This window comes from Coloeus monedula, assembly GCF_965178545.1.
Source record: "Coloeus monedula genome assembly, chromosome: 6".
Classification (NCBI taxonomy): Eukaryota; Metazoa; Chordata; class Aves; order Passeriformes; family Corvidae; genus Coloeus; species Coloeus monedula.
Window position 1 is genome coordinate 20,770,224 of NC_138786.1, and position 143,541 is coordinate 20,913,764.

The following is a 143,541-nucleotide window of genomic DNA, read 5'->3' on the forward strand; positions in this document are numbered from 1 at the left end:
TTTTTTTTATTTTCCCCTGAAACACTATTCAGCTTGTTAATTACAAAAGGTTGAGAAACTGTTTTCTTACAACCCAGGTTTGGGCTTGGATATTGATTCTCAGCTAGAAACTTCCTGTCCCAATTCTTTCTTTGCCTCAGTCAGTTTAAAGCCACAGTTTGAAAAATTGATGCCTTAGTTTTTCATGTATAGAAGAGAAGCTTCATGTTTAGGAGACTTACTAATCCAAATATGTAAGCCTCAAATACTGCACAGTTCCAACCCCAGTCATCTTGAAGTGGGAGCCTCAGAGTCTAAAAATCTTCTGCTGGAGTCATGAGAATCACTGTGTTTGAACAACCATTCCCATTTCTCAAGATAAGGAGGCAGGAGAGGAGCTTTGATTTTTCTTAGGTCTGATGCATGGTCAGCTACTTCACTAAAGAAGCACTGATGTTTGGGGGCACCTGAACAGAAGAACCTCTCTCAAAATGCTGAGGCAAACTCTCCTCCCATCTTAGAACAAGGAGGTTTCTTCCAGAACACTTTCTTGGGAGCATCCAAGCAGCCTGCACTCACCTCCTTCTGCAAATACGATTTACATGATTAGCTGGAACTGAGTCAACACCCCCAGACTAGGGCACAGGATACAGGAGGATTTTAGTATGAGTTGGGTTTCCTGGAGGGAAGTCCAGCTAAAGAGGAGTCTTGCATTCTCCCCAGCCTATTGTTCAGTCTGACTTGGACCCTGGCCTTTTCTGTTTATTTGCTCAGACAGCCCATCTCCCTGCATACCAATCTGTGTGTGTACAGTAAACACTGGAAGCTCATTGTAGTGGTAATAATGCATTGCAGCTATAAGAATCCAAATCTTCCTGGGTCAGCTGCTGACCTTGGTTCTTTCTGCCGTCTTGTCCCTGCTGGCAGGCTCGTGCAAGAAGGTAGGTGCAGGCAGTCTCTATCCTGTGCATATCCTGAGCACTGCTGCATACTGCAACTTTCATCAGATGAGAAAAATACCTTTATGTCAGCAAAGTGTCTTTTTCAAGGCTAATGGAGCTGACAGAAATTTGGTTGCTTAGACATATATTTATAAGAGAGAAAACCTTTTATTTGGGTAATTTTGTGACCACCGTGTGTAGAGAAGCAGACAATGTGGAATCACATTAAGGCTAGTTAGAATTGACTTCACTGACTGCAGTTCAGGCTGTGGCTGTGTATTTGGCAGCAACTTCACTCATGTTAGCACTGTTCTTTCTCTTTGCCTCCTATCAGGAACATATGCCATGGAGTTTTCTCCAGCAAGACATCTGTCCTTCACAGACTTTGGAAAAACTACAGACGTGAACATAAATTTAAAGGTACCTGCAATTATAGAGGAAAAGTGATTGAACTGCAGAGAGCACCTCGTGCTAGCTTTAACTTAGCTAATACAGGTTAGAATAGCAGTGGAGATGACTGAGTTAAGTCATCTTTCCATATGCTTTTCCTGTTCCTATGGTCCACCTAAGGCATCTATGTTTGGCTACTATTGGAGACAGAAATCTGAGCTAAAGGGACCCATTCTGGCCCTCAGTGTGTTACATTGCCTGGTAGCCAAATGCAAGCTGGCTGGGATCCCTGCTAGCTTACCTGAGCCAGATTTATGCAATCAGACATGTTTCCTATTTCCAGTTGCTTGTAGCAATTGGATAACTGGACTAAGCGAGCCTCTCTTAGTGGTAGAACTACTAATTTTTAAACAGGCTAATAATTCATGGTGATAATGGATCTGTCAGACAGCAGGTAGGTACCCTTGCTTTTGCACCTCACTCCTAAAATCCCCTGCCTAGTCCTGAACATCACCTCTCCTGCCCTGAGCAACCCTCTGTGCTGGGTGCAGCCTAAAGCAGAGTCCCTCAAGGAAGCACATTCCCAGGCTGCAGGAGAACACCACAGTCTGTCACTGTCACTCTTTGTACCTTGCTGGGCAGAGCTCCTAGCCCAGGACATGACACAGTGCCAGTCAGGCATTGCTTCACTGTGCTGTCACCAGAGCTGTTTGTCTCCACAGTTCAGGACTGTGCCTTTCCTTAGGCATGACCTAGCAGATGCACTTTCTGCTGCAAGGGAAAGATGGGAGAGAGGCTGCCTGCTCAGGGCATGGTGTGCATGGATCCAGTGAATAATAACCCAGAGTAAATGACTGTTTCCTTGGAATGTTTTTGCCATTTTGATTTCCTATGTTTCAGCAAGGTGCAAAAATAGTAGGGAAGGAAGGAAAGGGGGGAGGGAGAGAGGAAGTGAAGGAGAACAGGCAAGCTGGTTTATTTGCTGAATTTTATTGGTTATAAAGCCCAAGTGTTGTCCCTGTGTCTGTTCTAGTGAGTTGGCACCACATACACACACAAAATCTCATATTTCCTTTAAATGGCAGAAATTCCAGTCTGGCCTGGCAGAAGGGTAAATTCCACATAAAGAGCAGTCTCCATGGAGACTTTTTGAAAATAAATCAAAAACCCGAGAGACTGATAAAAATTCTGAGAACTGGTGATGTGTCAAACTGATTTACCCAGCTTCGTATTAGCACAGTTGGGATATGACTGCCCCCCACAAAAACACAGAGCCTTAGACACAGATTCCACAGCTGGTGTTCAAAAACCTGTGTTAGCTCACTGGAGAAGTGTGTCTGTACACATAGCCATGTGGCCACCATGAAGTGTTGCTCATAAGCCATATGAACATGTGCATATGGGATCCTTGAGTTAAATGCATTTATTCTGGCAATCACAATCACAACAAGCTGAATTCCACAGGTGCACAGACCCTTCTGGCACGCAAAGACTCATCCTATGCAGAAGGTCATCTACAGTCTGCATCTTCCTTTATGCAGTGCTTTTAGCATCTTGTATCCTTCCTCGTGCTTGTTGGTGCATTCTGGTACATTCTGACTCTGGCACCTGGCTGCATTCTATCATTCCTCCATTTATCAAGGAAGGCAGGGTCACCCTGGGGAGGTGAGGAAAAGTTGTCAGCAACTGTGCCAAATCAGCAACATAAGCCACAAAACGACAAGTAAGAATCTGCTCCTAGAGGAAAAGGCATGTCTGCCCATCATCCCACCAACTGTGGGATGGTTGAGAGTGTTCAAGTCTTCACCACGTTCTTTCTGAATATAAATATAGGCAGAACTACTCTGATCCCTTTTGGTACAGCACATGATTTCCTCATGGCCCCTGACTAAACTCATTCTTGTGCCAATCAGCTCAGGAGGTGAACATGTCCTTCTGCTATGTGCACACAGATCTGTTTTCAGCTGGCTCTGAGAGCTACATCAAAGTGATGGTGCCAAATGCATTTAGGTGTTGTAAGGAGGAAAGCCTGTTTTTTTCTCACTAAGAGAAGTCCACCTCCAGTAGTGACTTTCGCTGTGTTGGAGTGCTTCTGCCCTGAAGAGCATAGCATCATCTGCAAATGAGGTGTAGAAAGTGAAAAAAAGACAGACTGAAAACCAAGAGATGAATCACAGCAAGTCAAGGATGAGTAAAGGAAGACACCTTAGAAACCTCCTGTAATTAGAACAGCGTGATTTAGCATCCGTTCACCAGTGTTCACTCGTTTCACCTTGAGAACGATGTCAGCTTTCAAAGACACTATAACCCAAAGCTGGTGCCAGCAGACAGCTGATAAATGAAATAGCAGACCTCTCTGCAGCTGGTAACTGAGCCATTGGCCACCTCACCAAAACTACCCAAAGTACCCCCTGTGGTGAGCTCTTTACTGGCACAGCCTACAGATCCTAAATGGCCACAGAGCTGGCTCACAGCAAGGTGGCACACATGGCAGAGAAGCTTGCAGTGCTACTTCCAGGCCTGTGCTTACACTGAGCACACAGTGAGGTTCTGCTGGACTCTTAGGCTGGTGTCACTGTGGGACTCGCTTAACACTGGGTCCAGTTGTCTTTTTCAGATGCCACCAACAGCACAAAGTCAGGTCAAACTCCCTTGGAGAAGTGAAGGCAGTGTCATTTTTGTAACCCAGCTCATCCTCCTGGTCCAATTTGCTGTGCAGTCACAGAGATTGGTGGCACAAGGGAGGGGCAGTGCTAGGCAGAGCTAACAGCCAAAGCCAGTGTGAGATGGCTTTTTCAGTGGCAATCGCAGCTGACTTTGGTGAAACTAAGAGATACGAGAAGCTGCAGTAACACGAAGACAGGATGGGAACTGTGGTGATAAGTAGAGAAGAACAGGCCAAGAGAGGGATAGAAAGGAAAAGGTAATGCTTTCAATGTGAGAGGTGAGTACAATGAGATTTGTAGCACTGTTCTGCATAAATATGAGTGAATTTGTATTTTTGAAAGCTGGAGGAAAAGATATCACAGTAATTTTGATACAAAGTCACTAAAGTCAGACTGAGATACATTGCTCTGTGGGTGAGAAAGGACATTATTTGAAACAAGACACCCAGAAAATATCTGGAAAATTTAGACATTGCCTGAAAATGAGAATCTAGAGGAAGAATAGTCTGACTTAAAAACAATGCCCAAATAAATGTATGTGTGTCTATTTATAACTGGTATAGTAAGTTCAAAAAGGAAGAGAAGGGACTGAAGTAGAGAATACAGCCATGCACCAGTAATTTAATTTGTCTGTGTATGTGAAATTACCTGAAGTCAAGATGAAGAAGAATACAAGTGACCAAAAGAAAAAAGCCCTCCCAGAAGAAGCCAAAGGATGATACAATGCGTAAGCAATTAAGGAAGAAAAAGAAACCATAAGATGGAAAATGAAAGGCAAAAGGACAGCCATGTGATTCAAAGATTGCTGACATGCCAGACATGATGGGAACTGCTCTGAGGATTCACTGAAACATGGTAGTTAGAAAGTGTGACACACCACTCTGATGCCTGAGTTATAGAAACAATACTGGGGAGGGTTTAGGTGGGTGTATAAGATTCCAAATAATGAATTTAAAGATTCAGTTTCCTGACCTTGGGGATGAAATGCAAGAGGGAGAGGGAGCAGAGCGAGATGCCGGAGAGACAAATGAAATCAGGAGTGGGATGGGAAGACTTAAAGGAAGAGGATGGAAAGAATGGTTTGTTATGCTTGCTTGTGACCTTTGGAAATTTATATTACGGTTTCTAGCAGGGGTCAATGTAAGGAATACTGGTTGCCACTGCCTTTGCCTGGCTCTGATTTGTGGAGTGACTGTAAAGTATCACACACAAACATACTTCAGTTATTTTCTGTTTCAATAGATCTCTGCCCGTGGGCTATTTTGTCTTCTCGAGGTTTGCCACTGGTGTGACAAACAGTGCTCTACAGAGGAGGAAGCTTTAGAAACACAGAAATTAAAGATGGAAAATTCCTCTGTAAAAGATCAACTAGCCCACTGTGCTTGGTAGGCCAAGGGATAAACACTGTGTTGTGCTTATTTAAAATACCGCAAGAAGTCTCCCACAGCAACTGCTCCACCAGGCAGTGGATCTTACAGCCAAGCCATTGTGACAGTACTCATCCTAATCTTTTTGCCTTGTTTCATCCTAGTTTCTCCCTCCTCATGATAACAATGCTCTCACTTCTGTAAACTGACATAGTTTTTCGCCCGCAACTGCGTCTATTTTTTGTGGCGTTGTGTCCTACACACTGTGCACAGCTGTATTTAGTTCTTTCAACTCACGTGACAGGGTCTCTAAATCAATCTTTATCGCTTCTGCTTTTTTTAAAAAATAATTGATTTATGTTTGCTGATGTCTTTTTGATGAGACAATAGTCAGGACTGAATGCAGTATTCCAAAGAGTTTCCACTAGACTACCAGTAACAGAGGCTTTTGTTACAGTTTCTGTTTATGAACTCTACTATCCCATTGTTTTCTTGTTTCTGTTTTTTTTTCCCCTCCCATCATCTCAAATTATGGGCCTGTCTAATTTGCTGTCTGCTCTCCTGCTATTTTGGGTCTCTCTCAGCATTACAGCTTCTGAGAATTCGTCTTCCTAATGAATAGCTGTGCTTTGAATTATTTTTTTGACAGATGTAGTAGTATAGCAGCACGTCTCCCTGTGGAACTACATTTTGTTTCCTGAATATAATTTGTGCCAGAGCTTTGACTTGAAAAATTAATAGAAGAGTGTACCCTCAACCCCACAGCTTGGAGGTGTTTCCTTCCCTTCCCCTTCCATCCCCAGGCTTGAAACCATAAAAATGAACATTAAATGGCAACTAAAGAAAAATATATTTTTTTATTCTCTTTCAAAAAGTTGTTTAAGCTTCATGGCATCACTGATACATGAAATTGTCTCACTACAGTTCCAAGAGAAAGAAGAATTGCCTTGTTAAATAATTTCCAGTGTCACTGAGGATTATCAGACATGTCATCCCTGTCTGAGATGTGACAGGAAGTTTGCTGCTCCCAGCTTATCCCCATTTGTCTGTCCCATACTCCTTGCTAGAATCGGCAAGGCAACTTCAAATGTAGCTATTGCCTAATCCTTTGTTGTCAAAATCATCCACTTTAGTTGAAGTCAATTTTTTTTTGCTGGCCCCTCCTCCCTGCCACACATTGGACGGATGCAGTAAATACCTGCTATCCTTGCAGACGGAAAGGGCAAGAGATGCTTGTGGATAGGATAAGAATAAAATGTAGGTTGGTGACTTCTTAGCATGTTTCAGCTGCAACACTCAGCTATTTGAAAATTAGTTCCAGAATTGGTAATGCTCTTCAGAAATGATGACTGTCTTCACTGCCCTCCTCATAGACACCACTGTGGGTCTTTTCCCAGGACTCGTTTCTGGGAAGCACATGATGCTGAAGACCTGTTGGATCACGCAGCCAAAGCAAAGGCGATACATTGTGGGTTCATCCCATCATCAAATGCATTATAAGCAAACCAATAAAAGGTCATATCTGTTAGTCACAACTCTTGTGGTTAGGCTCTTACTGAACAGCAGGCTGTGTGAGAGCAGGACGTGTGTGTGCTCAGTCCCGCTCTAGGGTGTGCTGCAGAGAGGGTGTGTGGTATTAAGGCAGAGTAGCAAAAACAAAACTAAGGCTGTAGCTATTTTTCACAAATCCATTAATTATAGAAACGTCTGTAGCAACATTGTTGATGTTGATTTGCCTGCTTTTCAGTTCTCTGAGATGATGCTGTAGGACAAGGTCGTGGAAGAGCCCATTGCTCTCACAGAAAGCACACAGCAGTGCATTTGTGCCACGCATTGTCTTTGGGGCAGAGAGCAGACACCTGTGAATTATCACTCATCTGTGTAAGGCAAGGAGCTTTCTTTGAAAACCATACTCTTCTCTTCTTGCTCAACCCACAGCTAAAAGGGGAAAAGGTAGTTTTTCTCATCTGCCAACCTGAACGTAAGTCTTTTCTCTTCAAATCCCTTTCACTGCTACCTCATTCCACTTGGGCAAGCTGTAGGGCAGGATTTACCTTATCTAACTTTGAAAGCTAGGTATGTTTTGCATAGACTCAGCTAAAGCTAGGTAAAATGAATCCCACCTAAGTCTTTTATCTCTTTCTGCTGCTAATATTTCTAGTTGTCTTTCTTGTCTGCCCTTGCCATATATTAAAGTCTTCCCAGTACCTGTGCTCCTGTATAACATAACTGGGGGCCCTCATTCTCAGTGGCAAAGACTACTTCACAGAATCCTCACTTCTTCCTAATGAGGAAATCAAAGAGGACCTCCCCTTTCCTTCTGGTGTGGTGGCAGGGGGTCTTTCCAGCTCTTTCCTTCCTCTTCTCCCACAAGTGGGAGTCCAGCCATGCATCAGGATGGTCACAGTAGATCTGTGTTGTGGCAGTGATGTCCCTCAGTGGTAGTCCTGAAGCTGGAACCACATGGGTACAGCAACCAGCTTTTCCTTCATAAATCTTACGCAGGAATTTGTCCCACACCTGAAATGCATAGTCAAATTTTGATTCATAACCATGTAAGTTCAAATTTGGAGAAAGATGCCAGCTTGTGGGATGGCATTTTGGGATTTTTTCAGAAAACCTGGGAATTTCTCTCAGCTGGAGCATGCCACCTAAACAAATAGGTCACCATTCTCTTCACCTGAAAATTCCTTAGGGTCTTTGCTGGCCCATGGAGAACAGTTCAAGTACATCAAGATCACATCCTTGCTTTGCACTTGATCTGCACACAGTTACAGTCACTTCCCAGTTCTACCATGAGTCACGGATAGAGATCAGCACTGAAACTCCACTTCAGCAATGCTGTCTCTGAAAAATAAGTAACTGTTGGCTTGAAAAGCAGGTGCAGAATGAATGACAACATGCCCTTTTAATTATTAGTAGATTAACAGATGTTATATGCTGGAGAGGTATCAACTCTCATCATATGACACGAGAGTCTGGGACATGAAGTATGTTTTTGTATGTGTTCATACAGCTTCAAGTAAAGTCTTGTCTGCAAGCCCCAGGTAGTGATTTCATGTTCATAAGAGCAAACCCTAACTAGTTGTAGCAATGGGTAGCAGGTAAGGTTCACAGTACCTCAGTGAGTATTTGTTTTAAACATCTGGAGATAAAAGAAAAGGGACATGAGAATACCTCTCCTACAAATAGAGCAACTGTTCTTATCTAAGCCTCCTATGGATATCTACGCAACTTAAAAGTGTTAAAGGATCCCAGATGAACTAATGGATTAACATACTGGTTTCAGAGTAGCATCAGCTTCTCTCATTCTGAGACCAGATACAACTCAGTTCTAAACTTATGATTTGAATTCTCTTAACAAGGAGTGCATCAGGTTACCATGCTTCACCAGTATGGTCCATAATTTACAAAAGGCTCTTAAACAGTTCGAGAAAATGACACTATTTAACCAATTTGGTCTGTCTCCTATAAGCACTTAAAAATCTCAAGTGTTTTCAATTAATGGGTAGCTCTCCGAAAGTCAGCGTTACTGTTTGACTTACATGTTCCATGCGATTGCTCCCTGATTGCAACTAATTGCGGCTTTTAATCTCTTTAAGGACCCCGAATTACGAATGTTTTTTTTCAGCAGTTTCCTGTCTGATACCTGCTGTAGGCTGTGACAGCAGAACAGAACAAACTGCACGGCGCTGCGGCTGCTAGAGGAACCTTGAACCATGAGATCAAAATAAAATAAGCCCTATCTTTAAACGGCACATCCCTTCCCCCGTGCTGCACGACCCGTTTCTTTGGCTGGGTGCGCTCCGAGCCGGGCCTGCGAGGAGCCGGCGGAGGTCCAGCATCTCCCGGCCGAGCCGCAGAGACCCGGGGCCAGGGGCGCCCCGCGGGACCCGTGCCGGCCGCCCTTCCCCGGCAAGGGCCTCCCGAGCTCCTCCATCCTTTCCATTCCCTCTCTTTCGCTGAAGGTCAGAAGAATTTAAACTTCCTGACGCCGACGGGACGGGAGGGGTACCCGCAGGCGGAGCGGGGTGGGAGCCGGGGGAGGCAGGCGCGGCTGCCCCCGCTCCGCCCGGCCCGGCCCGGCCCGGCCGGCTCTTGTCTCGGCGGGGAGGAGCCAGCCCGGGGCAGGCTGTAGCAGCAAGGGCTGGCCGGCTGCCAGGAAGTGTAAAATCCTGGCCGGTGGGTGGCAAATTTCGCCAGATCCCGGCGCGGAGGCAGCGCGTCCGTCCGTCCGTCCGTCCGTGCGTGCGAGCGGCGGGCGCGGGGAGCGGGAGCCCGGCCCGGGGTGAGTGCGAGCCGCGACCTCGGGCGCCCGCCCCGCTCGGCCGGGGGCTCGGGCGGCCGCCCTGCCCGGGGGCAGCGGGGCCGGCGGCGATGCCGCTGGCGGCGCGGAGGGGATGTTTACCGGGGGGCGGCTGCGGAAGGGAGCGGGCTGGGCCGGCTCCCCGCGCTGCCTCTGGAGCGCAGCGCAGGCAGGAGACCCGGGTAAGTTCTCCATTTAAAAATATTAAAAATAGACCCTCCGGCTCCATAGCTCTGCCGAGTGAGTCATTTCCAAACCAAATGTCTCAGTCTAACCCTTCCCCCCAGGAGACGCAATAATTCTGAAACCAGGCGTGGAGGGAAAGAGATTCTTCTCCCGTCTTTCTCTAAATAACTTGAACTAGCACGTAGAGGAGACAAAAGCCGTAAGAGTAGCTGGCCACCTGTTTAAAAAAGTGAAGGGTAGCCCCATCCCTTTCTCTCCTCCCTTGTACCTCTGCCATACTGATGCCGCCCATCGTTCCCCAACGTGCACTCGGAGCCTCTCTGCCCTAGGAATATTTACAGTGCTTTCCAGTTTCGTGGGCATAATCTACTTTCCAGTTCCTTCCACTTCCAAACACATTTAGTGCCATTGTCTTGTCCATGGGACATCAGCCACTGCCACACGTCATTCCAGCAGTGACCCCCGTCAGTGCAGCTCCTGGCTGGCTGTGCTGAAAAGAGTAGTCCAAAGCACAGCTATTTTTTTCCGCCTTTTCCAGTCATATGATGATTTGTTCATGTAAGTGAGCTGTCTTGACTAGAGGGATATTTTGTTTGTCAAAAACAAGTGCTGGGTGTATTTATAGGCAATGCTGCAATTTTGTGGTGTGAAAGAGCTCGGTTATGCAGAACTCGTTGGTACCTGGATCAGCATGCAAGACCTGTTTACATCTCGCGTGTAGCGCTGTATGTGCGTGCATATTTAATGTATATACCCATAGATCATATTTCTTGGGGAGGCAGCGTGCACAAAACACAGGACCTGATATGCAGGGTACATTTTTTTTTCTCAAACAGATGCCACAGTCCAGCTGTGCAGTAGCCCCTAACAACATAGCTCTAAATTAGTGGAGACAAGACACTGTGGTCTACTAATGAACTGACTGTCCTGAAAACCCCCTAGCTGCAAGTAAAATCCTATCCTCTTACCTCTGTGAAGAACTTTGTTAGCATTTTGACAACAAAGAAATGACCTATAGTTGAAAATCTGTGCAGTAAGTTATGCCAGCTATTTTACAGCCGTACAAGGATGTTAGGTTTGAGGATATGATCTGTGGTAGCACCCAAAACTTAATGGCATGTCTGTGTAGGTAAGTGGAGAATTGAGATGTAAAAGCACTTGCATTCTTTTTTTGCTGCTTAGATTCAACTTCTCCTATTAAAGCCATTTGTACTTTTTACAGCCAAGAGAGATCATTGTGATTGATAACCTGTCACAGACGGTGAAGAGTGCTAAGAGATTTCTGCAGAAGGCATGCAACTTTTCTTTCAGTTGTAACATAGAAGAGATTCATGAACTTAGGGGTGCTACCAAAGTACTGAACTAAAGAAAGAAAAGATTATTCTCTTGTGTTTTAAAACACAAGAAAAAGTAGACTTCAGGTCCCAAGTAAATGCAAATCTCACAGTAATCTAGGACAAGGTACGCTCTTGATGTACAGTTCATAGACAATGAATGGTCTCCTTGCTAAGATACAACATCTGAGGGAGCAAAGTTCTTGGGCTTGGGTCAAAAAACATCTGCATTTTGATGAAGCTAGGAAGAAACTTTTCCAGAGGTGGGCTATTCTTGGTTGTCTATGATGGGGGTGTCCTGAATCTCTGGCTGAAGTAGCTGTCAGGTCAGGTACGGAGTGTTGCGTGGGGTTCTGCACGGATGGCACTGGCAAGTTGGCAGTGACACGGGTGGGCAGGGAAGTACAAGTGCACTCAAGCCCTTATGGGAGTCTTTTTTGATATGGCAGCTTAATAGTAGTATTTCCTTCTGGCAGTTTCACAGCACAGTTAAGGTGACAGTTTCGCATTTGTCTTCCGCCCTCAAGATGAAATTCTTTATAATTATTTTTATGCAGTGTGTTTATGGGTGTCTGATATCACCTGAAACTCTGATAAGACTTTCAACGTTCGCTTTCAAAGTTCAGCTGGAACACAGGTAGTGTTTACTGAGTCCTTACTCCCTTTTGAAGGAATTCCAATTCCTTACATTTCCAGCAACCAAAGACAGAATAGGTGAGATATTTAACCTTTTCTTTGATGTAGCTTCCGTTCTTAAGGAAAGAGTGAAGGAATGGGGCTTGCATGTATCAGCAAGGATTTAAAAGTAGCAGACACATAAGTACTAGGATTTTATCCTTTCTGTAACTCATATACAGTGAGTTCAGTTTTCATGTGACTTTTTTAGGTGCCTGTAGTATTTGTGGATTTTTTTGCCCACAATGTATGGCCTTTTGTACTCATTGTTTCTGCTGATGTGAATTCAAGCATAAATATACAGTGACTAAATACGTGCTGTGTTCCAGGGCCTATTCAGTAAGGCATAGCAACCTGTTTTTACTCCACAAGATGAGTTTAAGTGCAACTCAAAGGATGGGCTGAGGATTTTAGCAAAACCCCAGTTACACTAGAGCTGGCTGAGGATGGGCCGTGATGTATAAGCAGGTGCTTAACTACCATGTTCTGTAGCCCCAGGGTTGAAAATGTGGGGCATGCTCAGGTTTTTAATAGCAACAACAGGAATGTGCAAACAAAAACCAAACAAAAATGAAAAAGAATGAAGTGCAAGGAAGCACGAAGATAATAGATTGTCATTCTAGTTGCAGTAGAGACAGTTCTTAAATAATTTTGGTCGCTGACTTACTGTTTGATTTTGATAAAGTGTATCTTGCATATGATTAACATTCCTAGAAAATTAAATGTGTCATTACATTTAGACTGATAATGACCTTCTTGCTTCTGAAATTGCATTTTTCTTTCACTCCATGCTTCTGCCTGGCATACCTAGTTCCTTGGATTAGAAGATCATCTAGTTCCAACCCCCATGCATGGGCAAGGACACCTTCCACTAGACCAGGTTGCTCAGAGCCCCATGCAACCTGGCCTTGAACAATACCAGCTTCTCTAGGCAACCTGTTCAGTGTTTCATCACCCTCACAGTACAAAGTTTCTTCCTAATGTCTAATCCAAACCCAAATTTTCTTCAAAGCTGTTCCACCTTCACCTATCACCGCATGGCCTTGAACACAGTTCCTCTCCAGCTCTCTTGTAAGGCCCCCTTTAAGTACTGGAAGGTGCTCTAAGGTCTCCCTGGCGCCTTCTCTTCCTCAGGCTGAACACCCCCAGCTCTCTCACCCTGTTCATATAGGAGTGGTACTCCACTCCTCTGATCATCTTCATGGCCCTCCTCTGAACTCCTTCCAACAGGTCCACATCCTTATTGTGTTGGGGGCTCCAGAGTTGGATGCAGCCCTCCAGGTGGGGTCTCAGGAGAACAGAGTAGAGGGGGAGAAACACCCCTTTTAACCTGCTGGCCATGCTGCTTTGGATGCAGCCCAGGATATGGTTGTCTTTCTGGGCTGCAGCTGCACGTTGCTGGGTCATGTCAAGCTTCTCATTCTTCAACACCCCCAAGCCCTTCTCTTCAGGGCCGCTCTCAATGCATTCTTGGCCCAGCCTGTATTTGTACTTGGAATTGCTTTGACCCAGGTGCAGAAGCATGAACTTGGCCCTGTTCAACTTCATGTTCAGGCCCTCAAACTTGTCAGGGTTCCGCTGGATGGCATCCCTTCCCTCCAGTGTGTCGACTGCACCACACAGCTTGGTGTCATCAGCAAACTTGCTCAGGGTGTTCTCAGTGCCACTGTCCTTGTCACTGACAAAGGTGTTAAATGGTGCCTGTCCCACAACTGACTGTTGCTTTTCACTTGGATAAGGAGCCATCGGCTGCAATTCCTTGAGTGTGACCACCTTAAAAAAAGCATCCTGTGGCTTTTCTGTTCCTCTCTTGTGAATTCCCTTAGGAATTTGTTTGTGAATTTCACCACATTTGACCAAGGAAGGAATGGTCTAAAAGGTCAAATGGTCTAAATGGTCAAAGTTTCTCTGAGATTTGTGAAAATATTTTTAGAGCCCATGCTGACGGAATGAAGGCTCTTTGTGGGTGTTATCACTTCCCACATGGGTGAAATTCAGAGGGGAGAGCAATGCTAAGTTAGTTTCTGGGTTTGAAAACATATTTGTCAATTCAGTCCAAAGGCCTTTTCTACAGAAAGAGTTTGATAGCTTACTCATACTTGTGTCATTCAAGTGGTACATTCCTGGGCTGTTTTTCTTCAGTAGGGGTGCATTTACTAGGGCATCTATTAAATGTGGGAATACTGCCAGTGGAAGGAAACAACGTGTATATCATCTTCCTTGTTTTCATGTGTGTTCCCATTTAGCTCTATTTCTTAAAAATCACCTGGTAATCAAATGAGTTTAAGACTGGTAGGTCTGGGAACAACATGAGCTACTGAACTGGGGGCCTGAGATCCTTGGAGTACTGCTTTGCTATTAAATCAGCTGTGTTTTTTGGCATGTAACAGCTTGAGTAAAGCCTTGCTATAGAATTGGGGACGAAGCAGTGATGATTTTACATCTGCTATGTCTTGGTGGGTGAAACTCAAAAGAGAGATGCAGATAGGTTTGGAGCTTAAAAGAATTTGTGCTAGCTGCTGTGGATTAGGATAGCAGTGCAGTGATCCATTTTGAAAGGATGGTTGCTCCAGCTGTTATGGATGCAACTTTATGGAATGCCTAAAATACCCAAAAGCTTTCAGTTAATCAGAAAATAGTGATAGATCTCCTCTTTCCCCTTTCTTATCCATTCCTTCTCTCTGTTGGATTGGTTTCTTATTGTACCAAAGAGGTTAAGTGTATTTTTTCATTCTCAAACTGCTCCATCAGTTTTATTTTTCTGAGCCTCTGCTACATTTTTGCTTCTTGCCTTTCACAGCTGGGTTTTTGGTGTGGTAATTGCTTATTAGGGGAATGCAATTTACTTCAACCAGATTAAATCACCTGTTAGTGCATCTAATTCAAATTTGTCTCTACCTTCATTCTGGTCAGCTAAGTGATTCTAATGAGCTGTTCTCCTCTTATTCTCACCCAAGCCTGTCAGAGTGTTTTGCGAACATATCGTGCCTTTTAATATCCATAAAAATTTTCTCCATTTTTTGAATGATATGAGTCCTAGGAATTAAAAATGTGTTTGAAATAACACAGAACATCTATGACAGAAAACAAAATAACTTTATTGTCTTAGATGCTACTCCTATATAACAAGGTATTTGTTTTTCTGTGTGTTCTTTGCTATGACCGGATCTCTTTAGTTCACACTGAACTGGCTTGCTCTGTGTTATTACTGATTTCTTACATTTTTTAATGAGTAGTTGTACTATTGTGTATATAGATGAGAAGTAGCAGTCTTGCTTTGAACTGGCTGTAAACTCCAAAGGGGTTGCAGGGGTCTCTCAGTTACAGAGAGGGTTCTCAGACCATGGTGGGATATACACAAGGGTTTTTTTCCCTCCTCATATATTTCCTCTCACTCTTAAGCAGAGTTCCACTTTGAGTTTCAGGTTTGATTTAACCTCAGAAACTCAGAGCATGACTGAGTGGATACCACTGAATTTCTTTATAAATGGTTCTGTTATCAAAGCCAAGTTAGATCTGTGAAGTTATTTGAGATGTATTGTGAATAAAGGCATGGTGTGGGTCAAATTTGAAGAGGGAATATGAAAAGATGGGGAAGGAAAACAGGGGTGCTGTTGTCTCTATTGTGGAGATGGGTGTGTACTAGGAAGATAAGGAAGGTGAGATCTTGTTTTGGGTAGCCAGTGTTTTGTGGCAGTAAAATTGTGATTATATCATTGCATACCTGAGTGTGAAGACTTTGTATCAAGAGGGCTGTTTTCTCCTAATCTATTGATGTCACTTTGATAACATATTTAAGATTAATAGTTAAAATACATCGACTTTAATCACAGATATGTGAGGCCAGTAGGATACCTCAGGGCTATTTATGGGACATCAAATTGCTGCCTTTGTGGTGGTGAAGCCAGGAAAAAAAAGAAAGGACACCATTTGGGTATTGAATCAGCTTAGGAAGGGAGAGGTAAGGAGAGGTAGATCAGATTCATCCTTTTCTCTCCAACTCTGTTGAATAATTTGAGAGCTTCATTAAAGCAGCTTAGAGGGATATTTTTGTTTGATGAATAGGATCCTGGCTTGCAAGGTTGAAGACCAGGCTAAGTCACTTCACTGGCTTAGCAACTTTTATTTCCTCAGCCAGAAAATTGAGCTAATTATTTTTACTCTTATTAGTATGCCTCCAAGAGCTCTTGATGAAAGGAGTGATTTGCAGGACTGAGTGGCCCATCTGCCTGGGGCTGAGCCTCCCTGGGATCCCTCAGGGCTTTCCCATGGTGCAGGGAGGGGAGGGCAGGCTGCAGATGTGGGGCAGGCAGTCAGGCAACCCTGGCAGCAGCTGGCACTGCACAGGCTGGGGCCAGCCAGGAGCTGGCAGGAGGTGTGTGATGGGGTTGCAGGTAGTGTGCTTTGGCTGGCTGAAGTCCTGCATTTCCCAGCTGGCACGAACCTGCACAGAGAGCTTGAGGAATCACCTTGTGTTCCTCTATGGGACAGCATCTAGAGCACAGCACCTCGTTTGGCTGTGCCCAGTGGGAGCGGAGCATTGTCCTGCTTCCACCTGGATCCTGCCCTCGTGCTGAGGAGTAGGGGCATGGCCCCTGAGCCTGCCTGTGGCCTGTGATCTCCCATTATAGCCTCACTACAGTTCGTCCTTGCAAAACTTCAGAGCTGATTTTGGGGATTTCAGAAATAGGTGCCATTAATTTATGGGTGGAAGAAGCTGTCTTTTAAAGTTTGCGACTTGAATCAATCCTATTGACAAGACCAAAACAGCTGAAGGCTGGTCTTGCACTCTTCCACTTACCTTCCTGAACTGGGAATGTCTCTTAGCATGGGCTGTGCTCCTGGTGCTAGCGTGAGCACGCCTGAAGATGCACTTTTCCTCATGTGAGGAGCTGCTCACAAGACAAAGTGTCACCGCTTTTCCATGCTGCTTCAGAACTTGATTCAAACCATATTAAGATCAATATTTAATTAGATGCCTATTCTTTTTATGGGCTGTGGATTAAGCACTAAAGTTTCCATGGGTCAGAGCTAAAGGTGTGAAGGCATGAAGGGATGAAGGTGTAGGAAGGACTATGCCTTGAGACTGGACCCTAGACTGTTCCAACATTTTTGACACTCTTGCTTTCAATAGCTTCTGAGATATATCTAAGACACAGCTTCTGATCATTGTTGACCAGAAATAACCTCTGTTAGTTATTGGATGAATCTCAGTTTGATCATCTTCTCTCCTGAAAAGTAGGAGAGATGAAGATCAAATCTTAATTCTAAGAAACTGAGCAGTTGGGAGCTATGAGAGAAACTGAATGTGCTATTAATTTAGCAGTGGCAAATACTGTCCATGTTAGAATATAAATTAAAATAAAGCCATGGGCATGTGCAGTTGTGATGACCTAGAGGACTCCAGGTTACAGGCTGTGGGTTGCTTTTCTATTTCTCAGTGTGGCTGCTTAGCAAGTGAATGAGGGATTTTTTCAGAAATAGTGTCTTCAGATCTTGTCAGTTGAACTCGTATCAAGGATTTTGCCAATCACATACTTTGTTAAAGATTTATTGGGCTGGAAGGAGAATCAGCTAACAAGAATCTGGTTAGTTCTTTTCATGCTTTTTGTGTCTGAGGCAGGATGGAACCGCTCATTAAGCATTGTAGGCTTAGTACAGGGGGGTATTTTTCTAAAGATTATGTTTCTTCTACACTCAGAATGAATACAAAATATTTATGTGCGTGTTGCAGTGTATTTCTTGATCATAGGTCACCAATGTCACGATTGCACAAAGCATATAAAAGAGAAATATAAGCAAGTGTGGATTTTTCTTCATGAAGGGGCTATTTTTAAGACTAAAAATAATTAAATGGCAAAACATCAGTTATAGCAGGATAACCCATCATTCTCTATTGCTCTGTTTCATTCTCCACTATTTCTTTCTCTCCCTTGCCACCTGTTTTAAAGTTACTTTTGGACTTGTGGCTTTTTGGTGTGAATTTGTTGTGAAGTAATGTTGCTGAAAGTTTTCTTCTAAGAAGCAGAAACAGTTATAGATTTTTCTGCCATGTCACTTCCGTTAGCAGCTGTTGCTCTGAGTTTTGCAGAGAAGACATCAGAGGAATTTTGAAAGGTCTGTTCTGTTAAATCTCAGTTACCATGGGTCTTTTGTTTGTTTGGCCCAATATTATAATGAAGATTCATAATTTGGAGGAATTGCTGCCAATTTTTAATTTGGGTTATTCTTTCTTTCGTAGAGAGAGATTGAAGTAGGGGTAGCACCTGATCTTGCTTTTCCTCCAGACAGTCAGATGTGTTATGATCTCTTGGGAGGGAAAGGTCTGTTCATGAAATAATTTTATAATAATTTCTCTGTTGTTTTTCATGGCTAACAGAAAACAAATAATAAAAATTTCTGAGCTTCATGACTGCAATGTTTTTATTAGTGTCTGTGTCTGTGTGTGTTGGAAAGGATTTGTCTTGATGCTTGATTCTTTTCTTTAAAGATTCAGATTACTTCTAAAAGTTTACTCAGATGTGATGAATTACAAGTGGATGAAATTACATTGTTGTCAGATTGACTCATCGTCCTGCTGTGCTGCCTCATTTGGGAGCACTGACTTTCATCTCTGCAGAGCTAGCTCCCTTGAAGACCTGAGTTTTACACAGATGCCATGTCTGCCTTGCTAGAGGTCTAGAGGGTTTTGGTAGCTGGACTTTGAGATGATAATCAAGGATAAGGAAAACAAAAGGACCAGGGGCTAAGACATCTGGAGGGGAAGGAAAAGCAATTCCTATCTCTCTGGTTTAGTCGTGACAAGTGTCTTCCCAAAAGTGACATGCAGGATCACTAAGGAAGATGAGGAGAGTGGGAAATGTTTTAGGATCTATCAGCTGGCAAACAGTTTGAAATCCCCTGTTGCCATGTAAAGCATTATCCCAACAGCTGGAGCACGTGGCAGTGAAAGATTATCTGTGTGGCCGTATGTCTTATGCAGTCACTGCACCTCAGTCTCTGAGCCTTAATGTCTTTTATAATTGATGGAGAGAATGTTGCTTGGTGCCCGGAACATGCTGCATCACGGTGTCTCCCATCCTTCTATGTAAAAGGGTTTGAAAAGTCATTGCTTCTCTGTAAAGCTTTTTCTAGTTCTGTGGTTGCTAATAAGATTGTGATTATTGGAAGTAAGTTTTATTTTGTAGCCTTCTAAACCCCTTTAATCCTAGCAAAAAGAAACTGCAGATGTGAAGGAGTTTAAACTGAAAGCCTCTAGGAGAACAGTGTCTGTTTCTGAGCATTTCTGCATAATTCTGTGAGAGTTTTCACAGCAAAATGAAAAGGAAAATTGTTCCTTGCTCAGCATTTTGCTAAATGCTCTTCATTCCCAATAGCTCAAATAGCCTGAATACCACGAGGGCTTCTTACTAACCTATAACTATGTTAATGCCTTTCTTGCCACAGGGGTAGTCTCTTCCAGTAAAAAGCCAAAAAATTGCACAGTGCAGAATGCACACCACAGATACTGCCAACAAACTGCTGCTGCAACGTCCCTGTGAAAATGAAGCATTATTTACAAGGCTGCTTTGCTTTGGGGAAAACTTTCAGTGGAAGCTAGTTGCTGTGAAAGGAAAATCTGGTGTGATGGAAGTGTTTGATTGGGTTCAGGTGCTTTGTTGTACCTTCAGGTACGTGCACAGGATCTGCAGAGTACATGTAATAAAAGTCAGATTTCTAGTAAACTCTATTAGTTTGAGCTTTATGGAGCTCTGAAAATAGTTTAAATGGGCTGTGGGCATGGGGAGAGGATGGTCTTTCTCACAGACTGGCATTTCCAGTTCTGATAACATGAAGGTCAGTTGTGTTTGGATACCATTTAGGGTTAGTCTGCCTCCAGAGAAACAGGTTGGTGTGCCTGCCATTGAATAGCTACTGGGTTTAGATAAGATAGGAGAGGTTTGTGTCTTTGAGTCCTGAAGAAATAAAAATAAGACTCTGAATCAGGTCCTAAAGCTGAAGATCTTGCCTTAAATTCCTAATGAGATTCTAAAATAAGGTTGACTTGACAGTAACACGGCATTGCAGGGTGGATTGGGGGAGGAAGAGGGATATCTTATCTGCTCTTTGCAGGCAAGAGCTTGTTTTTATCTGACCTGGAGACTTTTAAAAGAGATTAAGGAAAACAACATGTATGTTTCAGTGAGTTTAAGCACATACCCTAGGTAAGAAGTGTTCAGGAAATTCATCATGGGGCCCAGTGTAATGCCACAGTTCTGCTGTGTGGAATCAGTGTTGTAAATCCATGGCCCAAGCTCAGAAGAGACCTTCCTGATCATGTGTTTTACTGCTTGCACAGAACAGGCCAAAGAATTTCCTACCCATACTTAAATTTATAGATATTAAGGCACAGAGGTTGTTATATTAAAGTACATTTCTGAATTTAAGCTTTCCCCTTTCAGCTTAATATAGTTCAAATGAATATAAATGCATCCTATAAAATGATTTCATTGTTGGGGACAAAGGTGCTTGCATGCATTTGTGGCGCCTGGAAAGTGGTAAGACGAGGCTTGTGGGCTAGCACATCTTAACCACTACCTTCCAACCCCGTTAAATGCCTACTAGAAATAAGGCTTATATTGATTTTATACCTCTGAAAGTGAAAGGTGTCTCTGCCCATGGCGGGGGGGGGTTGGAACCAGATGGTCTCTGAGGTCCCTTCCAACCCAAACCGTTCTGTGCTTCTGTGTGTAAAGATTGTTAAGTGAGAAGTTTTGCAGTACTGCTGGGAGGAGTGAGCTGTCACTCATTCAGCTGCTCATGCTGTCAGTTTTGGAGCTTGTAGACAAACATTGGCACGAGCTCTTGTTTTGCAACAGAAACAGCCGCTATGCTTCGGCTTTGCCTCGCGGCCACCCTTTGGTCTGCTCTGAAAAGAACCTGCCTCAGCTCTCCAAGGTGCTGTAGCTTTTTCCTCTGGTGATTTCTGATGTGGTTACAGTTGTCAATAGAGAAATTGCTGGCAGATTGAAAATGTGTGGGCAACGTCAGTTGAACTGTTGCTGCAAAATGCACGCAACAAGGTCCTGCTGATTTGGTTGTACTAGTTTACGTTTAGTCTTTCTGTCTAAAAGTTACAACTTTGTTTTTATTTTAATTGTAACAGAGCAGCTAAAGAATCAACAGATTGTTGCCCTTTCAAGCAGCAACAGTTAAGGCTAAGCTTATGTCACAAAAGACTGACTGGGCTTTGTCATCTCTGAAGACAGCCAGAAGTTATTTAAAGACAGGAAAAAGTTGCACTTGTAGCCATGTTCCAGTTCCACAGAGATCTCTGCAAACTGCATTTACCTTGTGAAGGTATAACAACCGTATTTATTTCTTGAATAGCACCAAGAATGATACTACTGTGTGTTTCAGTGCCTAAAAAATGAAGTGTTTTCCCTGTGTTTTCTCCATTAGCTTCCTTGTTGGCAGGGCATGTGATGTCCACAGCACAGCAAGGGCCTTGCAAAGGCTTCATGGTGGTTGATCAGAATCTGCCAAGGCCCTGCAGAACTGGGGTGGCAAAGTGAGCTCAGTGTGAAATGGGGCTGGCCAGGTGGGAAGAAAACTGTTTTCTTACATGTAAGAGTTATAGTTTGGGCAGTGGAAGGAGTTTCCTGGAGCTGAGCACCAGTCAAATCAGTGCAGATACATAGCATTTTTTTGTCTGACCATCTCTCTTTTCACCTCGTGCTGAAGATGTAGTGGAAAAGAGATTTTGCGTTACATCTTTCAGATGAAGATCAGTTACACAACTTTTTTGTTTGTTTCTTTTGCCCTCTGCTCTCCTGTCTCCCACATTCTCCAAACTGCCAACTACATCTACTGCTTGTATTCATCTGAAGTGGGAGGATTTCAAAGCACAGAAGCTTTGCCAAAGTTTTTTTGTGGCTTTTATTCGAGCTCACTTCTTCTATTTCTGTGGTTTACTTGGGGCTACATAGTCATCTACATGGAGATGATGATCAGAGTGGAAAATACGGGCGTTTCGTAATTGGCCTAGCAATTACTTCTTGTGCTGTAGAAAAACCAGAAACATAAAAGTCCTGCTTATGCTCAAAATATCTGGATGTCAGAACGTTTTTGCAGAAGCCCCTTATTATATCCTTTTTGTAGTGAACTGATAACAAGTGGGTTTATTCCCTTGCACAACACTTCTCAAAAAAAGCACTTTGTCTGTTAATTTTTTTTCCATTATTCATTTTTTGTACCTCTCTAGTGGAATAGTTTTCTCTTCTCCAGTTACTACTATTTCATATACAGTCTGAATGGCTAACTGTATTTAAAGGTATTTGTAAAGTACCTCTGGCAGAAGAGTTGAGGCATCTTTGTTCTTGCATCTCTGCTAGTTGAAGTCAAAGAGAGACCATGCTTGCATTTCTGACTGGCTCTATTGGATCACTGTTTAAGGGGCAAGATGGGAAATGGGGCTGTTGAAGAACTCTGGAATTCCAGAGTCTTCCCAAGGCTGCTGTTAACGGCACAGGATATTTTCATCCCTCCCTTCTCTGCCTTACTCTTTTCCTTTCTCTTTGCATTGCAGGACTGCTTCACTTCCTTCATCATCATGCAGCACATGTCACAACCCAGCACGGTGGGGAACTGCTAGTCCAGGGCTGACTCCTTGTTTTTGACTGAGTCCTTGGGCTTGAAGACTCATTGACGTTGCTGAGATTGACACTTGAACCTTCAAGAGAAGAGCCTTTCTGATGGTCCTGCTCCGCTCCACCTGACCCTATGAAAGGAGGGTTCACCATAGCTCCGTCCTTTGTGCTCCAGTTCCACAAGATGGGCTCGTTCAGAAGGCCGCGGCCTCGCTTCATGAGCTCCCCTGTCCTCAGTGATCTGCCTCGGTTCCAGGCAGCCCGGCAGGCCATGCAGCTCAGCTCCAACTCTGCCTGGAACAGGTGAGCAGGACCCACCTGGGCTAAGCTCTTGCCCTGCAGCGGCTCCTCAGTGAGGGTCACGTGCATCTTACACTTGCGCTTCACACCATTTATGACTAAGCTTGTCTGTTTATAAGCATGCATGAATGTTTGGCATGCCCAAGCTTTGCTGGCATTGAAAGCATCTGTGGAGTTGAAAAACTTAGACCTAGTAGTGTTCAGTTGGTTTTGGCCAACGTTGTTTAGTTGTACTGTCTTGAAGTAAAGCAGAGCTGCTTTTTGTTAACAGTTGTATCTTTTAAGTACCATTTAGGAAAACACATTCCTAGTACTGTAATAAATGCTGGTTTATTAATTCACAAAGGCATTTATTTGAATATTATGAAGCTTTTATCACAGTCGAGTTCCTCTGACAGCTACTAAGCTTGTGGCTTCTACCAGCATTTCCTATTGACAGCTAAATCCTGTCTGCTGTGCATGTCATGCAGTAGTGGCAACTGGAAAAACAATGTGAAAGGTGAAGAGTGAGATGTCCTATGTCTTGATCTGATCTAATGGTCTGCAGCTACCAGAAGTGGGTGTTCCCACCTTCCCTTCTGCCACCTGGCACCAGCTTTGTGCTCTGCAGACTGTTCTTGCTTGCTGACCTAGCTGAGTTTACCAATGTCACACAAAGGCAGCCTGGCAAAACCACTGCAGTTTTGTGCCATGATGGTGACCTGAGGTCTGTGAAGCATGCAGGTGCCATAACTGGCCCACAGAAGGGAATGTCTGTTAAGGGAATTACATGTCCTCTTGTCAGCCACGGCTTTAGACCTGCTAAACCTTCTTGTCTGCTGTCACCTTATGATCTCCTCTGTGCTGGTGAGAGAATTAGAAGATACTCCAACAGCATCTTACAAGCATTAACAGGGCTTAGACTCTGATGTGACTGAGGTGATGCTGGCTGCATAACATCTTCCAGCACAGCCAGGGTCTTGCCAGATGCTGCAGAGTGGGTGGTTCCTGCTAGGATCACTGGATAATGCAGTGTGATGTGTTTGGCAGATATTACCAAAAATCTATGTCTCCTCATAGCAACTAGCCTCCAGCACACAGCAAAGATCCCCCAAACAGTTGTGTTCAAGATACATCTGGCACGAGCAGTGTCTCTGTGACAACTTCCCCTTGCTTACCCTAGGCAGAACTTGAGGTTGGTTCTGCTCTGTCTCCCAGGAGAGACACAGGTAATTCAGAGTAACGATTTCAAGGTGAGAAAAAGTAAGTATTTAAGGGTGATTAACTTCACCTGGTTATAACCTCTCTGCTTTTGGTGTCTAGTTCATGTTGTGCTCTGTGGTAAATCACACTGTTATTCATGGGTGTTGTCCTGTCTGATTTCTTTTTTTGGCAGTGTTCAAACAGCAGTGATAAATGTGTTCAAAGGGGGAGGCTTGCAGAACAATGAGCTTTACACCCTCAATGAACATATCAGGTAGGTCGCTGAAATGCATGAAAATGGATTTTTGCTGCTGCTTGTTTGGTGTTTGCTGGGATCTGTTCCCTTCAGAACTACAGTTAGAAGATACTGGTGGGGGGAGAAGGGATGAAAGCAAACCTAAGCACAGCTTTGGGGTTTCTGGCTAACTTAGTTCTTTCTTGCTATTGAGTGACATGAATGGCATGGGGTATTTGGATAATTTTTCTCCAACATGTGTGGATGTACAGCTTTGATAAGGACAGGTTGTGTATTGACTTGGATTGTAAGGCTTTTGTTCCTTCCTAGGAACTATGCCTTACACATAATAATATTGGCATCTCTTTTCTAAAACCAAACTTCTCAGAACTGTGGAGTGTTTAAAGCAAACCACAGCATTTCATTTAAAAGCTTAATCTTCACATGGTAATTGCAGAGCAAAACCTGAAAATATGAACCATAAAGATAAAAAAACTAAAAGCCTAGCTAACACTTTTTGTCACTGATGCCAGTGATGGTTAAGAGTCTCATTTTCTTTTAAAAGTAGGTTTCATGATTATCTGTGGTTTCATTCTGATTAGTTGGAAAGTTTGATTAGCAACAGATAGGACTGTAGAGTAGATAAAGAACTATTTATTCTTGCCTTGATTCCAAGTGCTGCTGAGAGGAGTATTGTCAGGGCTTATGGATGTAGGTTCTTTCTTTTTACCACTGCATCCATATTAAATTGTCAAGAGTGCTGTCATACGTGTCTCCACTTCTTCTTTTATATGCCCTCCCCTCATCGCTATTGCATTTTTTCGAGCTCCAAAATTCAGATGGCAATTTGAGCTAAGTATTTACTAAACAGCAGTCTAAACTACCCCTTTGCCTACTTTCAAAATAGATGCAGCTATCAGGGCAGGAGACTCTGTCCAATTTGGTTCAGTCCCAAACCAGAAAAGTTTAATATAATTCCTTTTGAAAGTTGAGCAAGGGCGGCAGCATCTTGTGCTTTAATGATATTTTAGTGTGTTCAGGTCAGAAGTCTTCAAGTTAGGTTTTAGTACTTGGAGCAGTCTTAATTCTCCATGGGATGAGTATTTGTGGACATGAAAATAAACACAGATGTGATAAGGCTTGGGAAATACCTAAAGCCCCAGCTTGTTAGCAGACTTGGGGAGTGGCTTTGGGCTTTGTGACTCGCCTGCCTGGCTGTTGCCTGTGGCTGCATCCTGCTTTTCCCCTGCAGTGCAAGTAGGTGCTCCTTCCCACCTTCCCAGGAAGGCAGTACACTGGGCAGAACTGCTGTGGGGTCTGGGCTTGGCCCCAGTGGCTGGACCATGCTCTCTTCATGCTGGTTGCTGAAGAGAATGCAGACTGTCGAGAACCAGGTGAAGAACAGGAAATTCTTTATGAACTGTGTATGCTTTGAGAGCAGTGCTGATGGTAGGAGGGGAAATGTCCTCTTCCACAGACATGCGCTGCCAGGCTGTACTTGGAAACACTCACCTTGAATTACATGATTAATGTTCCTGCAGGTGCCCTGAGCATTGGTTACATCTCCAAATGTCACTCTTTAAATAGACTATTTCACATCCAAGCAGCTCATTAATGCCCATCTAAGGAGCAAAGGACAGGCCTCTGCATGTGTGTCTGTGTGAACACCTGCAGCCTCACACCTGTGGTTCTTGATGAAGCTCCCAGCACAGGGTGAGCTCTGTGCACAGGGTGAATCTCTGGCTCGACACTGGAAAAAAGCCAGACCTCTGAGACAGACAACTCTTGTGTGCCGTGAGGTCGAGCTGGTACCTTTTCCTTGCTCGTGTTCTCCCCTTGGCTTCTGGGCTGTAGCTTGCAAATGCAGTGAGAGACTCTCAGGTTCTGCACAATGCTTTGTCCTTTGGCACAGGGAAACAGGGGACAGTTTTAAGGGAGGATGGTAATGGCAGGACCAGGAGATGAGCAGGTGGTAACATTTTGCTCTGGATTGCTGCCACCAAGTTTTTATCTTGCTGTGATTTGATACCATCTCACTGCCTTTTTTTTTTTTTTTTAACTGCTCTGAAAGTCAGTTGTGCCAGTGAGAGGAAATTTAAGAAATGCCTTTGGGAGATGGAATTTCTGAAAGCGGGAGGTGACCTGCCCATGTTTAGGAGGAGACCTCTCCCTTGTTTTATTTTTAAGGTGCAAGCCTCTAGTTGCTGATCTTAACCTGCATGAAGCCAAATCCTTCTGGGCTTGTCAGTCAGCTGCTGGAGAGCCTGCTGGATTTGGATGAAGCCAATGGAAGACCTTCTGGCAAATGGGCCCCCAAAGACTTACCTGATTTATTGATCTCATAGAAATAGATGTGTGCTTTGATTTGGGTGGGTGAATATAAGCACTCTGAGAGAGAGTAAAGGCATGTTGGCATGCAAATAATGTAGAAGCACTGCAAAATGGCTACGCAGGAAGGGTGCTGTCAAATTTGACTTAGAGCACAGATTAGGTAAAGCAGTGTAGTTTGTTGGTAAAAACCCAGCCTAAGAACTGGATGGTCCCTGATTCATATGCTGTTTTCAAGCACTCTTGACTATAATTCACATTGGTAAAAAGCAAAACTCTTAGAACAGAAAAAAAAATTCCAATGGTTGGCACTGGAAAGTGTTGGGCAACCTTTAAATTTTAGGCAGAATTTACTGCTACAGAATTTCTCAGTCACTGAAAGCTTAAAGTGCAAATGCACTGAGCTTCATAAGTTGTTTTTTTAATGCTGCTTCTGATGTAAAACAATCCAGATTTTTATATAATTTTTTTAAAATACAAATATGTATTAGAATTCAAAACTTTCATCACAGCCTGATTTAAAAGCCAACGATTTTCATCAGAAATATTTCTTTAGAGTGGGTTTTGCCTGTATGTATTTAAAACACCTCTTGTTGAATTTCTTCCTTGGAAAATATGCCTTCTTTTTTTATTTTTTGAAGTGTCATAGTTAAAATGTGGCTGCAGCTTCTGCTTCATTTTTCCTCTCCTTGTCCTCATCTTATGCTTCCAAGAGAAAAGGAAGTACAACATTAGTGAGATATGCTATCTTCAGTGACATAAAAGGCATCTTTGTTTAAACAAAAAAGCAGAAAAATTTATGGATTTCAATCTAAGTAACTTTAAATTGTCTCCCCAGCTTTCTGTTCATTCAGGGGAGTAATTTTTTTTTTTTTTTTTTGCTTGTTCTAGGTGTATGGTTTATAATTAGAAGACTTTTGAGAAACTGTTTAATTCCTCTCTAATTTGAGAATAGCCTTTGTAAAATACATACGTAACTGTAAGAGAAATCTAACAGTGGCCAACATGACCTATTCCCATACATTCCTGTATCTTTGGTATGACTGGTAGTAAAGTGCAGATAGTCCTGTAAGAAATGACCAGCAGTGGCTGCTACTTCATGGCTCCATTCCTTCTGTCTACAGACGGCTGCTGAAGAGTGAACTTGGATCCTTCATCACAGATTACTTTCAGGTATTGCATGACTTGCTTGCTTTGTTTTGAGGTTTGCTTTCTTCACCTTTTTAGCCTAAAACAAAATTAGGATCCCTTTTTACATGTGCGTAGCCTCCCAAGTTTCATTTTTGTTTTGCTAAGGAGGATGATGGAGGTACTGGATTTTTTTAAGTGTGGGCCATATAGCCTTGGGAGGAATTATTTTTATTGATGTATGTGCAGAATTAAGGATAAGCTTCCTTTGTGCTTAAGAAAGGCTGCTAGTAGCCTGCCAAGATCAAGAAGGAATTTACTTGAAGTTTTTAAAGAAGATGGGATACCTTTTCTTTAGCATAAAGAGTTCAAAAGTAGGTTCTCTGCAACGGGGCCAACGAAGGGAAAGAGAGGCTGCCTGGAGGCAGGAGGGGGCAAAGAGAAGGAAGTTTCTATCAGCAGGAAATCAACCTGGGTGCAGCCTTTTAGTCCCACAAATACAAATGCAGCTTCTGTAAAAGGAAAATGTGAAGGATGAGGGAAGTGTTGAACAACAGATGTGACTAAGTGTTGCTGCCTTTTACTGATACTGTCCAGGTAGACAAGAGGTTCACATGTAACCACATGAAAGCATGCTGGATGATTTTTAGAAGGCACTGATGGCTTTCAGTGTTTTAATTTGTTCAGTATAGTCTTGGTTAAAAAAAAAAAAAAATAAATGAGGGCCTGCTGGAAACAAGAGGGTTTTCTTCCCTTTGAGTAAGAGAGAGAGAAAATTTCTGTACTTTCTGAAGTGGCTGATGCTGTTGTGTGTGTGCTGACAGCTTAAAGGAGGAAAAAGAAGACTAGTGTTGCTTCCTATCAGGTTATGTGATTTATTAGATTACATGACTTTAAAAAATCCCCCTGCTGTGACATCAAGTGAGAAGAAAACTCCTGCCCCAGGGGTAGTTGTTTCACTTCCTCAGACCCTCTCTGCACAAGTTGTTTACTGCAGAGGCAGCTGCTGGCGGCGCATGGCAGGATGTTTCCTAGACCCTGAGTGGGGTGGCAGCCACCAGCACTCATGTTTAATTTCTGGGGTATTTTTGCTCAGTGTCAAAAGGACTAACTTGGCATCTGTCAGACTGAGCCTGAGGTAAAACTCTTGGTGCAGGCAAGTTGTGAGACAAACTGTGAGATTAAGGCTATTGTCAGAAGTGAGATTTTTCCCTCTGTAAACTAAGATGCAGACATTTCTGATTCTAGACTAACAGCATATGGCCATGATAAAGTTACCACTCCCTCCTGAATGCCTTTCCTCAAAAATCCTAGGGCCATGGAGTGGGGAAAGACTGTTCTTGTGCCAAAGAAGGGCTGACAATGTTATTTCATTTGTCTGTGGGTTCTGTTTCACTGCTGATGCCAGCTGATTTATGGCAGTACTGCTTGCCACCAAGATGAGCAGAGTTGAATCAAGCTGCTGATTTGGCTGAAAAATAACCTTGAAAGAAAAAAAAGAGTTTCCAACTACTTCCTTTGACGTGTTGTGGTCATCACCTCTGACATGGGGGAGGTGCTGGGAGGGGGTCACCAGGATGCAGAGTGGAGTGGAAGTGCATCTGTTGGCAGTGACTTCCTCCGACATCTGCTAAAGCCCACTGAAAGCTGTCCCAAGAACCGTTTTCTGTCCTCTTGCATTGAAATGGACCCTGAAGAATCTGCTCTCTGTGTAGCCAGGCAGTTTTAAATATCCCAGCAGCAATTGGAGCAACTCACTGGATCATGTAATATTTAGATGTGGTAAACTGACTTGAATGTTTTCCATTTCTTATGCCATGGCACTTATAACTGGAGCCGCTAAGAGGAACTTTAAAATCACATTTGTTTTAAGAGTTCAGGATTTTACATTATGTAAATTTTATACGCTCACACATGCACATTTTTTTATAACCATTGAATATTTAAGACTAAAATGGAACAGAGCTTTTATAATGAGACAAAGCTACTTTTGTGATCAACTTAACTTGATTACTCACAAGTCCTTTTCATCAGCACTCATGCACATTAACAATTTTTAGCTCCTGAAATTGCTAAAGGAATGTTTAGGAAATGGCTGGAGTTTATGCGGTCTTTTTCTGCTACCAAGCCAACATTATACCAGAGTTAATGAGCCTGTTTTGTCTTTGAAAGAGAAATATAATTCCTGTAAGGGCTGCAGTGCAAACTCAGATATTTCGTTCTGAAGGGGAGCTGTGTTTATAAATCTGCTGCTTTAGCAATCCTACTGTATATACAGCCCATCTCCTTGGATGGAAGCCTGAGTGTAAATGCCAGATAGCTGGGACTTGTAGCATTTGCTGCAGATCTGCCTTAAAGCAGTGTTTCATGCTCCAGGTTTTTCAGTACTGACTTTGCCCACGAGCTGATTCTTGAATTTCCTGCTGCTGAAAAGGGGCACTTTGTACCTACCTCTCTGCTCAATAACCCTGCAGGGCACCATTTGCCCTCACTGCTGGGTTAGTTTGCTGGTGGTCAGCTGAACTGCAGTAGGTGGAAATCCTATGACCATGGAAGGAAGGTAAGAGGCTGGGATTTGGAGGAACACAGTATACTGGCAATTCGGACTTCTCTGGTGCAGCTGTGTGATTTTTCAGATAAGCTCCCTTCATTTTCCTGCTGTCTGACCCTCATGTTTGTGGAGAAAAATTTTTAAATATGAAACTAGCAAGTGTTGATAAATTGATGCATTATCTGCCTGATTCTGCAAACAGCCTGAAAGAACACCTGTGGAAGGGACGAACTGTGTCTTTTCACTCTGTGTGGGCTTGTTAATCTTGAAACTCATGGGGGGCAAAATGGAAATGCATTTATGTATATTAACTCCAAACTGTCTCCTCCCAATGCAGAGAGACCTGATCCCTTGTCAGGCACTGTAACCTCTCCCAGAACTGATAGGCTGCAAATGCAGAAAGTCAAATGCCCAGAGCTGCTGCCTGATGTCCACTCCCTGCACTGGCAGAGCTGGTAGGTGAGGAATGGCAAGTGGACGTGTTTCCTCATCTAATGCAATGAGATCTCTGATGTCTTAAAACCAGAAGCAAAGCTGTTACATAATTTCCAGCCTGCTGCAGTGGAGAGCCCCTGGAGGTGGCAAGTCCTGACTCAGAATTAGACCCAGGTTGGTGTTCATACGCGAAGCTGCAGAAGCTGCAGCGTGCGAGATCTCACATTGCTGGGGTGTCAGGCAAAGTCCAAGCAGCAAGATGATAATGGATAGCTGAAAAGTAAGCAGTGTCAGCAATGAGGCAACCCTGCATCCAACCCAAACTTGATTTTATCTTCTCCCTTTAGAGCAGTCAGAAGTGGTACTGGTGAACTTTCCTGTGGTCAGAGTCCCTCTCGCTGTAGGTTCCCCAGCTGTGCGAGGTGACTGCAGTGATAGGGGGAAACCTGCACTCCTTCTTCTCCTGTGGCACCATAAAGCTTTTGTTTAGGTCCCCAGTGCATGTTTTTCTGGAACTCCAGCCTGGAGGGATGACTCCAGCATCTCTCGTGATGTTTGCTCACTCCTTTGAAAGGCCGCTTTGTGAAGCCTAGCTAACAGCTGAAAAGGCCATGTGGCTGCTGAGTCAAAGGGAAAAATATGGGGTGTGTGATGCATCCTTCCTCGATGCGAGGTTTCTGTGCCTACCTGTTTCACAGCAAGGCAAGGAAATAGTTGTGTAGGCTATTGGAGTGGTGGTTACTGCTGGATACAGGCAGCAGCACTAGCTCTTCTCTGGCCAAGTGCTGCCTTGTGCCTGCTGCCAGGGGCTGCAGCAGCTGCACAAGGAACAAAATTCACACTTGTGTGATTTGCAGAGCTCAGCTGTGTGTCTGCAATACCCTTTTGGGTCAAGCTGGTCTTTATTATTGTATTTGTCTCCTCATTGGCTGGGAACCTCTGTTCGTGCAGTTCTGCTAATTATTTCTGCTTCATGTGGCACTTTCTAGAGCGGCTTTCATGGAGCAGCTCCAGAGGCTCCATAGCAACTGCCCAGCTTCGTTATCATGGACAGGGTCACCCGGCAGCTCAGCACTGCCATTGAGCAGAGCACCTAGTCATAGGTGGCAGCAGGGACACCTCCTTTCAGGCTCTGCTCACATGGACTCTGTAGGTGTGTTTGAGTCCTTCCAAATGCAGCCTGGCTGCTCCTGCTCACCGCGTGGCGTGGTCGCTGTGCCATGGCCTGGCTGAGCAGGATCCCACCTGGAGCAGTGGCTCACAGTACAGGCTCAGGGGCCCTGCCTGCGGGATTTTCCCAGAGCTGCTGCCTGGTGGGTTGTGGTCTAGATCACAGCAGTGCTGCCTACTTGGTCTGCCTGGTCTGCTCTCCTTCTTACTCTCCTTGCTCACTTTCATCTCTTTAAGCGGGCTTTCTCTTTTATCTGTCATGAACAAAACCAGCTTTAGGAAGAGTCATTTTAGGATGTGATTTCATATTTATCTTGCAGTTTCTCCTCTATGTAGGATTGAAGTGATCTCTCTGCTTCTGTCAGTATTTCCCCTCTTGTTAGAGAAAAAAGAAAGGACGGGGGTGGGGGGTGCTCTAGGTATGAGATGGTGCAGCTCACACAAATTTGTGTTTTGTTTAAATACTGCCAAGAATTAGGTAGGTGTTTGTGTGCAGCTGGCAATAACTTTGTAGAAAATACTTGCCAACTAAGTTTGGGTGATGCTTTTATTCTCAAATTAGCATCAGATTATCCACAAAGCAGTAGCTATGTGCCTGTAGAGCCTGTAGAAGTGTGGTTTAGCACTAGAACACAAAGCCTGAGTTGGATACAAAAGGGGGCTGCATTTAAGAAATGCTGTAGAGTACTGAAGAAAAACTGATTTTTTTTTTTTTCACCCATCAAAATGAGGTCAATTATTTTGAGTGTGTTCTGGATCGGTTTACTTCTGTTTCAAGCTTATGGTGTTTGATGAACTAATATTCATTTGTTAATTTGAAGGTGGCTTTTAAAAGGCATACTGGCCATGTTTGGCTTGGAGACATGCACAGAAAGCAGAATTTGTCCATAATTAAATGGGTGTTCGTGTAAACCTTTTTCCCTCAAAGATAATGGCTTGTTTGTTATTAGCAGGAGAGTTCATTTGTACCTTGCCATACTGCAGACATGGCTTTTAGACAAGATGGGAAGTTGCCTGTGATGGCTTGGGCCTCCTTGATGTTTTCTGTGGAACTGCTGCCAAAGCTACTTAGCTGTTTTTTGCCACCCTTCTGCTTGAGTGTAGCACCCACAGCAGAGCAAGCTGTGCTGGTGGCATGGCTGTCACGCCAAAATCCTTCCTGTTGGTTCTGTCCGGAGGCTGTCACCACACCCATCATGCTGCTGACAGAGTGCTGCTGACAGGCAGCATCTAATCTGCCTCAGGTAGAGTCAGATGGGTACCATGATACCCAGGGTGTAGTGGGAGCCTGCACGGGAAGGGCCTCCCTCCATGGCCCTCATTGGGAATGCTCAGCTCCTGCAAAGTGGAGGGAGGGAGAAGGTGCTGGGCACTGCAGGTGCTGCTGGTTTGAGAGGGGAGCCCCAGCTGGTGTGCCTGGGACTGCTTTCACCTTCTGGGAAGGTGGTGGGACTGGAATTGCTCCATTGGGCACGAATGGAGAAACTTGCCTCGATTTCTCTAACAGGGAGAGGAAAGAGGAAAATATCTGTGCCAGAAAAAAGGAAGGAATTATCAGGAAAGTGTCTGTGTTTCATAAGGTGGTGTCTGACTGCTTTCAAAAATTTTTTTTTTTATTCCCAGTGATTTGAGCATGACTGAAGAGTAGCAAACACACACCTTGTGGGAGGATCTTTGCTGAGGAACAAAGGAAAAGTGTTTACTTTAGCTTTGATTCCTGTCTTTAAAAACTTAGGGCATTTGAAAATTTACTTAAGAGCTTTTTCTTAGCTGCCCTTTTTAGTGGTGTATGTGAGACAGCTGTTTTGGTTTTCTGCACTGAGAAAAGGGGTCAACCTGTGAGATTTCACAAGGTCACTTCCATCTGCTGCAAAACATCTCTCTCCAGATTTCTCAACTGCACGTACGTGTGTTAACATGGGGTGTTCAGTCAGGACTTTGTTTCTCTGCACAGCAGAGTAGCAAAGAGTATGGGCAGGTTTGCACCCCCCCACAATGAGCATATAGCATCCCTGATGTCCCAAAACACCTGGGGAGCCAGGAAAACCTCATCTGGGGAGGGAAGGGGATCACTGCCCTCCCCCCAAGCTCCCAGTTTGGCTGTAACTGCAAAGAGATGGAAGGTGGCAGCTGAACTTTTTCAAATAAATATACCCTTCAAGCTTACTTGGTATGAGTCTTTATCTGGTCTTGCTTCAAATAGAAGATTTATTTTTCCTCTCAGCTCTGTGCCTCTGGGTTGCCTCTGGCAAGCAGGGATGCAGCAGCAAAATGAGACTTGCAATCTCGACAAGGTCTGATATAGACCTCCGCTGCGGCCGCATTGAGCAGCTTGTATTGATCTGTCAGCAGACCCTGTAGGGTTTGTTAATGACAATTTGCCTGTCTGGCTTGCTCTGAGGGATTAATGTTTGGATTGAATCAATTTCCAAGCTTGTGACTTCTTGCAGAAAAGATGGAGAAGTAACATTTCCAGATATTTTTAGGATTGGGAGAAGGGAAATGAAGTATGGCTGATTTTAGTTTAATTTTTTTTAAGCCTCCTCCACAGGAAAAGGGAAAATCTGAGAGGATAAGTGAAAAGTCTGCAGTAACTATATGGACCTAATCTCTTTTTTAAGGGAACCTTTAAAGTGACATTATGCAATCTCTTTAGCACATGGAATTACTATAATGGATTCATAGGAGCATTGTAAATGAGTTACTACAGAGTGATGAGTAATGTATCTATTTTCTAATAGGTACAACTGTGCTGCCCATTAGCATGTACAGATGTGTACTTTGGTTGCTGGTAATAGCTGCAAAATAAAAAAATCCCAGGAAGTAGAAAATATTAATAATACTTTTAGGCAAAGTATCTGGAAAATTGTATCCAGAGTGCTCAGGAAGCACATGTAAAATGAAATCTAATGTTCTAGTGCAGATAGAGAAGGAATTAATATTTCTTGAGAGAAACACAAAAAAATAAGCATCACAACCTCGTATGTGTATATACCTTTTTATTATAAAGTAGTTTAAAATAAGACAGTAGTAAAGATCAACTATACGTTTCCCCTGCAGTCTATGAGAGGTAGCCTTTAGCTACGGGTTGAAAAATAAAGAAATTAAGTACTTCATTAATAAACTGAAAGCATTTGGAAAGATTAAAGTGCACTATCACTCCAACATGATCTATTGTTCAGGCAGAAAAATATTTATAGTGTAAGTGGGTTTCACTTTTTTCCCCCATATGGTTTTCTTCATTACACATTTCTTTCTGCCTCCTTTTTCACACTGCTAGTTTTTTCCTGGGAAGTTTTATTTTGTTGTTGACCAATGCATGATATATGTACTAATTTATTTCTGTTGAACAAATCTAAAATTTGAATGGACATCCCGACAAGTTCACATTTCCCTCCAAAGCCCTTATTTCCGCTAGAGAATCTTCATAAAACAGTCACCTTCCACTTGGTGCTAGCATTTGGAAATGTTGCAGTTTTTTTTATTGTGGGAACCTATTTATCCAGCTTGCTAATTCCTGTTGTCATTGCCCAGATGAAAAATATCTCCCAGCCTGAGAATGTCACAGGGCAATGTTTCCTCCTTTTTATTCCCTACAGCCGTACCCCATCTTTGCGTAGCTTCTTGTTGAAGGGAGGATGCAGAGGTGTGCTGCTCTCCTGGCCTGGGGTTCCACAGTTGCCTGTCTGTGTGCCAGGGCTGAGCCAGGCTACAGTGTGGTTACAGGAGGCAGGTTTATGATCCAGAGCAGGAGCAGCAGGGCAGGATGCACTCTGGCAGCTCATCAGGGGGCCGTAGTGCTGTCCAGGCCGTGGGGTAACAGCAGTGTCCCCTGGGATGAAAAGAGATGTGCCTTGCTCCTGGGCTGATGGAAGGGTCAAAAGTGCAACTTTGACCTGGTTCCCCATTAAAAACAAAAACTGTGATGAACAGTGAGGGAATTATCTCTGACTGCTGTGGGCTGCCCTGATACTGAGTCCTTTCAGAGAGGCAGTGGCCTTACTCTCTCTCAGTATGATCTCTGTACCTTTTAGGATCCAGTAATAATGTGTTATGTGGTGATTGCCTTTCTCTGTGTCTTGGGGTGACGCTCAAAAGTTTTCAGAATAAGTGATTCACCTAGTGCTTTTGGGAGAACAAAAAGATAGGTGTTGTTTTTGCACCATGGTTTGGGGAAGTGGGAACAAAAGCTGATCAGGTATTTGGATGTCCTGAACTGCAAACAGGCATATTGATACCTTGATCTCTCATCCATGAGAATCAAGTTTATGCAGAAAGACCAGGTCCTGCCAGTTCTTCTGCAGCTTGACACTGCATACTGAGATGATCGAGCAGCTCAATGCAAAAAGAATGGCCTCATGGAAAAACAGTAGGTAGGAATAGAGAAGTAGATGTTAGGGAATTGAACTTGGCTTACTGTGCAGTTTGGCCAGCAATGAGCAAGGGCAAAAAGAAGAAAGAGTGGGACATTTTCATAGCATTTGACTCTTTGATCACCTCCATTATGGAGTTGAGGTATAGCTTATGTGGCTGCACTGTTATAGTAAGAGCCATTTTATTTTCTTGACTCCCTCCCTGTGACTTCCCATTTCTGGGAGATGTTTCAACTGCTGTGTCTGTCGCATTTTCATGTCTAGCTGAGCAAGATGAGGTTAAGGAATGTCTAGCACTCACACTGAGACCAGTGGTGGAAGAAGGTGCTACAACATGACTAAACTTAAGATAAATGCATGCAAAGTGGGTGGCATCTGACAAAAATGTACTCTTACACATTCATTATAAATAAATAAAAGGCAAATGCATGTCTCTCTTTTCTCTTGGCAGAACCAGCTCCTTGCGAAAGGCTTGCTGTTTATGGAGGAGAAGGTCAAGCTGTGTGAAGGTAAGTATAGCAGGAAACCTGTTTTGGAAGGGAGCTGTGCTTTGATGTTTGGTCAGATGAGATGATTTGCATGTCTGGAAAGCATACAGCCCTTTCTGGTGCTGTCCTAGGGTGTCACACAACCGCTCAGGAGCCCTTGTGAGGCTGAAGAGAGGGTGGGCTGTTTGAATAGCCACAGAGCCACGATGCTCCCAGCAGCCATAACTGCATCACAAAAGCAGGAACGTGGGTCTTGTGTGGCAGCTGGACCTGGGCTCAAAGCAGTTCTGGTCTGGACATGGATCCCGTTGCAAAACTGCTTGGAACTGCCTTCTGGCTTTTATTTCTCAATGTGATTGGCAGCTTGATGTAAGCACAATTTTAGTTTCTCTGTCATGCTTTTGAGAGCTGAACTATCAAGCTTTGTGTAAACTTAAAGAAAAAACCAGTCCTTTGGGTGAGAATGAAATCCTTCTGGAAAGAAGTTGACCACAGATGGAGTTTTGTTGAAACTACTGCTGCAGAGCCTGTGGACCAAGGCAAGTGTGGTGTGGCCGCTCAGTGTCGGACATGTGGGGAGTTGGTCACGTTTAGTAACTGCTCAAGCAAAGCCAGCACATCTTTATTCAAAACCAAGCTGCGGTTTGGTTTGACCCAGTTTTGTAGCCTGCAGGGAAGATCTCTTGCTAATCCACCAGTGTGTTGTATGTGGGTCATTAAATACCAATAGATGCTTATAATCTCACGTCGTTGCTGGTCCTGGATTCCTCTGCACCATTCTGCACCAAGTGACTTCACCCAGCTGGCAGGCTGTAGGATTTGGGCCCCAGAGGAGATAAGGGGTTGCCAGCCTCCTGCTCGGTGTGTGCTTCTTCAGCATTGGCCCTGGGAGAGAGGAAAAAGGGCAGACTCCTGCCTTTTCCAAAATGTGGGTACCTGCCCTACCACAGCCAGCTCTTCAGAATGAATGCTGCACAGCTTACCTGAGGCTTTGGTTTCTGTATTCATAGAAAACTCTTCCGGTATCTGCTTTGGCATTAGGAAAATTGAGTTTGAGTCTGTAATAAGCTGAGAGCTGCCCAGGAGTATTTTGCAGATGCTCAGGTAGTTTGGGTCAGATGAAGTTTCCCAGGCAGGTAGCAAAACACCTTCTCTGCCTCATTTTTCTGTCCCTAGTTTGAAGTGACACTGGAGCCACTTTGCCTGTGCAGGCTGGCATCACTGCAGGAGATTACTCACGGGCACCTTTCTTTTATAATGTGTGGGTTTGTTGCAGGTCTTGTGGTCACAGCAATGAGGATTTCTTGTACACACTTCTTGGTGAGCTCTGTCTTCCTGGAAAACTTACACTGCCCCAGCACTCAGACAGAGTGTCTGTAGGGCTGCAGGGCATGGCAATGTTTTATGTGTGTCTATTTTTCAATCGCAGCCTGTTACTTTAACATGATTTTTCTTTATACGGTCTGTCAGAATCTCTTTCAGTGCCAGCAGGATTTACAATTTCTTGAAGAAACAAACCATTCTTGCTTCCCCTTCAGAAGGAGAAGTGATCTCTGATGTTTCATTCTGTCTCCACACAGCAAAGCATTGCAGTCCTGGGTAGGAGGCAGAGGAGGGAAAAATTTAAACATTCAATGAATCTGTTTCCTGTTGTCTTTTTCGTTTACTCTCGGCTGTTGCTGATAAAGGGTAGCTGTTGTGGGGGTGTTGGGTAATTTCTTGTCTGCCTGCAGTTCCAGTTTTGAAGCCAGAGTCATACCTGACACAGTGAAGCATCTCTTTGAACCTTTCTGTGGTTTTTAGTGGGCTGGCTCTCTGCTCTAAGGGAAATGTCTGCAGGATGTAGTCCTGCTGGCTCTCTGCTCTCTGGCTGTATCCTAAGCAACACAGCCCATGGGCAAGCACAGTGAAAGTGTGTGTGGAAGTCTGTAGATGAGGAAAGCACTTCAGTACAGAGTGATAAGTCTCCTTTGAGTTGCAATTTTACATGTATTCCAGTTCCTCATGTAGGGCCTTTAGTGACCTTGAGCCTTCAAACCTGTCTTGAGTGGCCATCTTCCATTACTGCTGTTTGAGTCTTCACTGCTTGTGAGCTCCAGCTGAGGCTTGTGGGAGGTATCCCGGAAAATTCTTTTGTCAGAAACTTGTGGTTTTAAACCTGAGTTTGTATTTGCCCCTGAGATTTCCAGGGATGTATCTAAAACTTGAAATAAACATTGCAAACCTGCAGCTAAAAAACAGAGGTTTTGGGCCCAAATGCTGAGGAGTACACAGCTCTGTAAGTCAAACCTATGAGCATAAAATTTGATCACAGTTGTATTTCTGTTATGGTAATCCCAAGATGCAAAACATAGTCTACCTTCATTTTAAGTACCCAGTTACATGTGGGGATATTTTTTCAAACTGGAGTCATATAAGGGGTAGTCCCAAGTGGATTTTGTTTGGGAACCTTCACAAGGGCCACATTTGTCATTAGTGCCTTTGTCAGGATTCCTGATAGGTACCTGACTGCTGCTTGGTACTGAGTGGATGCTGGAGGGGGCTCAGCTCTTATAAATGCTCTCCCTGGCTCAGTTGCAGGATGATGTTGGATGATCAGCTGATGTTGGCTGTGACCTGCTGGTCTTCAGATTCAGCTTTTCATGTGTGGCCTCTCCCCTGCTAGTCAAGCATGTTAACTGTGAGCTGTGCAATTGCACAATCCTGTGCTGTGGAGTTAAAGCCTCTGGTTGAAGATGGGCTTCACTCTTTTGTCGGAATTGGTCTCGTGTTTTGCACAGAACTGTCTTCTTTGCACTAAGTGACAGAGCAATTTATGGTCACAGCTTTGTGTCTCTGTCACTTAAGGGGAAGCTTAGCTGGGTGATGTCCAGTTTTGGGCAGAAACTGGAAAAGTGAAGTCTCTTATTTGGGGAATTAGAGAGTACTTGGAAAATCCAACTTGCTTTTAATGTCCCTGTTGCTAAAGCTCTTGCTCCCAATCTGTTTTCGTAGGTGAGGATCGCATTGATGTCCTGTCTGAAATCTGGGATCACTATTTTACAGAGACTCTTCCTACTCTCCAGGCAATATTCTACCCAGTCCAGGTAATCTTAATTACAGTTCAGTCAGGTGAAGCAATGTAACTGCAATGCCTGCTAATGGCAAGTGGAAGCTTCTTTGCCAGTAGCACTGTTTGGCCAGTGGTTAAATACATGTCAAAGCCTTTAAACTAAATCTGGGAGGAAGTAGAGTTTATCCAAGTATTAACTGTAAGAAGGACTGCTAAAATCTACTGGACAAGCACAGTGTTTTGGACTGAATTTATTCCCAATGGTCTACTCTCTGAGCTTAGCTAAGCTTGCACACTGAAACTGTTGGACTATACCTTGTCTAGACTGAAGCTCTGGGCTATTGGTATTTATAGTTCTTTCTATTTTAAGTAGCTGGGACTGTTGGTGCAGATGACAACTTGTCTTAGAGGTATAAATCTGAAGACTAGATCAGGAGAAAATGTGTCTAACTCACCCTAATGACTTTTGAAGGGCTTATATCCCATTTATGCCTTTGGGAAATCCTCAGTTGGGTTTTTTTAAGCTTTAATAAGGGGCATATAAGTCTATGGGATAGAGGATGAATGAAGACTTTATGTAAGACCTTTTTTTACACTGGGTATTTTGAAAGCTGAGTATCCCATCAGAAGTGTTGAGCTGTATCATTTTTTAATGTAGTTTTAGTCAGGTTTCCATTTGAGCAGTCTAATTACCTCCCTAGCCCATTTTGAGCTTTTTTGCCATCAGAGGAAAAGAAAAATATACCTTATGTGGAGAATGATGTTCTTGGAAATGCTAGCCTTCTCCCCTTGACTTTTGCCTCTTCTGGAAGACATTATTTCCAGCGTCGTTTAAAATTATCTTTCTCTTGTATTGTTTGAAAGGCAGCAGGTAAAGCTCAAAGCTTGCCCTTTTCCTCTAATCCTATTAAAGCTGACATTTCCTAAAAGAGAAAGGACTTCTGCAAAGACAGACACTAACCTTTCTACTGTGTTTATTTTTGTTCTTTCCTTGCTGCAGATGCTTGAAGGTAGGTCTCTGACAGGTAAAACTGTGCAACTGTAATACCCTCCCTTTCTCTCCTTTTGCAAGTAACTCTCAGTGAGGGAGTGACCTATTTAAGCAGGGCTTTGTCTGCACTGCAGATACCTGTGTACTGTGGAAATAGTTGAGCTGACTGTGTGTCATACCCACTGATGCTAATAATTCTGCTACTTGGCAGAAAAATCGACTCCCCTGCTATTAAATGTCTCTGATGAGAAGTGGGACAGAAGTTACAGCACTGTGGGTACAGCTTTTGGAAGTAACTTGGTTATAGTGGTGAAAGTGTGACTATGGGACGTCGAGATTCTTTGAAAGCATAACTTTTTTGCTGTATTTGTCTTGTCATGGTATCTGAGTCACTCAAAATACATCATCAAAGCTGTAAAGTATGGGAAGTATTGCCACTTTCTGGATGAGGAACTGAAACATAAACAGACAAGATATTTAAAGCTTTGTAGGCACCTAAGTACTACGCAAATGTATGGATTAAACTGCCTAAATACATCCAAGAATTTGACTCAGAGTAAACTGCTCTAGGCTCCCACAGAAAGAGTTGCTGGTGCAGCAAGAAATAGAAATTGCTCTTATGCCAGGCCACTGTCCTAATAACAAGATTAGGCTTTTCCTAGAAATAGGGAACTGCATGTAACCATTTATGCAGTTTGTCACAACATGTGAGGAGAGCTCATGCAGTGAGTGTTTTCCATCAAGCTGCCATTCTTTATACGCTGCTCTGGTAGATAGGAAAGTCAGTTTGGTCTTGATTCCCCATCTTTTCCTGCAAATATGAGCAGGATTATTTAGTTGTGCTCTTCTGCGATCCCAGCAGCTGCCCATTCAGAATGAAACTGATTCAGCCACATGTGTGAGCGTATGTTACCAAAGGAGTAACTCACACTTAACCTCCTATCTCGGCTAAGTTTAACCCCAAGGCTCATAGCTGTTGCAGAAATATGACCTTTAAGCAGCCAAGTTGGTTAAATTGCTGTACAGAGGGGAGCTATGTAAACAGGTCACTGGCTTTCGTATAGTTGCAGCTGTTGCTGTGACTATTGGTGTGGAAAAAAGAATAGCAAATCTTGTTTTGCTTGGCACAGAAACATGTTTGCATTTTGAAACGGGGTATGAAGTTAATGGGACTAAACTGCGTGATATAAATAAAAAGTTTGCAGCTGCTGAAATACAGTTCCAAGATAGGTACTAGTCTTTCCTGCACCTTTTTTTCTTACACAGTGATAGTTTAAAACAGCAAAGTGCTTTTATCATGGCCAAGCAGCACTTCAGAGTATTGGTTTTAATTCATATTTACATATTGGTAATGCTGTTAATTGTGACATGCAACCTGTTATGAATTGATGATTAACTGCTGTTAATTCCTTCGAGCTAAATATTTGCTATGTTGAGTGTATTATGGAGATCATAAAATGATTCCTAAGCAGACCATGGGGCAGAGATTAACATACTGAGAAGAACAAGGCAAACTTTTCAGGCTGGAAAGTGCTGAGCAGGGCTGGGAAGAAAATTTCTGCTATTGAGTTGCAGTGGGGCAAGAGAAAGTCGTGCAGACATTAAACACAGCAGGAGGGAAAGGTGGTAACACCAGCATGCCAAATGGAGTTAGACTGTGTTTAAATATGCTGAGAAATATCATCTGTTAAGCCTGCTCGCTTGTGTTGTTGATGTAAAATAGTATCTGGGAGGACATGGAATGCCTTGCAGAGGATATTAAAGCTGTTGCTTTTTAAAGTGATGTTTGGTTCAATCAGTCTTGCTAGCTTTGCTCCAGCCTGAATCCTAAAATCTGTAATGGACTAACTTGTAGATTTTTGTCATATCAGCAAAGTCTAAAGTGCAGATGTTAAGCAAAAAGAGGGTACAATATAGAACAGAGGTAGGTTTAGTTAAGAAATATTCTGTAATAACTTCGTTCCCTACCAAACCTGCTTTGGTTTCTCAGCTCCAAGTGCCAGAAGCACAAGCTACTTTTGTGAACAAACTGGATGGCAAGTGGGTTTTATGAATACATACACAGTCATTTGGTGAACTACAGGCCCATTTCTGGCTTCACTCCAAACCTAGTGGTGCCACAGATGAGGCGATGCCATTTCAGAATTTGTGTGAGACTAAGAGGGAGGAAATTGAAGAGTATCATGAATCCTCAAAATGAATGACCAGGGGGTGTTTTGCCACCTCAGCAATGGGCAGAATAGACCCTCCTGTCTGTGTGCCCATGTGTTGATGTGTTGCTCACACATCCCTTTATGTACACTTGGATTTTGCCTTCTTTGTTTCTTTAGGGTCAGGAGTTGACTATCCGTCAGATTGCTCTCCTTGGCTTCAGAGACTTGGTCTTGCTAAAAGTAAAGTTGGAAGAAATCCTTCCCCTGGTCCAGACAAAGCTTCCAGCTTCCATTGTCCAGATGCTGTTAATTCTGCAGGTGGGGAGCCTCTGCTCTTCTTCCTCTGACTCCAGTTGGGTATCTTGACCTCAGTGAACTCTTACAAACACTGGAGGGAAAGTGGGGAGGGTAGAGGATGTGATGTGTGCTTATTTGGCAGTGGTCAGTGTTAAAATGAGAGCTGCATGTGGATGCCCTGAGCTTTCCTGGGAACAGGTAAAAGATGTTGCCTTGAAAGAGCTGAGTTTTTGTATTTTTTTGGTACTTCTCCTCCCTATCTATGAACAGTCTCAGGACTCTTTTTTTTCCCACAAATTTTCATCTTCTAACTTGTCTGAATGCCTCTTTGTGCCCTAGTTTTCCTGATTTCTCAGCTTTGCAAGGACAGGGCAAGCCTCTATCACAGCAGATAATGGAATTTGAATGAACTGTGGCTTCTGGCTGCTTGACACCAACTCCTTGGCTGGCTGGGATGCTGAGTAGTGCCCATTAGAGGAGGAATACCTTTTGAGAGCAGGCAAAATGAGAGGCCATCTTTCAAAGGCCTCTCCCAAGAGATCCAGAGCATCTGTGGTAACTACCCTCTTTATCCAGATCTCAACAGAATACTTTCCAAGCATGCCAAATACAGCTGGTTTTGGTTTTTTTTTAGTATTGCCCAGCCTGACAGTCCTGAAAAATGCCATATTACATGTTCGGGTTGATAGATTCATAGAATGGTTTGGGTTGGAAGGGATCCTAAAGATCATCTAGTTCCAACCTCCCTGACATGGGCAGGGACACCTTCCACTAGACCAGGTTTCTCAAGAGTCCCATCCAGCCTTCCTCTGAACCACATGTAAGACCTTTCATTTGACCTTATTGATTATCATGAGGTTTGCACAGGCCCAGCTCTCAAGCCTGCCTGAGTCCCTCTGGGTGGCATCCTTTCCCTCCACACAGCCTGGTGGCTTTTATTTCTTCTCCAATATAATGAGTGTCTGAGAATGAAACTTTCTGAAGCACAACCAGAATTGCAAAGTGGCTAAGCTGGAAGTTCTGTATGAGTTCTGATGTTCCAGTGACCCAGATTGGAACAGCAGGTGATACTCAATTTCCCTGAAATATTTTTTTAATATGAGAATCTTGCGAGCAAAGAGGATCTCAAAGTAATACATTTGAGGAAAAAAGCTTGTTGAGGCTTTGCAGGAAGTTAAGTCTGAACGGTTTCTAAATTACTGTTAAATTGGTTGGTGTTATCTGCCATCTTCACAGCTGTAAGCTGAACCACAGAGGGTGCTTTGCCTGCAGTCCTGCCTAGGAAAAGAGCAGTGCTTTGCCCAAGGCGTGTTAAGGCTTTTCTACAAAGAGATGTGTTCTGCTAGAACTGCCCCAGTATAAATTACACTGCTGTAGTACACTGTGCACATCCTCAGCTGGGCACACCTTGTACCTTCCCATCACTTGCTTAGAAAAAAGAACTGTCTGCTCAATGTCCATAGGGTGTGACTGTGACTTGAACAAGGAGCTTGACCTGAAAGGCACCCAAACCTCCATCAGCTCCAAAAGCTTTACTGATACAGTTGGGATATTCCAGTGCAGAGAGAATTGACAGACCCCAGGCTTTACTCAAGAACCTTTAAAGGGTAATGTTTACTTCTTGTGTTTGATTTTCAGAGTGTCCATGAGCCTACTGGCCCCACTGAGGGCTACCTACAGCTGGAAGAACTGGTCAAGCAGGTGGTATCACCATTCTTAGGTTTGTGTGAGGATCACAGCTCCTCTGGTAGCACCTGCTTGCTTGGTAAGACATGCACATTGTACTGAAGCTATTATTGGGGTACACAGGTTGGGTAATGGGAAGCATTTGTGCTAGAAAAGGAAACAGTGCATGACTGTGAGAGACAGAAAACAAAGGCTAAAACACCCCTGAGAAGGTCCTGATTAATGTTTCTGAATGTCTGTTTTTGTGACAGGCTTTTTCTTTTCCATGACCTAGTGAACTATGAGTGCCCCATCACTGCACACACACACCACCCCCCCAGAATCTCCCCTCTCTCTGGAGATGGACTGGATTTTAAAACCCCTGGGTCCGTGCCTGGTGTGCTGCTTTCACCACAGTGAGACACTGTACCTGGTCCTTTGCTGCCTGTTCTCTGTCCCTGCTTGCTAGCCTGCTTTCAGCTGCTGCACAAACCAGCCTTTGCAAAAGCACAACTGTTGCGTATTAATTCTGAGGGATGACAGGGATTTTGCGTGAAGTCTTCCTTCCATCTGAGGATTCTATTAAAAAACCCTCAAAATTCTGTGTTTAAAGTATGGGTAAACATGTCTAGGTGAGAGAACGGGCACCTCACTCTAGGAAGAGCATGCTTACTCTGGGAAACTTCCTTATGTGTGACCCAGGAGCTCTGCTTACACATGTGGCCAGATAGAAGAGATTGGCTAGCTAATGGGCATAGGGTTACTGATTTGGTAGTCGAGGAGATTTAAATAGAACAAGTGAAGAAAGCTCTAGTCTCCCTCTGTTTTTATAAGCTTTACCCTTTGCTTTGATGCAAAATTGTAGTAAGCTGGAGACCCACAACTTTTCTTGTACTACACTTCAGCAGCATATGGGAAAAGATGGTCTTGTGGTAGAAGAACATACTGACAAACTCTGACAGTCTCTGCCTGTAATAAACTCATGGCATTGCTTTAGGAAAACTGTGGCTCAGGATTTTTGTTCTTGTGGTTGCTGGGCAATCAGATATCTTCTGTGCAAGTGAACATGGTTGCACAGCTCAGCGTGGATTTGCACATCTAATCCTGAGGCTCAGTCTAGACCAAAATCCCCTATAAAAGTTGGACTTTGACAAATTTGATAGCTTTGCTGTTTATGGACATCTGCATGCTGCTGGGATACTTTGAAAGGTAGCTGCATGACCTGGACTGAAGTTTCTAGTCATGCTGGATTTCTGCCAGCTGAATGAGGCATTTGTGCCATTAAAAAAAAAAGAAAACTACATAAACTGGCCTTGTAAAGTTTATATGCCTTAAAATAATTGAATTTACTTTGATTTTAGCCGTCATTTATTTGTGTATATTTCCAAGGTGGCCTTTTGCCCCTGCTCTACCCTGTGCTGAGCATGAGGGAAGGAGGAACTTGTATTTGCAGTACAAGACATGGACTGCAAAAGAAGCACTTTCCATGCAAAATCATGGCATTTTTAAAGGGCTGCTGTGGAGGTGGCTTCTTTTCCTTCTTTTTGCTTGTAATCAGACTTCCTTCTCTTCCTCTCTTCCTCTTCCATTCACCTTTTTGCTTGCTCAGAACCAGTTTCTTCTCTCACTGGGTAGCCTGTAGTGATGATGAAGCTCAGTAGGTTCCCCGTAGTAGCTTTTGGGAAGTGCACTGCTGGGCTTTGGGTGTGCTTGCATTCTGCACAGCTGCTGTGGAGGCCAAACTGCCCTCTGGACTGGAGCCTTCAGGGTAAATGAGTGTTGAGAAATTGACTGAAGGTGTCTGATCCCAGCTGTGAGTACACATAAGGCTTCAGCCTGCAAGGCTGCTCTATCTTAAGTTGATTTAAAGTGAGAGGGGTGTGAAAGGGGGCAGGACTGCTCACAGAGGGAAATTGCAGATGGCAGCATTCCCCCCTGCTCTTCTGTTAGCACCCTTCTTGCTTTGCCTGTGTAAATTAGCCATAACCTGTGTGGTAAGGATGGAGTATGCCAAAGGAATCCAGCTGGCTAAGAAACAGGATTTATATTGGGGGCAGGAGAGAAGATAAAACATCCACACATCACTGCTGATCTGAGGTTGCTTGCAAAAACGTCCCAGAAAAACTCTTCCCAGTTTATATTCTTGGTCATAAGGCACCAAAATAGAAATAAAATGTCTAGTTAAACTATGCATGACAACTCCCTTAAGAGACTGTCTTTTGTAGCCAAAAAAGTAAAGGGGAAAAAGTAGAGCAATAAATGCATGTTGAGAGTTTAGCCTAATTTCACCTAATTTATTTTCTGAAGAGTCAGATCCCAATGCCCTTTAACTTTACAGTTTGCTGTGGCTTGAGCTGCAGGTGAAACCTGAAGAGTATATTTGCTGTTACCAGCCTCTGAAATGATTTTTGCATACTCTTAAGCATGAAATGAACCATTTTGAATTGATGTATTACTGGCAGTAGCAGGGTGAAGTGTTGGCTGCTCACCTCCCTGCAACAATACAGATTTTTTCTGCTTTTCTTCATGGTACAAGCTTCCAAAACTCTGATAACCCTCAGTGATGAGTACTTTGCTTTGCATTTTGTTTCTCTCTCTCTCTCTTACGCTCTGCAGTCTTGGTTGGAAGCCTTTTATATGGTGTAAAGTCCTCTGACTTCATACAGAGCCTGCACTTCAGTGAAGTTTGTGAGAAACAAAGAGACACAGGAGGTGTCCAACATTGCAGGGGCTGCAAGCCAGCAGGGGAGCAGTAGCAGTGCCTGATCCAGCCTGCTGCAGGGGATTACAGTGAGCCACGGCACTAACTCTGACCCCTGCCTCTCTTCAAGCTTTCAGAATTGAAATGTGCTTCATGATACTGGGCTGGGGACGGTGCCTTGGGTCTGTGCTTCAGACCAGGCATTTTTCACCCCCCTTAATGTTTTTGCTGGGCAGACCGTACAGCCCACACCCATCCATTCTGTGTCACTGCCTTTCCCTCGTGCCCCTTTTCCCCTTTTGTTGTGGACTGTTCCTGTGCACTGTTAGGTGTTTTCTCTGTCCAGCCTCCAAAACAGACATTTTGCAGAGTGGATGAAATGTTCTTTTTGTGGCATGATCTTTAAAAAATACAGTGGGATAATGCCAACAGAATGGCCTTTTCCTAGGCAGATGGAAAGACAGCGCAATGTAAGCACCAGGAATTCCACATTGACAACAGTTAATGGCACTTCCTGAGAGAAGTTTTTCAGAGAAAGGGATGGCAATTCAAATCCCCCCTGAATGTTTTTTTTGGAGACTTGTGTCACTTTGGTGGCACTCATTTTAGTGAACCTGCATGTGAGAGTACCTACTCGGTTTGCACCCCTTGATAAAAGAGGAGAACACCAGGATGCTAAAGAGAGTCCCTTGGCTGCTCTGGTGACTTTTTGGCTCACTTCTCTCACAGGCAGCAGCACCTAGAGCAGGATGGGAGGTCTCTCCTTGCTGTGGCAGAGGCAGATCTCCTTTCCCAACACCTAGCAATATGAACTAGTGAGCTCCTGACTGTTTTCCAGTGGTAATGAGGTGTGACCCTCTGCAGCTGCACACTGAATTCTCTGTTCCCCGAGGCCAGCCTAGCAGTGTGGGCAACTTTTTTTGTGTGCTGTTGTTTGTGTGCTGTTGACCATTCCCACTTCCTTTTTCTCTTCCAGAGAGACGGTACTCCAGATCCCGTCCTAAGGCCCTGACCCCACTGACAGAGCAGGAGGGTGAGGCTTACCTGGAGAAATGTGGAAGCATCCGTCGCCACACTGTTGCCAACGCTCACTCGGACATCCAGCTCCTGGCCATGGCCTCCATGATGCACACGGGAATGGTCATCGAGGAATCGGACACTCCTGACAAATGCCTCCTGCTGCAGCCCAGCTGCTTCAGCCACAGGCAGTGCTCCAGCGAGCCCAGCATTGCTGACGGCCCCGAGGGAGTCGTGGCAGCAGCCAGCAGGCAGGACCCTGCCGAGCTGAACTGCACCTCTGTCAGCTAGAAGGAGTCTGCCTGAGCGCTGGAGAACTGTATGCACTAAGCTGGACAAAGTGCTGTCTCATCCCTGCTGGGAAAAAAAGAGAAAAATAGGAATTTTGCTCACGTCATTGAAATGGCCTCGAGGGTTCTTATGGCTGAGAAATGCTCTCTAGATATGTTTTTTAACCAGTCTGGGGTCATTGTTGATGGAGGTACTAGGCTGCTCCCAAATGACCACTGAGGACTGCAAGGTTTTGCTGTTGAACAGCACAGTCTGCCTTCTGTAAGCTTTCTCCCTCTACTAGTATAAACCTTCTGGCATCAGGTTTCCTTCCTTTTCTTTGGTATGATACAAATTGGGTTCTTTCTGCTTTTCTCCATCTTTTCCAGTTGTGCTTCTCCTTTTCCCTTTGTCCCTGCAGTGGAGACCTTTGTGCTCAATGCTCTCTTTGCTTCTGGTGCTAGTGTGGTGAATGCTGAATGCTTAATTTCTCTTTTAAAGTTGAACTCAGGGATGAAACCATTTGCATCCTGCAGAAAGATCTGCTGAGGTGAGAGAAGGAGATCCGTCACTTTTCTTCTCATGGGCGTGGATGAAAAGTCCAAATCAGACTTACTTTTTTTCCAGACCTGAAGAGAACAGAGTATATGTGGAGTCTGAGCTGAGTACTTCATATGTACTTTATTTGGTTCCAGTCATATCTTGGGGGTTCAGGTATAAATTGGGTGCAAAGGATGGCTGGGTGTATAAAGTGAGTGCAAAATAGAATATTGAGCATCTTGCCATTTGCCATCAATTTGCTCTCAAAATGTCAGTGGTGATAGGGGTATGAAGAAAGAGAAAATCAAATGTGAAGGAGATGCTCCATTTGTGTGTGAGGTGTAAAGGTGCTTCTCAGCACTGGGCCATCGTGACTCTGGACCAGGAGGTGACGATCAGGATTTCATCCTGGGCCTGCCCTGGTACTTTTAGCACTTGAAGATTTCTTGAGAGGAGGAATAATCATCGGGGTGTGGAAAGGAGTCCTGTCTCAGTGTATTCATGAAGTGCTCCTGACCTCCAGTGGTATGTGACTCAGTGCAGTATTGCTTTTTAGATAAAGTGAGGGCTCTTTGCAGTCTTTGGTTTTGTTTTTATTGTGAAGATTAGGAGTGGGTCCAGTTTGCAGGTGTGTGTCAGGCACTGCAGCCTGCAGTGTCTGCTTTGTAGCATCACTTGGTACTCCAATGCTGCTCCTGTGGGAACAGATCCAATCTGTTTGAGCTGTCCCCTGGAATACTCTGCTGATGTCTTGCTAAGCAGATTTGCAAGTGTAATTATAAGCTTAGAGGTGAACTGTAATGCTGCCTTAGATGTCAAATCCCATTAAAAATATGGACAACTACCACTTGAATCTACTCCTAGTGGTACTGACTGTAAATAAATATGTCTTGACAAGGAAACAGAAGGTTAGGATGAGCCTTTGGGATTTTTTTTTTTTTTTTTTGCATGCTGTGACATTAACTGTAGAATTTGCCCTGCTTCTGTTGGGCATTAAACATCTTCTGCTACACTGGTGGTACTGAAAGTACAGCTCTGGCCTGCCAGGATTTGGCCTTAGTAGCACGTGCAGGAAAAGGAAAGCAGATTATTATTTGGCAACAAAGCATCAGAAATACCAGCTATGAGCACAAGCCATGCTGCCTTGATAAATGAGGGTGTTGCTTTGTCTACTGTGGTTTGCAAATGTTGAAAGAGACACTTGGAAGAGCCTTGTTTTCCATGCCATCACCTGAGCTCGTGGCCTTTTGGGAAAGGCCCAGTGTTTTGATCACAAGCTGTGCTTTCCGTGTCAGGAAAAGAGGTTCAGTTGTGCTGGCTGCCTCCTCTTCCTCAGAGCATCCACAGTCCAGCAGAGGCCAGGAAAATGTGCCTTTAAGGAGCGTTCCTTTCAGATGGATTGTAGGATAAATTGCTCTCCTGTTCACAAATTGGACTGGCCAGGCCAACTTACTGTCGTCTGCCCCAGGGCAGCCATGGATTGTGGTGGCAGCCAAGCCATCCTGGTCTTACCCTGGCACAGTCTCTCCAGTGTGGGGCAGATGATGGTGTCCTGCTCAGTTAATTTCTTTGGCCCCTTGCCATGATTTAAAGCCTTCTCTTACTCACACTGAGGTGTGTGGGGAGGGGGTTACCCTGCAGCATTTCAGTTCACTCCTATGAATGCTTTTCTTCTTTCTGTTCCCCCTGTAACCTATTTGCCTTCTGTAAATACCCAAACCATTTCGATTAGAGAGCAGCACCCTCTTTTATGGTGAAAACGAGAATGATTTATTTATTTCCTGACATATTCTTGGATCATCTCTAGGGCTAATAGGAGTTAGTCCTGATTTTAACTTGAATTTCTTTTATTTTACACATATGTATGATTTTAATTATTTTGGTTTTGTATCTGTTACTTTGCAAAAATTTGCACCAAGCCCTCTGAATCGTGCACTTCCTCCATTGTTTTGTTTTTAAGGAGAATTAAAGCTGGTGGCTTTACTTTGTAAAGTGAAGTAAACACAACTTGTTCTGTAAACCACACTGAGCGTATGGTCATGACGACCACATTTACAGCCACTGAGGTTGCACAAGCCTCTGCAAGTGCATTTCTTTTACAGGCTGGGTGAACCTGAAGGTGGCAGGAAAGCCGTGCCATGGTGGCAGTGTGAGGCTGGCCTGGAAGGGCCCTGGGAGCAGCTCTGAGGGGCAGTGCTTGAGTGGCTGCTCTCTGCTGAGGAAGCTTCCAGTCCCCTGCAAGCAGAGACTGTCCCTGTGCCAGAGCTGCAGCATGAGAAACACTTGCATTTTGGATACAGGGGTCTGGTTTGGGGTTGCACGGTGTTGCTCACCATGTCACACAGCTGTGACAGGGCCACAGGGTGGTTCTTTTCTACCCTCATGGTCACCAACTTGAGAAAACCTCCTGGAGGAGCTGTCAGAATGGGAAGCAGGAATTTCTCTCACCACCTCCTAAAGTCTGTTACCTTCTACTTCGATAATGACCTAGACTGAGTCACTTCTCATCACACTGAATCTGTCTTCCCTTTTTACCCTGTCTCCTTCTTAAGGTAAGTGATTTATTCTGTGTCCATGCAATTCTGTCATAAACCTTTTGATGAGGCCTTAGCAGAAAGCTATTCTTAGTACCACTGGTCTTTTTCCTGATACTCCCCACAGGCAAGCACATTTTTCTTGCCAGAAAGCAGAGCTGCTTCTGGTCCCAGTCTGGTGGGCAGCAACTCAGTTTTGGTTTGGTTTTTTGTTTTGTCTTTTTTTCAATCAGAAGATTTGCAGTAGATCTTGCTGCTGGCACTGATGGCAGCAGGGTGCACACTGCAGGGTTTGGATTGCCCTTTCTTTTTAAGTCCAAATGGCAATGGGTTCACCTGGAAGGAATGGCCTTTTGGCACTTGCCATTGAGTCAGCAGATGGAAGATATTTGGCTCTTAGAGGCAGCCTGTGTGTCCCAGAGAGGAGAAACTGCAGGTCTAATGAGAGACATATTGTGGTATTTATAGTGCTCTTACTTATGTGGACTCCTTAATTCTGCTGTAGACTCAGAGTAGCAAACTTCCCTAACTGGATTCCCTGTTCCTTCCCATCCTGGCTCCTTCCCCATGCCAGCAGCAGGACTCCTGGGCCTGGCAGAGTGCACCTTCCTCGCCCTGAAGGAAAGGTGTGCATTAGACAAAGCCACCAGGTGGGTGTCTAAGCTCCAGAAAGAGGCCAGGCTGCTGTGCTCCCTGGCTGCCCCTTCCCGACTTGGGACAGGTCTGCACAGAGCCAGCACTGCTTCCCACTCAGGAAAGCAGGTGAGAAAGCAAGACCCACCCTGGCATGGATTCCCAGCAGTGCCCAGGGATTTTCCCAGGGGTATGTGAGCTGGAAATTCAGCCCACAGTAAACATACTCTGCAGGGAAGTCACGGCAAATTTTCCTGTTAGTTAAAAGTGTGAAAAGCGGGGTATTTGGTATTTCCCTGAGCAAAGAGGAGGTAATTAGTCATCCTATTCATACTGCAAATATGGAAGGTGGATCTGGCAGGACAACAGTAGGTTAAAGGGCATATTCTTGCTTGTCCACACGTTTGGAGAGTGCTTTCTCTTCCCCTTGCTATCCCAACAGCCTCAGGTAAGGGCACCAAGCACTCAGCTACATAAACAAAAGCTTTAAAACAGAGGTAGCAGCTTTTAAAGCAAATTAGCAGCACAAGTACAGCTTATTCTCACCAACATGGTGCTCAAAATTGCATGCTGTAAAATAGCTGCCACTTGCCACCCAAGAATTGGCTGCCCTTTGTTCATTACTTTCATCTGAAGATACCTGGAGTACCCTTGTTTGTTATATCCACCTGGGTGAGCAAGTGCTGGATGATTGCTATGCCAGTTTACATCTCTCCTGTGCGTAAGATCATCCCTTCTGGGGGGCTAATCCTGCCCCAAGCACTTGTCCAGGTCTTGTGAAAGCTGTCCTAAGTATACAAGGAATGGCAGCTCAGATGTTTGAGTAGTTTGGGGTGCATTTCTCCAAACCAAGTGATGAAAAGAAGTGACAACTCCAGTGCATAAGTAAGTGAACTGAAAATGGTCATTATTTATCAATAGTTGCTTGCTGTGCATGGCCAACACACTCTTGGGGCCACAAATATGGGCATGTGTGTAGGAGACTCACCTGTATGGGAGAGAGCAGTGAAGAACAGATACATGCAGGTAAAGGAAATAGCTGACTAGATTAATCTTCACCTGAATAATTGGTGTAACAGAAGGTAGCAGCTTAATTATAGTTTGATCACCAGGCTGCAATGAGCAAAAGGAAAGTAAACTCCTTAAACAAAAAGACAATGGCTTGAAGGGTCCCACCTACCCTAAACTCCTGCCACAGTACAGAGCAGATTTTCAGCAGTTGTGAATTGCAAGAATATTCAGGGAGTTGCTGTTTGAAGTGTCTCTCATTGGGGTTCAAAGCTAATTCCCACTTATGCCAAGAACTAGTTGGTAATTCTTTTGGCATAATTATTATAGACTGTGCAGTAACTACCTCTGTTACACTGGAAAATAGGTTGGAGTCAAAGAATCATTCTTTCTGACCTTGAAATATATGAAGATGGCTGCACTGGCTCACACACAGGAGCAATTATTTTAGGTTGCTAAAATAACTGAATTTATTTTTAATTTTTTTTTTTTTTTTTAACCCGAAAGAGTGAATTCTGTGAGAATTGCTTGGGCATCTTAAAGAGCAGGCAGACCAGTTACAAGACGCTCAGGGTTCAAGTCAGTACTGCAGCAGGACTACCTAGAAAGTGACAGAATTTATTTATATTAAATGTCAGTAAGAAACCACAGACTCTGTGCCATAAATCACCTGCCCTGCAGGCCTCTGAGACTGATTTATACTCATCACTGTTAAGCCAGCTCTCTTTTCCACTGGGGGTTTTTAGTCCTCTTCACACTAAAGGCTTATTGACTAATGTATCAATGGTTCTTGGAGTAGAAACTTGTTCACCCTTGTCCCCTGTATATCTGTCTCATGGCTTCACTATGACAAGTGCTGAACCCGTCTTTCTTCAGGCATGTCTCGGGCCGATGGATTGTGTGTTTGCTGTGTGGTTGGATGGAAGAGATGAGAGGGTAGGAGAGGCTGTTCTGCCCGAGGGAACTGACAGTGTGTGTGAAAAGTGCCTCTTAAGTGGTATATGCACTACATCTACAGAAAACACTCTGTTCTATTTATTTATTTATTTATTTATTTATTTTTTTTTTTTGGGGAATGGAGTACGATGTGCATTTTGAGACTTTGAATCTCAGAGATTCAAAACCACTGTCCATTACAAGTTTGAGTGAGTGCAGAGGATTTCTTGTGATTTTCCCCCATTCTGTTGTTTTTTCAGAAGACAGTGGTGGATGGTGATTATGTGCTGAGCATCACTGCATTTAGTAGTGCAGATGGAGCTCCTCTGAGCTCTTCCATTCAGCCTGTCACTGAATGTCATCAGTCTCTCTTCTGGCTCTTTAATGTTAGACATCTCTCTTCCCTGAAAGCCCTGTGGCAGACTGGAGAGATGCTGCCCACTGGATCCATAGTCCTGGTTAAATTCAGTGGCTCATCCTCAACAGCACTGTGTTAAGGAACCTTTCCTGTCTGACCATCCAGGAGCTGCTCTGGCAGTCACACTCCCCACTCTACATGTGGGAGATCCAGGGCTGAGCTGTAAGGAAACCCTGTCTGACTGTGTGAGTGTGGAGTGTGCAGGGAGCCAAGTGGGACACCCATGGGGTCACTGGAGCCACCCACTGTAAAGGGGCTTCGGTCCCAGCTCACATGGTGGGACTGTGACTGCCAGAGTGGCTCCTGGATGGTCAGACAGGAAAGTTTCCCTAACAACTTCAGGGAGAAGTAGCTACCACCATCTAGTCATGCCCTGTCAAAGAGTGTCCTATAGTCTTTAAAAAGTCCTGCTCTTTGAAATCAAAGTAAATGCTGCAGTAAATGAGACCTGAGAGCGTTTGCCACGAGCCTGCTCCTACCTTATTGAAGTGTATGAGCTGGTGTGAACAAGACACCCACGCTTGTCAGGCAAACAAACAAAAAGCCCATTTTCAAAAGCTTATTTCTTTGGCTTTACCCAATGCTTAATCTCATCCACTGTTTGTCTGTATCAACATAGCTGTCCTCCTTTGCCTGGGGTTTACAGCGCGGAGAGGAAATTGTTCAAGATCTGGACCTCTGTCATCTTTTCTCTTTTTTTCCTGACTAATTGTCGTGGTTAGCTGATTGACTCGCAGAGCCGGTGATGCCTTCAGAGGGCAGCAGCAGCCTCTCTCCGCCCCTCCTCTGGCTTGGCAGTGCTTACAAAGACTGAGCTCTATATGAAAGAGCGAGAATCAGTTCAGCAGCAGACGCTGCTGCTTGCAGGGGCTGTGCAGAGACCGGCGGAGTCTTAGGAGAATTAGGCCTTTGAGAGAGTGAATATTTGCTTTGCAGATGTGTTGTGTCTATATTGTTTGGGGTTGCCTGTATTGGGGGAGCCTCCAATGGGTTTTTGAGAGTCTTAGAGGAAAGCAAACTTGTCCCTGTCTCTTACCCTGCAAGCCTGCCCTCCCTTCCCCTGGCTGTGCCTGGGACAGTGGCACCTCTCGCCTCCTACCCTCTATGTGCACTGGGGTGCTGTGGGGCCTCTAGCTCGGGCTGTACCGGGTCTTACTGCAGATATTGTGGGTTTAGGAGGAGGAGGAGAGCAGAACCCATGGGCCAAGCCCTCAAAGTCTTTCTTGCAGTGAGGGGTCCAAAATTGAACACGGGATTAGAGATGCAGCTCAAAGGAACTATGAGGAGTACAGTTCCATGGGAGGAAGGCTTACCCATGCTTTTACCCTTTCTGATTTTGGTAAGGAGGTGTGACATTGTTGGATGCACAGTTCTGGCTCAAAAAACCTGGGGACTGTGGGACTGGAGTGAGGCTATTTTTGTTAGTTTATTTTTCTCATCTTTATATAGATACATGGTGTATTATGCATGATCTATTTATAGTATACATTACATTTAGTACAGTACATCAATATTATACTACATTTAATAATTTAAAACATGTCTTTTTAGGTATATAATATACTCTTTTATTTTTGCATTGAGTTTGTTATTTTTATAATTTATCTGAGACTATTACAACTGGACTGAGAATATATAGGAATCAGAAACATGCAGAGGTTAATATATTGTTCCTTTTCATTCACACCCTGTTTTCCATTGCTGTCTGAAAGCATTGTACAAGGAACCAAGAAATCCACTGTGGCCGTTCGTCACTGTCCTGGGTGTTTGGTGCTCTGACCTTCCTTTTCCCAGCAGTGCTGACTTGCCTTTCAGGACCATTTTGTTTCTATCCACACAAAGTCTAAATCCCTTCTGTGCCTAGAGGATCCAAAAGCACGCACTGATCACTGAGATGAATTTAAAGTATTCAGTCCCTGCATTTTATCTAGAAGGATGAGTATAGGCACATGCCTATATAAAGGACTTTTGCATGAAGAAACTCCAGCTCATGGAGTTGTTTCTAGGAGGTGAATCACACTGGAGGCACTTGCTTAGGCAAGTCTGAACTTCACACTATGAAGTTTATCACACCTGGGTGTGATACTGAAACTAGGAACACTTGTATGTGTCACTTTTCCCTGGCAGTACCTTCGCTCCTTAACACCCAGTTAGCAAAGGCCAAGGTCATACCTGGCTGAAACTATTCCTTTATTAAAGGCAGCAACAGAAACAAAGTTAAATCTTGGAGAGAAACAAGTCCGTGCATGCAGGAACACCAGAAATACAAATGCTAACTCAAGCATACTGTCGTGGGATTTAGCAGGCCAGTCTCCTGGACTTCACACCCTTCACCTGACACCTACTGTGCGAGCATGCAGTGAGAAGAGCAGCTGCTGCTAAAGACAGAAGGGAAAACCAGCAAGTTACTATTGCTGGTCTGTAGCAGGAGTCAGGACTCTGCACCTCAGGTGAGACAAGGAAAGGTTTGTATTGTTGCCTTTTTTCTTTTTTTTTTTTTCCCCCCCTCCAGTGTGTCAATTATCAGTTGTGTTTCAAGGAAGTCACATTCTGTCTGGAAGGGCTAAGAAACTGAAACCTCGCATTTATGGACAGTTTATCACAGGGATTTTAACAAGCTATCATTCCTGCTTCTAATCAGCTGAGAGAATGGAGGAGGGTTTGTTTTTCAAAATTGTCAGTATCCAACTGCTCTGTTTATGCCTTGTTCCCTTCACTTTTGAGGGGGATAAGTCTCAGGACAAAAGCCACCAGAAAACATGGCCTATACATCTGTTCTGCCCCAGGCCAGCCCCTGTCAGGTCAACCCTGCTGGTACCTCAGTGAGAAACTCTCAGATCTTTGGGACCATGGGTAGATCAGGGCTTTTCCCCTGCTTCATCAGCAGGTGACTGGCTGCAGTGACCATCTCCCCTAGCGTGGCAGAGCAGCCAGCTCCAGGAGGCAACAAAGAGCTGACTGGAACAAAGGAGCAGCATGAAATCACTAAACTCAGGAACATTCAGGGGCTGCATGGCCTCAGAGATCAGTCAGAGCACAAACCAAAAGGACTTAAAGAAGGCTCAGTGGCTGAGGCTGGGACTGCAGCTAATAAGGAAATTATTTTCCTGTCGCACAATCTCCTCCTTGCACACGGTTTCATGAATTTTCCTATTCCATCGGAGAGGAACACCCCCAGCCAAAACAAGCCTTTCAGAGCTATGAAACACAAGGGGTTGTTTCAGTGGAGCAAACAGGTTCAAAGAACATGATCACCAGATTAGGTAGTGGAGCAGGGCCCCAGCATTTGAGCAGAAAGATTATCTTCACAATGCTGTAGCTCAGTCTTTATCTGCTCTGCATTCAGCATGCACTAGCAAGGTAAATTCTTTTTTACAATTTTTTTATTTTAACAGAAAATTGCTGTCATTTAGTGGGATTAAGAAGTAGTAACAACAGTTCCACTTGGGATAAAACATGAGTGAGGAGGGACTCAACATAGGACCACTACTACAGAATCTTTCTGCTTCCGTGCAGACAAGAGGAAATGAAAAAAGGACAGGAGAAACAAGGACAGTTCTGGCTGGGGCTTTGGAGTTTTTTTATTGCTGTTGCAAACTGGAAAGGACTGCAGAACTAGCATGAACTCTTTACCCATTCTGAACCCTGACAAGCTTAAAATAGCTTAAAATGACTTAAGCACATACACACCTATGTGTTTAGAGATGTGCATATTTATCAAAGTGGTTAATTTAATTGTAAAAGGCTTAAAACCAGTAAAGGATAAAGACCCGAAGGCGACAGCTCCTGACATTTAGTACTTCAAGATTGTTAAGACTGTCAGGTTCTGTAAGAGTGGTGATGGGAAAACAGTCAACTCAGTCCAGTGTGGTCAAGCTGCCCCTTCCAGATGGAATGGGCAAAGGCTCAGTGGTGGCAAAGGATGAGGGTGAGACTGGTGCCAGTGAAATGTTTCCTTTGGTAAGTTTTTGTGCTAGCATAAAAATTTCCTATTTGAGCGGTATGAGACTTTTTGGGTTTTGGTTTTTTTTTTAATCCAAGATGAGTAACAGGCAGAATTCATCAGCCCTCTTACTCATTTCATCCAGACAGGCCTAGATTCCCTTCTCACCATTTTTGGTCCATTAACCTCCCCTTGTATTCCCTTGTATTTGCTGTATATGCCAATACCACACTCGACCCTTCTGGGGCTAATTCAGGAAGTTTTGTTGACTTCTGTAAATGCTGTCCTGGCACAGGCTAAATAGTCACAGCTCCTAATGAGAGACAGGACAGAAGAGCTGAAGTCTAGCACTGTGTGTTCCTCCCAGCACAGTGTAGTAAGGAATGGCATAGGGAGTTTTCTTTCCAGATGAACAGCTGGAGTGGTGGGCTCATGCTTTTTGGGGATGAGAAAGGCAGAAAAGCACCTGGTTTGGCACTAGTGGAGGATTTTAGCTAAAACAAACACATTCTTCTTGTGAAATCACTGCAATGAACTGGTATTTATCCAGGAAAATATCCAGTCAGAATATCCTGGTCCAGATGTAGTTTAGCCATTTTTTTTTCAGAAATGTACAGGTACATGTACGTTTGTATTTACATGGGTGTGAACATGCTCCTATACTGCTGCTCTTCTGCTTCTGGACTTTCCATTCCTGGGGCAGCTGCAAATGCCAGCTTCTTCTTCTTAAAAAAAGGTCATTATTACTCCATCTCATCAAAAGAAGATTTTAGTGCACTTAAAATGTGGACCATTAAAAATAGATTAACAGATAACCAATGTCTGAGCAGGCCTTTCTCTCCCTCACTCGTGGAACCTATTAGGACCACCTAGATGAAAGATAAAGTCATAATTAACTTGACATTAACTACACATTACTGCAATACCACTAAATTTACTCAGAAGAATCATAAGGTTTTGAATATCCCTTCCTGCAGATGCTATTAAAAAACAGAACCAGGCTGAGATAAATCGGAGACTGCAATAAAGCCCACACTTCTCTTACTGACAGAGGAACTCCCTCTGGTTTCTGATCTGAGTATCCTGCAACAAAGCTTCAGTCCATAGTTGCTTTTGTGACAAATAAAACAAACAAGCAGATGTGGCCAGAGAGGTGTGCAGCTTTTTTGAGTTACATCTTATTACAGGATGATTATGAGAACCCTTAGTTTATTATCATCATACAGCAGCTGTATCTTCTAGTAATGAATAAAACTATGAATACCCTTTAGAAATGTCAGAAGGTTTTTATCTTGAAATACATTCTTTGCCTTCTTGGTGCTCTATGATACCAGCCACCTCTGAAACCCACAAAACAGAGAAACTACCACAGCAGTCCTGTATCAATTAGTATTTCTGAATAGCCCTCCATATGAATAAAGATGCAACATGCAGTGCACAGTTTAATTAGTTTATTTTTTGAAGTTCTGTCAGAAATACAGCTGTGCATTAATTACAAAATATATTAAACTATCAATCAATACATCCAAGGGAACAGGAGTACTTTCTTTTTGTTCAAATGCAAACCAATACAAACCTTTAACATTGACACAGAATAATCTTTTGCATCCATCATCAATGTATTTGGTCTGCTGCCATCTCTAAGTAAGAACAGAAGGTCATCCTGCTTTCACTTCATTAGCAAGTTTAATCCCTTGATAGCAAACATGACCAGACATATCATGAGACCACTTAAAAACCAACTCTATACAATCTCACATTATCTGAGCTCCCACATATACATTACATACCAACATTTTTAGCAAAATAATTTTCCCTGCCCTGCAGGGGAACATTCAGAGGCAAAGAGATAACACGTTCATAATATATTATAATTGGAAAATTTGTGCCATAGCAGCTTTGCAAATACACATAATAAGAATCGGTGACTTAAAACATGTTAAAGACAACAGAAATTTGGAAGATAAAAGCAGCTAAGCCACTTTATAACCACCTTGAGATCTAGCAATGCTGCAAAGCATTAAGTTACCCCATTGCTGAACAAGTTATATGGGACGTGGGTTAAATCCCCATACTTCTTTGTATCTGTTTTAGAGACAACTCTGCAGACCTTTCTCCTTCCATTTAAATAGTTCTAGCAATTATACCTCAATCCACCATGGTAAAACAAGTTCTCAAAAGCAGAGATTTGGAGAAAGGGGAAAGAGGAAAATGAACTAGTATGTGAATAAATATTTTGTTAACATTTATAATCTTTTAATGACAGTAAGATTTAACTGACACTTAGCAAATTAGTTCTGAGAGTCTCTCATGTAATACTCTGACATTACAGTAATTGGACATCACTCAGCATTCTAGTTGGTAATATAAAAACACAAAACCAGTAGAACAGCAGCAGTGAATAAAGCATCCATATTACTATGGCCAGTACAGTATTATACATGCAGTAGCCTTCTGTTCCCTATTGGCTTGTGCTGTTGTACAATTTCAACCTGAATAATTTAAACCCTGCCACCAAAGGGAGTCTCCTCCTCAGAGGCAGAAGTACATCAGATCTAGCAGATAAGGCTCAAAGCAAAAATTGCATTCAGAATGCAAATTTTCAAAAGCAAAGAAAGTATTAATGCATTTAGTGGCTCTTGGGTATAAATTATTTGAACAGAGACTAAGGACATTTTTCTTATTGCTAGGGTTGAGGAAGGACCTGGAGCAGGAAGAAGCTCTCAAACAAGTGTTTCTTCTGACTGCTTCTCCCTCCTGCCCCCAAAAAACAAGAAAGGGAACAAAAGAGAATGTCAGTTTTTGAGCATCCTGAAAAAAACATGGATAGTAACACAGCTTGAAAATGGATTACACTGTACTCGTGTACAGTGCCTTCTGTGTAGAGTGGCTCTGTGCACTGCCATGGACATTGACAGCTCTTAGGTAAGAATGGCTGAACTACTGGGAGCGCTCCAAATGAAGACACTCCAGCACAATGCAGCTGAAAGGATGAGGCTATTCATTATAAAATCTACTTTGGTTTTAAAGCTGAGGTCTTTCCATAGTTTGAGTAATATATGCTCACCTGTCCCCTAATGACAGAGAATACACTAAAGTCACCAGCAACTAACTGCATTTACCATTAGCCAGGAAGTCCATGTTTCTGTAATGACAATACTCCATTGACCACAATCCCTCTTCCATCTAATAGGTTCTACTTGCAGAAGAAATTTTACTCAATCTGGATATGATGAACAAAGTGGTAGGTTGGGTCCTGGAACCTTTACCTCTCACGCAGGCAGGCAGAGTATCCTCCCAAACCACCGAAGTACAGCAGTCTTTCTTTAGTCTTGTACATATTAAGCAATGTGCCCTTTCCCCACTGGTATTGCTCTGATGAGGCCACACAGTTGGAACACTCTTCAGTATATCTTAAGCTGCAGTGTCTCAAGTCTTTAGGTTGTTTCACTAGCTTGGATAAATAATACACATAAGCTCATGCATGGCTTAATTCTTTCTTCAGTATGGGAATGTGTACTTAGGTTATGGGGTGAACAAAACGTTTTTCTTCCCTCCTTTTAAAGACAGATTCAGAACTCTATCAGCACCATGATAAGTTAAAATTTTTAGCACCAGTGAACCTGAACTATTCAGCTTTGACTGCTCAAAACTAACATTTACATGGCATACAATCAGTCAGTACAGAAAACAATAATACACACAGCATTAGGAACCTCATGAATCCTTGGCACAGTGAATCTAGTGTTTGATAAATGAGTAACTGTGGAAGCCAGATTCTCTTCCTAAAAGCAAACAGGATTACACTTTTTCCTCACACTGCCGAATTAGGCTTTCCTTACCGTCCAAATTGCTGAGTTGGCCCAACTCCTATTGTCTAAAGGGACAGGAAATACCCTCAGCAGTTGGATGCCAATATGGCCAGCAGCCCACGGAGAATTCATAGGGGATGACATGAGTTGTACATCATCCACAAATCCAAGAGATCACTTCAACAGATGCAGGTCAAAAGTTCAGATTTTGTACAAATTCAGGTTTCAACAACAGTAAAACAAATTCTGCATCACCCTCTCTGGTGCATCCCTTTACTCATGTGTCCACACAACCTGAAACATGTCCAGCACTAGGAGATTCCACCAGCACAAATGCTGAACTTTTGTATCTCTTGATGATTGTGGTTGACATTCTGGGCCTAGAGGACACACTTACAGAAAGATTTATCAAAATAAAGAGAATTAGGGAGGCACTTTCAGACCACATTACAAATATTTCTTCAGTGAATGCAGCTCACAGTCATTTAAGCCTTCTCCAAAGCACTACCTCATGTCTTTTGGAAATACCAGCATCAACTCTGCATCAACTCTACATCAACATGCAACTTCCTGAAGGAGGAAAGGGTCAAAGCATACCTGAACCCTTGGTGACATGAACAAAGTCCTAACCCTAACTTCAAACTTCAAGAGAGACATAGCCAATGCAAAATTCTACATAAGTCAATACAGAAACTCTCTCAACTTTCCCAAGCTCTGTGAAAAAAAAAAAAAGAAAAAATTCCTCATCTTTATTAATTTTGCTACTTCCTTCCAACAGCATCTATTTCAAGGCACTGAGGTGAAGACTTACAGATCTATTTGATATGACTGAAGTTTTACCAAACCGAGATGCACAGGTTCTACAATAGGATTTTCCTGTAGGCAGTTAAGTTTTGATTAACACTTCATTTAGTTAGCTTGCTACAGAAGTAGCTTATTATTTCAGGAGAGAACCTTACCAAATATTTAAGCATATGACCTCATAGAGAAAAAAATATACCAGCAACAGCAAAGTTCCATTCAGGTGAAGATCAACTATGTTGGCAACACAGCCTTTGTGGAAAATGAAGCACAAGAAGATCACTTTTGTGATCTGTGTGGAACAGCATGAGTAAGGCTCCATTTCCCTGGTTAGGACTTGCAGGCTACATGGCTCCATCCGTACTGCGGGCCTGGAAGCCTTCTCTGCGGACACTGTTCAAGTCCAGGCGCGTTAGAACCTCGCAGCGCACCAGGAGCGTGTCATCCTTGATGAAGGTTCTCTGTTTCAAGTTCTGCAGGTGCATGAAAGTCACATAACCAAAACCTTTGGGATTGCGGTGAATTGTCGGTCTCTGGAAAGCCAGTAGCTCTGGCTTGGCTTCCATCACCTCTTCATGGTTCTGCCTTTCTGGCCCTTCTGATTGATCCAAAATAGAAAGTCGTATGGTGCCTTGGAAAGGCCAGGGCAGGTGGCTGTCATATTCCCCTTGCATCGTGTGGACGAACAGAGAGATAAAATTAGCGCAGCGCTGAGCATTTGGTAACTGGATATGCAGGCGCAAGCACAGCTTGTAGCCAGGCTTCCCCGTATAGAAGCCAGGACTGTGCATCACTACAGGCCTCTCTTCTTCCTGGGCTTTCTGCAGTCCACTGAAGTTCTCAATCTTCCAGATATAAATACCATTACATTGCTGTGCCTCCATTTCAGTAATCTTTCCCTCCAAGCTTCGGATAGTACGTTTGAGTTCTGCCATGTGAGTGTTCTGAGTCTCCATTTTAGCAATGAGTTCCCTGATTTGGTGATCTTGTCTTACCAGACGACCTTCCAACTGCTGAATAGTTTCCTTGAAGTTTTCAACTTCTGGATTGCAGTCATATGCAGCATGTGACACATGTGAGAAGAGGGCAGGCTCGAAGGGTAGGCCATTGATGAAGGGTACAGGATTTGCAGCAGTGACACTAATGTTCTGGAAACTCTGAGCCATCATTCTCATGTGAACCTGAGTGAACTCCTGCATATGTCGTGCCAGTTCATTCCTTTGCATCTAGGATTTAAGAGATATGGCATTAGGAACACATCAAACATCTGCAATCACAGATGTGATTAAACGTGGCTCTGAAGAAAATCAAACAAGTAGTTGCTTTTGTCATGTGAGAAAAACTGCAGTGTGAATCAAGGACAAGGTGTGACAATAGGACACTACCAATGGAGAGCTCCAAATTTACGATCACTGTTAGGAAAAATGAAAAAAGAAGTTCAAATACCAGTGGACAAATTGCACAATCTTTTAGGTTGGAAAAGACCTTTAAGATCATTGTGTCTTTGCCCTGATGTTGATAGAGCTGGGGTTCAACAAAAGTGTATATATGAGGTGGTTTCAGCGTGGAATTGTTAACTTGTGAACTTAACATAGAACTGACATAAATGACTGCAATATAAATCAGATATGTACATTATTGTTTTTGTTGGCTTGGGACTTTGAGATGTCACAAAAATATTCCTGATAGAATATTTATCATTAGTAATAGCATATTGTATTGTTGCATAATTCTATGTGATATTTAATAAGGGAGCCTTTGATTGTATTTTTACAGAAGCTGTAGCATCTCCAGGAAAACAACAAAATTTAAATTCTCCAGAAGAATCTGAGAACAGCTTCTTATTAAAGGCCAGACCCGCACTTCAAATGGAAGCAATTTTGAGTAAAAGACAGCAAGTATTTCAGTAGTACATACAATGAGAAATAGGAACAGTGTATTTCAAACTGTGCACCTGAAAATAAAAACAAGATATGAAGAAATATGGAGTATTTTATACTGAAAACACTCTTGTCAAATATTCCAAAGGCAAGCACTAGGTGTTTATTCAGGGTCACCTTCTTGTTAATGAGCATTCATGATAAAAAAATTCAGGTTTTGTAGGAGTGATCATTTCCCTATGAAACCATCATTAATTATGGTGTACACTTTCAGTAACATTGTTCAACTCAAAATAAAGACATGGTGAAAGACTGATAGTGATAAATATATTTAGAATTTTTCCTGTGTTCTGAATCAGCACTTTACTCCCTTCACTGATTTCCTAAAATGCTTCACAGTACCAAATGGTGTATGAAAACTGATGTGCAAATGAAAGGCAAAGACCCATTTTTACAAAGAGGTATTAAAAAACAAGAAATAAGAGTATCTAGATTAATAATTTTAGAATTTAATAAAATTGATTTTCTTTGTGGAACTCTAGGACTTCTAAGTGTATTTGGCCACAGCTTTGGAAGAAATGCTAGAAGCTACTTTATTGACAAGAAGGCTGAGAAAACATGAAATAATAAAAGCAAGGTCATCAAGCAAATTGTTCACAGAGCTTTTTCAATTTGAAAAGGCAATTTTGAAATGCAATGTATCAACATGTAGGTTTCAGAATTAAGATACCTCAAAACAAAAAAACCTACAACCACAAATCATTGAAGATTTTGGGTTGGTGAATGAGACAAGAATAGGAGAACACATTAAAGAACCAATAGACAAAATCATGCAGAAGGTCTGCAATCCATGGTACTGATAGAAGGCTTACCTTTTCAGGACACCCAAAGGCACTGTAAAAACATGGTACCGGGGCAGTAGGACAATCATTGTCATAATGGTTAGGCATCTAAAACAAATCAGATTTGATATTACTTCTTCATCAAGAGTATTCTCTTATAACATCCAAAAATGATACAGCTGGATGGATTCTGAAGACATACCTGAAGTCAGATCAGCTTATACCTACATAATTTCTTAAAGGAATATGGAAGTTTGGAACAAAAATGTTAGCTGATGATAAAAATTCTACATCCTAGTTGTATGTACTGTAGCAATTCATTGACTTTGTTCTTACGTTAGGCCTCAGAAAGCATTCAGGTTTCCTTGCTAGACCAAACACCTTTTGTTTCCAGCCTACCCTCCAGCCAGATCGTGTCCGTTTCCTTCCCTTCTGAAGGGCTACTTGCACATACTTATTGTGTCTCTCTTCAATTGTTTTTGTGGTCCCTGTTTTCCAGATCCAGATCAGTCATCTCACTGCTCTGGATCCTCCCTATCCACCCTCCCTCAAAAGCATGACAACTTCAGTTGATGCCTTACAAGCCCTAAAGAGAGCAAAGGGGAGTTGTGTGTTTCACAGGCAGAATCCCTGTTTATATAACCCCAGGTGTTTGCCTTGTTTCAATATCATCATGAAGCACAACACAAGGCTAATACAGGTCAGCTATTATTGAGAATGTTTAGCATTCTCTGTTCCCCACTTCTGCAGTTCATTACCTGACAACAGACCTTTCCAATTGTCATTACTAAGCTCAATTCTGTTTTTCAGGACTTTAAAAGATCATTCTTTATTTTAACCCAGGCCATCAACACAGTTGCCATCCCAAATTAAATAAATCAACAATTACCATTTTCCTGCCAATGAAGTTAATACTGAATAGGTGAAATAATAATGGCTATTACAATAGTAATGGACAAGCAGAATTCCAGCCAGCATCTGCAGTTTGATAGTGAATTTACTTATAGGTACTTTCCAACAGTGGCTTTCAAGTACAAATGCTCTCCCCATCTGCCCAAATCAAAGCCTCTTCTTGTAATGTCAGTCATAACCACTGGCAGTTGTTGGTATTTTTTAAGTTCCATCCAAGATCAAAGACATGCAGCATGGCCCCTGTCAAGAAGCAGTACAGCTGAACAATGTGATGTGCAGCCAAAATCCTACAGGGGTTTGCCAGGCTGCAACTGGAAGCTGGAGCAGCATTTAAGGGAGGATCACACCTGCGCTGGACATTTTCAGAGAGAGGCAGGCAGCACTTTATTAGCTAGCAGACAAACTGCATCTCCAAGTTTAACTTCAGATTAAAGAAGCAATGTAAATATGAAACATCTGACTCAGAATAAACACAGAAAAAGGGAGTCTCTTACCTGCTCTCTGATGAGCACCGTGTTGCAATATTCACAAAATACGTTGGCAAGTGGGCAGGTTTGGTCATGAAGCTTAGTGATCAAACAGAAAAAAGAAAGGGGAGAAAGCATCAGTAAGGTTACCCAATTTAAGAAAGGGCTAATCACCCTTGATCAGACATTAGATTTTTATTTATATTCCAAATTTTGCATTTAGCTGTATGCAACTGTGAAACAAAAACAATCCCTTTACCCTGAACAGTATGTTTTCTATTTCCTGGACTTACACAAGAGATTCATAAAGTTGGAGCTACTTTATTTCCTAAAGCTCTTATGCTCCAAAGAAGTCTGAATTTAACCAGAAGTTCCTAAAATTCACATTCAATTGTACTGGAGCTATATGAAAGCTTTTTTTGTTTGTTTTTTATTTGTATTGGTGGACTATATTAAGTATGTTTGATTGACAATTTACAATATTAATATCATGACATTTAATAGTCCTTGAGATAGAACACATCCATACGGAGATAAAGAAATGGTAACAGCAAAAGGAAAGTATTATCCTCAGTATCACCCAAGTGAAAAAAGCAGAGCCAGGAAAAGAATTCAGAAATTATCTTGGTCTTGTGTGGTAGCAGATATCCCCAAAAGATTTCTCTCCTGATACATCCTCTCTCCCAGGCATAAAATCTGCAAATGTAAATACTGTTTTTTGTATTCCACTGGCAGTAGATATTGGCCAGTCTGATGGTAAGGTCAGAAATCAATGGTTCTTACACAAGTCTCCTCACATCACATGGTTCTCAGTAAGTTTGTATTTAAGGACAATCTCTCCCCAGCTTTTGCCTGTTCTAGGCTCATGTCCTGAGTTTGTAGCTTCTCAGCTGTGCAGCAGCACAAAGAGCTCTTCTACACCAAAACCTTTCAGTTGTTTGGTTTTTTTTAACTGCTGTTGCCTTTCCAAGCAAACCCATGTGAATGCAGGTTGACAAACTGAAGACTCCTGCTAAGTACCTCTTTATCTTCATAGGCCATAGATGTGGCACAATTTGGGCAACACACTTGGCGCCTTGGACACTCCTGGGTCATGTGCTCCTTCAGATGGTTCTTCGGGAAGGTTCCTTGGCACTGTGGGCATTCCACAGTGGAAAAATCACACTGCAGCTGGTGGTCCTGCAGGAGGGCAGAAGAGGGATTTGATACTTCAAATAAGAACCATCATCTTATCCGTTTTCAAGAGAAAGCACAGTGCAAGACAAACAAATCACGATCTTTCCTTCGTGCAAGGAAATCCTTATACACTTATGCTGACTCTACCAACAGCCTGTTACTGTCCCATTTCTAAGGTCAGGGTTTCATGTATTCAGAGCTTTAAGAAAGCTCTCAGTAAAAATTTAGTTTTATATTTATCCTTATAACTGCATATATTATTTTCCAAAACAATTATTTCAACTCATATATGTAGCTACTTCAAGAGACTATTAAACTGACTTTAAGAAACTTGTGTGAATACAGACATAGCTGACGTACTCTGTCTGTACATGTGAAGTACAGACATAGCTGATTAAAAGACATGAATGATCTCAACAAAAAGCTGCATTAGTACAATTGTCATGCACTATGATGTTCACTTGAGAATCACATAACTACAATTAAATACTCATCAAAAAACAAATATGTGTAGCTATAATCTTGAAAGAAAAATGCACTGAATCAGCATAAATGAGTACCAGGTGACCGCCTATTTAAGTAATTTGGAATTTTTACTTCTCTGTGAAAACAAGGTTCTGTATTTTCAAAACTAATTCTCACCTCTAAGTGCCTGAGCTCCATCTTCATACTGCAGCCCTTGTTGGGACACTTAACCATTAATGAAAGGATTTCCCGTTTGGCGAAGTTGTCAGGAAAAAGTTGATTTTCAAGCAGAATTTCATTGTCTACAGGACATTTGTGACCTGCATCTCTACAATGCAGAAAAGCAAGGAAAGATATTCCAGTATTACCAACAGATCTCCAAGCCCTTAAATTTAAAGTATTTTTACACCAGCAAGACATTAGTTGCCAAATAATAACACAGTAAGAAGATCTTTGGAAACAATGGTATTTATGTGGCAATGACCAGAAAATATGGAAGGTATTTCAGAAAAATTGAAAACACAGTTTCACTGGAGGTGGCATGACTGGGTTTGCAGCACTTTTCAAACTCAAACACACTTTATTTGTACAAATGCCATGTTAAGTACTCTGGAAACAAACTTGAGGAATATGTAAATACACTAAGAACTTAAGAGACCTGTTTCTGTAAGTACTTCATACAGCTCAAACATCAAAGAACATTTCACATACTCCTGCAAAAGAATTCTTCAAACTTTCTTGGACCTCCTCTCATTTCTTCTCATTTTATAAACAGCCAAGGTAATCACAGCTGAGAAAAAAAGCAAAATTGTCTTTTTTTCCAGTTTCACTTCATCTGTTTGGCATTACATCACACACTGCTCAGTTTGCTGGTTTTGTTATACAGCCGTTTGATCAGCTGGTCATCCTTCAATTTGATTATACAGCAAACAGGGTGAAAAACTCCAGACACAAAAATTATTAGTAACTATGAAAATTACGCTGGATTTGGAACTGGGTGTGGCATCTGAAACCATTTTAACAGCCAACAGACTGGAAGTCAGTGCTAACTGGCGAAGGTTTGGAATCTGATGGAACATGAACACATGCAACCTGCACAAGATAACTAACAGCCTGTTCCAGTTCATCAGGTTTTGTCTACCTGCATTTATATACAAAAATCATTAGAAATGGAGTAAAAAAGGGGATCATCTCCATCAAATTTTCCACTATCAGCTAATTCTTAAATCAGTAGGCCAACATATTGATTCACAATTAAGTAATGCAGTTAAAGAAGCATAAGGTATCAAAGCTCCTGAGTGCTAACGGAAACAGCAATAAAATGGAAAAATACATGGGGTGGAAAAATGTCAGAGAGCACTTGTGGTGCAAGGATCAAAGGCCAGATCATTGTCATTGTCTGCAAGCAGGAGGGGAAGTAGAACCTAGTGGGCTGTGGAGACCAGGAGGGAATTTATGTTCTTTGTTGGAAAAGGAAATAATCGCTCAGCAACTCCATCAGCAATGCTGCTAGAGGAAGTGGAGGTAAAGTTATGACTTCAAATAGAAGCAATGAACTTCCTTTCACAGCTTTTGCTTGCAGAGCAAGCTCACCATATGCCTGAGTCATACTCCTAAACAAGTGGAAGAAAGAAAACAACTTAGCTTGCCTTGCTTCAGAGCTCCCTGAGCTATGATCAGTGTGATCTTTGTCACAAGCCAGAATTGTTCCCTCACTTCACAACCTACAGGAAAGCAGTTTTCACAGGTATAACTTGGTTACAAAAACCCTGTTTAGTGGAGTATAGAGATAGCTCAGTAGGACTGCTGATAAGACAGCAGCTTTATTTCTACAAAGAAAAGCTAAACATGAATGAGAGCAGCCAACAACAAGTTAATTTGAAATAAGGATTATCAAGTCTCCAGTTTATATAACTAGCAAATAAAGGGCAAAATAAGAATGAACTGCAATTTTCCAAAGTAGGAAAGTGTAGTAAGGAAAAAGCAATAACCCATTGTAGGATATTAAACAGGCTTCAAATCTATTTACAAGGATCAGGATTGTGTCTAAAACATTTCTTAGATCCATCTACAAAGATGTTGCTATACATTTCCTGTGACAGAACTGAGTTTTTGCACCTCGATTCTAACTTAACATTACAGTGAAGGCTTTCCTATGCTGGAATTATTTATCACACTGCACTCTGCCATTTGCAACAGCACCTGGGAAACAGTGGCCATCTGCTACAAAGTACAATGAATATTGTTATAATTTTCCTTGAGATTAAAATACAGGTATCAAGAGTAAAGCCAGAATAACTTTGAAAGAAAAGCCTGCTCCGTGATTTTAACAAGTGAGCTGTTTAGCTGAAAAGCTGAGACAGTTGGTAGAGACTTTAAATGCAGCCATGCCAGATGTTGGATGAACTGCCAGCACCCAAAGATTGCCCTGCTGCCCCTTGCTACCTCACAACTCTGCTTTTCCAATAAACAGAGGTTCTGATATTTGGCAAGCTCTACTACAAACCCTAAGTCAGCTTTGCCTTAAAATATAGGAGAAGACTGGAGTGAAATTGAGTTAGCTATAGCACCTGAAGTTAGTTCTTCTAAAATTTCCAATAATGTATTTTGTTGACCAGTAATGTTTGTAAACTCATTTGTAGTTACTTAGGTAGATAAGCTTCTCCCCTTCCATGACTTATAGCACTTCAAGGCACTTCAGACAGCTTTCTTTAAAAAGCTGCCAAGACTTTCTGGGAGGCAGACATTTACTGTGATCAAATCTCATCTAATCATGTCCTTCACAGTGCAAGATAGAAGAGCCCAGTTTTTAAAAGGTTTTCAGTTTTTTTTTCTAGTACAGCCACAACTTCTTCAACATGAACAACTAAATTCTTTGTGGAAGTCACAAGAAGCAATTACTCAAAAAAATACTTGTCCATCCTTCATCATTTTAAATCCTTAATCTCTGTGTTCACTTGAGCTAAGACACTGGGGAAATGAGGAATAAAGAGAAGCAATTTTTTCTGATCAAATGAAGGCTGTGACAATCACTTAGTGAAAAAAACAGTACTTAGAGAATGTAAAGTATCACTTTCCATTTTCATTTTAGTTCTGTAGAAGCTTCTCAATATCTCAATCAATCTGGTACTGTACACAGTACATACTGCAAATCGATACTGTACTGGAGACACTACATAATCCAAATCAATAGCTTGATCCATGGATACCAATTAAGCCCGCAGTTCAGCCCTTCAGGGATTCTGAGAGGTCTGGCACTTCAAGCTGTCCTCCCTGCTTTCACAAGCATTCACTAAAACTGTCCTCCAAAGACAGAGTTCAGTGGGGAATGAGGGAAAACTTTTACTCTCAATGAAACATCTGAAATATTACACTGACGATCTACAGTCTTGAAGGAAAAAATGCTTTCCACTTTGTTCAGTATCTACTGCAACAGTCATCACTATTCATAGAGAAGCAGTATAAAAGAAGCAAAAGCTTCTGGTCATTGAAAACTGTTTGCAAACCTAAAACTGAGCAGAGGAAATGTTCTGTTAATTTAAAAAGGAAGAGAAACCATTTCCCATGCCTGGGGTTTAAGAAGGAAGTTTCTCTACCCGTTCTGAGCTTGGGTTCACCGCAGTTTCTCACCCAGTATTGCTGTAAATTCTAACCAATGACTCTAACTGTACAGCTCACCAGCAGAAACATAAAGATTAAAAAAGAAGATCACCATAGCTCTTAAAAGATGTGAAAGACTGGAAATGAGACACCCATTTTTGGTAATTTTGAGTAATTTACCCCTCAGTTTTTAACCTAAGAATTCTGTTGTCTTTGCTGAGTAGACATTTCTAAAGCTCACTATGTTTAAGTACTAATTTACCTTCAGAATTTATAGACATCATAATCCTACGAGAAGGTTTAAAGACTTATTATCTTTCTCACAGAAATCCCCAAGTTAAAGAGGAGTATAAAACTGCTACTGCCAACAAACAGAGCAAGCTCATACAAAACAAGTAAGGAATTCCAAAATTAAATGGTCTTTATCTGTACAACTGCCTTGTAATGCATACAAGCATGCATGTAATTACGAACATTAACCTCTTGAAAGACTTCGGGTTGGAATGTGCAAAGCAAAGGCCAGAAAGTGAAGCCAGCTCCTTGTGCCAAGGGAACTGGATTACAGTCAAAGCTGACAGTTCCAGGTTTAGGGTTTTTTGCCTTCTTCCAGGCACCTGAATAAGATGAATACCATTGAGTGATGCAGTTGGGTAAAGCCTGATGTACTTTGCTCACAGAAATAGGAAGACAATGAACAAGGCAAGGGACTAAGCGAGCAGGGGATCTCATGGTATAGTTAATGGAGAACTGAATATCTCTCAGCAGCTTCTGCAGAATCAATTCTCAGGGGGGAACACTGGTGGTGTTCTGCATTTTCTGGATCTGTTTCTCAGAAATATTAATGAAACTGATGCTAACAAGAACTGTGCTGTAAATACACACAAATTTCTGTGCTGTCTAGAAAGAACTGATATTGTAAGTAGGAAATGCAAACCTAAATTTGTCTTTTCATTCTCAGCTCCAACATTTCATTCCTTGTTCCAAAAGGAATGCCATGACAAAATACAGCAGCATATGCTACAACAGTGACAGAACCACAGCATTGTTCAGATAGAAAAGATCATTAAGTAGAACCTTTGACTGATCACCACCTTGTCACCTAGAGCATGGCATGAAGTGCCACACAGAATTGTTTCCTGAACACCACCAGGGATGGTGACTCAATCACCCCTCTGGGCAGCCCATTCCAATGCTCGACAACCCCTTCCATGGAGAAATTCTTCCAGAGAATTTATGTAGCAGAAACGACAGAGAAGCCCACAAAACACACAAAATACTGTATTCAGAGAACATCATTGCTGGCACTCTATTCATTTAGTGAGCTACAAATGATGGAAAGTGAAGAAAAAGAAATGGAATAGAACTATGGAAAAATGGTATGAAAAACCAATCAAGAAAGCACTGTCCATTTTGCATGCTGAAAAGAAATACCAGGGAAAAACTCAGTAACATTGAACACAGTTTAATGATCTCTACACAGAAGTGTGCAAAGTAAGGTTGACAATGAGACAATTCTCGATATGGGTCACACAAAATTGAATATATAAATTCCTACCAAAGTGACATTTGAGCTAAGTGAGCAATTGCTAAGAAAAAAAAAATTGGGCTTATGCTGAGAAGGAAAAATCCTACAGCGTAATATTTATCAACGTAATCCAACACTAACTTATGACTTCATTCCAGGTTTAAGGGAAGTACTCTCTACAAGGTACTCTATGCCCTTTCTTGCTCTTTCAGTCATCCATTTTTATAAGCCCAGCCTGCTCTTGCCTTTGTATCTTATTCCTGCTCCCTCATATGCCACCTCTCTCAGTGCTTTGCTCAAGACTATTCCCTCATCACATTCTCTCTTCCAGCTCAACAAGGAAGCACCTAATTTCAAGTGAAGAACTGAAAGCATGAATTACCTTATCTGCACCAAGAAATCAGATTGTCTGCAGTTTCCTGTAGTTATCAAGAGAAACAATCATAGGCAAAAGACAGGTTTTATAATCTTGGGCTGGAAATGGAATTTATTTGGGGGATTTGTCTACTTTTTTTTTTTTCAATTAATATTTGAAGTTTAATAAATTTTTAGATTCATAACCTGAGTAAATTTGTAAAAAATGGCAAAATATCTAAAGCTTATAAAACTTCCAAATTTGTGACATTCTGGCCATATACAGTATTTATCAGAAAGCATCTTAAATGAATCATAAATTTCCAGAGTTCTATTAGCACTCACTGGTAATGCACCTTGGGCAGCTCTATGCAGTTTAGATTGACCTTTAGATTGAACTGCTCTGGTACATGAACTTCTTCTTCAAAGCAGCTTCCCTAACTGTTCCTTTACCTGATTGATTTGACAATGCAGCCTTTGCAGAAACGGTGGCCACACGGGGTCTGCACTGCTTCCCGGAGAGCCATCAGACAGATCGGACACTCATATTTACTTTCCAGGGGCGGATCGAACTCCACGTCGTATCCTTGTGTTTCCTCTGAGAAAGAGCTGGGCGGGTTGCCAGCGCTGCTGCCGACGCTGGAGCTCTCCTCCTTGGCTCCCGCGCTGCAGGCGCTGGCCATGGCTGCGCAGCAGCCGCTGTCCCCGTCTCGGGCTCCACAGCTGCTGTCACTGTGCAGCAAGCTCATGGCAGCTGATCGAGGGCTACACAGGAGTGCGCTGCAACAGGGCAAAAAGATGCATTAATTTAAAATATTTCGAGACCCTCCCTCCCAGGCAAGAACAAAATTTATTTCCGACCAGAAACACTAGAACAGAGTTACAGATTTGGTTTTACTCAAAATCACTGGTTTTGTTTTGTCCCCTTATCTTTTTTTACTTATCTTGTGATGTGTAGGAAAGGACACTGCATCCTGTCAGCATAGTTCGTAATCTTTTTCATCTGACTATCTGATTTCTGTAAAAAGAGGAATCCTCTTTGTCCTTGCTATGCCTACTGAAGATGTTTCTTTATCCCTTCTGTATTATTTACTTCTAAGGCATTCAGATAGATTTTGCACAAAAAAATGCTGTCCAGAATCAAGTTTTATTGGAGGGCAACAGCTCGATTCCATATTTTCCTTGCAGTGTATGTATGTTAGTTAGCATTTTCTGTATAGAGCAATTCACAATATAGATTTCAAATCAACTTAGTTGCAGGACCACAAATAAAATAGAAGTCCAAGTACCTAAACCAAGTAGCTGTTGTGCTGTAAATGAAATTCAAATATACAGCACTGCTGATAACATTTTAGAACTGCCAGTAGGACTTTAAATTGAGTAAGAAGCTACACATGAGATAAGGATAATAATTCCACAGCTCAAAAGCTATCTACAAATTGCTAGTACTCAAACAGAGCTCTTGCTCTCCTTTCCCTCTTCCAGGCTAGCTGGCAGGGAGGACAAGGGACATGATTGTAAGAACAGAAGATAAAAGTCGCCTTTCCCTAAGAGTGGTGGATGGCATACTAAAGCCTGCGTTTACAACACTCCTCCAAAGCAGGGTGAACTCATAGGTATGAAATAAAAAAGTGCTGGTATCCCCAAACAGATTGCTAGTGTTTCTACACTGAATGAGAGAACCTTAAAAAAAGGTCTTAACAACAAATACAAATTCTAAAGACCAAGAAACCTTCCCCTCCCTTGCTTTTTTAACAGTTACAATAATTTTCTTAGAATCCTACTGTGGTTAGTTTTCTATGAATGGCATTTCTTTGAAAAACACAGATTATCACCAGGTGCAAGGCAGTATGAGTAGTCTGAAGGTTAGGGAGCCAGGCATGCAAAACAAGCCCAATAAGCCTGGATTTGATAATCTTTTGCACAGCAGTACAGGCAAAAGTCTCTTGCAGTGTTCACCTAACAAATTCCCTGTAATACCATTATGTCATTTAAAATATATTAAGGATGGAAATCCAATCAAGAGATGAATTGTAAGAATTGTTTATCTGCATCACTACTGCAGATGCTGGGGGCAGCAGAATGAATAAGGTTACCTTGACCACAAGCTCACAAAACTGAAAATTTTCTTGCCTATATCAGAATCTGCATATCACAAGTCATTTTTACAAAATGTTCATGGATAGGAGGAAGACATATGGGTAGTTTTATCTGGGTACTTATTTTACAACACTTGAAGATCACATCAAAAGAAATACTAATCACACAAGGCCTCAACTAGCATTTATGGGAAATACATTTTGGACACATAAAACATCACAGAAATGTGCTTTAGGCCATCCACATGATAAACAACTGGCAATACTGCCCATGTTAACACTCTATGAGCTATTTTTTTCCAGCTATCCAGAGTAAAAAAAAGAGGCAGATCTATCTAAACAAAAACAAAGTTACCATATTTTGGTTAGATATAGTTAGAATAATCAAAACTGAACTTTTATTCTGTTGTATAAATACATGACTTTCCATCTTGTTGCGGTATGCAAAGGTATGAGAAGTATCTGAAGAGCAGCATTCTTGACATTTCCAAAATACCATTAAGGTACAGAGCCTCAAAGCACAGGATGACAGTTCTGAATTGTACTGAACCTGTCAGCAATGCTCACTTTCTGCAGAAATAACTCTAGAGCAGAGCTGTCTGGAACTGCACCCAAAGTGCTGCTCACTTCCACTCCTGTTTTCCACCCCAATGTATTGTTCCTATACTTTATCTACCACAACTGGCTTTATAACTGGGGCTCCTAAACACAACATCAATACAAACTAAACACTAAGAATGCTCTCCGCAGCTGCTCCAGCCATAGTCCAGACACGACCAGTTTAATCCCACAAAAGGACCAGCTCCCCCAATGACTTAGAATGGACGCAGAAGAATCAATGCTTAGAAAGATGCTCTATGACAGAGATCTTTGTTTTAGACTGCCATCAGTAGCTCTCTTCTCTCTGCAGAAAAAACCCAGCTTGTTTCCACTGTTAACTAACACAACTTATTTAACAATTGCTGCAGAGGATGATCAGTCCACGGGCCACATCTCATGAAAAACTACAGGAACTAAATTGGGTCAATGGAGTGAGAATGTTGGTATGCAAGATATTAGAATCCACAGGCCAGCCTAGGACTGAAAAATTCACATTACTGTAAGCCACAGGGGTATATTTAGTGAGACTAAGAAAGGGAAGAGGAACATACATCCCTTTAGCAATGTCACAATGGAATTCAGGAAATCACAAGAAGAAATATAGAACAGCTTTACTCAAATTCAGCTGTCACATTAATTGCAAAGAAGTGTGTGACTCTGCTCTTGGGCTGTTCCTAGGAAAAAAATCCCATACTATTTAAAATACTGTTCTTATAAAAGAAGAAACCAGGATCTGACTCGGTATAATCTCACTAGTTGAACACTTTGTAGGCTTAAGTGCTGTGCAAGCAGTGTTCTCCTTGCCCATTTGAATTGTTCCTACAGACATAGCAGGTAGGTATATTCAGTTTACAGAAACAAAACTCCCTTACCAGAGTCAGTTTAATGAATGAGTCAGTGCAATCAGTCAACATCCCAGTCTCACACAAAAAGCCCCTTATTCAGTGATACATTCCACTCCTACATGGAGCTTTTTATCTGTATATGACCAAATGGTTCACAAAAAAAGAAGTGCAAGTATCTTTTTAAATTGGGAAATTCAGGCACAAAGAGGCAACTTAAACAAGGTGATTAAGAGCCAGATTTTAAACTCTGTTCCTGTTTTACCTAAGATAAGATGAAATGGATAAGAGTAGGAGGAATCCTATCTCTGAGCAAAATCCTCCTTCTTCCACACACATTTTAGGTGTGGGGCAAGGTACAATTTTCCAAATCAAAATCCACACTGCTGTTACTCAGACAATTAACTAAGGCCTTATTATTTCACCATAGTTTAAACAAATTTCTCTATCAGTTTAAACTCCTGTACTAGTAATTAGATCTGTTTCTTGTGGAAGTTACTTTACCCTCCCAGACTGCAACATAGGTTTAATCTTTTTGGACAGAGCAGTGCTAGGACAAAAACAGCTACAGAAAAGTGTACTTTGAGTGGTATTGACAGGTCTTTTCCCCAATAAAGATAGACAGTCCGTGAGCCTACTGTAGCAGTTTTTCACCTTCCTCTCCTGGGGAATTAAAAAAATGCTTAGGCTGGAAAAGGATGGATTTTAACACCCTAACTAGGATATATCCCAAAATTCAAATCAAGTTGCTACCCTTTCTTTTTGACTGTGAAACAGATTTCCAGTGAAATAAAAGTTAAGATCTCCTAAAAACCACATCAGTTTTTCTTCTTACTGATAAGAGCTGCTATTCTTCCTCTGTGCTGAACAAAACTGAGTCAAATGCAAGTACAACAATATCCAAATAATAATTTAAAATATCTTGTGTACACCACAGCCTTGTGAACTTATCCTTTTTAAAAATGTTAGTCGTTTAATATATTAAACAGTTTTCTAGACTGCTCTCTATACCTTTTTTTTCCCACAACATCCAGCTTTCAGATCCAGGAACAACTGCAAGTAAACTGGATCGTTACATGGTAATTCTTGCTTTTGCTAGTGTGAAGTTTCTCAAGCAGAGAAAGTCTTAAACTATGTTTGGTAATGTACCTGAAATGGCCTTTTCTAGAGCTAGGAAGTGCTGTCAGATCTGCTGACTCTGGAGATAATGGGCTTTAGCTTGGGCACAGAGGTATCCAGGCCTTGGGCTGGCAAAAGTTGATTTCGCTCTCCAAGGCAGCAGCTGTATTGCTTGCCAACAGAAAGGAAGGTGCTTTCCACGCCAAATGGTAATGGACAGAACTTGTTTGATAATTACCTGTGCTGCAGAAGTCTGGGAATGCCCTAAGGATGAAACTTTCACGCCCCAGAAAAGACAGTTAAGACTACAGGAGTCCCCATCCCACTTCTCCAACTTTAAACCATAATGAAACCTTTCTTCACTAAGTAACCTGTGCTCTGTTGCTATTTACACTGCTACATTACAAAGTGATTAGGCTGATGCGAGATAGCACAGTCAGCCCAGAAGAGTCAACTCCTGCAAGAATAATGGACCTTACAAATAATGTACCTTATGATAGATAAAACCTATTTCAAACCAGAATTTAAACTGCCCATATTTTAAGTTAATGCATGCAACAAAGCTCAGTACTCTGATTTTTCGAGTCCCATAGTATAATGAAGCTTAGGTAGGACTTCTATAGATTTTTGAGCGCCAAACTCCTCTAAATCAAAAAAAATCACTGGTACCAGAAAATATCTTCAGATTGCCTGTAAAACCCCACTATCCTATTAAGAGTATTAGGGAGGAAGTAAAAGTAGGCATTGTATACTATTTACAATGAAATATGAAATGATATTTTCAAGCATGTGTCAAACTTAAGGAACACTGTGCAGGGAAGTATCAGCTGCTATAAGAGAAAAATTTTATTATGAATCAGGAAGTACTTAAAACAATTAATTTCCACATGACCTTTCCTGGAAAATTGACACTGACTACCCATATAAATAAGGAATCAATAGAGAGAACTATTCCAAATCCTTTTTCTTACTCAAAGTCCACAAATATAATTAATTTGCTTGCAGCCTGGCCAGGACACACCCACCAAGGCAAATGCCTTTAGCACTGCATCGACAGCAAAACTGGCCAAACTTTTCTCTTTTCTTCATCTGCCTTGCTTATGCAGGTATAGATTTCTGGGTCATGAGACTGACAGACCAGTGGAGTGACTTTGGATAATTTGTTTATGGAGTAATACTTGCAAAACCTATTCCCAGGCACATTAATCCATGGTCTACTGATAACTGATAAGCACCATGTGTTTCCACTATGAGGTTTGTAGCTATCATCACTATAGCCTCTTCCAGGCAGAACACATGAAATTATGCTAATGCCTTTTAATTAATACTTATAAAACACTTTCATTTCAAAGCTATCAAATGGCTAGACAAGCTGAAGCAATAGGAGATTCAGGCAGAACTTGTAACTGCGAAAACTAAATTCTGGTTTCTTGTAAAACTCTACAAGCATGTTGCTAATACTCTGTTGAGATACGAACTTTCTTTTTTGCTAATAGCAGTAACTGTTAAGACATCCAGGTCTTTAGGATGACCACCATACTCACACCATTTTAACATGTCAACTTGAAGACTTGAAAGAAAAATTTTTGTTTGAGGCAAACACAATCAAACAACATTCAGAGCTCATTAGACTATCAAGAGCTCCTGACTAGAGCAGAGCAGCCCTTGGGGGTTTCTGAAGTTTTCCAGGTGATTTCTCTTTATTTGTAAAGAATGCTGTCAGGCTTTAATCACATAAGTATTTTCATGCTAGAATGTTACTTAGGAGACTAGATGGTGGCACACTCACAGTTACATTCATATTTTATCCTACTTAAGTATGTTGAAACAAATTTAATTTTAGTGAGCAGTGGAAGCATACTATAGTCTATTTAACACCAAGATACTCCATGGATTTTTCCATAACAAAAAACAAACCAAAGCCAAAATTCCCTGAAACTTTCTTCAATTTATCAACTTTTAGACAGAATTTACTGGGAACTGTTCAGAATAACAAATACAAGGACAGCACTGTTAGTGAGAAGAACAGTACCGTTTAACTCTTTACTTTGGCAGGGACTCTGGCTTCTGTTCTCCCTTTGCACACTGAGAATACATTGAGATATGCATTATGTCTTTCTATACCTCTCAGTAGATATACAGGGCATGTAAGATGCTGCCCTAGTGGGGACAAAGTAAACACCCATAAAGCACTTCAAAAACAGGCAGGAAGAGGTATGGCTGTGAACTAATGTAATTTCTGCAAGGCACAGTCTCCAGGCTACATTCAATTCCCATCCACCTCTACAGGCATGAGGCTTGTATGTGGCATTAATAGAACGATCTGAGATCCTGGGAAAGCAAACAATGAATTAAACACACTCATTTTGAAGCAATTAAAACATTTCTCCTTTTCACTCCACCTTACATTTACTTTTATTTTCTTTCTGACACACTTTATGCCCGGAATCTTTTATGGTCAGTTTTCACGGTCTGGAGCTAAAACTTTTTTTTTTTTTTACATCTACTTAGCTGATCTGTGCTACTGAGATACAAAAGTTACTCTTGACATAGTAAACTCATGGAAGTTCAAGGGGTAAAGAAAAGCATGTACGTTCACCTCAGGTATTTTTTCATGCTGAAGTTCTGTCAGCATAGGTACCTACTGTGTGCCTTGTCTTTTGAAATACAGCAGCACTTTTTAAACATAGAAAGCAGTATTGCAGTGTGGCAGTACTACAAAACTTAAAAAGCCATTTATGTCCTGACAAGTTCTCATTCAACAGAGTCTGACTGAGATCCATAAATGCTCACCTGGGAAAAGCTGAATGTACTGTGGAATATGCAAAAGAATTATGCCCAGAGTGATACCACAAAAATAATCCAAGTGCTTTTATCAGCATACTTCGGTGACTTTTTCCCTCCTTCTTTTACTAGAAGCACAAATTTTACAGCTTTTTCATTCTACAGGAAGACAAAGCAGTTTGCTTGCAAGTCTTTTAACAGTTGGTGAACACACCGCAAAACGCACCCGAAGTTTCAAATCAATACTTTATTAATCACTCAGTAGTATCTAAGACACCACAAAATCCACATAGCTGAGGTGTAGCGCTGCAGAAAGCGTCAGAGGCAAACATGGGAGCATACTTTCGGCAAGCTTTAACAACTAGGTCTAAGGGATATAATTAGAACATTTTCCTCCCACCTACAGCTGAGATTTCCGTTTAAGTACGAAAAGACTCAGCGTGACCTGAGCCAGACGAAATTGATGGAAATTACTACCGAAGTTATAATTCATTACTCGTGTTAATAAAGTTACAATAAATATTAAATACTGCCAGTCTCTACTAGAAAATAAGAGCTACAGGGTTTAGAAACAGTAACACTCTTGCAAATTACTCTTTAACTTGTTCTCGGAGCATTCACCGAGTATCTCCATTTCACAGTGGGAAACACAGAGTTCAAGAGGAAACAAGTTCAGCTGATGTGCTCGAGACAAGCTGCACCACAGCTCGAGAGCCACCCGCTGCTCACGCTCCTCCCGCTGTCCGATGGCACCCCCGGGGCAGAGGCAGGACAAAGTCACTCCAGCCGGGCTCCCACCCGGCAGGCCAGCCAGCGTGACTGCGAGCCCCGGGCCGAGCGGCACGGCCGGGCTCGGCCCCGCGCCACGGTTTCAATTCCGGAGCAGCGCAGGCCGGCGCGCCCCAGCCCCATCAGCGCCCTGCCCCAGCGCGGGCCGCCCTTCCCGGCAACACCGGCCCGGCCCGGCCGAGCCCCGAGCCCCGAGCTGGAGGCAGGGGCCGCAGAGCTCCGCGGGGCCGGGCAGGAGGCGGCTTCGCTGCCCAGCCGGCAGCCCCGGCCCAGGGGAAAAACGCTCCGCGCCGGGCGCCGCCACCCGCCTGCAGCGGCCCGCGCCGGCCGGGCCCTCACTCGCAGAATGCGGCCGGGCCCTCGCTCCCCGGGTCCGGCCGGCCGGGCCCGCCGCAGCCCCCATCCTCCCGGCCGCCCCCCGCGTTCCGCCGGACTCACCGCGACCCGCGGCCGCTCCCCGCTCGCCGCCGCTTCCGCTTCTCCTCGGGAAGCGCCGGAGCCACGTCTCGGACGGAGCGCCCTCTGCCGCCGCGGAGGGGCAGCGCCGCCGGGGCGGGGCGGGCTGGCAGAGCCGCGGGAGCTGCGGCGCCGGTGTGACTGTCGCCCCTCCGCAGCGTGCACAGCAGTGTCGCCACCTGTGGCTGTGGCAGCGCTGGGCTGGTGTTCGCTCCGCGCTGCTGATGCTTTTGTGACGAGCCACCAGGATGCGCTCCGCTGCGCTCTGTCCTGAGCGCTGTTCGAAACGAGGCGCCGAAAGCCGGGGGTGGTGGGGGTGGTGATGTGTGTTGGGAGTCAACAGAAAGCCGTGCCTCAATGCAAGCCAAATGCTTGTTAGAAATAACTTGCTCTCCGCCCTCAGCTGTGCCTTGGGGACTCCTGCAGGCACCGAAGCCGGGTGCACTGCCTCCCCCAGGGCGAGCGCAGAGGGGAACCTCTCCCGGTGGCTTGGGACAGCCGACGATTTTAAGGAAGTGAAATACCGGCACAACGTGAACACAGACAAGTTCATTTCCGTAGGAACGAACGAGGGGAATTTGGTTGGTTGCACTAGGGAGTTTTCTTGGCGAAAACCTCTGATTAACACACATTAAAATCCAACGAACGCTTCTGTTCCCACTGTTTGGGGGGATATAAGTTGGGGCAGCTGGAGGCCACTGAGTTTTCCAGTTATTTTCAGTGTTTCTGTCTGCGTGCCATGCTCCCTGGGAGCTGGAAATCAGCGGGTTGTTCCATGGTTAGAGTGCCTCTCTCCCTCTGCAGGGTGCTGCTCTCAGAACCAAGGCCATGCCAGACCCTAATGCACCCCTCGGAGCACTGCCTGTGTCCAAAACATACCTTGTTTTGTTAGGACCTGCCAAGAAGCTAAAGAGTTAGGGTAGAGAGATAGCTGGGCCATCACATAGGGCTCCAAAGTATCACAATAAAGAAATAGCAACATTAAGGATAAATCAATAAAGCAATCAATCAATCAATCAATAAATAGAAACTTTGTGCACCCCACTCCTGGACAACTGGCTGAATTTCAGAGCTATCCTTTTTCTCCTGCCAAGTGAACATACTGTATGCTACTTTCATTATCTGTAAAACAAGGAAATTTATCATTGCATGGCTTTGTAAAACAGATACCCTTAGTTTTGCATGTCTGAAAAATACTATTTTTAGTAATCTGCAAGGTGTCAAGGGCACTGATGTCCAGCCTATTTTAACTGAGAATTCAAGGAACTCATCTGGAGTTTATATTCCAAGAATAATGAATTATTTTATTCCGAAGAGTTTCCAAATCTGTATGTCTTAGGCCCATGATCATGTATTAATGCTCATGCTGTAACAGAAAAGAATGCGAAAATGCTTTTCTCCACTCGGTGGTGCCAGCTGCACAGGGAAAACGTTTTCCAGTGCTGGATCTGTGCAGCTCAAACTGTTCAGAAATTGTGCTTTTACAGATATAAAACACATCCAAAGCTGCAGCAATTTGAGATCAATTAAAATCTTTAGTTGCCTGCTGTATCCCTACGAGACAATATTTTTCCAAGGTGATTTCCTGGGTACTTGGAAGAAAAGCACTTGACTAGGCTTATGTATGCTCATGTGGTTCCTTTGATAAGGAAGCTGATGCCTGTGCAGTGCAGTTTTGCATGGGAACTCAGGCTCCTGGGGGGACGGGACAGGCAGCCAGCTACCTGGGTGAAGTTTTGAATAAGCACCCCAGAGGCAGAGATCTGCTAAACTTCTCAAAGAGCCTCAAATTCCTCAATAATAACAATGCATATCGTCAGGGAACAGTGCCTGCCATTTCAGGATAAGAGGAAATCAGTATATGACTGCAGAGAGCGATTTTGATTGATATCTGGCATTGCAGCTCGACCTGCTATTTTTTTTTTAAAAGGTCTCTCCAAATGCTAGGGAGTGAATAATAAAAGTAGGTAGGTTGTTAGGAAGTCCAAACAAAACAGCAGAGTAGTGAGCTCAGCCATCTAATGTTCTCAGAGGTCTAGAAATCCCTCAGCTGTGACATCCTTGTCCCACACTGCCTTGGCCTGGAATGACATCTATGACTTCTGTTCTACTTTATCCTGACACTCCCATTCAGATGTTTCTGATTGGGATTTATTTCACATTAGGGTTTTGTGTGTATCAGAATCTGAGCAAGGATATCAAGATTTGTTTCTGAACCCTTTTACTTTCTCCATGCATTGCATATTCCATAAATACTTTGTTTCCTTTCTGCATACAATACTTGCTTTGGCATGAATCATCACACTGGTTTGTAGGTGCTGTTAGCCTCTCGTGTGGCACAAAGACTCAGGACTAACCATTTCTCCAAGACATCTTCTAACAAGAATAGCTTGAGTCAGAATGGCTGGAAAAGGACCTGGATGTGCGGGTTGACAGTCAGCTCAAAATGAGCCAGCAGTACCCAGGTGGCCAAGAAGGCTGATGGCATCCTGGCCTGTGTCAGCAATAGTGAGGCCAGCAGGCCCAGGGAAGTGATTGTTGCTCTGTACTGGGCACTGGTGAGGCCACACCTTGAATCCTGTGCTCAGTTTTGGACCTCTCACTACAAGAAAGACATTGAAGTGCTGGGGCAATGAGACTCGCGAAAGATGTAGAGTACAGGTCTGATGCAGCTGGGGTTGTTTAGCCTGGAGAAAAGGCTCAGGGTAGACCTTATTGCTCTCTACAGCTGCCTTTCTTTCAAAGGCATTGTACCAAGGTTGGGTACATAGAAAACAGGTCTTATGTGTGGAGACTGAAAACTTTCAGGGTGCTGTTGTATGACAGCATCTTTCCACTTTGAGTCAATTTTTGAGATAGTTGCTCTGTGGAAACTAAGCATGGGTTTTCTTCTTGGGCTTTCAGGAAAAAGACTCTACTGGCTACTGTTTGTGGCCACCTATGGCCCATACCTGGTGTAATACCTACCAGTTACTCAATAAGTATATAACTTTTATATTGTTGATTTGTCCTGCCTGCCCAGGGCCTTCAAGACCTCAAATACACATTACTAAAGAGGTAATATCCATGAAAATTAAATACTGGTATCAGAAGCAAGGACGTTTTGTGATCCCTGTTGTCATTCACCTAAACCTCAGAAGCTTGGCTGGAGAAGTGGGACATTGGCCTTTGGGGTGGAACACCAGTGTGACCAAGACTAGGTTCTCCTCTCAGAGAGTTAACAATAAAGAAACCAATTATGAAACTATAAAGAAGAAAGCTAAATGCAAACTTTGTGTTAAAAACCAGTGCAGGTGCTCCTCAGAGAGAGTCTGCATACTTATCTCAGAGCCCAGGAGTCTCACACAGGACGGGCTTGTTTATATGAATTTTGTGGTTAAGCCTCATAAATTGCCAGGTGCCACCTGGATTTGAGAGTTCTGTATTGTGTTCAGTTCAAATAAACTGTGGTTTGCACCAGTGTTGTACGGGGAACTCAGAAAGAGAGGGATAAGTGAGATAAACAGCACTGCAGTGTCTTTAAAAAGCAGAGGGAGCACAGAAAAAGTGAGAGCATGCATGAGAGAGAGCAAACAAGCTTGACATTTGGAACAAACTGGGCAGACATAGCAGCAGCTCTACAATCTGACAGCGAGCTGAAGGTAGGCTAGCAGGATTAATGACAGCATCCCAGATGCTTGTAGGACATCCCAGTGTTGGTTCCTTGTCCTGGTTTAATGGGCAGCTCAATGATTTTATGTGTGCTTCCTCACTTCACAGGTTGTTCTGTTCATTTTGGTGAGCCTTTTTATAAAGCAAAGTCATCCTTGATGTGAACAAACGTATTGCAATCTTGCTTGTCTTCAGAAATGTATGAAATACTGTGATCTGGGGGAAAAAAGGGATTTCTTTTCCCTTTTCAAGAGAAAATGAGGCGATACTGAACACAGCTGTTTGAGTTGATTAAATAACCATGGCTGGAGATTCACGCCTGGGGTTCCCTCTGTAAGAATCTGAGTGGGGTAGGCAAGGTGAAAAAAGATTGTTCAGCATGACCTCCAACTAGAATAACAGAACACAGGCACATTTTGCATGAGTAGCAGGGAATATTCCTAGCACTGGGAATATTTCTTGCTCTCCCAAGAGAGCTGTTGTAATCTCCACTGCCTGGGAGCTAGACAATTCAAAAGCATTTAATGAGTAGCCTGTTGGCAACAATTAACTACTGCAGAAGGTGAAGGTCTGATAACCTGAGAGGGCTTCTTTGTCATTCATTTCTTCCAGGACATGTTCAATGAAAGAGAAAAAAGTAAAAAAAAAGCTTGAACTTTCCTTTAGCACGGGTAAACCCTGTCTGATTCATTTGAGTTGGTGATTAGTAGCGAGAGTCAGGTCATGGGTTTGGAGATGAGTATGGCACTGCAGTGGCACTTACTCAAAGGGTTAGAAGAGCAGGAAAGTATTAAATATTTTGCATTAAATGTACTCTGTGCTGGCTGTTTCTTTACAATGACTGAGATATCATCCTGAAGAGGCATTACTCATGGCTTAAGAGATTCTGAAGGTGCTGCTGGTGATGGTGAAATTACACAAAACTGCGTTGGGTGTTATGTAGAAGAGAAGGATCTGTGGGCAGTATAGGGCAACTAGGTATTCAATTATTCTGCAGGTGATAGGAACACAGAACTATTCAGGGGAAATGGGTTACTGCTCAGAGCATAAATTTCACCAAGTCTGTCACAAGATGCAGACAAGAAAGTGAGACAGTAATAATGCTTGGAATACATCTGTGCACAGCTGCACCTCACAGATCTGTGAACGGCAGAATACAAGCATGCATGTGGCCAGGCTGGATCAGCAATGGACCACGGGGGACTGCAGTGCAGACAGAGATATTTCAGAGTACAGGCAGCTGGACGGAGCAATGTGGGCAGATGGGGACAGTGGGATGGGCAGCTTGTTCTCAGTGGGATGGAATGAAGAGAAGCTGGGAAGAAAACAAACCTAAATTTTAGTTGCCAAGCCTAATGAATGGTTTTAAAGTAAAATTCAGCTCTTCAGGAAAGAGCCAATCAGACTGGTATGTCATTTTGGACGTGGAACTTAATTAACTCATGCAGTCCTCTCCCAACAGACTCTGAAGGGCTGTATTGAAATAATGCTTTATTCAAAGGTTATAGATGAAAAAATCTCAGAAACCCAGCACTTTGGACCATGATTTGGATGTATTTCTTTATGAAGGACACCTTCTGAAAAGACACCGAACTGAGATTTCTAGCAAGTTATGTGAATTGCTAAGTGATGATATAATCAGTTAAAGAAACCACAACCATGTCATTTCTAGTTCTAGTACACTGTCTTAAGTTATAGTGTTCCTCATTTTTATTACTCACACCAGTCAGATTAGTAAAACCAAAATAAGTCAGAAAACATAACTGAATTTTCTCTGTACTGTTTGTTTACCTTGTGCACTTCTCATAGCCAGGTAATGCAAAATAGGTTAGTCACTCTTGTTTCTATACAATTTTATATTCTGAGTCTGATGCAGTAGCAAAAAGTTCCTGTGTTTGAGGTGAAAGTCTTGTATTTATTTTTATACACACCATATTTCCATGGAAACCACATTGATATTACTTTTGGCTTCACCTCTATGAAAGCTAAAACTGGGGTCAAATTTAAACAGACATTTTCCCATTTCCAGCACCAGTAATTCTTACAGATAGAGTTCTCAGCAAGGTACTTAAACAGACGACTAATTTACAATGTATAAATATTCTCTCTCAATCAAATCTGCAGCCAGTATGCATTGCTGTATCTCCTTTGGACTTCAGGGAACTGTAGTGCTTTGCATCAACAGAGGATATACTCCTCCTGTTTTAATGGAGCTACTCATATTCATTAAGCCCATGCTAAAGTACCTTACAAAACTGGGGCCTGAATAAAGTCAACACTGGGATTGAGTGGTATGTGCTGCTCTGCTCACATGGAGTGCCATGGATGAAACACTTCTGACCAGGTTCAGAAGTAACAAGTAGCACGAGAGCAGTGGCTTTGCTGATTTAGATCATATAGCATGAACACACAAAATTCTACCTTTCAGACACCAATTGGGTTCAGTTTCATGTTAAAAAAATCACCAGCTTTCAGAATGTAATGCTGTTGTCTATAGGAGCTTTACTTATGGGAAGCTCAGTCGAGCGTAACAAGGAAGGGGCAGATTTGGATGTTTACTACTAGATGACTAATGGCTTCATGTAAGGTGCTTGGGTGATCAAATAAACATGTGATGCCTCAGGATCAAAGTCAAGATACATTTGGGAATTCATCTGACATATTGAGTGCACAGCCTTTTCCGGGCCTCTCCGTTCAGCAGATGTCTTGGATGAGTAATGCACTTGCAAAGTATTTCTCAGTTAAAGTGATAAGAACTGTTCTACTAAAAATCATGGAATTATTATTACTTTTGGAAAATTAGCTAACTTACTTATCTATCTTTCTATTTCTCAGGTGATCTGGTTTCTGTGGGATTGCAGAAGTCAGTAGCATCACAAATGGACCTACCTGAAGAACTTCAGCATCCATATACAAAGTTTTCTGAATGGAAATTCAAGCTCTTTAAATTGCGATCATTTGAAAAAACACCCTCTGATGACAGCCAGCACATAAACAAAGATCAGGCAGAAGAGGCTGTTTCTTCAAACAAAGAATTCATCTTGCATAAAGATGAAGCAGTGCCAAGAGGAGAAAAGATGGAGTTAATGAGCAATAGGCAGGGACTTGAGGAAGATGCCCATGCGATGCAAACACAAGACAATAGAGCTCATCAGAACAATTTGAAGGAACTCTGCCGCATCTGTGGAGTTTCATTTAAAACTGATTGTTACAAGAGGACTTACCCAGTGCATGGGCCAGTGGATGATGAAACTCTGTGGCTTCTGAGAAAGAAAGAAAAAACAGCAACCTCTTGGCCAGACCTTATTGCTAAGGTTTTCAAGATTGATGTGCGAGGGGATGTTGATACTATCCACCCCACTCAATTTTGTCACAACTGTTGGAGTATTATACATAGAAAATTCAGTAATACTCTATGTGAAGTATATTTTCCTAGGAACAGCACAATGGAGTGGCAACCACACTCCCCAAACTGTAATGTGTGCCGTATTACCAGACGAGGAGTCAAGAGAAAAAGCCAGCCCCCAAGCGTACAACGTGGCAAACGTGTCAAAACCACTGGGGAGCGTGCTCGGCTAAACAGAGGTGTAAAGAACCAAGCACAGATAAACAACAAAAATTTAATGAAGGAGATTGTCAATTGCAAGGATATACATCTCAGCACCAAGCTGCTTGCAGTTGATTTCCCAATAGATTTCATTAAATCCATTTCTTGCCAGATTTGCGATCATATTTTGGCAGATCCAGTGGAAACAACATGCAGACACTTGTTTTGCAGAACTTGCATCCTTAAATGTATCAGGGTTATGGGCAGCTATTGCCCCTCCTGCTGGTATCCTTGCTTTCCTACTGATCTGGTAACCCCAGTGAAATCCTTCCTGAACATCCTTGATAACCTGAGTATAAGATGCCCTGTAAAGGAATGTGATGAAGAGATCTTGCATGGAAAATATGGCCAACACCTCTCCAGCCACAAGGAGATGAAAGATAGAGAGCTCTATAGCTACATAAATAAAGGTGGCCGACCAAGGCAGCACCTCCTGTCTTTGACGAGGAGAGCTCAGAAACATCGTCTGAGGGAACTGAAGCGTCAAGTCAAGGCTTTTGCTGAGAAAGAAGAGGGCGGTGATATAAAGGCTGTATGCATGACTTTATTTCTGCTAGCTTTGAGAGCAAAAAATGAACACAAACAAGCAGATGAACTGGAGGCTATAATGCAAGGGAGGGGATCTGGACTTCATCCTGCTGTCTGTCTGGCCATCCGAATCAACACTTTTCTCAGCTGTAGTCAGTATCATAAAATGTATAGAACAGTAAAAGCTGTCACTGGGAGGCAGATCTTCCAGCCTTTGCATGCTCTTCGCACTGCTGAGAAAGCCCTCCTACCAGGTTATCACCCATTTGAGTGGAAACCTCCCTTGAAAAATGTATCCACTAACACAGAAGTGGGAATTATAGATGGACTATCGGGACTGCCAATCTCAATTGATGACTACCCAGTAGACACAATTGCAAAGAGATTTCGATATGATGCAGCCTTGGTTTGTGCCTTAAAGGACATGGAGGAGGAGATCTTGGAAGGCATGAAAGCAAAAAACCTGGATGACTACTTGAACGGCCCCTTCACTGTGGTAGTAAAAGAGTCCTGTGATGGAATGGGAGATGTCAGTGAGAAGCATGGAAGTGGGCCTGCTGTCCCAGAGAAGGCTGTTCGCTTTTCTTTCACAGTCATGAACATTTCTATAGCACACGGGAATGAAAGCAAGAGGATCTTTGAGGAAGTAAAGCCCAATTCAGAGTTGTGCTGCAAGCCCTTGTGCCTCATGCTGGCTGATGAATCAGATCATGAAACTCTGACGGCAATCCTGAGCCCCCTCATAGCAGAAAGAGAGGCTATGAAAAACAGTGAACTGCTGCTTGAAATGGGAGGCATCCTGAGAACATTTAGATTCATCTTTAGGGGTACAGGATATGATGAGAAACTCGTGCGGGAAGTGGAAGGGCTGGAGGCCTCAGGTTCCACTTACATTTGTACGCTGTGTGATGCAACCCGCTTGGAGGCATCCCAAAATCTGGTCTTCCACTCCATAACCAGGAGCCATGCTGAAAATCTGGAGCGATATGAAATATGGAGGTCCAACCCATATCACGAATCTGTTGATGAGCTCCGTGACAGAGTGAAGGGTGTTTCAGCCAAACCTTTTATTGAGACTGTTCCCTCCATTGATGCATTGCACTGTGACATTGGCAATGCAACAGAATTCTACAGGATTTTCCAGATGGAGATTGGTGAACTTTACAAGAATCCTGATGTGTCTAAAGAGGAGAGGAAGAGGTGGCAGCTGACTCTTGACAAACACCTCAGGAAGAAGATGAACTTGAAGCCTATGTTGAAGATGAGTGGAAATTTTGCTAGAAAGCTCATGTCCAAGGAGACTGTAGAGGCCGTATGTGAATTAATAAAGTGTGAGGAAAGGCATGAAGCCCTAAAAGAACTAATGGACCTTTATCTGAAGATGAAGCCAGTGTGGCGATCCTCATGCCCTGCCAAGGAGTGCCCAGAACTGCTGTGTCAGTATAGCTACAATTCACAGCGTTTTGCGGAGCTCTTATCTACAAAGTTCAAGTACAGATATGAGGGCAAGATTACAAATTATTTCCACAAAACACTTGCTCATGTTCCTGAAATCATTGAAAGAGATGGGTCCATTGGGGCCTGGGCAAGTGAAGGAAATGAGTCTGGAAACAAACTGTTTAGGAGGTTCCGAAAAATGAATGCCAGGCAATCCAAAGTCTATGAGATGGAGGATGTCTTGAAGCACCACTGGCTATATACCTCCAAGTACCTCCAGAAGTTCATGAATGCTCATAAAACATTAAAAAGCCAGAGCTTCACCATTGATTCAGAGGGTGGTTTAGATGACTCGTTGCCACTGGAGGTCTTGGAAAACAATGATTCAGCCGAACTCTAAAGGTACAGCACCTTTGGCTGGGTTTGTGATAGTGTCTTCCTGAAAGGAAGCAGATTCTCTTTCAGACCTGTAAAGGTACAGAGAAGTCTGAAATTTACACTCCCTGTTAAGGTGCTGAGAGGAGTTTATTTAATAAACACCATGTGTGCAGTTTCCAAGAGGTGCATTTACCAGTGGTTATATGAGATGAAAGCAGAAACAAATTGCAAAGAAGGGTCTTCATTTTGTTCTGGTCATATTGTTTATAAGGGATAAAATCAAAGCAAACAAGGCTTTATAGAAAGTTTTAGTTTGGAGGGAATATGATTCTGGAGAGTTATGACAGTTGCAAAAAAGGGAGCATGGCTGTTTGTTTGTTTGCATTTTTAGAACTATTTTGCTCTTTACTTTTCAAGAGGGCTTGATTATTTTCTTGATGGTTCTTCGGGTTTTATAAGTAAAGATTTGTCAGTGAGACACTTGGATAATTGTTTTGGGATTAAGTGCAGTTATTTCTGTACAAAATACTTACTAAAGATGCAAACTTTGATGTCCCATACTCTAGAAATATTATTATTTAACATATATATTATAGTACTGCTTAGGAGCAGATGATGGTATCATCATGCTAATTTACTATATGAAGATATAGGAAAGGTAGCTGAAGTTTTTTGAAGTTATTTTTATCATAGCCTGTTTACTCTGAAATGCAAACTTGTACTTGTGCTCCTAAATCAGGAGTTACAGTGCCTTGTGGTTATTTCATTATATAAAATACATTCAAGCTCTGCTGTGTAGCTTGTTATTTCATGAACATTTTAGACTTCTACGGTAACTTCAGTATATAGTACCATTTGCATTAGTACAGTTTTATTGAATGAGTTCCTGGCCTCACTGAAGTCACCAGTAAATCCTCATTAGTACTGACTGGTAGGTGCACAGTTTCACCAACTGACTTTAGTCACAGCAGTCCCATTTCTCAGGTGGTTATTACCTTGATCAGATACATGCCAGTAGGATATTTCCCTGACTGCTGCTGTATCTGAAACCAAACTTTTTCACACCTGGGATATACCACATGCACAGCCTCATTTTCAAAATCTGTAAAAGAAGGATAATATTTATTAACCTCAAAGATAGTTGCTTACATGACTAGTTAAAAAGCAATAAACTCTCCTGAAATTTCTGCATACTATATTTTTCACTATTACAGCAGTGTTTAGTTGGTATTTGTCTTTCTGAAGTGATATTTAGTATATTCATAATTCATAAAATTATGACTTTAATTCACTGACATATTCATAAAACATACTCAGGTACCTGAGATGCCTCCAAATCATCCAGCCTTTCAGATTTGCATCTGTGGCTAAGAGTAATGTTTCTGAAACAAAATTAAATGCAGAAACAATCAAAGCACAGATCTAAAACAATCCACTTTTTTTTTTTTTCATTTTGATGTGGCAGAAGTTGGTTTCTGAGTGTAAGTGAACAATGAATTTAAAAAAATTAATGGTCTGAGGTTTGTTTTGTAGTATCTTGTTCATGTTGTTTATTATATTCCTAAGGGTCTGGCATTTATAGACAATTAAAAAATAGAGTTAAGTGCTAGTAATTAGTACAAATATTAATGTTATTCTAATTATGGCTTTCTTTTGGTTTCTATTAATTAAGTCACTATTTAAAAAATAGTCTGTAATTTAGGATTTTGGTTTAACATGATTTCTTTAAATATAATTTAACACAATGTCAAAATCTGCAGTTGGAAATAATGTCTTTTTTTCTAAGCAGTCACAAGGACTACAGCATCTTTTCTATGGTATATCATGTATACCTGCACTTACTGAGTGTTCATTTCTAGAATAATTTTTTAAAAATTTCTTTGAAAATAAGTATTTTCTATATAGCATAAAAACTAGTTTTACATAAGTATCATTCTTTACCAATAAATGTAGACCTCAAATAGAGCTGTTTCCCAGGGAGTAAGAATAGCAGGTATAAAGAACACTCTCTAGGAGTTACAGTTTTACAGATATAGTTTTCATAGTTGGTAGCATATATTTCATTATACAAATAGTTGCACACTTTTATTTTTTCTCTGTATGTATATTTGGGATAGGTGTTTTACCTTATGTTGTAACCTTGACTTTGCTTGAATAAATTAGGGGTTTTTTTAACAATTAACTCATCTTACAGTGATTTTCACTCCATTTAAGTGGTATATATAGTTTTCATTGCTTTTTGCACAGGAATGAATTTCCACTCCAAATAATCCAAAGTCATCCATAGCAATGCATATGTGTCATGGAGTGAGGGACCAGACTTTGTTAATTTTGCACATGTACTTTCAGTGACTCTAGCTGAAACACTGTCAGATTCCAAATTCAATTTAACATACTGCCAATATAACAGCAACTGATTTGTCTCACTGTCTTCGTAAGGGCTGAGTAAGTTATCCTTGTGCATATGATTTCTTAAGACAAGCCTTATATCCTGGGGTAACTCATCAAAGTGAACAAAACCTGAGTGGGAACAGAGAAATGCAGTGGCACGTGGCAGTATTCTTTTGTGAAATATTTTAAGCCATAAAGACACATTTCACACACTACCAGCTCTGGGCAGGATAGCTGACACAGGGAAATACTACAGTTTTTTTCCTTTTCTGTTTTTTCAGACTTGAATCTAGTTTAATCTTCCATTTCCCCATTGCTGACATCTTCTGTAAATCAGTTGAGAATTTTGAGCTCATTAGAACAAACTACACTGAAGGGGTAGGTACCTGCAAGTGAAGCATTTGTAAACAGAGCTGAAATAACAATGCTGCACACACAGAGCCATGCACTGGAAGGCAAACAAATTCTGACTGCAGACAGGTGCATCATTTGCTTATGCAGCCTATTGTTAAGCCTTCTGACTTTGAAGAGGCTTTAGAAATACAGAAACACATCTATTCATGGTACTCTTTCAAACCTTCACATTCTCTTTTTTACATTAATTATTGGTACAAATGCTTCAGTAATTCACAGTAAATAATTACCACCTTGTTCTGAAATGGTATTGACTGTAGTTTTTATACAATCATATTATGTATTTTGTTTTGTTTTGTTTTATTCAAGGGCTTTGTATTGTGAATTGCCATGTTATAAACAATGTGAACTATGTTAGAAGCCATGATTCTGTTATCACATATTTTTTTTCCTCACAGGAATAATTCTATTGTCTTTAGACAAATCAGCTCTGACTTGTAGTCAGGTAGTTCAGAAACAAACTCTAGATGCTTACAGGATCCTAATTTCTGACTACACTGTGTTATTTCCTTTGTTTCACTGCATGGCTTCATAATTTTACTTTTTCTTACTGTGTTACAGTTCCTTATTTCATTAAACCAGTTTAAAATAAAGATCTTATAAATATTTAAGCTTCTGTGTTTTTATTTCTTACCATTTTTAAACGATGCACATAATTTCCTGGTGGCAGTCTTAGTTTCATTCAAATTGTAGATGCTTTTCCCAGTTAGACTATTCTAATACCCAGAGGCAGCTGAGATTCCAGACCTGTCCTGGAAGTCACTAAATTAACACAAATGAAGATTACTCTCTGAATCTCTGCAGTCCTTTCAGCACCCCTCCTCACAGGCAACTGTTTGACAGAACACTAAAGTGATGTAAAACCAGTTTTAGTTAGTCTGTAAATGTCTTTTGGTTCATTTAAAAATACCATCCCAGATTTTATGTAAAATCAGCCTTGCACTGTTATCACCATGCCAATACATTGTATCTTTACTGGTTTCTGTGCATCCTTTGCATCAAAGTTTGGCTCCTCACTAGAGGTTGAGCTGTAATGATTGGTTCCAATCTACCTTTCAGTCCACTATTTGTAGCTTAGCTTTATTCTACTCCAGAAGAATCTTTCTTTCTTCCCTACAATAATATCTACACGTTAAAAGATTTATGTAAACCAACTGGTTTGAGTGGAACTAATGACGAGCAAATTAAGCTATCTGGTTTCTTGTGTAATGAGATAACTAGACATCTAATATCTGGACTTTATATCACCAACTTATCTTTTTCATATGACCTCAAGTAAAAAAAATGTTGACCTCAAGTAAAAAAAAAGTTGGATGGAATAAAACCAAGCCCATATAAAAGCAAAAAACTAAGCCTCAGAGAGTTTTCTGGTAAATTAGGATGATTTAATTCCTTTACTCCTAAATCTGTAACAAGTGACTGTATTTTACTTTCCATGTACTCCTATGGGTTAAGATGAAGAATAATGAGGCCTGTCACTGCTCTTCTTCCAAGTACTGTTTTAGGGGACTGAACATGGTGTAATTGTCAAGCAGTTGACCAGCGGCAACTCCTAAGTGTTTCCTTAAGTGTTTAAAGAGCTATTCTACCTTTTGCATCAAGCTTAATATGGCCCATGATACAAAAAGACACATTAGAGAGGATTTAATTAACAGCTTTTCCAGCAGCATCAGGAGAGAGGTCCAGAGGTGCATTTTTAATGCTCTGCCTCTGGAGATGGGCATTCTGAGTAAGTGGACAAGGAAATACACAGTAACTACCACCTCCACAAAGGAGGTCCTGCACATCTGTGGAGTGGCCAGTGCCCTGTTCTTCCTGTATATGTTTACGTACTGAGAAACGGGAGCGTTTATAGGGTTATCGTCTTGCTTTTTTCAAAGTAAAAATGGGCTTCAGTGACACAGTTTTTGAAGAAGAGTAACTTTCCCAAAAGTTAGTCTTGTTTGAAATGGAATAGGGTAGGAAATCAAATATGGAGGGAGCTACAGCCACCAATCATGAAAAAAAGTAAGCCAATCCTTCTGTCTTTATAGAATACATAGGTTCCAGGAGTAAATAACAAATTCCTTTTCAATCTGAATTCAATATTTTCCTTCTGCTTTGGGCTCCCAGTTGCGTTATTTCCACTCCTTTCAATGGTCTATTGGTGCAATGAGTCACTCTGAGCTATAACACATGCTTTAGTGCTACCAGTAAAGTTTGTGCTGTGCCTTTCCTGTAAATTAATCAAGTACTTCAAGGCCCAAGAACCTTTCAATAGCAGTAAAATCTGTATATTATTTTCATAGAGGCTGATAATAGCAGTACAGTGTTACTAAAATGTCTGGGAACCACGATGCTGCTTATTGTGATTACAAAACACATAGGTCAGTTGGATGCAGATACAATAGAGATTTACTTCTGAACTCAAATCTACTTCATTTTATCTGTTAATTCTAGCCTGCCTTAGCAAGAAACATCTTGTATTGATTAGCTGGTTTTAAAGACAATGAATGTGTTTAAAGTACATGACTCAGGAAATTAGGTACTTTCTGTAGTCTTGAATGCTATGTCAAATATCTTCTTTCCAGGCTGAAGTTTGTATATCTCTTTATGTTCAAGTCCTTTCAAATGTTTTCTATTTTACTTACCATTTCTTTTTCCCGCAGTAGCTGCAGTCTCTGAGCTGTGATTTAATGCTGCTTGTTCAGCCTTTCACTGTGAAGCTGGGACATGGCTTAACCAAGCAATTTTCACCTCCTACTCAAATAAACCATACATTTTAAAAAAGCACAGCTCAAATACACAATACACTAATGTTATGGGCCCAATGAGGTATAACATAAAGTCTGACCATGAATTGCTTTTTTCATAGTCACACTATTAAAGTAAAGAACAACAGCTCAGGTAGGAACTGGAAGGGGTCACAATGTGTGCTTGTGCTTGCCTCTTGCTGAGCATCTGTTCTCACCTCCCAGGGGCTCAGGGAGTCACTGCAGCTGCAGGAGTCAGTTCTGGAAATTCAGAGTTGCTTCCAACATGGTGCAACCAGACCACCAGTGCCACAAGGCTTTATGTCAGGCTGAATGTCCCTTCTGCTAGGCCACTGTCAAGCTTTCCCTTTGCAAAATGTTTCCATCCTTTTATTTGTCTGCAGTAGCAGACAAATTTGTCATGCAGTGTGCTGTCCAAGGAACTTGAGATAATGACAGTAACTGAGAGAGGTAACGGGCAAAAACTCAGACTGGGTGTTGCCAGGGAATTCAAAAATTATGGGGAGCCCAGTAATTGTGGGGAGTCCTTTGTTGTTGTAAAATGGAAACAGGGTGGAGATTTTTTGTGTGAGTATATTGTCCCTTTTTGTTGGTGTTGTGATGATGTGGCTTTAATGTTGGTGTGAATTGTTTTTGTTGATGTAAATAAGTACATGATGAAGATATATTTTAATGACAATTCAGATCCCTAAGATCTATGACTAACCTACAAAAGAGGACATTGACCATTGAATTTCATCAGTTTGCAGGGACTTTACATGAGCATGGTATTAACTTACTCCTTGGAAAAACATATAGCACTATATTCATAAAGTAGCATGACAGAGCTTACATAAAGTAACAGGAAAAAGGAAATGGGAAGCTGGCATTGGAATCTATGAATTTATACCCATATCAGGCTGTAGAGAGGGGAATCAGGGTGATACACTTCCTATTTAGAAGCTCAATCCAAACTTCAAGCTCCCTCAGCACATGAAAAGGTTGTAAATGGAAACTTTGTATGGCTGCCCTTTTCTTTGCTGTTGAGTTGGGGTGGTAAGGTTTTAAGGGGAGTAGCATGCAGACACGTCTGTGTTGACAGGAATACTGTACTCCACACACTGCTTTGTAAAGGAGTGGCTGCTTAGGGTCTGCACACAGTGATCAAATAGCTGATAGCTGCTCCTGTTTTTCTTTTTTTTATTCAGGCATCCAGCATGAGAGTTGGACTATGAATACTGAGCTGTTATTGTTGGCTCACAAATGTTCGGCTGCTGGTATTGATTTTCTGAAAAGATGTCTGGAGCAGTAATACAAATAAAAAATAAAGTCAAGAATGATGAGGCTTTATAAATAGCCAATAAAAGAATCCACAAAAAACTTAGTAAACTCTTGGGCTATTCAACCTTGACAATGTCCTTTTCAATTTGAATCCAATCTTCTCCTCATGTTTTGAGCAGCCAACTGCATTTGTTTCTACCCTCACAATGCTCCACTGGCTCAATGAATCACTCTGAGCTACAGTTTGCACTTCTAAGCTCTCACACTCTACACAGTCACCCTGGGAAAGCAGAGAAAGAAATGGGTAGTGGAGGACCTGCAGTAAATGATAAAAGTCCTGTTCATCAGAAGGAATTTCTTCTGAAGTCAACGGGAGTTCACAGCATGGGGTGGCTGTGAAGCTAGGCCCCTTATCAGGCTTCATATGGACCTCCGAAGCATGCATGCTGTCCTTTTGTAAACTTTAGGATTTACAGTGTTTGATTTACCCATGAATACATGAAAAAATGCAGTCATTTTTATTATAAACTTTATTACCTTACTGAATTTTTAAAAATACAAACACAAAGCAGTTGATGATCACAGTAGTTTAAAAAAAGCAGTTTAATTTTTGCTGTAAGATGATATTCCACAAAGGTAGCCAAAACTGACATACAATCATTCCATAACTTTCAAAATAAAAAATTAATTATCCAGAATTAAATGCTCCATATGTAAGCTTTCCATAAAGGAAGTCCCTGAAGAAAACTGACCCTCAGTGTCTGAATATTTCATTATTTCTGACACAAGGGACTTTTTTTTGTGTAAAAGCAGAATAATTAGTCTCATTTTATTTCATTACACCAACATAAAACTGGAGTAATGCAGCTATAAATTAGGTCAAATATTTCTAGAACTACTGACTAAGATAAAAAATTAAAATGGGCAATATAATGTTCTTTATGGACAGATGGTAACAGCACTGACTACATAGAATAATGTCTTATCCTAACAGCAGTTCCATTAAACTTGCTGGGGAGTAAGTTATAGCATAAAATACAGCACACAGTTTACCAATATCTGGCTGTGTGTTTGCACAGTGCCCTCTAGGATGGGGTCCCTGTCTGGATATTACAAAAATACACATAAGGGACAGAATAAATTAATGTGCTTTGAAATGTAACAAAAACATTGAGATAACTGGAATAAGAAGACCTCTTTGAGCTCTGAGAGCCCACTTTCCTTCAACCATTGCTGCCTTTGCCTGGGATTCCATTTTCTCCCAGGTGAATACAAATCAGCACTGTAAATCTATTCAAACAATCTCCGAAGAAAGGACTTTTTCGTTGATGTTGATAACTTCATGGCTTTCTTTTTGCGCAATGGTTTCATGGGTTGCTTTTTCAGGCACACCACCTTTTGGGGAGTCTGCAGCCCTTTATTAAGGTCAATGTGGTTGTTGCAGAAGTACTTGACATTTGCTTCTGAGAGACGGAGAAGCATGGTCTCTGAGAGATCCATACACTGCGCGTGGACCCAGTGGCCAGCCCCACTGGAACACAGGATCATTGCAGGCTTGTTGAGTTCTGTCGAATAGAAAGGGACCCAGGTGTTAATGTCAATATTGCAACTGGCACAGCAGGTGATCCAGTAGCCCGTTTCTGATTCATCTTCTTCATCATCTTCATTGTAAGTGTCAGCATCATCAATGTCAAAGCTATTGGCTTCAGCGCTAAAACAAAACTCCTCCGAGTCTTCAAATGGAGTGGAGTCTCCAGGGTCTTCACTTGATGTCTGACTGCAAATTTGTGTTATTGATTCTTCTTCCTTGTCCTCTTCTGCTCCTTTGCATCTCAAAATGTAAAAGTAGTTTGCATCTGGGCTTAATTGTTTGTTGGCCCCTGGAACGCCCAGCAAAATAGACCCTTTACCCATATCACAGCCAAACCACGTTCTGCAGTGTTTAATATCTGGTGTCCACTCTGGGCTCACACTTTCAACAATCTCTACCTTACTGTCTTCCAGAACTATGGTGTTACACACCAACCGTTTCTGGTTGTCAGAATGGTAGCCACCGACAAGGACAAATTCAGTATCACTTATCTGTGTCACTATAGCACTTGACACAGATATCCCCCCCGGCAGAATGGTGCAGGTCACAGCTGGGCTGCCCAGGGGCAGATCAATTTTTACCTTGTACAAGTTGGGGGACCTGGTGTTATTTTGAAGTGAGTGGCCACCCAAGATGTAGATTGTATCATCTCTGGCAATTGAAACATGGAAAGAAAGTCCATCTTGAAGCTCTGGAAGGATGTATGATGTACAACATCCAAACTCAAAATCAATGAGAAACACAGATGGCAAGCAGTCAACTACACTGTTCCATTTTTCAGTGGTTCTTTGTGCAAGAGGAGTATATGACCTCCCTCCAAACAGAACACTCATGCTTTTTCCCCGGCTATGAACTACATTAATTGTATGCCCATATCTAGCTTCAGGGACATCTCCACCCAGGTCTTTCTCAATGCATTGGAATGTCATTTTCTTGCTAGTTTTGCTTACGAGATTCATAAAGTAAATCTTATCGGAGAGGTCATTGTTAGGTGTTTTACCACCATGGATGATATACTGGTACTCATCAGCCTTTGCATCGCTTCTGAGCATGCAAAGAGCGGGATAGCGGAGAGGGGGAAGGTAACACGAGTCTTTAGAGAAGAAGGCAGGTTTCATTTTCAGCTCATTCTGCTTTATATCGAGGAGGAAAACACCAGTGGGGCAGGATCTCTTTGGCCATCCTTTCTGACCAAAAAAGAAAACATGCCCATCAAAATTCAGGAGAGAGAAGCCCGGCTGAAGCAAGGATGAGCTAGTGACGGTGGATACCATCTGCAGCGACATTTTGTCTGTTGAGTGTGCCATACTGTGGCTGATAAAATAAAAAAACAAAACAAAACAAACAGATCAAATATGCATTAGATCCTATCACAATTATTTAACAGAACTTGAATAAATCGTATGTAAGTTGCCCTGCAGTTCGCACTCTGAGACCCAAAAAGACACGCTTGTCTGTGACTCGAGAGATGAATCAAGCATGAGGCTTGCACGGCTCCCGCGGTGTTTTGGGGACTTTGTGCACACTACGGGCTGTCGGCACATGCAGCCCACACACCGTGCGGCCGCAGCTCTGCGCCGGGGCGGCTTCCCGGGCCGGCTCCCATGGGAACGCGGCCCCGCGGGCTGCTGGGGCCGGTAGTTCCTGCTGGGCTGCCCGGCTCGGCCCGGCACGGCCGCCGCTTGGCTCGTCCCGGCCGCGGGGAATCGGGACCGGCGGGCTCAGAAAGCCGGCGGCGGTGAGTGCGGCCGCGGGGCCGGCGCCGGTGTGCTGCCGGCGGGGTTCGGCCCGGGGCGGCCGGGAGAAGGGAGCAGCGCCGGGGATGCCACAAGCCGGGATTTCCTGCCCGTTTGTCGCCTCGAGGCGGCCGGGAATGCCGGGCTGGAGCCTCCCGGACGCCGCAGGCCCGGGGCCCCTCGGGTGCGGGAGGCGCATCCGCCTCGGCGCCCCTCGTCCCGCGGCGGCGGCTGAAGGCTCCCGCCCATCCGCGCCCGGCCGGGAACGCGCCCGAGGGCACCGCAGTCGGTGCGCTGGAGGGCGGGCGTGCGCTCAGAGTTCAGGTTGCACGTTTTGTTTACAGGGTAAACGTCAGGATGTGTTGACTGCATTTAGAAGCAGGCGGTGCCCGCTGTCTCTCCAGCCGTGCAGGGCTGCCTGGAGAGGCACAGGCCGCGGGTTCCAGCGCGAATCTCACGCTTGCGCTGAGCAGCCCACTCGGGATCGGGGGCTTGCGAGTCCCGCTGCTGCGGGTCTTCAGTGTACTCGAATTGTCTTTCATCTCTGCTCTTTGCTCATGCTTTCATGAGTAGGTTTCAAGGGGTATCTTTTATAAACCTGTTTGTTTGAAGACCGAAAGGAGTTTATGTAATCAGCCTGGATATTGACTGTGAAAGAGCTTTGGAGAGCACAGACAGCAGGGAGGGAAATTAACTGGCTGATTCATTGGCACTGGCCTTTGGTGACAGCAGACTTGTGTCCTTTAGTAAATGTCCGAGGTCTCTGTCCCAGCCTTTGCCAAACCCCCGGAATTTAAAAGTATGAACTGAATATTAGAAAAAAACCCACTAAATCCTACATTTTAAAATGTAATTACTTTTTTGGAAGTCTTTAGGATTCATATTTTCCTTGTTCCTGCTTGTCATTTTGCTGTAACAACAAAAACAAGACACACAGAGTTTCTTTTTTAAGGGAGGATTGGGTATCTTCTAGTTATGTGACATCAAAACCTGGGGGAATCTGAACAACATCGTGTTCAGGAAGAGTCGCTGTAAAAACAGGGGAACTGATGACACTGACTACATCAATTGCCTTGCTGTACCATATTGCTGCACTGCCTGCCCTCAAACTGGAGTGCAAACTGGTGTGCTAATACAGGGATCTGCCATGGAATGTTTTTTGAAGGTGAGATGTTTTCAGGCCAGAGTGCACAGACAGAGTAGGCATAGCCATTACTGAGTCTGTTTGAAAAACAATCCATGGAATGGCTGTCTTACATTGTGGAGTCATCCAAAGATCATGGTTGGGTTCTCTTCACTGTGTTGCCTAATACCTTTGCCCTGAAGGTGGTAGTTTTTTCTACATTTAGATTTCTTTTCAAAAGTACTGCACTGTAAGTGAAATTCAGTTATAAGTTAATTAAATTAGTGAACCCTTTTCTAAGCATGTCAGTATACACAGCAGGTTTTGTCCTTATTATGCATGAAGAAAGACTCAGGAAATTATTTACCTTCAGGTGATATGCTAAACAGGAATCTGCTGCTTGTTTCTTATAAGCATTCAAAAATGGCATCATCAGAGGAGCTTGCACTAAGTTGGGTTTACTGGATTAGATGTCATTTGTCTCTTCTTTCATATTGTCTGGTTACTTAGCTTCTTTGTTTTTACAGGATCTTTAGAAAAGTACAATGTCTTCCATACTGAAGATGCCATGAGAAAATTTCTGTTCTGTATGAGAAAATTAAATTTCATTGTTTTGTACCACTAGTGTTCTACATTTGACTGCTGGTTTATATTTGAAGTCTAATGAGAGTATTAAAAGTGGCAAACAATTTAATTAATATATTGGTATGCATCTTATATTTTTACATACTTAAAGAATCTCCAAATATGACAATTATTAGTGTCCACAGTGCCACAAACTGTTTCCCAAATACTGAGCAGTACTCAGTTCTGAGGAGTTTACTGTCTGAAGAGTCTGCAGATACAGAGAAAAATCAGTGAAAATGATTTGATTGATAGACACACAGAATGTACTGGTTAAGCACATTTAGACACACTTCCTTGTCATCTTGTAATATTTCTTGAACTTTACATAAGCAAGCAGTTTGTTAAGTATTGGAGGGAATATTTATCTGAGATTTTTGGACAGAAGTAGCTGTTTAGGCACTGACTGGAATTGCTTTCGCTTTCCATTTTTTTTATTTTATTTAGTATTTTCATGCCAATTACAGTGTGTTAATACAATGTGGTTGCTCTTTGGCTACGCTGACCTCCACCTCTAACCTTCCAATACCATTGATTCCTTTGGGCCATGGCTCATCTAACCCTGAGCAGCTTTGGGGAACCCAAAAGGTAAAGATCTAACCTTATAAGCAAAGAGTTTAAAGTGTTTTTTTGTGGCTTTATGCTCAAAAACTGTCACTGTGGAGTTGGATTAGCATTTCAGCTGGTGCAGAGGGTAACAGACAAATGCCTTTGTTGTGGTGCAGCACAAGATACCGGGGAAGAGACACTACAAGGAGTAAAGATGAATAAAAAGAGAGCGGGGGAGTTACATAAACAATTACCAGTTATGATGACTTGAGTCATGCTTCATCATATTTGGTGTTTCTATAAAAGGTTAAGATGTAAGGATTATACAATTAAATGAGAATCTCAGCATTACCTTTATAAGCCCCCTATTTGGGAAGCAGTAGAGACCTGAGCTGGAAGCTAAGCTAACAGAAAGAAGAAAACTAATATTCTCCTTGTGTTTATTTTGAAATCAAACAGTATTTTGAGCAGGTTTTTTCAGGTAAGAGTTGTTTATGTGTCAAGAAGAGATGATAAGGAATTCAGATTTAGATAGCTGCATTGGGAGATGCATGTATTCTATACATGTATAGAAGGATCAAATGAAGAGAGAAGGTGTTTTTTAAAAGCAGTAGCTAATGTAGTTTGAAATGTGCTTACTGTGGAAATAGATAGACATAGTTACAATTTTTGGTGGTGTACCATTTCAGAAACCATATTAAGTGTTCACCGAGAAGTACAGGAGGAACATCTTTTAGAGACAAGGGGTAGCACTCAGTGACCTAAACAGCAAGTGACATTACATATACCTTTGGATATTCTTCCTTTTAGCTGCTCCTATGGAAGCAAGTCTCCCATTGGTTTTGTGTCCTAGGTTCTAGTAAATCTAGGCTTTATCAAATGTCACTAGATGACAATGTTAAGGCACTGAGTCACTCTCAAACTGTGTTTATTACTTCTTGTCCTCTTTGACCGTATGCAGAAATTATTTATTCACCTATGTGGTTTGCCTGTTACCCAGTTAGGCAACAAAAACATTCTAATCAGGAGAACAATGACTAATCAGTGCTGCTGTTTAGTGTGACGTCTCATATTTTTCAACACTGAAAGTATTATTTGTAATAATTTCACAGTAATTTGAATGCTGTGAAATAATGAATGATGAATGAGTTGATCTTATGAACTGTAGCAACCACAAAGAACCTTTTTTCATTTACACAAAAATAAGATTTTTCAGCTGTACTGATTGGACACTGAGAGAATGGAATGCAGGATAACATGGAGGCTTAGCTGGTGAACAACCATTGCTGACCATTAAATTAATTAGTTTGCAGTTACTTTGGCGTAAAGTAAATTGATTTTGTAGTATTTTTTTTCTCTGACAGATCTGTTTTTTCATTTCCAAAGCAGCATACCCCTGAAAAGCAAGTGCTGTTTCCAAATTCTCCACAGTCAAAATCATATCGCGACACACAGAGAGGTTTGAAGTCCTCCATAAAGAAGCTTAAGGAAGGCAATTTTTTATATAGTATTTCTCAAGAAATTTTCTAAGTGTATCAACCAAATTTGTTTTGGGCAAAAGAGTAATTTAGACATACCTGGCTGATAGCAGTTTTTTGCGTCCTCCGTAATCTTTCTGTGTAATTGGGATTCAAATGTGAGCAATGTGAGGAGTCTTCTGTGACAGCACAGGGGGCTCGTGGCATGGAGAGACAGCCTGATGGAGGGGAATCTATCTGCTTAATTTGCAGATGTGCTCCTGAGAACTCGATCTACTGTGGCTAACTGGCTGTGACTGGTTTTTTTTCCTTTCCTCTCTTGTCTTCAGATGGCACAACAAGAAACCCACCAGCCTCCAGAAGCTTTAACTCTTTGCAGTAGAAGAAGCTCAGAGTGACAGCAGAATCCTCTTAAATTGTAAATATCTGCAGCATACACTTCTTTATGGTTGAATTTTTTTACACTGTAAACCTATCAACCTTGTGATCATCTTCAGAATTTTGCAGTGCTATTTTAAAATGTAATTTAAAATATATTTTGAGTTAAAAGAAAAAATAATCTCAATAGGTAGCAAAAGAAAACAACTCTTGCTGATTGGCACACTACTTTCCCCAGGAATGCTCTGCTGCAAGCGGGCAGTAACACTGAAACAGAGCAAAGGAAATGACAAATGCATGCAGTTCACTGAGTGAGGGCTGACTAGAAGTCCAACTCAAAAGTCCACTGAAGTAATTAAAAATGTCTTTTTTTCTACTTCAGTGGCCTTCTGATCAGACCTTGAAAGACTAATAAAACTTTGCATCCTTCTGTGACATTTTTCATCAGTTTCGCAGTGCTTTTCTCCAACAAAAAATAATGAGACGCTGGGAAGTCCACTGGGAACATATCCTTTCAGCAGCTAGCAGTGCTGGGGCACAGAGGATAAGCCACTTGCATTACACAGCACAACAAATAAACAGAAAAACCTGGAAAACAATTTACTCTTCATAGCTCCTGCTTTTGTTTTCCTGGCCCTACTTCACCCACTCCTGAGTTACAACATCTGCTGCACAGTATTTTAGAAATGTCTCAACTCCCATTTGAAACTGCTGTGAGAATAGAAATAGAAGGAACTTGAAATGGAATTTGATTAGTACAGCAAAGCAAACATACCAAATGTTTGCAAGAATTGTCTTGAGACATTGAATAACTGTAATGCAGATAGGATGTGGTGATGTTTCTCATCTGAAATACAGCAGTGCTAAGGCACTGTGCCCTGTAGCATCCATATGGGCCTTTTACTTCTCTACTGAAACAAAGATAAAGGGAGACTGTAGAGCAGAGTTGAATGCTGAAGAACTTCCCACAAATTTAAGGGCATTCAGATCACATTTATTTGTATTTTCAACAGGGCCTAGATAATACTTGACAGCTTCTTATCTAAGTGTTTGACATATTCTGACCCTCCTTTGGGTCTGTGATCAAAGATCTACTGGCAAAAAATATACAAATATTTCAGAGAAAAATCCAGTCCCCCCGTTGTGTCACTTTAATATTTTGCATTCATTTTACTTTTTTTCTACCAGTTGACATGCCTTATCTTTAGAAATTCTTTTTCCAATTATGTGGTTGAGAAGATGGAGAAATTAAAGCTTTTTGGCAACAGCATGTCATTTTTGGATGAGGACATAGTCTGTCCAAGCTGCTCTCTTTAACTGTCAATGACAAAGTGCTTTGGAGAAGCTGCAGCAAATAGCTTCAGAATAATGTATCTACACAGTAGGGAAATTATGTTCAAAACTGTCCAGGTCATAGCAAGAAGATCTTGGATTTCCATCCTGAATTTAACTGGCAGAGAACCCGTGTGGAAAGGAATAAATAGACTTTTCCTTCACAATTTCTATTTTAATAACATTGACATAGGTAGTATGTTTTCAGCAGATTGCTCACTGTTACGGAAATGCTTCATTTCACTTGGTTTTCTTCTTCTATAATTAATTTCTTAAAATAAAATAATATGTTGTTTGCATCTTCTTCATCCCAAATCATTCCAAATTGCATTGAGATATTTCCAGGCTTTTCAGCATATTTTCTGCCAGTAAAACACAGTCATCTCTGAGCTGAAATGTAGCTGGCTTCCTGTGGGTTGCAGTAACGCACTCCAGCTCAGCAGGGAAAGGGAAGGCTGCCTTACTCATTTGTGTAGTATTTGCCAGCCAGAATGCAAATATGCTGGATATTTAGCCAGGACCCACAGGCTGAAATCTGTAAAAAAGGGCATAAAATAGGGAGTCCAGCATCCTAGTCCTCAATTTTCTGTCTCATCTAAAACTGACAGTAAACAGTATTTAACTTGTGAGGGAGAGGGCTTTATTTAGAGGTCTTATCTAAAATATCTGATTGAGTCTGGCTGTGCTTTGACTGTCAGCTCCCAGACAATCGCATTCCAGGGGGCAGTGGCTGCTGTGGTTCTCCAGGTTGTCTTTAAAGGGAGCAGTACTCTTGAAGCCATTGGAAATTCATTAAAAGAAAATTCTGCTCAGGTATGGGGCTGGCATAATAGCACTGAAATCCAAGAGGATCAATATGCTTGCTTGCAGTTAAAGCCCTTGGATATATCCTTTAAAAACTCATGTGAGCTGGGCATGAGAGGCACATGTTTTTGTCCATCTAAAGGTCAGCTCTCAGGCTCAGTAATGCACTCAGGCAAGCAGATGCAGCTCCCATCCACACAAATTGCTGATGCATTAAGTGTGTGCCTCCTGCTGAAGGCAATGGCAAACATCCAGTTGATTTTAACAGGATTAGCTGTCGTAGATCACATTGAATTGCAAGATGTTGGAAGGAACCTCATCTGAAAGTTTTTGTCCTTTGTAACTTTTAGTTTGTTCCCCCAGCTGGGTTGACCTGCACCTGCTTGAGGCCAGAACTTGGTGGCTTTGGGTTTGCTCCTGGAGCTCTGCCTCCCCGCAGGTGGTGGTGGTAGCAGGGAGGAGGAGGAAGAAGAAAAGTAGGGCAGGAGAGTAAGGCAGGGAGGGCTTTCTTCCGCAACTGTAGATTTGCAGATGTCTAGACAAGCAGGAAGCAGTTTTCTGCCTTCAGGAAAATGGGTAACCTTCCTCTGCTGTCTGACTCAAAATGCTTTATGTCTTTCTCGAGTGGCAATTCCCAGAATCACTCCTTTCACTTGGCCTACTTTTAAAGCGCCATCCTGGGATGTTTGTTAAGGCAGCAACCATGGTCCATAGCTAACAGCAAGCACTTGTTAAGGCCAGGCTGGAGTTCCAGCTTTGCCTGCCTCTTGGCACCGTGGGGGCTGATGAGCTGTGCTGCAGAGTCCAGCTCAGCGTGGTGGGTGTAGGAGTACCCTGCTGCCATCTGCTTTTGCAGTGTGGAGGAAGCACAGCTTTCTGGGCCATTTGTGGGGGTGTTTCTGATGAGGCTGTGCTTTCATGATTGTATAAACAACTATGACAGGGTGCCAAAAGGGCAGTCCTGTATCCTTCCCTTGCTCCCACTGCACGGTCCCACTGTCCCCTTGTACAGGCAATCACAATCATGCAGCTGTAAGGCGTATTAGAAGACATGTCTTTAAAACAGCATATATGCATTTGCTCTGATTACTCTCAAGTTTTGTACTGATAGTTTATTTGGTCTGCCCAAGACATGGACTGGAGTGGTAAACCAGGACGTGAGGAGGAAGTGAAGGTGGTGGTGGTGGCCTTTTTGGGAGCAGCCAGAACCTCGAGAGACTTAAATTGAGTGTGCTTGTCTGATAAAATCTCATTCTTTTTGCAAAGGTGCTACCTCATTCTTCATTGCTGTAACAATATTGTTAAAGGTGCAGTTACTGTGATAACTCTGTGGGGAAAAGAGATGGGGCATTGTCCAGTAGTAACAGAGTATAAGATTTAAAGATAGTGTATTTATGTTCAATCTGATTTTTGCAGACATAGATTATAAAGTATTGATAACAGATATAGTGGATAGTGGATATTTTCCATGAACCTATGGATGAACTATAAAAAAACCATTTATTAATCAGTCTCTTTTTAAAATTGAGAATGATTTCTAGGAGAGCAAATTCATAGTGTGAAAACCTGACTGGAACCTATGCCAGAAATGCTAGTGAAGTTTTTTTTTTTTTTGCTGAAAAATTAAATTACATAGGATTTTATTGAGTTTGTAGAGGGGATTAGGTTATTGCTCTTTCCATTTAAAAATTCATAATCTTGATATTTCTTTCATTGCCTCTGTTGTATTTTTAAAAAAACGTGAAGTTCTTAAAAATGCAGCATAAACCAGGAAGTCTATATTCCACCACATTTTGTGTTGTTTAATAGAACTAATCACTGTATAATTGAAAACATGCTAATACTCACTTGACCTGCTTCTGTGATTCAATGCAGAGATTTCTGATTTGTCTTAAACTGCTTGGAAGAAGACAGCATTTTGAGAAATAAAATTGATTTTGCACAATCTGCTGATGATCAGCAAGGCTTAATGAATGATTGCCTCAAGTAACCTCATTAAAGTCATTTGGATGGATGACCAGGAGTGAAATGCAAAAAGAAGAAAGCGCAGTTGCTGCTTGAATGCATCACTTACTGATATTTGACTCTGAAAGTCTCCAAAGCCAGAACAAGGAAAGGATCAGATACCCTTGCTTTACTTTCCTTGAGACCTCCAAGTTAGTTTGATTCCTTTTGGGAAAAAAGAGTGTAAGCTTTTGGTTTTAGTAGTAGCTATTTTTTAGCAGAACAATGCAGTAATTTCCTTCCTAGAAGTGTCATTGTACCCACTTCATAAATTGTGGAGGATTCCAATCCATTATTGTGTATTTTTTCATTTTCTCAGGACAGTTTAAAGAAGTCATTGCCTTGAGGCTGTGGATTGGGTGATTGCTGAAGCCATTTACTTACGTTGAATCTAGTGGTTAGCTCCTTAGCAAAGGTGAGAGTCTTCTGGTCAGCCTGGTTTCAGCTGTTCACCTCACTAAACTTCTCTGCAACTGACACAGTGTGGTGATTATTTAAGAGAGACTCTGAAATAAAGTAGGTGGGAAGCAGCAGAAAACGAAGTGGAATGAAAATGAAAAATAACAAAACCTTGATGGGTTGAGATAAGTTTTTGAACACCCCTCTTGTACCATCTGTCCTAACCACATGTTCAGTTTCAGGGATAGTAGGTATTCCCCACATACCATCCTCTGCACTTGCTTTCATTTAGGGCCATGTTACAGCATTGGGCAGTTCTTCAAAGTGATTGCAAATGGGGGGACGGGTAGTTCTGGCTGCCAGTCTCTCCTCTCTGTTGTTTGAGAGAGTGGCTGTTTTTCTGACAGAACCTTGGCTTTCATTAGGACCTAGCTGGTTTTTCCTCTCTGTGAGGAGATGATTCTGTAGACCTGTAATAATAACAACTGTGCAAGGGAGTATCTGAAGTGAAGTTTCCCAAATTCTGTAGGAAGTAGAAGCTGCACAGCAGAGTAAGAATTGAGATACATGATTTTGGTGTGACCTGGTCTGGATGCTGAATCTCAGGCTGATGATCTGGTGGCTGTAGAGCATGGCATTCACTGAGAAAGCTGTCATGCGGCTGGTTAAGGATACAACTATGCCCCCAAACTGCATATTAATTTTCTTGTTTCCTAGAGCATTTTAGAGTGAATTAATCTAAGATTTGCTGTCAGCCCTCTACGAACCTGTTTTTAAATCATTTAAGTTCTTGGTGACTGGATTTTTTAATCTGTTATTGGCAATAATATTTATTTGCTCTTCCTTTTGGGAATATTTTTAAGTTTATTTCATTAGTGTTTGTAAGGGAGTTGGATATCCTAGACACCAGACTCCAAAGAAAAACAAAAAGTTTTTCTTGATCAGATATATATTTTTTTCTTTTACAGTAGGCTTACAAATCACAGCACTATTTCAAATACTGGTTTTAATAACTTAACCATGATGAGGAATAGAAGGCGCTGCTTACCTCTCAAAGCCCTGTAATATACATTAACAACTCTGAGAGTCTGGTGAGTTATATTCTGCTTGGCCGGTCCACAGAGATTAATAATGGTTGAATTTTTGTAAAGCATTAGGAAACTTTAGGCCATGTGGGTGTGCTTCTATTTTGATATCTTCAGAACATTAGTCTTCTTGGAAGCAGGCAATTCAACAAAATTGAGGTTTTATGTTAGGAGTCACACTTTATTTTCTTTCTGGTCTCTGAACAATTCTCTTTCGATCTTATTTAGCTTCAATATCAGGTTGGCAGCCTTTCCTTAGAATAGTTGATTTGAAGTTTTGCTGAAGAATTAAGCTTTCATTCCCAAAATCCACTTCTTAGTGTTGTGGTAAATCAAGAGAGGAAACAGAAGCGCATGCAAATCAAGCACTTAGTGTATAATGCATTCTTGCATCTTGATCAGGTTTATGTGTGCGAACTGATTCTGTTAGTGTGGACCTATGTGTATAAAAAATAAGTAATATGGGTAAGTGTTTAGGATCATTCAGCTGTTAACATGCATTTACACAGCTTTTATGAGTAAGGGGCAAGGTTAACTTCAGCAGACTTCACTGAGGGATGCTTCAGGGCCAGGCTCCCATAGAGCCTGGTTAAGTGTTGAAGGTAGTTTGATTCCTTCAAAGCTGTTGTTGTATGACTGGAGAGTGGAGCTTCTTCCTTCAGCTCTCAGCATTTGTTCCCTTCTCAAGAGTGGGCCTCACATTCCTGTGTGGCTGTCCAGCTCCAGCATGCTCTGCCCGTCCTGTGTGCTGCCTCAGCGTACACACACACAGGTGCCATTGTGATTTAACGTGTGGTCCAAAATCTGGGTTTGTGGCTTTGATGGTACAGTGAGTAGTGCACCTGGAGATGATGGATTCAGTCCAAGTTTTGAGTGTACAGGTGTGTCCGGGTTGTCAAGTACAACATGCTGGTGAGGGGTGTCGCTGTTTCTGCAAAGAAGGCAGGGGTTGAAAGACTGAACAGCTTAAGGGAATGAACACCACCAAGAGAAGCTGGCACTTCAGTGGCCCATATTACCCAAGGTGATAAATGTCAAGCATAAATGATCACAATTCCTCCGTTTGTACTTAAAAGTTCTATGTCCACATGAATTTTTGGAGAAATGTTGAATAATGTTCCATAGACAAGATCAGAACTTCCCAAGGAGAGAAGAAAAATTTTACTTTCTAGTGCCCATCTATGTGAACTCGAGACTTTTCTGTTGATTTGGTTTCTGCCTGCAGATATATATATAGCTCTTTACTTTCTATTGCAGATATACCTGTTCAACTCTCAAGGTGTGGATGATCATGGGAGAACAACTGTTAAAGAACAGCATCATTGATCAATTTATTAATAGCCATGAGCAGTCATATGAAGAGTTTCTAAATACGTTCACATATCTTTTGGAAGGTATGTAATTTCCCAAATCTCTTGCTAGGTACCATAGACAGAAGGGAAGGTAAAAAGAGAAGCAGTAGTATTCAGTGTCTTTGTGCTACTCACCTGCTTTGTGACTTTAGGCAAATCCTTGTGATGCTTTTGTTTTTCCACTCAGCAGTGGGAACCCTAAGGACAACTTTTTACAGATTGGTTCCCAGGCTGCTGTGTCTCTACAGGTGGTTAGCCATTTATGCTTGCTTTAGGGAGGAGGGGAAACATGCACTGTTTGGAAGGATAGATGTTTCCTAAGTACATCTTGTACTGTTTTGCTTGAGAAGTCTCCATAAAAGAAGAGCCTAAGGAAACTACTGAATAGTGATGCCTTAGGATTTTGGCTTTTATATTTTTCAGATCCTGTACTGCTTTACTGTGTAACTCTAAAACTCCATATAGCCTGTTAGCTACTGTTCTCCCGTTCTGGTCAGAAATAACAAATCCTCTCTAGGCCTGGATTCAAGGGCCACCTTACTGTCTCAGGCCTCAAAATAGGTAAACTAAGGCTCTGAAAAGGGGGAACAAGCTTGGGGTAAATTACTTCATTACCTGAAATTGTAATTGGAAAATTAACCCTGATATTCAAATGGACCAAACTTATAAAAGTACGAGAAACTCGTGAGTGTGTGATGGCTTGAGATTAGGAGTGTGCAATTTAGGTACTTTCACAGGTTTTCAACACTAGCCTGCTCTGCTATGCCTGTGTGTGTGCCTTCTACAAAGTGATTGCCTTCTATGATGAAACAGCTATCTGGAGGGATTTGGATATTGTCTAAATCGATTTCAGCAAGGCTTTCAACGCTGTCTTTCACAACATCCTTGTAGGGAAACTCAGGAAGTGTGAGCTGGATGAGTGGACAGTGAAGTGGATTGAGAACTGGCGGAGTGGCAGATCCCAGAGGATCGTGATCAGTGGCGCAGGGTCAAGTTGAAGGCCTGGCACTGGTGGTGTCCCCTGGTGTTCAATGCTGGGCCCAGTCTTGTTTAACTAATTCATCAATGAGTTGTTGGAAGGGGCAGAGCCTCCTTAGCGAGTTCCCTGCAGACACAAAGCTGGGAGGAGCAGCCCATACCCCAGAGGGCTGTGCAGCCCTTCGGCAGGCCTCAATGGCTGGAGAGATGGGCAGAGAGGGACCTTCTGAAATTCAGCCAAGGCAAGCACAGGCTCCTGCTCCTGGGCACCAGGACAGCAGCTCTGTGGAGGTCCTGGGGGGGGTCCTGGTGGACAACGAGCTGTCTGTGACCAGCAGTGCCCTTGTGGCCAAGAAGGCCAGTGGTGTCCTGGGGTGCATTAGGAACAGCACTGCCAGCAGGTCGAGGGAGGTGATCCTGCCCCTCTACACACCCCTGGTGAGACCTCAGCTGGAGTGCTGTGTCCAGTTCTGGGCTCCTCAGGACAACAGAGACATGGAGCTCCTGGAGTAGGTCCAGCAGAGGGCTACAGAGATTTTTAAGGAACTGGAGCATCTCATGAGGAAAGGCTGAGAGATTTCAGCCTATTCACCCTTAAGAAGAAATGAATGAGAAAGGACCTTGTCAATGTCTCTAAGTATGTGACAGGAGGGTGTCAGAGGATGGTGCCAGGCCTTTCTCAGTGGTGCCAAGCAACAGGACAAGAGGCAATTGGCAGAAACTGATGCACAGAAGTCCCACCTTAATATGAGGAAGAACTTCTTTACTGTGAGGGTGAACGAGCACTGGAACAGATTGCCTCAAGAGGTTGTGGAGTCTCCCTCACTGGAGATATTCAGGATCTGTCTGCATACAATCCTGTGCAAGGTGCTCTAGGATGACCCTGCTTGAGCAGAGAGGTGGGACCCGCTGTGGTCCCTTTCAACCTGATCCATCCTGTACCAAGCTAACAGGTAACTTGGATGAAGGGTACATACAGCAGGACATCAGATAGATGATTAGGCTGAAAAGATCTCATGCTCTGCAGATGAAATAAAAAGTGGAGCTTAACTTTGATCTGAGCATTGCTGAATTACAGAATTCCAATTCTGTAGCTCAGGTTCAGTTTTTTTAGCCATGGTAGGTCAGGTGTAAAAATGAGTGCAAGCTACATGTTACTCACAATTCTTTTTACCACTGCTTTGCACTAAAAGTTGCATCCTCCTATTATTGCAGAAGCACTATATTTTTCAATTACAGCGTGTGGCATGCCCCGTTGATTGGCACTCAGAAGTCTGTCCTGTCCTTATCCTTCAGGCAGAACTAAGTGTCAGTCACAAGTATTGAGCAGAAAACCACTGGGGGAGTTGAAGCTGCCACAGAAATAATCTTGTGGCAACTTTCTCTCTCTCCTCCCTATAAAATATAGAAGAGGAAGGAAACACTGGGGGATTAGATAAGAGGATTGAAAATCCAATCTGGTCTTCTTATGTATGATTGATACACTGGGGATAGCTCCTATCTTAGTAGCATGCTGCATATCATGATGCTACTTGCAAAAAGCCTCAGTGTGTATTTCAGTCACTTTCACTGTCACTGTAACATTTGCCACTAAAATCATATAAAAGGTAGAGCTTTACCTGAATCAAATGCTTAGAAATACAGGTTCCTATGATGCTGTGAACTGAACAGCTCAACTTGTTTTCCTCCCACTTCCATTTTCCTTTGAAAATACCCAAAGTGCTGGTTTGCATTATAAACTAATGACCTGCAAAATATTCTACTTAAAGCATAACACATACATTGTCATCTGATAGATTTTTGTCTGTCATAACATTGGAAACAGAAAAAACCCAAAACTAATTGGATCCCGTTGATTTCACAGAGTAACATATTTACAGCAGGTGATTTTCACTTGTGCATGAATTATACTAGGTGTGTAGTTGGCATTGCAAGGATATTTTCACCTGAAGTTTCTATGTTATCCTTGAAAGCATCTCATAAGAATCTGATATCCTAGTGATTTTTTAGTTTTTATTCATACGGTAAATTTACACACAGTAAAGCTGTAAAGAATGTACCTTGAGTAGAAAGACCCAAGCATCCTTGACTGTTCTGGCCTAGCTAAAAAGAACCCTTTGAGGCTATAAATAGCCCTGTGAACACATTAGGATCTCCTGCTGAGAGTATAGTTTCATTCTTACAAATGTGGGAAACAGGATTAATGCATTTTTACATTCCTGACTTCCACTGGACTTATTGCTAATATCCTAATCAAGAAAATCACATTTTTAGAATGTTGTCTTTTTATTATATCTGAATGTGTGATATTGCCTTTGACTACTTCTATTCTTCCTTGTGCTGTTTGAAAAGATAGTCTCTTAGTTCACATAGAACAAGATCTGGAGTCAAAATAAGTCCTTCTAAATTCTGTGTAATTGGTTTTGTGATGTGTGTTTGGTTTTACTAGCACAGAGATATGTTATAACTTAGCTGGACCATAAAATTACATCTTTGATATGGGATTTTAATGTTACAGATTTTAGTATTCCTAAAAATCCTAATGGTTCTGTTTTTAAAATGTGGTTGGTGCAGTGAGAAAAGGAGAGTTCATAGACTAGTTGACAAGTAAATACTGTACTAAGACTGTTACTTCTTGTCTACAGATCTGATGGAAAATGGATAAACATACATAAGTATGTTTTTAAAACTCTGACCTCAGCATTTAAAACATGCCTCTCCAACAGAACGTGACCTATATATATTAAATAAATAATATTCTAAAATTATAGGAGTACTCCCTCCATAAGTGGAAAAATTTTAAAACTTTTTTTATTGATTCTGTAATGGACGGACATTTGAGGGCTAGGTTAAGATTCTAGCTAAGTCTCTTATTTTTCCTATTTAGAGCATCCAAAGTGTGTTTTTTTGTCATAGGGATAATATTAACAAGACAAATATATAGGTGAAAGGGCTGGTGAACCCATGGGAATGTAATTTGGCAATTAGAGCACGAGTCCAGAAAGATGGAATTATTTCATACTTGCTGTAAAGCTTTGTGGCTGAAGGAGCCTCAGAAGAGCTGAATTTACAAAGGAGTGGATGATACAGATTTCTGTAGATGTGGTCAATGAGTGGTATGTTCAGAACTACACACTTCCTAGAAAAACTTTGGACAAAATCTCATGGAAATGCATCCAACCCCGCTTTTGAAAAACATTGCCACGGAGGACAAAAGTCTCTTTCAAATCTTAGGAAGAGTGTTTGAAATCTGGTGCGGAGAGCTATGATGCTCAAAATTAGAAGGCAGCATCTGCTCATTTTTTAAAACTCAGAGAAAGAATGGGAAATTCGCTGGAGCACAAAATACCTCATTTGCCCTTGTATGAAAAATACAGGAAAAAAACCCCAAATGGTCCAAGCTTCAAAATTTTGATCTAGATTTTAAATTACTCCTCTCCCACTTCTAAAAATACAGGATTCTGGATCATTCAGCTGCATACGAAAATGCCGCCATGAATAAAATTCTTACCCAAATCTAAGTTAAGATTTGTATTTCTTTCATAGTTCTGGGCATTTTACCACTGGGATTAAAAGAGTTCCATTCCTTCTGTTAATTTTCCTCTATTTCATAGACCTCCCACTGCCTGGCAGTGTGTTGAAGTCCAGGGACATTGATTAGACCCATCTAAGCAAACCACACCTGGGATCGAAGCTTCGTAGCCTCAGTGCTGTTGTTTTGATGCTTCTGTGCTGAACAAACTGTCAAGTGGAGGAAGTTTGGAAGTGACTGATCACTTCTGTGCTTACAGGTGGCATGCAAGAGCCGTATTCTGTGTTGTGATCAGATGAACTTAATTCCCCAGTGAAAGCTGGGCAAGGTATTCAGTTCACAGTCCATTTGACTGTAGCTGTCTGCTTCCTTTTTCATTAACCACATTTAGGAAAAACAACTTTAAACATCCCATATAAGTGTCAGTGGAGGCACTTTACAAATGTGAGTCTTCACAGCAGAAGGCATAGCAAAGAACTATATAAAAGTGACAGTAAATGAACTTTTATTTTAAAAATGGACCAGTAGGACAATGCTAACCCCAAAAGGAATTTCAGCCTATGAGTAGATTTGCCAGTAAAAAGCAACTAGACTCAATAGAGTTCAATAAAACTAATCAAATCAAATTAATCTGTCATCCCCAGGGAACTTAAACAGGGCATGAAATAGGCAAACAGCTTCAGAGCTTTTTATTGATGTGCTGTGGTGGATCATTTGATAGAATTGGTTGGGAGGCAAAATTTGCAATTTTCTATTGATCATAAATTCAGTAGCTATCTCTATGTAGCCTTTATTCAATATAGAATAAAATCAAATATCATAGAGAGCCCCTAAATGTAGAAAAAATCCCAGTCATAGAGATGCAAACTTAATAGATTATTCTTGAAATAATAGTAACTGATCTGTTTTATGGATATTTGTTGTCCTGGTATTTGCTCTGCAAGATACTTCATCTCTATTTTACAGACAGAAAAAAATAGGCCTAAAGAAGGGAAATGACTCGTGTGCATTTGTGCAGTAGCTCAGTGGCAGCACCAGATAAGTACAGAGGCACTCAGGCTCCTGGAAACTTGGACAGCCCTTCAACAGTAGTGCTTCCCTGACAGCAATTCCTTGTTCTTTCTGTGATGCCTTTATTATTAAACAATTTCTAAAGATTATTTCAGATGGGAAAAAAAAAAGTATTTTCATTCTCTTGCATAACTTAGATTTTCTAGAACATAGGGAAATGCTTTGTAATTTTGCTGTTGATGCTTTGGTAGAGGTCCTATCCTCTGGTGGCATATTGGCAGTGATTGGATTGTAGTGCTGTAAAAAGCAGTAACACAGAGTCACCTGGGCTGTACCTCATCACCTTGTCTAAAAAGGCATCGAAGTGCACTAAATGCAGCTGTTGGCTTAGTTTCATGCATTGCAGTGGGGTGAGGGAGCCCTCCTTCCATACGTGGGAATGACACAAAGCAAATAATGTCAGAGATCAGAGCTGTGTGTGATTCAACAGGACAGTCAGAAACAGAAGTCAAGTGACCTCACTTCAAATTTGTACTGAGCTCTTTGTAGAATTGGGTGCTTTTTAGTGTTCAGTATAAAATTAAATAGGAAGGCCTCATTTAAAGAAAGTATGTATTTTCCTTAAAAAAAAAGTCAGGCTTTTAAAGGATGCCTTAATGTTGTGATTATAATGTCCAAAATCAAGCATTTAAAAAACTCTTGGGCTTTCTGACATTTTATTTTGTTCCCACCTGCTGTCATCTTTTTATACTACTTGTTAAGAAAGGAATACTTTGTATGGAGATGTCAGATGCTTTTAATTATATACAATTTGCTTGTTTCTTACAGCACTTATCTACCTGCCTATTAGTGCTGAATTCTTCTAGGATGCAAGCCCACAGAAAGTTTTCATAATTGATTCTGCCCTGATTTATTAGTATATCACATGTTCTTTTAAAGTGCTCCCAACATACGTATTTAATGTAGTTTCCTTGTGTTGAGGAGAACTTTAAGCATATTTGCAGTTTCTTTGACTGTAAAAAAAACCAAAACCAAAATCAAGTATTTAAGAAAGAAATTCAAGTACATTCTGTTTTTCTTAGCTAAGATTCAAAGTATGGCTTAGTATAACCCAAACTCAGAAAGAAGTCTGGAGTTCTTGTACATCTGCGGAAAAAACCAGGATTTTGCTTGTACCAGCTACTGAAATAATGAAGTGCACACTTGCCTTGTTATTTAACTGACAGCATTAGTATTCAGATGGAGAAGGTATCCAGCAACAACACTGCTGAGCTGTGAAAGAACCATATGAATTTTTAAATGATCAGATGGGGTGAATGAGGAATAAACAGGAAATATTGCCCCTTTCCTAACACTGAGACTATCAAAAGCACAACAGAGACATAGATACTGATACAGATAAACACTACATAAAATCAGAACACATAGGTCCCATTAAGTAAAAAGGGAGAGATACAGTAAAAAACCAGTTGAACTTTTGAAAATTAAGAGCTGTTAGTTTCAGAGAAGTATTGCTGTACATTAAGCTAGAGCAGGTGTGTGAGAGTGGCTGAAATATACTTGAGAGTTGCAGTCATTCGTCCTTCCCCTGAAGGAGCACATAAAAAAAAATCCTTTCCTGATTTATTTTTAAACATACTACAGTAAGTATCCAAAAATGGCAGTCAAAAGTGACAATTGAGATGTAGGAGTTTACCCTTTTAGATTAGAAATAGTGCCACTGAAATTACTTGTCCCAGTCCATGGAATATGTATTTATCCTAGCTGAGGAGATGATATAGTGTAATTTCCTTAAGAAATTAGTAAATTTAAATTAAAGAATCAAGCCCGTGTTACTGATAATAGTAGAGCTTGACCTTTTTTTTTGAAGGGGGAAAAAAAAAGCTAAAAAATACTTTGTGCTGATTATTTGTCATTTGATCAGGATAAGATCAAAGACATTAGGGAAAAAGGCTGCACCAGCTGTATTTTTGTATTACAAATACTAATTTGCACACTGAGGTAAGTGTTTTAGGCAAGTTATTTTCTCTGCTGTAGAGGAGTTCTGCTTGCTCAGTGCTACTGTGAGATCACTGCCCTCAAAATTAGTGTGGATTTTGCTGGAGTAAGATTGGAATGGGCCTTACAGGAATTCAGATAGTTATGGGATAGACAATTCAGATGCTGAGTGTGGGCAGATACGGTACACTATCTGTAAAACATCCACAGCCTTTTTGGGTGGCAGTAGGAGGCTAAGCCCTTAGACTCTTAAAGCAGGACTACATGATGAAGTTTAGGTGCCTGAATTACACCTGAATTGCTCTTGATTTTGGATAGGCATAGGACTCTAATACTGAAAGTCTCCAGATACATACTGTATGGGATAACTGGACCTTCTGTGTTGAAAAGTTGGACAGACTTCATTTATTTACAGCGATTTATACATAAAAGTACATGGAAACAGAAAGGTACCTGGTGAACAAAGATCAGAATGGCTTTTTTGGGCTAAGTAACTTTAAAACTCTATGTTCTATTCCCAGCAGAACAACATACAAGCAGAGGGAGGCTGCAAATTTTGGTTGGATTATTGCATAAAATGTGGGAGCTGCTTTGGTTACCAAAAATTAATAGAAGGCTTTACAATTAATCTTCTCAGTAAACTGGATTTTCATCCTAGAAATGTCTTGTTTTCCTTACAGCTTGTCATTTAGGGTAAATGAACTCAGCGTTGTACAATGGTTTACATAGCTGCACAAAGGTAAATACAGGTAGTTCTGGAGTATGTTACCACCTTGTGAACATGTCAAAGTGGTATTTTATGGAAACATTTCAGTGACAGCCTTTTTTCTTGTTTTAAAAGTTTGCTGACAGTGTGTTTGAAGAATGGAGAAAGTGAATGAACATGACATTTGTACTTGTGACCTCTGTTCAAGACAGTGATTATGGTACTGTGAGTAAAATTGGATTTTTTTCTTCAGGAGTCCTGCAGAAAGTCGCTGTAATATTTGGATTCCAGGTTTTCCATCAAAGCATAACTTGGAAGAGATTTAAGGGATTCATAGGCCTTCTGCTGGCCCTCAGTCCAGGATTTGAGGACAAAATGTAAATTGGAACTTCAAATAGTACCTTTGCTATATAGGGTTTTTTGTTGTTGTTGTTTTAGAGTTAAAGGGGCCTGTTTCTAAGTGTCAACCAGTTTTTGTTTTTGAAATGAACTAATTCAGTTGAAAAAAGGTGGGAAGTACCTGGTAGTTTGAATTGTTTTGTCCAGTGTATTATCCCAAGCTGGGTATTCTATGTTATGTTATTGATTGCTGTGTCTGGTCTGGCTTTGAAATGTTTCAAACCATGAGAATTTTATCATTCTTCTGGGGCTACTGTGTCGTCTTAAGAGATTTCACTGACAGTAAGTTTTTCCTGATAATACAGGTAGCTCTCTTCTCTGGTTTTGTGATAAGTGACTCCATTATTCTTTGAAATATGTGGGTAATCACTAGACATTCTCAAAAAATTCCCTTTCAAACTGGAAGATAAAGAGAATTTTAGGCAATATAGAGGATAGATAGCAGAGGTGAAAAAAAATTTATCAAGTTGGATATCCTTTCTGATTGAAACACGTTTCTTAAGTCTGCACCATACTCTTAGTGACACACAATTATGATGGATACTACTCGTGAGAGGCTCAGATGTACTTTTCTAGAGACCTAAGTTGGCTTGTTATTTCATTTTTAAGATACTGACAGTGAAATGACTAAAGAGTGAGACAAAATCCGTCTGCAGAATAAGTATGTGAATCTTTCCATCATTTCAACTTTCTTCCTCTGCTACATTTTGTTGTGTTTGTATCCCTTATTTTTGATTTTTATCACATACTGTGAAGGCCAGTGTTCTACAACAGGATCTTGGCAGGTTGAGAGCTGTGACTGTGAATAATGAGTCAATTATCACTTAGTCAGGGGAAAGGCAGAGTGATCCTCTTGCTGTCTTGAAAGTGGTCTTTCCTTCTTCCCCTTCTCTTTCAAAAGTGTGGACAGAAATGGTTGAAATTCAGAACACTATCAAAGAAATACTCTGATACTTGTCTGCAGATTGTATTTCTTTAACTTCAAGACAACTTATGTGTGTTTTTTTCAATAATATTTTAAAGTTCATTACAGATACTGCTTCAAGGGAGCCAGTTACGTGATGCATGCATTGGGAGACTGTGGGTGTCAGTAGCTACTTTGGACAGCTGAAGTTGGCTCTTACTGGTCCTGAGGGACTGTGCTCAAGGCTGGCAACATGATGTTTAAATCACCTGCCCCCCTTTAATTTATATGGAATGGCCTCATTATGCACATGGTTGCATAGCTGATATTCTGTCCACAGAATAGCATTTAACAACCGCTTTGGGTTGCTTAGACATTTTTATTCTGAATTTTTCTTCACAAGCAGTCAGGAATCTAGTGTCACATTGCAGTGGTGAATGTTTCATCAAATGTAAGAAGGTTTAATATTCTCTAACCCAATAACTCTGCAATGGTCTTAACCAGAAAAAGGTTTCTGTCAAAAGTTTATGACTGATCTCTTAGGAAAAGGGATAGTGCTTCTAAGCTGTAGTCTGGAGTTGGTACATGGCACATAAATACTACAAATGCACCAGATTTCTTACTAGCTCATTTAATCTATCTAGGTTTTTAGCTGTGACAATAGCTCAGGTTTCTTCAGCTCCAGTAAATATATAACCTAATAAAGCAAGTTTGTCAGCTCATATGTGCTGCCTAATTATAACTGCTCAGCTATGTGTCGTAGGTCTTTTGATGCTAAAAGTGGTATTATTTTCTCTGGAGAATTCAGAAATTATATTTTTGAGAAGGATTATCTGGTTTATATCCCAGAAGAATGACCACAGTGGTATACAAGAAGAGCATGGGCTAGTGCAGGAATATCATGTTTATTCAGAGTGTGTTGGCTGTATGATTTATGCTTCAGATCATTCCAGTGATGATTTCTTTTGTCTCTGTGTTGGTCTGGTGAGAATCTTTTTATCACTTCTCATATGTAAATGCTCCTGATGTGCACAGGGAGGATACTGGATTGGTCCTCAGGCCCTGTTGTTACTCTATAGGTCTGCAGGTGTTGGGCTGCATTATTTGCATATACACATTTATCCCAAAATACATTAATGTTCTTTTGTGGCTTGTCAGTCTTTAGGATAAAACTTGCAAGTTCTTAGGGTAAAACAGGAAGCCAATCCTGTTTTACTACTAAAGTAAAAAAAGATTGAAGTTTTTTGAGCTAGCCATCTAGTTCTTCCTGTAAAGTAGGGTGTCAGTAAAATTATCTTTGAATATTGGGTGATGGTTTTATGGGTCAAGAATTTAAAAGAGGGTTTCATGTCTAATACTGCTTCGTTTCCATGGCTTAAAAAGAGAGTATGTTGGAAAAGTGGTGGCTCAAATGTACTGCTGTATCCAAATACTGTTTTAGGAAGGTACTTGCTAAAAAAGCAGGGAGAAGCAAGATGTTACAGAGACCTGGGATTTAGGAGTTATTCAGAGGATCCATCTGTTATCTGAGCATTAAAACCTGTTTGCTAGATTGCTCTGGTGTGGTGCAGTTTGCTTTCTATGAACCGTGACTCTTGTAAGTGTGGACTTCAGGTTATGTCCAGCCTGCCAGCCCCTTTCTGTGTGTCATAGTAACTGCAGCACAGAGCTGTCCCAGGGGATTAATAATTCTTTGCTGTATGGCTCAGTGTAGTAACCCCAAAGGCATAATTAAAACTCTCCACAACAATTACTTCAATGCTTATAATACATAATTATGCTTTGGAAATGCAATGCAGTGTTTCTTATTGTTGCAAAGTAAATTTTTCAAACTAAACCCAAAAAGCTTCATTAAATGAGCATTTCTTTTTCATTAAGAACATGTGGTGCAAAGTTCATTTTAATTGATTGTCCTATGGCTGTTCCTTATTTGATAATGGGACTTTTAAAATAAAAAGTACTGCATTTTTATTTTGGTCTGATTACTGTATTTTTTGCCAGTGTGAAGTAAAAAACCCCTGCCATTCAGCATGGGTTTGGAAATCCATACTTCCGTGCATATACTTGTCTGTAATTAGCTTCTAGATTCTGTCTGTATTGTTGAGATTTCAACTGATGATGACCTAGCTGTATCCTAATTCTGCTGGCTGCTTTGTGCTCCATGATCCTGGCTGGTAGGATAGTCAGAAGCACTTATAGTTGTCTTAACTTTGCTCTTGTTGTCCAAGGAGTTGTTAAAGGTCTGAAAGATGTCAAAAGCTATCATTGAAAGACTCAGTTCTGTTTCTGAATAGTTCCCTATTTTCAGCGAGGACTCAATATACCACTATTAATGTACAAAATAAGCCCAAGAGAAGTTATTCTGATACTCTATCAATACACTGGAAATGCGTTTTTCCAGTTTGTCTTTCAAGACCAAAGGAATCCCCTGAGGGAACAAACCCTGCTTGAACATCTGTATTTATTCTTTAATCTCAGATCCTAAACTTTGGGCAACTCAATATCACTGGCATACTGCTGTTTGTTAGTCTGATCACAATAAAAAAAAAAAAACTTATTTGCAAAATTTTCTCACTCACATTGTCAACATGGGGAGGAAATCAAATTGGTGATAAGGTAATTCAAGAGCATTCTATAGCTGCTAAACACTGGAAGCAGCAGTGTGTAAAGAAATCAGCTCAAATGAGGTGTTTTACCAACTAAAAATAGGGGGGTGAGATTATAGGACCTGTCAGTGCATCTCATCACGTGGTCCTGGACTGGTGGAGGTTCTGGGAGTGGTGTCTGTGGACACCCAAGGGCTCTGTGGATGCTGGCCCTGGACCAGCCAGTATCAGTATCAGCTCTGACAAGAACTGCCAAGGCTCACTTCTGTACTAGACAGCATGGGCATTTGCTCTAGTGGTTGTGGTTCACACATGGGGCACGTGTTTGTGCTGATAAACAGGGTGATACCAAGATACTGATGTACAAAATACAAGGGTTCCTCCATTTTTGGCCCAAGTCATCACTGTACTATGATCAAAATCCCAGCCCTTTTTGACAAGAAGGTATACCCTGGATTAGGTATGTAAAGGAATAGGTGTGCTTGAACTCCTTGAGATGTTGAGTGATTTCGTGGGCACAGATCCCATATAAGCACAGTTGACAGGCTTTTAAAACGAGAGCTGCAGTGTTGGGAGCGTGTGTTGGTGTTGGGGAATGAGGGTTATTTTCTGGTTTTAGTGCTAAAAGTGTACATCCAGAATATCTCTACTGACTGGGCAGTTGCTATTGGGCTCCTGTTTAGTGGTGTCTCAAAGAAGAGACTTTCATCATATATGCTGGTGTTTGCAGTGTCAAATGAAGACATGGGCACAAATGTTATGTGCATTTTCCCCAGAATTCAGAGAGAATTTAAACAAAGTTTTAAAATAAAAGCTAAGGTGCAACTTACTCTCTCGCTTTTTGGGGTATTTCAACTCTTGGTTGATTTTATAAAGTTTTCTTTATATTGCATAAGCTTTTGTGATAATGAATTTTTCAGTATTGAGGAATAGGTGGAACTCTGGGCACTTGAAGTTCAAACTGCATATTCAGTTTTGTGGTAAAGTTTGCAAAATGCATGTATATGTTGTACATGGAAGCTTTCATGAGAGGAAACATGAATGTGTAAAAAAGTCAGTATTAGATCTAATGAAAAACATGCTTTTCTTTTTCTTGGATAGTGCATTATGTTTTCTGATCTGGTGTGGTTCTCCTTGCAGAGAAAGAGGGGAATAAAATCCAGGGAAGTAAAGTGGACTCCTTAAGAAAAACTTGTTCTACCTCTGAATTACCAAACAGAAATAAACAGGATGGCTCACCTGAAAGAAGCAAAGAAATGTGGGTGTCATTTCCACCAGAGATGCCAAATGAGAATGAGGTAATGAGTTAACATTTGTCCTTGTGGACAAGCACCACATTCAAACAGATGAAATATGGAGAGATACACTGTCCAAATGTTAGAGGCTAGTGGTATTTATCCAATTTGAGGCAAATATTTAAAATACTACCTAAGTGTCAAACGCTTAGAGGGGCACCTGCAGGGATCATGTTTGGCAGTGGCATTTGCCCTGCTGAAGAGCTGCCATAATCTGACTAACAAATAAGGCACCCTGCAATGGGCTGTGTAATGCTTTCACTGGAGAATGCAGTTAGTGGTAGAGGTTGGCAAAAGGGAAGAAAATCCTGAGAGTATGAATGCCACCATGGACAGATTTATTTTGTTTCTTGTAGATTTTAGTAAGTACAGAGTTGTGTGTTACTGAAGCTATGTTACTGCCTGAAGTAAACAGTGGGCAGGCCAGGGGCATTTTTGATCTTCTGAAACATAGGGGATTAGGGATTTAATGTGTAGGGACAAGAGAACAACAGACATCATCTGGAGGGAGTGAGATGGAAGTCCGAGTCAATTTGTTAAGAACTTCTGCCTTCCTGTCTGAATAACAAATAATTGAGTTGTGATCTAACCTGTACTCAAAATTTCCCTTCGTTAAACTTTTATTAAAAAATAAGTAACAGGTCCTTTTGTGAAATACACAGAGCAACACACTGAAGTGCTTTCAAATGATGGGCCTGCCAGGCCTCTGAGCACAAGCTGCCACTTTCCTCCTTACTAGGTACATGTCTTTGAGGTAGCATCAAGCAAGGCTTTTAAAACAATTTCATTCTGTCAGTTGATTGTGTAATAATAATGAGAATATTTTTGCCATTTTTTTCATAAAAGGTATTGTTTCCTCATTGGTATAATTTGTCTTTGTGTCTCTTACTTTAGCCGCATTGAATTGTCTTTCTGCCACATAAGGCAGTGTACAACTTCCATTATCCTTGTAATGGAACTTCCACAATCCTTTATGTATGTCTTTGTTTCTAAAGAAGAAAAAGCTTCAGACAGGGCTGCACATTTTTGTCACATTAGCAGTTTAAGAAACAAGTACAATAATAGTAGAATGCATCAGAAAAATTGCAGTGTAGCAGCAGGAAGAGGCCATAATGCAGTAAATAGACCACTGTAACCTTTAAGCCTGCCCTGAGGAAGGAAGTTGGGGAAAAGACAGCTGTTGCAAACAGTGCTACTGTTCTAAGTGCTGCTTTTTAGGCATGCTGTGATTACTTGCACTGTTGTTCCAAATGATTCAGTCTAGTCCCGTGTAGGTTTTCAGAGAACCTGTACCTGTTCTATTTTCAGGAGCATTCCATTCACTTCTTAAATATTTTTCTATAAAACATCTATAAAGCTCTTTGAACACAACCCTGAGTAATGTGTTCAGTGGGACTCTTCTTGAGCAGGGAGAGTGGACAAGGTGACCTGCTGTGGTGCCTTCCAACCTTACCCCTTCTGTGATTCTGTGAACTGTATGTATAAATCAGTAGGAGCTTTGATTGTGATTTTTATTCTGTTTCATGCATGTAAGTACTTCTGCCCATCTATCTACAGGCAGTGATGAGTGAGAGCTCGACAGCTGGTGTCTCTGATAGAAATAATCTCAGTCTGTCTGAAAGAGTGAAGGTGAGGTTTACTTTGATTTTCTTCAAAGTGGGGGTTATGAGCGGAACATGACTGATTTTTGCTGTATTAATTTACAAATTACTTGCAATTTGTTGATGTATTTCTTTTCCATCTGTGGGAAAGAAGAATGAGAGCAATCCAAAATTTTTTCTAATGTTAGTGAGCATGTACTTTTAAAGTGTAAAGGTTATGTAAGTCTTGATGAGAATGTTTTCAAACCAGGTTGGAAAAAATTATCTAAGAGCATCTTTAATTACTTCATGGAGAAGCCAGGGCATGTAGTAAATCCTCCATGGTAACACTATTTGCAGATAGGCTGGGAAAAAAACCCTTTTGCTCTGACCCTGTGCATCTATTCAGTGATACCTGAAATGAGAAATGTCTTGTCTTTTGTACGTTTTAAATAGTTTAGATTGTTCAAGGGACTTTAGCCTGAGAAAACAGTAGAGCAAAGCCCCAGGTGAAATACTAGATGTAATAATTCTTAGGTTTTTTTTGCTTCCTAATCAATTCACCATTAGTGTCAAAACAGAAGGATCAAGCTCTGGTTTGCCTACAGCATGTACTGTCTTTGTGCCATATGAAATGAGCCTGCAAAATTGCAAAGTAACTTACCATGTATCATTTTCCTATGAAAATATTTTACTTCTTCATCTTCCCACTAAGTTCCCGAAAAAGTTACTGTACAGCTTGAGCTTCCTTCCCATCACTTAAGTTGATATGCAGCAATTTTGGCATAAATCTTTGCCTATACCTAAAAGTATTTCCTTTGGGTTACACATTTCAAAGAAAACTCATATGCTTTCTTGGAAAAATGCAGGGAAGAATGGAGAAGATGAAGCAGACAATTTACTGCATTTTTGCTTTGCTCTAGATTGTACTGTAAGGAATGGAACTGATATATTTTAACCTATTTTCCAATTTGGGTTTTTATGGCAGGTGGACAATTACTTAAACTTGGAAGATGTAGACACAGATGAAGAGACATGCAGTGGTAGGTTCTCCCCTTCATATTCACTGTCATTTTCTGTCTTTGAGTGCAAGTGTGTGAACACTGATTGAAGAACTGTTTCTCCCCTAATGGAGATGATCTTCCTCAGTTCTTCTATTGCTAGAAAATTCCCCACATTGCCCCAATTCCCCAAACTGAAGTACTAACTTCCCCACTCTAAGAAGTAATGAGATAATAAATTAAGAGGAATATTTATTGTACTTTGTGCTGGTGAAGGTTTTTTTTTCAAGCTTTTCTAGAAGTGCAGAGCGCTTCTTGTTAGCAACATCTCTACATTTTTCCTCATTTCTATTTTGTATCAAAATTACTTTGATTGCAAAACTTTTTTCGCAAAGTATTGTGGGTGCTAAGAGACAGTTCTGTAAAGTGGAAATATTTAATGAAAATGCTGTCCCTACCTATTAAGACAATTGGATCCTGGGCTTAAAATAGATGAGACGAATTTTGAATTCCCAGTGAACTTCTTTAAGAATTCTAGTTATGAGCATTTTGAGTTGTGTTGAACTGTTCTGTACATCTATAGTAATTTTAACTCTCCCACCTCCAAAAAGTAAGTGGAATACTAATGTCTGTAATTATAGGTCCTTGTGTGGTCTTTATTACAACCAGAACTGACAACCTTTTAGCATTTAAATTCATTTGCCTCATCTATACCTGTGATTGTCCAAGGAAACCAAGCCACACAGATTGAGGGATTTGCTTGAGGTCACAGACAGAAGCTGCAGGGCTTTGATGCTTGGTTTCTTAGTTATTGCTACTTGATTGGTCTCTGTACTCTAACAGTGTAGTTTTGATTAGTCTTTCCTTTCTGTGTGTTCCAAGTTCCTATGAAGTTTGAGGGCTTAGAGACTTGCAGTATCTCACAAGAAAATAATAAACCAACATAAGTCAGGTTTATGGCAAGTATTCTTTCTTCAGCCTTTCAGATAGGAGGTAGTAAAACAGCAATCCCAGATCAGGTACAGACGTCAAAGATTTCTTTTGAGTGCAGTGTTCATATATGCCCATTTTTCCCTTTGTAGGGCATTGTTCTATGTTTATGTCTTAAAGTCTGGTAATATCTGTTAAAAAAACCCTGGAGCTCGCTGGTGGAAGCACAAACCCACATGTCACTTGTCTCATAATGAAATGAGAAATGCCTATATCTAGTTAATTAAAGTATTGTTAAATATCTCTAGTTCCAAACAGGCCACAAATTGGTTGATGAGAATTAAGCCCAATGCTCTAAAACAGAGCTCTGTTTGACATTTTACCTTTAGATTTGTAGGAAAAAGAGCTCTGCTTAAGCTTGGGGATAACTCACTGCAGTCAGTACTGTGACAGACCTTGCCTCTCTCCAGCTTTTGGGTCATTTCTGTGTATTTGTGTGTGTCCAAGAGTAAATGTTAATCACATACACGTGGAAAGCCCTGGTAAAACATGCTTCATTTGAGGCAGTCTGCCTCAGTGCAGAATGAGGCTGTATCAACAGTGCTCACTAACAACATTGAGCTTTTAGATTGTATTATATAACATTGAAACACTGCCTAGCCAGAAACTAATTGCTCCTTCTAAATGCTGCAAGGAAAGTGAACAGCATCCAGATTTATACCTGGGAAACCCACAGCCTGGGTCTTGCTCAGGGCTTCTATGGTAAAGGTAGTCAGGCTGAAAAATTTCCCCTTGAGTCCTAGGTGCAGAAAATAGCACTTACAGTTTGGTAGTTATCTTACACATCAAAATCCACTTGATAGCTTCATACTAAGAGAGTTAAATCTTAGTCCTGCAGAAACCATGGCAACAAAATGCAATTTAAAATATAAAATTATGTCACCTATTGTTTGTAATGATAAAGTAATCTAGAATAGTATCACTAGTGAATACCTTAATAAAGGATTAATTCTGAAGAATTCCAGTTAGTTTATAAATGAGGCAAATTGTGACACAAATTAGAAAGACATTGTTGTTGACCTTTTTAAATGCTGCCACCTTATGTCAGAACAAATGATTGATTTAAGACTTCGTATTGTCAAAACAAGCTAAAAAATATAGCTTATTCTACCCAGTAAAAAATATCATACCTTGCTAGCATAACTGCAACAAACCTTTATCTCTCCTTGTTATTGGCAGCAGTTCAGTGCCTCTGTGCTTCACTTGGCTTTAAAGGGCAGATCAGTTAGCTGAGTTAGCAACTGTACATTAATACAATAAATATTCACACTTAAGAGCAACTAGCTCAAAGCTGACAGTATGAGAAGTGTGATAGAAAATAGGTGTTAAAACATCCCATCTAACCAGTGCTGTCTGGCAGATGTCCTGGAAGAGTCATTCTAGTGAAGGGTTTTTTTGTTGTTTTTTTTTTTTTTCCAATGTTTCTTGCAAAGTTCAATGTCTTTTAAGATGTGAATGAATGTGACTGCTTCTTACGAGTAAGAAAAGCAGCCCACAGATTTGGCCAGTATGCAAATTCATTGTAGCTGTTTTTGTTTGACAGCACTGGGCTGAAAGCTTGAAACAAGGGCATTGCTTTGCATTGTGGGACTTTGGCACAGAGAACCATGATTGGCAAAGTGAAATTGGTGCCCTAAACCATGGCTTTAATGCATCGTGCAGACACAGCATGGGTACGGTGTCCTGCCTAATCGCTCTTTCTCCCTGAATTTAATCTCTAACTGTAAGTAGCTTAAGGCAACAATGGAGATGATCAGGCTTCCTCCAGGGATGGATGGAGGCTGCCTAGTGCCTGTGTTTTGGCAACAGAATTCCTTTCCAGGACTGGTTACAAATTTCTTGCTGTAGGGCTTGAGGGATAGCTAGGTGATAATAGGTAATATTTGAATAAAGTACAAAATATATAAAAAAAAAGTCTGGAGATCTCGAGTGTGCTATTGTTTAAATAGAAGAGAAAATTAAAACAGGACTAATTAAATGTATGGGTAAGGCTGCATAGCCAAGGATATAATTGTCTCATCCTAATCCAGTTTGGAGTACTGAAATACTGCAAACTTGTCTTTTCAAGGTCCCAGTTGTCTGTAACCCTGCAGAGGCTGAGGAGAAGCCAATTGACTCAGTTACTTTGAAGTTGAGGCCAAGCATAACTATTGATAATTAAAAAAATTCTTTAGGCATATTATATTAACATCTGTTATTTTTCATAATCTGTGCCTTTCCATTTATATTTTGAGCCTATGTTTATATCCAGAAAAATCAGGTTGAGGAAGAGGATTCAGAGTTAAATGAAGTGGATTTTTTAAAGTATGGGGCTCCCCCCCAGCTGGTGAATCCTTTTCTTGTTTTTCTTCTGCAGTCTCTGCAATCCATTTAACACTGCCTTGAGATGATTTCACACTAGGCAGCTCTTTGGGACTAACAGCCTGAAGCATGAGAATTAGAGGAGACTGCAAAATTTAGCTTTTAAGCTTTTTTTGTTATCACTCTCTTCTCAACTCCCCATCAACAGCATTTTTGTGAAATGTGGTGTCTGAAAGTGGTAAAACCTGTGTCAGTGTATATATAGCTGTCAGTGTATATATAGCTGGGCATGGTTTGGCTACAGTAAAGTTATAGACAAAACTTTGAACTTCTTTGCTCTTGAAAGTTAAAAGCAGACTTGTGCCAGTAGATTATTTTTTTCTATACTCATAATTGATGTCTATGGTACACAATAAGCAAAAAACTCCAACTCAGCAGCATTGACAGATATAGTAATCACTTTCTGGGATGTGGTAGGGAGGGACTAAAGAGAATTGTTCATTTTCCAAATATGCTGTCATTAAAGTATGCTGGAGTTGAGTAAAGTTGTCAGCCATATCATTCGGGGAGTTGATTCTTCATGGTGTGAGAGGTGCATTTCAAAATGTCTTCTCGGTTTTTTGGTATCACTGCCTGTTCAGTTATCTCTATATATGGTGCTGTTGGCAGTATCCAAGGCTTTCCTATTGCTAATTAATCACCTCCACAGAGAACATAATTAGCAGCTTAATTAGGATCATCATCCAGTAGTGCTGTAGCAGCAGCCTAAACAGGCTGTGAGGTACTGGCTAGAACTTACAATAGCCTGGAGTTCCTTTGGGTGCTCCCACTGAGAAGGAGGACTGTCAAAACTCTCTAATTTTTCTCTCTGAAGGGGTTTCTTTATTAAACATTATCAGGGAAAGCAGCATTTACCAATTAGACTTTCATATGCTGTCACACAGCCAGGATAGAGAGAGACAAAGCTCATTTCTGGCATGTCTACTGGCAAACAAAGGTTGATTACATTCTTACAGGGTGATTGAAGGGAATTTGAAACATTGTTTGCATTACTAACAAGCCTTAAAAAGTGGAATTGACATTCTGAGTATGACAAGCACTTGCTAAAAGCAAAAATAATTTTCCTTCTGTTGTCCTAATTCTTAAGAGTTATCTTTCTGAGCCATTGCCAGGCTGTTGCATAACAGTGCTTCCTCCTCATCTCTCTGCAGATTGGTCTGTTGAGGGGGAGAAGCTCTTAGTGCAGAAGTAATCAGTGTTTATATCAGTAGGTAATAGAAACCTCTTGATGTCCAGGCTTCCCTTACTTTAGTAAGGGTATAGGTTTAGGTTGCAGGTTTGAAACAATAGTGAAAGATGCCATTGTCTTTAAATGAGCGTTTACATCTTCTTTCTGTCCTACAGATACTTTTGACCCAAATTATGAAAAAAGCAGCTGCAGAGCATGTGAAGACATAGCCTAGATACCTGTGAACTGTGCTGTCCTTTTCAGAAAGCTTTCTCATATAACTGGTGCAGAATCAGAACAGATGCCATGCTAAGAACAAGGACTGAAAGCACTTAGATGGCTGGAGATAGACATAAGCAATCAAGAGACTCGGGATGAAAACAAACCCACTTATATGTGAATCATGAACCAAGAGACAAAAATCTAGAAATGAAATACCCAAGGGAATTAATTCAACTCTTTTTAAAAGAACATTCTACTTTGCAATTTGAGGCCCTGTTGGCTTTTAAATGTTACACTATTCCCAGAAGAAAATTAAATTAAGAATTTGATCATGTATTTTTTACAAAGACCTAGCTAGGAAATCTTTATTTTCAAATGCAGATTCACAGGAGAATTAGAGGTCCATAACTCCATTACCATGGTAGAATTGTGCAGGTAGAGATAAATAGCCAGTTCATCCTTTTCACCCTGGATCTATGTACTCTCTTGTTGGTTCCATTAACTGACATTTAAGCAATGCTTTGAAAATTTATTCTGAGACAAGAGAAATGTAAATGCAGTATAAAACTGTAAAGAAACTTGTGTATCAGCTGAAAAAAATAGGAGGTAGATTTACATAATCGTTTGACTGAATTGCAAGACATATGGTCCCCTTAAATTCTTTCATAAAAACATTACTGAGACACGATGGACACATCTGTGCTGTGGCAGAGCTGAGATTGATTCATGTTAAAAGATATTTCTAAACCTAAGGCATATCCTTCTGATCTGTCACAGAATGCAAACCCACTAGTCCCAGTATGAAGGTTTTGCTGAAGTTTGTAAAGGAAAAGTGATTCAGAAAAGCTGTGCATTTGTGAACTGTGGAACACATCTTGCCCGTATGGAAAGGTTACGCGTCACTCCATCCCACATATGGGGAGGTCCTCTCAAGTACCTCTTTTTGGAAAGATCAGGGAGAAACAGACATCTGTGAAATACCCTTAGACAAGAGAGTCATCTGGCACTGTAGTGGGGCATGTTAGTACTTCTACCAGGTATTTTTACTTAATGTCTTATGAGAGTCATACGAAGATGTTTTGCGGTGATTCTTTATGCCCATTGTACAGATGGTGAAGTTCTAACAAAAGAGAAATGAATGAGCCTGCTCAGCTCATCAGTGTCAGATGAGGTATCTTGTAACTTCTACTACAGGCATCTGTGCTGAGGACCTTCCATCTTTGTTCCGAAAGAAAGATGGAAGGTGTTCTCTCAGTTTAAGAGCATGTGCATCCAGATTTTAATTCAGCACCCTTAAGAAAGAAGAAAGCTGTCTGTTTTCAGCCAAGTTTGATTTTTCCTTAGTACAGTATTACTATCTACATTTTAGCTCAGGACTCTGGATCTGTTTTAATGGTAGCTTATGCAACGATAAGTACATCACACTGACTAAAAAGCTACTGCCCATATCTGAGCGCTACAGGATTTTAACAGGATTTTTCTAATTTTGCATTGAGTGGAAGGTTAACATTGACTATTTTTATTCAGCAGGGTCATTAGTTCTCCCAGGAGAGGTGGAAGAGACAATGACTTACTGTACACCCTTCTTTGATAAGCCTGTTCAGCCGAAGCTCAGAGCGTGGTCAGTTCCCCAGCCATCAGACAGCAAAGCCCAAGAGGTATGAGGTCAGATGTAGTCATTCAAACTTTGGGGCTTTGGGCTATTTGTTTCTTCCCTGTTGGCTTCTAATGTTATTTTCACAAGAACAGAGGGATATAGAAGGAAGATGTGGAACTGCTGTGAGTTAACAAGTCATATTATTAATTTTTAAACGAATAATGAATTCTTAAATTATGTTAAGAATTGAAAGAAACACTATTTTATCTCGCACTGCAACTATATAATCCTACATTTTCAAAATGTGTACTTCAATACTTCAAGTGGTATGTGGGATTTTTAATATTTAATTTGTCTAACTCACAGAATACTCAAGTAAGCTCTCGCACTTTTAAGCCTTTTAGCAATCCTTAAGTAGAATGATGGACTATTTCGTTTTCCAGTGATCTAATGATCTTATGGCATACTCATTGGCTTAATATAGGAGCCATTTTCTGCAGCAGGGAGGTAGTGAATGATCCCTTTAACATGACACTTAAAATTAAAAAAATGGTTTTAGAATATATTGTGGTCAGAATTAAGATCTGGTCCCTCAGAAATGAGTAGTAGCAAGATGCTGCTGAGAAACTGCATTGTCAGGGTCTGGTGTGGAGAGGTTTGCTTTATGGACTCTGAGCCTTTTAATCAGACACAGTCAGTACAAGCTTTAATTTAGAATTGCCGTCTTCCTTCAGAAATCCAGTTCTTTTCAAACTGCAACAGAAGGTGTGGATTGCTCACAGGCTTATTTTAAGTCATTAAGCTTCCTATCCAAATAGTCAGCGTGAGCATTAACTTTTGGGGGTGTTTCTATTGCAGAGAATTCTTCACTGCTCTTTTCCCCTGCCTGATCATTGCAATAGAGGCTGAAGTTAGCTTGCAGCTAAAGTGGGCCAGTTTTGATAGTTTCATGTGCTTATTGATGTTTCCGTGAGGCTTAAATCAAGCTTATAAATGACGCGTGACCAATGAAGGTTTGGTGTTATAGAACTGCATATGGTGCCTCCTTTCCTGGCTCAGTTGTGTTTAGTTCCTTGCAATAAACTCTTTACTATAAGGAACAAGTCTGCTTTGGGAAAAAGTAGAAGTTCTAAAATGACCTTTCAAGCTTTAATACCCAACATTCTGTGAATAAAAATATTCACTCTTTTCCCTAAGGATTGACATAATTCAAGGTTTTTGCCTTTATGTTCCATTGGACACAAAATAACACTGGAAAAACTAGAATGAGGTTTTATAGCTTTCTCATTTCATAACTTCAGTATAGAACCAAAGAAGAAGGAGGTTTGTAGCAGCCTGCAGTGTTCATAAAGGACTGCATATGATTCTTTAAACTATAGTTCATGAAAAATAGATAAAGATCCAACTGCATGCAAAATTCATTTCCATTTGAGAGAAAGTTGGGTTATGAAAGAAACTGAGTATTATTACATTGGCTATGAGTTGCTGCATTTTTCAAGAAGAAAGACAATTTTCACAACCATTTGGTTGGTGCCAGGCTACTTAAAATGAAGGCAGTCTTTCCCCTAAATTATAAACATATTTTTGCCTTCATTTAGAAAATATAACTGTGGCCTGATTTTTAGAACTGTCAAGATTGAACAGGTCCATTTTAAAATCCCTCAGTGCTTCAAATTGTCATTGCCTTGAAAATTAAGTCTTGCATTGCTTATGGCAGGACTAGTTCAGAAAGAGAAAAAGATTTTCCCTGGAGACATCTCTGCTTTAAAATGAGACTGTTCTCTGTCCATCAAAACAAATCTGTTAGGGAAGGGCAACAGAATGTGGCTGCCTAATTGGTTTTCTTAGAGAATGGAAGACCATTCTCTATGAAAAATAGCAGGATGAGGAATGTCTATGCTATGGAAACACTTGTGAGGCACTTCAGGGTAAATTGTGTATCTCTCAACATATTGCTAGGGAAAATTTAAAAAAAGAAGCTCTGCTAAGACCCAGTATATAACTTGAATAATTGTTAGAGAACGACTTGTCTCCCTGAAAATGTTTTTCTGTCAAAAGGTGTTAGAAAGTGGCTTAGTGAATGACACAGAAAATTATTTCTGTTGTCCACCACTGTTGCTTCATCTTTCTTTCCTCACTTTAGACATAAATATATTGCAGGATATGAACATTGACAGTGGAGCCACAGGCCACTGCAAATTGAACCAGCATTCATTCTATGTTTGAAGTACACTATCACAAAACATTTCCCTCCCCTACCCAGAAATTTATTTTCTCCTTTAATTCTAATTAATACATTCTTTCATAAAAGATATTATAGTATTTTTATGTCTTAATGCCTGCTTCCTCGCATCTTTATTTGTTATTGCCCTCTCTGCATACATGAGTGCAGTTGCTGCATATTTTCCATCCACTCGCTATAAACATGCATTCAAAGTGGGATTCATCTCACCTAACTTCAGCTTTAAATGTAGTTTTAGTCCTCCAGTCACCAAGAGGCAGAGATAAGCAGCTCCAGAAAGTGATTAATCCCACTTGCTGTAGGAATTTGTTGGAAGATGTAGTGTATCTTCATCCACAAGCTCTGGCTGGGCCATTTTTGGCTAATTGACTACCTTAGTCTAGAAACCTAATTTTTTGTATGGCTAGGATTAGGAAAGAAGAATTCTGCCCTTCTATTCTCCTTTATTTGTCTGTGGTTTGAACATTCAAAAAAGTATTCAGCATGTCTGTCATTTTATCTTAATCTGTGGCACGGCAGCGTGTATCCTGTGAAATACAGCTTCCTTTGAGTTCCTTTAGTTTAAGGTTTTACTGATAGGCCTCAGCTGAGGTTTGTTTCTGCCACGTGCTATGCATAAATGCAACAAGAACACAGAAGAACTTAAAAGACAGCATTGACTAAGTGAGAGAAGATGGAAGAGTTATATCTTCTCAGAGGCCAGTAAAGACACAGAGATTGAAGGACTTGTCCAGAATGATGAAGCAGAAGTAGAAAATTGGTCAAGATTTATTGACTTCCAGTCCAGTCCCCCAAGCTCAAGACAAACTTTTTTTTCTCCTAAATACCCCAGTATATATTAAGCCTATGTGAGACCATCGTAGCATAAAGCCTTCCCCCCACTTTTTTAAAATTTATTGTTAGTGAACTAGTAAGTTTTCCCTTGAGTATGCAGTGAAATCATTGGTGAGTGTATGTGCATACTTTACATAATTTGAACAAGTGAATCATAGAGTGCCATAATTACACAGAAATACAAGTTTTAGAAGGACAGAGACAAGCTGTTCAGCTAAGTGTAACTCCACACAGATTAATAAAAGAACTGAGTTGCCAATTATTAATAGATTTTTGAAAATGTCAACTTTAAGGTATTCTATTTACAATATTACTTTGTAAAAAAACCTCTAGCAAAATACTTCTGTTATTAATATGAATATTACATTCTTTCCCTCCTTTAATTTGGACATGTAGGAACTGTAAATGAAAGTGATTTTTCTCTTCAGAGAGTAAATCACAGAAGCAATCTTAAGCAAACTCGCAGTTTTCTGATAGAGCAGGATTCTATTCCCAGAGAGCTCTCAAAAAGATTTCAATTAGATGTTAAATTAGACACCTGAAATTCAGATATTTCTTTCAGCTCCTTAGGCAAAAATAACAAGATAATAACTTGATCAGCTCAGAGGATTCAGTGTTCTTTTGTAAAATGTCTTCCTTTTGACATAGAACAAAATTGCAGTTTGCAGTATATAAGTTTTAGATTGCTTGTCTTCGTGGAAGTTTGAAGTCAATGGCTTCTTGGGAGAAGAAGAAAGAAAGGAATCCCTAATGCTTTGAGTATTCATTTGAGAGATGAAGCACACTGTTAAATATTCAGTGTGAATAAACTTTTCAAATGTGCAATGAGTGGGTAACAGAAAAATTGTTAACAGGGTGAAGTTGGGTATGTTTTATTTTGGCATCTTATTTCAGTTAGCATTTTGGGGTTGAGTTTTGTAAACAAAAGTTTTTCCAGTATTTTGCTGCATCTGCATAAAATGTTCCTGGAATTACATGAAGGCCAAGACAAGGTCAGAGTGGATGTGTGTATACTTTCTGTAGCTCTGTTGACAGAGGAAAATAGATTTGCTTTTGTAGAATCCTTATAAAAGCTTACTGTAGTTTGAACTCTTCTTAGCTCAGTTACCTTAGATGTGTGTCCTGGTTTAACCCCGAGCAGACACCAAACCCCACATAGCTACTCACTTGCTACCCACCAGTGGAATTGGGAGAGAATGGGAAGAGTAAGCAAGAAAATTCTTGGGTTGTGATAAATGCAATTTAATAGGGGAAGCAAAAGCCACACACACAAGCAAAGCAAAACAAGGAGTTAATTCACTGCCTCCCACGGGGTGCACAGCCATCCCCAGGAGAGCAGGGCCCCGCCATGCGTGACGGTCACTTGGGAAGACAAACAACATCACTCCAAACTCCCCCTTTCTCCTTCTTCCTCCCACTTTATACACTGGTGGCATATGATGTCACATGGTCTGGCATGTCCCTTTGGTCAGTTGGGGTCACCTGTCCCAGCTGCATCTCTCCCAACCTCCTGTGCACCCCCAGCTCCCTCACCACTGGGACTGTACAAGAAGCAGAAAAGGCCTTGGCTGTGTGTGAGCCCTGCTCAGCAATAACAAAAACATCTCTGTATTATCAACCCTGTGTTCAGCACAGATCCAAAACACAGCCCCATACCAGTCACAGTGAAGGAAATTAACTCTACTCCAGCCAAAACCAGCACAGTATTGTAAAAAATATTGTTGCAACCAAAATAACTGGAAAATATTTGTGCCTTGCATTGTATTTTGGAAAAGTGCTTTGGATTTCTGTAAATGAAAGGTAGTGCAAATGCTACCATTTGTTACTCAGTTGCTGGTAACCTTACTGACAAGGAATTCTATGAGGTTCTGCCAGTGGAAAAAATGAAAATGAGCATGAATATGCTGAGGAGGTCAAGGCTTTATCTTTAATGGGAATGAGAGCTTGTGTACAGGCTTTATTTCCTGTTAACATTTTTCAAATGTGCTATTTATAAAAGTTAATGTTGGTTTACCTGAAATAGTATATGGATATAAGCAAGATAATCTTTGTGTGCAGAATGAATAGTGTTTTCTAGACCAACTCTATCTGCAAAGTTTTTCCCATTCATAAATGCCCATGGTCTACACATCTGCGTCCAGGATTATTTGGATGGTCCAACATCTAATGAATCCGATGGAAGCCAAATCCCTAGAAAATTGGGTAATACAGATGACTAATAAAATGATTCTACCCCAGAAAAGTTATTTCCTGATTATTCATGCAACATGATAGTTTATTAATAAAGGATGTAGATACTAACTGGATTCTCTCTGCCCTGCCTATCAAGTGCTCCACCACCAGAGAGGAATCCAGCTACCACTTCTCTGAGCTATTAACTGTGTCAATGCTACTTGTTACAAAATGTCACTTCAAATTGTGCAGGATACTGTGCCTTCTAAACTGAGCAGTGATCGTAGGATGCTGAGTGTTTTTCCTGCTTTTCAGCAAATACTTGTGTTCTTAATTTCAAATACATTAGTAGTCGTGGAGGACTTGTCAGAAGCTTGGAGAAATAAGCATGTGTGTAAACATTTTGCTGATTTGGTGTGAAGTGCTTAAATCTTTGAAACACGTTTCTAGACATTTTATATTAACTTCTCATGGGATAGGGAGCATTCCTATACAATTTTAATGGTGAAGATGTGTCTCTTGTGTTGCCCTGGAATTCATTTTATGTAACTGCTTTCCATAAACCTTTCATGTCATGGACCCTGCAGCTTCTTATCAGCATGGAGCCTGCCGTAGTTATTTGTTTTCATTATTTTATTTTATAGGCAGAGTGTTTATTCTGAGATATTTCAACCAGAAGCAATACAGAAATGCTATACAATATGTCAACAAAGCACATATTGGCAAATGTAGTACGATTCTTATGTTCATCATGCAAGAAATGCAAACCAGCCAATTCCATGTCTCTGAGATGGTGAAAAAAAATTATTGGAGTCTGAAAATTGATTATATGCCATTTTGTTCATTGCAGGCCTTTCCTTCACTGAAACTGTGTTCTGGGAAGAATGTTACGTTAGTATCAGGTGCATGTATGCTGAAGCTTTAGGTAATACTAACCCAAATTTTGAGGATATGGAATCTGTCTTTGAAATGTAACATAGCTGCATATAACATGTCCATATCCCCACAGTCTTGCTGCTACAAGTGGCAGGAATATAATAGATGTGTGCAAGAGAGGTTTTTAGATTCCTTGCCTTGAGCAAAATTAGTTAATGATGTTCATTCAGATACAGTACAGTACAAATGGGGCACATTAAATGGCTTAAATTAGGTCAAATTGAATAATTGAATTTATTCTTTTACTTAAAAAGAGCTTAATCAGCTGAGAGTGTTAGAGTCAGAAAAAATAGTTTAATTAAATATTAATTAGAAGTTTACATTTTGAGCTTCCTTATTATCACTTGCAGCAATATTATTTATGTATCTGTTTTTCCTCATTACAGCTACTGGGCGATGATGTTCAACCATTCTCACTTGATGAAGAATTTGATTATGACAACGTGGCACTGACACCTAAGTTCTCTGAAGCTGAGCTGAAGGCCATTGTAGAGTTTTCTGAGGAGAAGAAAATGAGTAAAATGTCAAATCAGCATGAGCTAAAGACTGAGTGAAAGGTGTCCTGTGCAGGGCTGTTGGAGTGATCCTTTTTATGGGACGAATGTAGCTTCTCATTGTACCCTTATTTAGTGTTCTTATCTGCACAGCCAGTAAATGGCATTCCTGAGATAAGTTATTTGTTCTGCCAAGGTGCCTTGGAGCCTGTACTGGCTCAGGATAGGTGTGCTGGAGTGACTTCTCCACAGGACCAAAACAACAAAACTGGTGGATTTCAGAACAGCATCATGGCTA

At 41.5% G+C, this 143,541-nt stretch overlaps 5 protein-coding genes across 9 annotated transcripts in view; 3 read left to right on the top strand and 2 right to left on the bottom strand.

The window, feature by feature from the left end:
- Window positions 1–9,506: 9,506 nt before the first annotated feature.
- Window positions 9,507–49,132, top strand: PRR5L (proline rich 5 like). Of its 4 annotated transcripts, none has more exons than XM_082284004.1 (9): window positions 9,507–9,631; window positions 22,412–22,775; window positions 24,148–24,228; window positions 27,642–27,690; window positions 36,626–36,683; window positions 39,657–39,748; window positions 43,036–43,176; window positions 44,794–44,920; window positions 48,498–49,132. In XM_082284004.1, the coding sequence occupies exons 2-9, from the start codon at window positions 22,606–22,608 to the stop codon at window positions 48,827–48,829; spliced, it is 1,050 nt and encodes a 349-aa protein (XP_082140130.1). In that variant the 5' UTR covers window positions 9,507–9,631; window positions 22,412–22,605; the 3' UTR covers window positions 48,830–49,132. The 4 variants fall into 4 exon arrangements, with proteins under 4 accessions (XP_082140130.1, XP_082140131.1, XP_082140133.1 ...); XM_082284005.1 differs by lacking the exon at window positions 9,507–9,631 and adding an exon at window positions 9,680–9,831; XM_082284007.1 differs by lacking the exon at window positions 9,507–9,631 and adding an exon at window positions 20,714–20,781.
- A 7,427-nt stretch (window positions 49,133–56,559) lies between these two features.
- On the bottom strand, window positions 56,560–83,371 carry TRAF6 (TNF receptor associated factor 6). Its single transcript, XM_082284003.1, has 7 exons — window positions 83,326–83,371; window positions 75,108–75,434; window positions 69,353–69,503; window positions 68,555–68,713; window positions 67,562–67,633; window positions 66,186–66,263; window positions 56,560–64,659 (listed from the first exon to the last, which is right to left on the bottom strand). The coding sequence occupies exons 2-7, from the start codon at window positions 75,401–75,403 to the stop codon at window positions 63,778–63,780; spliced, it is 1,638 nt and encodes a 545-aa protein (XP_082140129.1). The 5' UTR covers window positions 75,404–75,434; window positions 83,326–83,371; the 3' UTR covers window positions 56,560–63,777.
- Window positions 83,372–89,873: 6,502 nt separating this feature from the next.
- Window positions 89,874–92,966, top strand: RAG1 (recombination activating 1; the record flags this gene model as incomplete). The annotated part of the gene is made up of 1 exon (XM_082283448.1): window positions 89,874–92,966. The coding sequence occupies one exon, from the start codon at window positions 89,874–89,876 to the stop codon at window positions 92,964–92,966; it is 3,093 nt and encodes a 1,030-aa protein (XP_082139574.1).
- Window positions 92,967–101,052: 8,086 nt separating this feature from the next.
- RAG2 (recombination activating 2) lies at window positions 101,053–102,660 on the bottom strand (the record flags this gene model as incomplete). Its single annotated transcript, XM_082283097.1, has 1 exon — window positions 101,053–102,660. One exon carries the CDS (start codon window positions 102,658–102,660, stop codon window positions 101,053–101,055), a length of 1,608 nt encoding a protein of 535 aa, XP_082139223.1.
- Window positions 102,661–103,015: 355 nt separating this feature from the next.
- The window catches only part of IFTAP (intraflagellar transport associated protein), a 40,642-nt gene continuing 116 nt past the window's right edge, over window positions 103,016–143,541 (top strand). Inside the window, exons 1-8 of one of the 2 annotated variants that reach the window (XM_082284554.1) lie at window positions 103,016–103,091; window positions 107,193–107,281; window positions 114,123–114,259; window positions 127,492–127,649; window positions 129,204–129,275; window positions 130,215–130,269; window positions 136,496–136,626; window positions 143,136–143,541. The exon at window positions 143,136–143,541 is cut by the window's right edge and continues 116 nt beyond it. In XM_082284554.1, coding sequence (XP_082140680.1) covers window positions 114,151–114,259; window positions 127,492–127,649; window positions 129,204–129,275; window positions 130,215–130,269; window positions 136,496–136,626; window positions 143,136–143,303 — 693 coding nt within the window. In that variant the 5' untranslated portion in view covers window positions 103,016–103,091; window positions 107,193–107,281; window positions 114,123–114,150 and the 3' untranslated portion in view covers window positions 143,304–143,541. The remainder of the gene's footprint in view (window positions 103,092–107,192; window positions 107,282–114,122; window positions 114,260–127,491; window positions 127,650–129,203; window positions 129,276–130,214; window positions 130,270–136,495; window positions 136,627–143,135) is intronic. The other variant, XM_082284555.1, reaches the window with a different exon arrangement.

What these genes read in the sequence shown, in the direction of transcription:
- TRAF6 (XM_082284003.1), bottom strand. Translation starts at nt 75,403, where the DNA reads ATGAGCTTGCTGCACAGTGACAGCAGCTGTGGAGCCCGAGACGGGGAC. An exon ending in TGGAGCTCAGGCACTTAGAG is followed by an intron (nt 68,714 to 69,352) that starts GTGAGAATTAGT and finishes GCCCTCCTGCAG; the next exon opens with GACCACCAGCTGCAGTGTGA. An exon ending in CCTTTGGGTGTCCTGAAAAG is followed by an intron (nt 64,660 to 66,185) that starts GTAAGCCTTCTA and finishes CTTAAATCCTAG; the next exon opens with ATGCAAAGGAATGAACTGGC.
- PRR5L (XM_082284004.1), top strand. Translation starts at nt 22,606, where the DNA reads ATGAAAGGAGGGTTCACCATAGCTCCGTCCTTTGTGCTCCAGTTCCAC. An exon ending in TCCAACTCTGCCTGGAACAG is followed by an intron (nt 22,776 to 24,147) that starts GTGAGCAGGACC and finishes TTTTTTTGGCAG; the next exon opens with TGTTCAAACAGCAGTGATAA. An exon ending in GAAGGTCAAGCTGTGTGAAG is followed by an intron (nt 36,684 to 39,656) that starts GTAAGTATAGCA and finishes CTGTTTTCGTAG; the next exon opens with GTGAGGATCGCATTGATGTC.